Source organism: Budorcas taxicolor, chromosome 19 (assembly GCF_023091745.1).
Source record: "Budorcas taxicolor isolate Tak-1 chromosome 19, Takin1.1, whole genome shotgun sequence".
NCBI lineage: Eukaryota > Metazoa > Chordata > Mammalia > Artiodactyla > Bovidae > Budorcas > Budorcas taxicolor.
This window is the reverse complement of record NC_068928.1, coordinates 42,519,726-42,654,837: the sequence shown is the minus strand read 5'-3', so window position 1 is coordinate 42,654,837 and position 135,112 is coordinate 42,519,726. Positions and strand designations below refer to the sequence as shown.

The 135,112-nt window shown below is 49.7% G+C and overlaps 6 protein-coding genes, 1 long non-coding RNA gene and 3 pseudogenes across 13 annotated transcripts; 1 reads left to right on the top strand and 9 right to left on the bottom strand.

Moving 5' to 3' along the window:
- Nucleotides 1–13,757: 13,757 nt before the first annotated feature.
- G6PC1 (glucose-6-phosphatase catalytic subunit 1) lies at nt 13,758–22,458 on the bottom strand. Its single transcript, XM_052658472.1, has 5 exons — nt 22,229–22,458; nt 19,773–19,882; nt 17,387–17,492; nt 16,654–16,769; nt 13,758–14,269 (listed from the first exon to the last, which is right to left on the bottom strand). The coding sequence occupies exons 1-5, from the start codon at nt 22,456–22,458 to the stop codon at nt 13,758–13,760; spliced, it is 1,074 nt and encodes a 357-aa protein (XP_052514432.1).
- A 17,614-nt stretch (nt 22,459–40,072) lies between these two features.
- LOC128065268 (primary amine oxidase, lung isozyme-like) lies at nt 40,073–50,032 on the bottom strand. The gene is made up of 4 exons (XM_052658423.1): nt 48,436–50,032; nt 43,363–43,648; nt 40,688–40,817; nt 40,073–40,423 (listed from the first exon to the last, which is right to left on the bottom strand). Exons 1-4 carry the CDS (start codon nt 50,030–50,032, stop codon nt 40,073–40,075), a joined length of 2,364 nt encoding a protein of 787 aa, XP_052514383.1.
- Nucleotides 50,033–53,601: 3,569 nt separating this feature from the next.
- Nucleotides 53,602–57,250, bottom strand: LOC128065273 (primary amine oxidase, liver isozyme). The gene is made up of 4 exons (XM_052658432.1): nt 55,654–57,250; nt 55,147–55,432; nt 54,619–54,748; nt 53,602–53,877 (listed from the first exon to the last, which is right to left on the bottom strand). Exons 1-4 carry the CDS (start codon nt 57,248–57,250, stop codon nt 53,602–53,604), a joined length of 2,289 nt encoding a protein of 762 aa, XP_052514392.1.
- A 7,411-nt stretch (nt 57,251–64,661) lies between these two features.
- Nucleotides 64,662–68,256, bottom strand: LOC128065275 (primary amine oxidase, lung isozyme-like; annotated as a pseudogene).
- A 6,994-nt stretch (nt 68,257–75,250) lies between these two features.
- LOC128065443 (membrane primary amine oxidase-like) lies at nt 75,251–82,609 on the bottom strand (annotated as a pseudogene).
- A 5,107-nt stretch (nt 82,610–87,716) lies between these two features.
- Nucleotides 87,717–91,590, bottom strand: LOC128065274 (primary amine oxidase, lung isozyme-like). Its single transcript, XM_052658433.1, has 4 exons — nt 89,994–91,590; nt 89,498–89,783; nt 88,996–89,125; nt 87,717–88,256 (listed from the first exon to the last, which is right to left on the bottom strand). Exons 1-4 carry the CDS (start codon nt 91,588–91,590, stop codon nt 87,984–87,986), a joined length of 2,286 nt encoding a protein of 761 aa, XP_052514393.1. The 3' UTR covers nt 87,717–87,983.
- Nucleotides 91,591–98,619: 7,029 nt separating this feature from the next.
- On the bottom strand, nt 98,620–102,240 carry LOC128065277 (primary amine oxidase, liver isozyme-like; annotated as a pseudogene).
- An 8,763-nt stretch (nt 102,241–111,003) lies between these two features.
- Nucleotides 111,004–127,797, bottom strand: LOC128065270 (membrane primary amine oxidase). 4 transcript variants are annotated; one of them, XR_008201043.1, is made up of 6 exons: nt 126,075–127,797; nt 124,311–124,596; nt 123,679–123,808; nt 122,549–122,737; nt 119,572–119,742; nt 111,011–111,136 (listed from the first exon to the last, which is right to left on the bottom strand). XR_008201043.1 is itself a non-coding variant. In XM_052658425.1 (5 exons), exons 1-5 carry the CDS (start codon nt 127,672–127,674, stop codon nt 111,122–111,124), a joined length of 2,220 nt encoding a protein of 739 aa, XP_052514385.1. In that variant the 5' UTR covers nt 127,675–127,797; the 3' UTR covers nt 111,004–111,121. The 4 variants fall into 4 exon arrangements, 2 of the variants coding, with proteins under 2 accessions (XP_052514385.1, XP_052514384.1); XR_008201044.1 differs by lacking the exon at nt 111,011–111,136 and adding an exon at nt 113,159–113,265; XM_052658425.1 differs by lacking the exon at nt 119,572–119,742 and having other exon boundaries at nt 111,004–111,136.
- LOC128065317 (uncharacterized) lies at nt 118,751–130,877 on the top strand. Of its 4 annotated transcripts, XR_008201050.1 has the most exons (5): nt 118,751–119,120; nt 119,275–119,396; nt 120,270–120,395; nt 127,076–127,146; nt 130,632–130,877. It is a non-coding gene; the product is annotated as an uncharacterized LOC128065317 (long non-coding RNA). The 4 variants fall into 4 exon arrangements; XR_008201052.1 differs by lacking the exon at nt 127,076–127,146; XR_008201051.1 differs by lacking the exons at nt 127,076–127,146; nt 130,632–130,877 and adding an exon at nt 119,976–120,089 and having other exon boundaries at nt 120,270–121,281.
- On the bottom strand, nt 128,379–134,150 carry AOC2 (amine oxidase copper containing 2). Its single transcript, XM_052658431.1, has 4 exons — nt 131,838–134,150; nt 129,639–129,924; nt 129,273–129,402; nt 128,379–128,982 (listed from the first exon to the last, which is right to left on the bottom strand). Exons 1-4 carry the CDS (start codon nt 133,423–133,425, stop codon nt 128,716–128,718), a joined length of 2,271 nt encoding a protein of 756 aa, XP_052514391.1. The 5' UTR covers nt 133,426–134,150; the 3' UTR covers nt 128,379–128,715.
- Nucleotides 134,151–135,112: the final 962 nt, after the last annotated feature.

Sequence of the window (135,112 nt, the reverse complement as noted above, 5' to 3'; positions counted from 1 at the left end):
TTAAATTTAAACAAGACATGTTTGAATAGCACATTGTTTCAATTTAGATGAGTAGACAGGAACCAGAAATAATTTTGACATTCAGATGTTTTCTAAAGACCCCAAAGTTGGATATTCTATTGCATATATCCTACTGCATAGCCATACACGAGCTATTTTTCTATTGTAACACCTAGGGCAGTATGGTACAGTGGTCAGAGCCCAGGTATGGTGGTCAATTGCTTGGGTTTGAATCTGGCTTACTCATTTGGTGACTTTGAGGAAGTTTCCTAGCGTTCTGATTCTGCCTCCTCATCTGTAAAGTGGGGATCACAAAGGGTACTGGGAGGATGAAACAAGTTAAATGTGTAAAGTCTTCAGAAGAGTGATAGGCACCTCACTGTCACCACCATTATCATCACCACCACCATCACCACCATCACCACCATCACCACCATCATAATCACCATCACCACCACCACATTTACCATGTCATTATTACCATCACTACCACCATCATCATCACTATTATTAGCTCCAGGAACCCAGATGGTAAGGATGACTCAGTAGGTTATTTTTGTTTTGTTTTATTTTGGTTTTGATTCTTAAACCAAGGAGACCAAGGTCCTCAAGCATTCACAATCCTTAGAAGTCACCTACAGATGGTGATTAATCTAAATCTCAAAGGCACAAAATCAGCTTATTTCTCCCTCTGCTGGTGCCATCACCGCAAAAGTAGCAATGACAAGAAAGCACCATTCTTCCTTTTTACTTCCTACCTTTCTCCCCACCCTCCTTATCAAGTCTTCTTGATCTTGCCACTTGCCAGCTTTAATTTTTCCCTGAAACTATCTCAGCCTCAGATAGCCTCAGCTGACATGACTTCCTAGAACCTTAATGTCATTTTCCATTCTGCCTGGAATACAGCTGTTTCACTCCAGCACTTGTGGGGTAGCATTGTATCAAGTTAGCTTAAAAGAGCTCATCTCTGTCTATACAGATTTCTTCCATCCTTATTTTTGGTTTGTTTTGAAATTTTGTAACTCCCTCCCCTACTGAAGATTATGGAAAAATAAGAGAAGATAAAAGGTAACTTTATTGTATTTCATGGGAAACATTAAACATCTGAAAAACCTAAATATACCACAGTCTGCCTAGAGAACATTCTGGCAGTGAGTAACAACTGCCATGAAACTTTTCAAACCCTTATCAGTTTGGGGAATATACCCCCAAGGAAATAACCCAAAAGGGAAAAAAAAATGTGATTTGTACTAAGATGTTCGTGTGCTGCTATTTATGAGTGAAGAATTGGAAATCAGCCAAACGCCAAATATGGGAATGGCTCGGCAAATTATGGTATAGTGACATGAGGAAATACCAGGCAACGATTTTCAAGGATGGGAATGTAGCCTCTGCTGGCTCTAGGGAATGGGTAGATTATTTTAAGTGACAAAGAACACCAAATGGAAAGTTTGCAACTGTGTAAAATGTGTGTTGGGCAAAAAAGTTTGGAGGCGGATCTTGAGGAAAGGAAAATGTTGTTCAGAGTTCACGGTGGTACGACTGCTGTCAAGTTGCTTGTGGATTACTGGCAAGTTGTGTACTGCTGTAAAGCTGTAATGGTAATATCTTCTGGGGCCTGACCCTTTCGACAGCTATTTGAGCACAGAAAGTGGATAATTATAAATCAACCAGTGGGCTTGGTTTTGTAGCAAAACATCTTCACAGTTATGTCCCAAAGCCTGGGAGAATATGAACTCTGGCATCAGAAGTCTTTGCTCTAGAATCTAGAGAGACTAAGAGTTGCAGAAAAGACATTTGTTGTGTAGTCACTAAGCCATTGTCTGACTCTTTGTGACCCATGGACTGCAGCATGCCAGGCTTCCCTGTCCTTCACTATCTCCAGGAGTTTGCTCAAAAGACATGCTGAGTTTTAAAACCTGTTTGGAGGAACTTCCCTGATGGTCCTGTAGTTAGCACTCTGTGATTCCACTGTAAGGGGCTTGGGTTCAGGCCTAAGATCCTGCATGCTGCATGGCATGGCAAAAAAAAAAAAAAAAAAAACTTGTTTGGAATTAGACCCCTGGCACATCAATCCTCAGATCTTGCTGAGAGCTCACCAATAACCAGCCAAGTGGTGGTGATATATTTTTTTTTAATGGGGAGGGAGAAGGAAATTAGATTTCAGAGGCCAGAATGTATCAGAGATGCCAAATAAATATTTGCCAAAATAACATTACTTCTTCAATTACTTTCACAAAGTCAGGCCTACAGTAGACTCACACTTAAAAAAAAACAACAAAAAAACCTAGGAATGCAAGAGTTCAGAATGGAAAACTGGACAGTCATAGCAAGAAACTAACAGCATGGAGCTGTGAGAAAACAGGAAGGGGAAAAAATAGGAAGGAGATGGATAGATATTTGTGGCAAGTTCAGGGGTATATCAAGTACTTTTTAAAATAATATTATCTTGAGTATGAATTAATTTTTAACAACTAGTAAACAAGGAAACACATCCGCTGGAATGAACTATTATTAAAGTTTACACATCATTTTAAAAGTCATTTTTTTTTTTCTAGTGAATTCTTACCTTATCATCTGAAGGCTATTTGGCCTGGAATGAATTTTTTCCTTTCTCAGTCTTAACTTGGGCAGTAAGACACAATCAAATTTGGATTCTTTTTTTTCATCAGCAGCTCACAAGAATTACAACAGGAGCCTGCACCAACAGTATCGGACACTGAATTTTGTAGTCATGAGTCATCAAAGACGAATCTCATTTCTTCTGTCTTCTTCAAAGAAGTCAAGTCCTAGCTCAGCGGAGTTAAGCACCAGTGTTACGCGGTGTGTCTCAACTATGTTCTCTGTTTGTTCATCGAAGAATGTGTTTTGTTTTGCTCCTTCCTCTCCCTGGTGATTTAACAACATGTTAAGTACATCCAGAACCTTTGGGTGGAGGGGGGCAGTTTGTCTCCCAAACTCTTACAATTGGCGGCTCCCTGTCAGACCCCGCCTCTGCCAGACCCCGGCCCTGTTACCCCTCAACACATCTACACATTTTATCCTGTGTTTAATCATGTCCACGTCTGTGGATCCCTAGAAAAACATTCAGCTTCAGGGTCTCTAGAAAAGTCCTGGAGTCAAGAGCGGTTTTACTTGCAGGAACCCGGATGCTACAACTCCTGTTACTTTCACAAGTTGACCTTATTGGAAGGAAAGGTCTTAGAATTTAGAATGATAAATCTCTCACCTCAGAGAGAACTGAAAGAGGGGCTGCCTGGTACACCACAATGACGCCTTGGCACAGCGGTGCCCTGACATTGAGTTGAAAAACATCTGCTGGAGGAAAGTTCTTTTGAATAAACTGTGATTGAGCCACCCCTTTTCTGGTTTGTCAAAAGGTTTCTCAATCCTGGTGTGCTATTAACATTTGGGGCAAGATAATTATCTGTTGCGGGGAGAGGGGGTTGTGTTTACAGTTTATGTGACTTCTACCCACTAGAAACTAGTAGCACCCCTCCAGTTTCTGCCCCCCTCCTCCAGTTTGGATGACCAAAAATGTCCCCTGCTGCTGCTGCTGCTAAGTCGCATCAGTCGTGTCCGACTCTGTGCAACCTCATAGACAGCAGCCCACCAGGCTTCCCCATCCCTGGGATTCCCAGGCACCATCAAATGTCACCTAGGAGGCAAAATGGCACCCAGCGGAGAAGTGTTGGTTGATTAGATATTTTGTGTGGACATGATGGTATTTGGGCAACAGTATGAAACTCTCCCCTATCTCTGTAAAGAATGGAACATTCCAACTTCATCTACTCTGCCCTTGGCTTCCCAGCTGGCTCAGCCCAAAATAAAACTTGTTTTCATTCCTGACTCTTCCTTTCATTAAGCTCTTCTCCAGCACTTTCTTATTCTTCCTCAAATCTCTTCCCCTAGTTAATCTTCCTCAAGGATTAATTATTATTGGAATTCCCCAAAGAAAACCTGTAATGACTTGGAGCTTGGAAACCTTGAGCCCTTTCAGGTGAGAGAGAGCCCTAAGTGGCAGAATCCTCCGCAGGTCTTTTTTTTTTTTTCTTTTTTGTGGCTGTACCATGCAGCATCTTAGTTTCCCAACCAGGGAGTCCGTGCCTCCTGTAGAGGAAGCTCATAACTTCAACCACTGGACCACCAGGGAAATCCCCTTTTATTTTTCTTAGAAATGAGTTGAGTTCAGCCAACCCTCAACTTAAGAAATTAACTCACTGGTCTGACAGTTATTATGTTTGGGGTCACCTGCCCTTTGGAATTTCTTAGAAGCATATCATGCAGCTGTGTGGAGCTTTGTAGGTAGGAAATGAGAAAGGGCAGAGTTCTGGAGATAACAGTTTGGCGGCCACTGTGAGTAGCGAGCCTACTGATGAAACTTGGGGAGCAAATCAAAGCCTGGAGCTGCTGCGTCAGCTTTTCCTGAATCAGCTCTGATGCCTGTCAACAGTGAGGGCCTCCCGTGAGGCTCTTCCAGAGCAAAGGAGCCCTTTGGAATCTCTGACACGGTGTCCATGGTGGTTTCTCTGTGGTCTGGAGGGAGACACAATGCCTCTGTCATTTCATTGCAGTCATCGTATGCAGGACAAGACGGACTGGTATGGAGGGCATTGGTAGTCTAACGACATTGAGACAGGGCTTCCCTGATGGCTCAGTGGTGAAGAATCTGCCTGCCAAAGCCAGAGAAACAGGGTCGATTCCTGGTCTGGGAAGATCCCACATGTGGAGGAGCAAGTGGGCCCATGTGCCACAACTACTGGGACTGTGATCTGGAGCCTGTGAACCACAACTACGGAGCCCACGCGTTACAACTACTGAAGCCTGTGAACCCTAGAGCCCGTGCTCTGCAACAAGAGAAGCCACCACAATGAGAAGCCCATGCACAGCAAGTAGAGAGTAGCCCCTGCTCACAGCCAAAGAAGCAATGAAGACCCAGCACAGCCATAAGTAAATAAAATTATATAAACAAATAAAGACATAGAAACAGGCTGAAACCTGGGGCCCTTTGTTGTAGTGCTTACAGTGCTTGCACCTGGACAAACGTCTCTCTGAGTAATAAAATACAAGGAAACTTTAAGGGAATAAAAAAAGCTGCATGCCTGTGTAGTGGGGGCAAATTCTGGACAACAAGATAAAAAGACACAGAAAGGGACTTCCCTGGTTATTCAGTGGTTAAGAATCCACCTTCCAATGCTGGGGATGCGGTTTCAATCCCTAGTCAGAAAACTGAGATTCCACATGCCACAAGGCAACTAAGTCCATGCGCTGCAAATACAGACCACATCTAGAGAGAAGCCCATTCATGACACGAAGACCCAAAGCAGCCAAAGATAAACAAATAAAAGCTACAGAAAGGCGAAAAATCCCAACTGCCAGTTCTGAGAAGCTGGAAGCAAATACAGGTTGTCAGGATCAAAAGCAGGGTACTGCACATGTCCCATGCATTTAATATCACCAAAGGGATGGGCAAACCACCTAAGCCACCCTGCCAGCCCAGCCCCTGGATGTACCCCTACCCTCACTTTATATAAAGGACAAGCTCGCCCCTCCTTGGGAAACAAGGAAGGGAAAGTGTTGCTTGTTTTTGCTGTCCCAGTGCAGCAAGGGCCCCAATGTAGCCTTGCCTACATTTCTTGTCCAGCCTCTAGTCAATCTATATTGATTGGGGAAGGCCAAGAACCCTGGTTGGTAACATAATTTATGTGGTCTATTAGTTAAGCCTATTCATACCTGTCCAAAGGCTTCCTTGAGTTCATTACTAGGGAGATCAAGTAGGAATCAGTGGCAGGGTTGCCAATGGGCTGGGGTTGAAAGAGGAGACTGGAGGGAAAGACAGAGGTGAAAAGATGGCATTCTTTTCAAGGTGGCGTGCCACAGCGAGAGTCCAAAAAGTTTCATCATGGAAAAGAAGGAATCAGATTTTCATTCTTTTCAGTCTGGAGAGAAGAATTGCAGCTCTTCAAGACTGGAATTCCCTGGATGTCTCTGGTGGTCCAGTGGCTAAGACTCCATGCTCCTCATACAAGGGGCTTGGGTTCAATCCCTCATCAGGAAACTAGATTCCACAGGCTGCAACTAAGATGAAGAGCCCTCATGCCACAACTAAGACCCAGCTCAGCCAAATAAACAAAATAAAAATTTAAAAAACCCAAAACAATTGGAATCCCCAACTCTGTAATGGCGCAGAATGAGAGAAATCCTGTTAGCCATCAAACACTGAAGTGCAGTTGAGCTGAGTGGAAGGCAATAACCATGGAATGTGAGTATCAAAAGAAGAAAGCCAGAAGACGGCAGAAAAGAAAGCACTGAACAGCTGCTGACTGGAAAACTACCCTCACGCTAAAAAATCCCCATAAAAACATCAAGTCGTTTCTTGTTGTAGTTACAGTCCTGCCCTGGAAAGATTTATGAAAGCAAAGGAACACAGGACCACATAACTTAATTAGGAACAGGCTACCTTGAACACAGTTATTCAATAGCTGTGGCTTAATTTGCTCAACAGACCCTGGTCCTGGTTCAAATATACTGGCTCTACTAGTCACTTATGTCTTTCACTTCTGTGGTAACTGCTGCCTGTTGACCTCACTGCTCAGGTAAACGCTGGAGTCAGGCAAAGAGGAGCTTGTTCTCTACTAAGAAGCAGGAGACCTGAGGAGAGGTTACTCATGTGACTTAAAAGAGCTGTTTTACCTCTCTAGACCTTCATTTCTATATCTACGAAGTGAAAAAAAATTTTTTTGAATAGAATTAATAGTGAACACCTTAAAAAAATAAGGGCCCATTCAGGAAAAAGAAAAATATTCTAAATTTTTTTTCTTTTTATTAAGAAGCCAGCAATCCAGAGGCAGCTTTTTTACCTTTCGCTCTACAATTAGGTCTTGGGCTTTGGGTTGCCCATCGTTGGACTATATGACTGCTGATTTCTCTTCCAGATGAATTCGGTTCTTGGTTCCCTAATGGAAGTGACTTATTGACTGCTTTGTCATATCATTTCTAGTCAGTTCTTTCCTAAATAACATCATCAGAAGGCTCTTTGGATAGAGTGTTTTTCATTCTCAAGAGGCTTTTGAAAAACTTCCGGATACAAATGATATTATGGTATTTTATTTACACATATGTGCCTTAAAGGCATCTGTCTTAGTTTGGCAATTACTGCAGAGTCAAATCAATAAACCTTAATAATTCAACAGCTAAAGTAACGATTTTCAGAAAACAAGTCAGCAAAGTTTGACAGTTTACAAACAACCAGTCGGTTGATTAGGACTGGAGCTTCAAATATCCATGTGTCTTTGAATGAAATACTCTTGGAACAATAAATCATTACCAACAAAAGTGGGAGGTGCCCACTGATATTTCATCATGTAAATCTGATCACTTGATCAATATTGCTTTGAAACCCTCCCAAAGCAAATAGACAATTCTGATGTAGGGTATGATCCTAAGAAATCAAAAGAGATGGCAAAACCAAGAGCACTGTGAAACTTTTCCTTTCTAGACCTTTGGGAAAACAGTTGGACACGACTGAGCGACTTCACTTTCACTTTTCACTTTCATGCATTGGAGAAGGAAATGGCAACCCACTCCAGTGTTCTTGCCTGGAGAATCTCAGGGACGGGGGAGCCTGGTGGGCTGCTGTCTCTGGGGTTGCACAGAGTCGGACACGACTGAAGCGACTTAGCAGCAGCAGCAGCAGTTCCTTAAAAGGTTAGATATAGAGTTACCATTTGACCTGGAAGTTCCACTCCTAGGGATACACCCAAGAGAAATGAAATCATACACCTATACAAAAACCTGTACGCAGATGTTCATAGGTTCATAGCAGTATTGTTCATAATAGCCCCAAAGTAGAATCAATCCAAATATCCATCAACTAAGGAATGGATAAACAAAATTTACCCACACAATGAAATATTCTTTGCCTATAAGAAGAAATGAAGTACTGATACATGTTACAACATAGATGAACCTTGAAAACATCATGTTAAATGAAAGAAGCCAGACCCCAAAGGTCACCTGTTGTGTGATTCCATTCATATGAAATGTCTAGAATAGGCAGATTTGTGAGACAGAAAGTAGATTAGTGATGGCCGAGGGTGGAGCAGGTTGGGGTGAGATGGAGGTGACTTCTAATGGGTGTGGGGTTTCTTTTTTTTTTAATTACTTATTTTTGGCTGTGCTGAGTCTTCATTGCTACAGTGGGCTTTCTCTAGTTGCAGTGAGCATAGGCTACTAGGTGTGTGGACTTCTCATTGCGGTGGTTTCTCTTGTGGAGCATGGGTTCTAGAAGTTTGGACTCAGTAGTTGTGGCACAGAGGCTGACTTGCTCGGTGGAATGTGGAATCTTCCCAGCCCAGGGATCAAACCTGTGTCCTCTGCACTGGCAGGTAGATTCTTATCCAGCGGACCACCAGGGAAGTCCTGGTGTGGGGTTTCTTTATGGAGTGACAGAAAATGTTCTAAAATCAATTTGTGGTGGTGGTTGTACAATTCTCTGACTATGCTAAAAACCCTGGAATAGTTCACTTTGTAATTATACAGTATGTGAACTACATCTCAATAAAGTTGCTATAAATTTTTCAAATCTATTATAAATTCTGTTAAAAAACAGAAACAAAAACTTCAAGCCCTTGGTCTCTCCATGGTGAAGCAGCATTGGCTCAGGCAGCAGAATTTGCATTTTCTTAATGGGTCTGCTTTCTTAGGCCAAGAAGACAATTGTATCGTGTGTGTGTGTGTTTGTATCATCCTTAAACCCATTTCCTCAAAATGAAAAGACTGCTAGACCAATCTATCAAATTGTGTTATAACATAATGTGGACCTTGGTCAAACTTGTGGATTATTTTCAAATATTTTTTGATATTGATTTAACATAATTCTATCATAATTAATAATAATTCTAACATAAATCTAGCATACTATAGATCTAACCTAATTCTACAGTAATAAGAGAATAGACTCTATGATTTCAATACCTTTAGACCATAAAATCTTTGCATCTTATTTTATGTCCCTGGATATGGCCCAATGTCTCCTAATTTACAGTCTATGGAAACTTGAATAGAATTTGTAGCCTACTGTTGTGTGAAAATTGTATAAATCTTAATTACAGTGAATTGGCTTATGGTGCTTTTCAAGCCTACTATATCCTTCTACTTTTCTGCATATTTATTCTATTAATTTTTGAGAGTTTTCTATTGAAACTCCAACTAAAAATCTTGATTTATCTACCTAAAAAATAATTGTAATATTAGCAGAATTATATGTAACTTTGTTCTGTTTTCCAAGTCTCCTGTAAATGTGTTATCATAATTTCATGATTTAAAAAAAGAAAGAAAGAAAAAGAATAAAATGGTTATTGGCCATTTAAACTTACTGCCATCCTGAGGATTCACAAGTCATGTCTAAAGTAAACATATATCTGTAACATGAGGAGCAGATCTGTGATCAAAATGTGCTAATACATTGGTTATTTTACAAATTGATCATGGGCTGACACTCTTCTCAGCTTTACCCATCACGAGTTCTTAGCCTTTGTGTTAGCTGCTCAGTCATGTCCAACTCTTTGAGACCACGTGGATTGTAGCCCGCCAGGCTCCTCTGTCCATGGGACTCTCCAGGCAAGAATACTGGAGGGGGTTGCCATGCCCTCCTCCAGGGGATCTTCCCCACCCAGGAATTGAACCCAAGTCTCCTGCACTGCATGCAGACTCTTTACCATCTGAGCCACCAGGAAGGCCCTCTTAGCCTTTAGGGCTGTCCATTTCTAGCCTTTGCCTGTCCCAGTGAAAGATAGCAGTCCTGCATTGGTGGAATCTCTGATCTAAAAATCTTCCACAGCATTTCTTTACTTTCTACCCTTTTATATAGATCTATACCAAAACTTATTTGTGGTAATTCTCTCTTCTTGTGTTATCTTGATTGTAGATAGTAAGTTAGTTTCTGACCCAGAGGCTCAGCATGATTTTTAGGCCCTTGCTTTTGTTTTTATGCGACGCCACATGACTTGTGGGATTTCAGTTGCCTGACCAGGGATTGAACCCGAGCCCTCAGCAGTGAGAGGGAGGAGTCCTAACTACTGGATTGCCAGGGACTTGCCTTAAGCTCTTTCTTAGAAGAAAGAAAAGAAAGAGCTAAGGTTGTTTTAGACACTGTTGTTAACATATTTTTATGCCTGTTTCAATAGTGAGTTTATGAAATGAACTTTGAAAAATGGTATCTTCATACTTAGAAACCAGTACTAGCTCACTGGGAGGATCACTCTAAGTTTTATAATGTCCTTTGGCCACAAGAAATCAAAATCTCTGTGGTCTGTGTTATGAGTTGTGTCTGGTATCTGAAGGATGATTTAACGCAGCCACTAGTCTTACTGGCATCCATGGAGTAGAGGAGAGGGGATGAACTCTGGAGTCAGACTGCCTGGTTCTTAAACTGGCTCCTCCATTCTGGACCAGCTTCCTAATGCCTCTGTGCCTTTTCATGTGTAATGTGAGGATAAATTCTTTTTTTTTTTTTTTTTTTTAGGATAAATTCTAACACCCACATTACAGAGATATTGGGAGAATTAAGAGTGTTCACTGTATAAATAAAATGTATAATGTATAAGTAAAAACAGAGCCTGGCATATATTAAGCACAAATTTCATCTTTTATTATGTGTCTTTATCAACCTGACCAACTACTGGGGGCATGGGCATTGTTTACTTTCTGCCAGAGCTCTATTGCAAAGAATCTGGCTTTGGTCCTCGAGGGCAAATAAAATACAGGATGAGGGGCATGCCCAAGCAGTGGGGTTCAATTCAAACGGAACAAGACCATTTCTCTTCTCCCCTGGTGAGACCATTAGCATCTCAGAGGGGCCTGGTGCTAGCCCCCCGCAACAACCCCAAAGAAATACAATGCCGTAGGGCTCAACTTTCGGAGAAGGCAATGGCACCCCACTCCAGTACTCTTGCCTGGAAAATCCCATGGACGGAGGGGCCTGGTAGGCTGCAGTCCATGGGGTCGCTGAGGGTCGGACACGACTGAGCGACTTCACTTTCACTTTTCACTTTCATGCACTGGAGAAGGAAATGGCAACCCACTCCAGTATTCTTGCCTGGAGAATCCCAGGGATGGGGGAGCCTGGTGGGCTGCCGTCTCTGGGGTCGCAGAGTCGGACACGACTGAAGCGACGCAGCAGCAGCAGCAGCAGCAGCAGCAGGACTCAACTTTCCCTAAAGATTCACATCCCAAAGTTCTTCTTTTTCTTTTTGTAATTTTCTGCTGCTGTGCTCAGGCTTTCTCTAGCTGAGTGAGTGGGGACTACTTTCTAATTGCAGTGCTCAGGCTCAACAGTTGCAGCTCACAGGCTCTAGAGTGTGGGCTCAGTAATTGTGATACATTGGCTTGGTTGCCTCAAGGCATGTGGGATCTTCCCAAACCAGGGATGGAACCCATGTCTCCTGCATTGGTGGGCGAACTCTTAACCATTGGACCACCAGGGAAGTCCCTAGCATTCTGAAGTGAATGATCAGGTCTCACTCTCAGTAGATCCAGAGTTATGCTGGTGAGTCAAGGCTTTTGGAGGTTGGGACCCTGCACCCAGGAGGAAATAAATCCTGGAGTGACACTTTCAGTATCTCTGAGTATCCTTTGCTGCTATCACTTGCTCTGTTCAGACTTCCTTTAACTGTAACCAAAAGCCTTGCTGACACCAGGCTATTGGATTCCATAGTCTGTTCAGACTTTTTTTTTTAATCCTTTGGGCAACACTGCACAGTGTGTGGGAGCTCAGCTCCCAGACCAAGGATGGAACCTGTGCCAGAGTTCTAACCACTGAGCCACCGGAGAACTCCCAAGTCAGCTGAGCCTTATTCTGCTACTACGACTTACATTCCCTGATTGCTTAGTTTGGGAGTGATCCTGCCTGTCTGCTCTCAAGTTGCAGTTTGACCCCATAAAGCAACTCGTGCTGCGCTGTGGTCTGGTAACTAATGTTCCATCTTGGCCAATGATATTGTGCCCATGTTGATATGCTCAACTCTGCCTATGTCCTTGTTGAACTTTACAAGTCTCTGCAGCCCTGTTGGGACTTCTTGCCCAACCCAAGACAAAACAGCTTCCTTTTCCAAAAAGAAAATGTAAGTACACAGAAACCAAATTATTTGTTTAGGGAAATAGAGAAAGAGCTAGAAATTTAGCTGAGCCAGAATTAGAAGCTTCAGATCACATTACCTCTAAAATATAGTAATCAACAAGACTTCATTCTTAAGTAAAATGTTGTTTTAATAAAATACTGCATGTATATATTTTTCTTTGCAAAGATGTTATGACCAGGATGGTTGATGTGAATGATAATATATGGTGATCTATATAATTAGTAGAAAAAACAAGTACTCTCAAATAAATAGGCTTCAATATTTTTTTTTAAAGAACATAGTCTGCAAATCAGTTGAGACTAGAGAACAGGCAAGGAGGAGGAGTTGGCTTTTCCTCTAAGAATGTGCTCTTGATTGGTTTCGGATACAGAAAGGAGTCATATTTACCCTCCAGGAATCAAAAGTAACATTGGAGTGACCTTCTGGAGAGAGGAATCCTGGCCCTCTCCTTGGCATTTTGCCTAAGATTTAAGAACTTAACTGAAACATACAAAAGCACCACTACAGAGTTGCCTTCAGGCATCTGAGGATCCAGCAGGGTGGGTGTAAAATCAGTGGGAAATTCTGGGGAAAGCAGAGCTGGGCTAGTAAGGAGAAAGATGAAATGTTATGGAGGATAAGCTGACTTTGTACAAAGTTTCTGACCTAGTACAATATCCAGGTCACCACAGCCATTCAGAAATCTCAGTAAATACAATGACCATGGATATATAATAGAAAAATACAAGCAGAATTACTCCACTAACCACTGATTAATTACACTTGAAGTTGTCCCCCATTGTTGAGAGTCCTTTACCTAAAGATTTGAATATAATCAAAGTTATTAAGATATTGTTTGACATACAATTTTCAGGGAATGCAAGATATTTAAAAATCGTCCTTAATCAACCCTTTCCCTACCAAATCCACAGCTCCTTTCTTCTTTTCTGGGTAATGATGAGCATGAGTAGTAAATGCAGTTGTTAGCTAGAAGATTTAAGAAAGAACTGACTTTTTAGTGGTGTCTTACTCTTAGCATAAACATATTCCATATCTGCAAGGTAACTTTTATAAATTAAATATGTTGTCATTTAAAAAAAAAAAAGGGACATTCACTTGTGATTCCCAGCCTGGCATTATGAGCTGATCCTACCCTCATAGTTCAGTTGGTCAAGAATCTGCCTACAAGGCAGGAGACCAGGGTTCGATTCCTGGGTGGGGAAGATCCCCTGGAGAAGGAAATGGCAACCCACTCCAGTATTCTTGCCTGGAGAATCCCATGGACAGAGGAGCCTGGTGGGATACAGTCTATGAGGTCGCAAGAGCTGGACATGACTTAGAGACCAAACTACTACTACTACCAAGAAGTCTTGCCTTTGTACTGGACAGAAAAAAAAGCACACCTTTGCAGGAACAATCCAGAATGACCCACCTTCCAATAAGGCTTTCTCAAATAAAAGCTTCCTCTAGTTTTTCAATAAAACATCACCCAATACAATTAGAATTGCAAAGGGGGAAGGGGGGCCACCAGAGCTGACTCTAGTAACTTTGGTCTCACGATGGGCTGGCAGAATGCCCTAACCATCCTCAATCCTTGGCAGAGTCATTGGCTTTCAATTCTGAAGACTCCACATCCCTTTACAAAGTCTTCTTGTTGGGCTGGCCCAGCACCCGGGCGAGGCAGTAGGGGATGAGGCTGACAGATGCCAGGGGCACCGCTGCACTCTTGCAGAAGGACAGGACATAGAAGATCAGCTCAATTTGGGAGGGGGGTTTCAAAGAGTCAAAGAGGTGCAGGAGGATGAGGGAGGCCACGATGCAGCTGAGGCGAAATGGGAACGACTTGCTAAGCTTGCCCTTGCAGCTCTCCCGGTACATGCTGGAGTTGAGAGCCAGACCCAAGCCAAAGAGGGTCCCCAGATTCTTGAGGAGGCTAGCAAAGGGCGTCGTGTCAATGTGGACCCACTCTGGCCGCTCACACCTTCGCTTGGCTTTCTCTAGAGTCCATAGCAGGTCGACCCCCAGCCACTTTAACAGCAGGTAAAATCCAACGGCGAAACTGAACAGGAAGCAGGTGATGAGAAAGTACTTCTTGAGACTGGCATTGTAGATGCTCTGGATGTGGCGGAAAGTCTCAGCAACCACAATGCCTGAGTGGAAGAAGGAATGACCATGAGAACTGGGGAAGATGCTGGCCCGTCAGCTGGAGGTGAGTTTGGAGCAATGGGTGACCTGCCATCTGTTCCACCATTGTGGAGTTAAATCACAGAGGTCAGATCAGAGGGTCTTTTGTTTTTTTCCCATGTGTGATTCCAGCCTGTCCTCAGCCATAGATTCTTTGAGATGGAAGAGATATGCCAGTTACTTCCTCCCACCACATGCAAACTTCCTGTGTTGAGAGGAGGGTCGGGGGTGGTCCTCCTGTCTCTGTTTGAATACCCTCAAGGGTGGAGAGCTCACTCCCACTCAGACAGCCCATTTCATCTTTGCATGAATTTGATCATTAGAAGGTACCTTGTGCTGTGCTAAAACCTATCTCTCACAACTGAGCAATTGGACTGAACTGAACTGATAGATCTCAGTTCTTTTCGCAGGAGTTTGTAAGTAACTCTAGAGCCTCTGTTAACACATTTAAACACATTTGAAGATCCCCTGGAGAAGAGAATGTCTACCCATTCCAGTATTCTTGCCTGGAGAATTCCATGGACAGAGGAGCCTGGTGGGCTACAGTCCACAGGGTTGCAAAGAGTCAACACAGCTGAGTGACTATCACTTTCACTTTTTTTTTTTCATTCTCAGGGGTGAGGGATAAATTAGGAGGTTGGGATTAACATATACACCCTACTATATATAAAATAGATATAGGACCTACTATACAGCACTGAAACTAAGATCATGGCATCTGGTCCCATCACTTCATGGGAAGTAGATGGGGAAACAGTGGAAACAGTGTCAGACTTTATTTTGGGGGGCTCCAAAATCACTGCAGATGGTGACTGCAGCCATGAAATTAAAAGACACTTATTCCTTGGAAGGAAAGTTATGACCAACTTAGATAGCATATTAAAAAGCAGAGACATTACTTTGCCAACAAAGGTCCGTCTAGTCAAGACTATGGTTTTTCCAGTGGTCATGTATGGATGTGAGAGTTGGACTGTGAAGAAAGCTGAGCACCAAAGAATTGATGCTTTTGAACTGTGGTGTTGGAGAAGACTCTTGAGAGTCCCCTGGACTGCAAGGAGATCCAGCCAGTCCATCCTAAAGGAGACCAGTCCTGGATGTTCATTGGAAGGACTGATGCTGAAGCTGAAACTCCAATACTTTGGCCACCTGATGCGAAGAGTTGATTCATTGGAAAAGACCCTGATGCTGGGAGGGATTTGGGCAGGAGGAGAAGGGGACGACAGAGGATGAGATGGCTGGATGGCATCACCGACTCAATGGACATGAGTTTGAGTGAACTCCAGGAGTTGGTGATGGACAGGGAGGCCTGGCGTGCTGCGACTCATGGAGTCGCAAAGAGTCAGACATGACTGAGCGACTGAACTGAACTGAACTGAACTGATATAGCACAGGGAACTCTGCTCAGTACTTTATAATAACCTACAAGGGAAAAGAATCTGAAAAGGAATATATATATACTGAATCACTCTGCTGTACACCTGAAACTAACATGATATTGTACATCAACTGTACTTCAATTTAGAAATAATAAACTGGGTGGAAAAGACTAGACAAAACAGATTGGGAACTCAAAAAATAAAGGTAGTTATTCTTCTTTCTGACTTAAACTTTCCCAGATCTTTCATGTAACATGAGCTTCCAGGCTCTTCCTCAAACATGGAACCCAGTGCTATAATGCTGTGTTAATTTCATAGTTGCCAGGAAGTCATCATTTTTCTTGTTCTCAACATGCTTCTGTGAATGCTGCTCTCCTCTGCTTTTTCAGGTCTCCAGGGGAAAAAAGTCCGCGTTTCCCCTAAGGTCTTATATTCCAGTGTTTCCCACAAAGTCAAGAAATTCTTTCTTACACTTAGCTTACCTAAGTCTTTTCTGCCCCTAATTAGCTGGATCTAAGAAAACAACATATTTGAAACACAGAACCTATGATAAAGACCAGCTGTGGGTATCTATTAGGTTTGCAAATGAATTTATTTAACTAAAGAGCTTTCCAAGAACATTGTGTTAATTTGTTAAATTTGATAGGTTTTCTTAACCCTAACCTAGGGCCCACTTCCAACTGAAGAGCTGTAAGAAATAAAGAATGTAAAAATATCTCAGAGATTTTAGGCAAAATCAACTGGGTGAGTTAATTTGCTGTCTTGTCATTTTTCTGAAGCACACTTAATTGTGTAGATCTGGGCATTCCCATAGAAATAAGTCATTTAAATTGCCCACCCTTGACTTCCACCCCACTGAAATACTAACGGTATCGATTATACACAGAACATGGCTAGAATGCTGGCTTTTTGTCCTGATTAGGAAGGAATGGTATAGGTGGGGGTTGGAGGGAGGGAACCAGAGCAGTTGGTACCTGACAAGACTCCAGCAACAACTTGATGGGGAAAATGAGCAGCAAGGTAGATTCGTGACAGGCAGACATTCAGTTGCACGATCCAGAATCCCAACCACAACATGACATTCAAGCACCTGCAATGGAAGAGGCAGTCATAAGAAAATCCAGATATAGATCCTTCACCAAAGAGAATGGCCTCAGCAGGAACACTGGAGCCTGGCAAACTCAGGTTACATAAGTGGAATTTTTTGTAAATTGAAGACTGTACTCAAAATTTCAAAGATAGCCGTGGCAAGTGGTAAACCCCTGTGTGTGTGAATTTCAACCTCTCTATTTTATGTTTCATAATGAAAGATTTGCTCAGTAGCTGCATACTCAGAATTCCCCGTAAAAGTGGTGTTTTCTGCTTCTTTGTTTATTTTAACCTGGATGGGGCATCACGATGTTTGGTATAGAAATGGGCTTTTATTTACCGCCTTCTTCTTCCTCACTAGCTGATCTTGAGAAAGCCCTCTTCTGTTAGGCCTTGTTCCTGATCTCTAAAATTAGATGTTGCCCATGTGGGTCCCTTCTAGCCCTAACATTCTGTGACCCTAATGTTCATTCCCAGCAGAAATGCCACAACTCTTATTAGTACCACCCCAAGGCATGAGGTGGGCAGGGGGCATGGAGGAAAAGCAAGTGGTATGTCTGCTACAGAGAGAGACACCTCCTGCTATCCACCACCCACAACCCAGAGCTGAGTTCTTACCGAAATCTATAGGTTGGCTTTCTCTTTCCGCGAAAGATAGAGAGGGTAGATGTGACCATCACATAGTATACACCTGCTGTACCCATGGCGTGGCCAGAGGGACTCCCTGAAGAATAGGAAAGAGATGAATGAATGAACCAAAGCCAAAAAATCTTCATCTGGGAGATTGCTAGGGGCCATCATCTATCTATCATCCATCCACTCATCCTTTCTTCCATCTTTTCATCCATCTATCCAGCCAGACATCTATCCATCTTTACATCCAGCCAGCCAGCCATCTATCTTTTCATCCACTGATTCAATTATCCATCCACCCATCCAGCCATGCACCCATCTACCCATCCTGCCATCCATTCATTTACCTATTTAGTTATCTTTGTAACACATATCTATTAAGCTCCTACTACATGACCAGCAATGTGCTAGGCTCTGGGAGAACAGTGTGTGGCACAGTCAAAGAAAGCCTCAGCTCTTGAGATTAGACAGTCTATACACAGTCTAGAGATTACACACAGAATCACCCTGCTGGGTATATAATTGAAAATCGATCTGCCCTCCATTACCTCTCTTCTACTCTCTTTGCTCACTCAGCTCTGACCATGCTGGCCTCCTTGCTCTCCTTTAAACACACTTCCTCCTCAGTGTCTGTGACATTGGTCTTTCTATCCAGACACCTCTTCTCCAGGATTTATTGGCTAATTCTCTTGCCTCCTTCAAGTTTTTGCACAGATTTCTCCTTTTCAGTGAGTCCTGCCCTGACCGCTCTATTTAACACTGCATCCAATTGCTATTCCTGGTCTCCTTTTCCTGAAAGGTGGAGGGCCCTGTGCCACCAGTTCCTTTTCTGGACTAAAGAGTTTATTTTTCCTTTCTGTTGTTGAGAGTGTGGTTGCAGGTGGCTCTCAGTGCTCAGACTTCACTGGACATTGCCCTGGGCTGATGAGAGCAATCTTGATCAAAACTACCCTTTCCCTGGGGGCCCCTGCACCCAATCAGTCATCTCTATTAGGGTATAAGGTCTCGTCCCCTTGAGTCAATTCAGAGCTCCTACGGGGTTAGCTGAGACTGAGTGGCAATTAGACTTCTGCCCAGGTGGCTTCCATCCCTTCCTTCCACAAGTACTGCTCTTGAATGTAGCACCTCCTGCGTGCTGATATCCATCTGAGTCTGCTCTCCAGGGAGCCCCACATAAAACCCTTGCCTTTCTTCCTCTTCCTCCTCCTTCTTCTAATATCCTAAATATTTTACTTGTGTATTATGAATTTTTATCACACACACATCTCATTTAAATATAAGCTCCGCAAGGGTAGGAGCCTTTTTTTTCAGCTGCACCACACAGCTTGTGGGATCTTAGTTCCAGGGACTGAACCTGAGCCACCACAGGGAGGGCTTCCCAGACGGCTCAGTGGTAAAGAATCTGCCTGCCAGTGCAGGAGCCGACGGAGACTTGGGTTTGATTCCTGGGTTGGGAAGATCCCCTGGAGGAGGAAATGGCAACTCGTCCCAGTGTTCTGGCCTGGAAAATTTCATGGACAGAGGAGCCTGGCGGGCTACAGTCCAAAGAGCTGGTCACAAAGAGTTGGACATGACTGAGCAGCTCAGCAGCCATGCACAGTGAAAGCGCCGAGTGAGGTGCTGAGCTGTCAAACCCCCAGGGAATTCCCAAGGGTCGGGATCTTTGTTTTATTCACTGAGGCATTTCAAGTGCCTAGAACAATGTTTGGTACAGACACTAGATAAATAACATTTGAAAGAGTGAATATACTCTAAAGTGAATCAAGATTTTGTGAAAACAATAACTAAGGGCAACTCGCTAGTCTGGGAGTCAGGGATAGGGCCCCTGAGTTTAGGGACACTAACACTGAGACTTGCAGGGGAGTGGAGGGGTTGAATATTCTTTTTTACTGAAAAATGAAATCTATCACTTGGCTGAACAAGGCCTGTCTGGGTGTAACTAGCAAAGTACAGACAGGCTGTGGGACTGAACTGTCAGCTGGGGAGGACACATCTCCCTGGCCAGGCTTCTGGGAAGGATGACCAGGGGCTCAGGCCTCTACGGTGCTCCCTTCCTGGACAAAGGGCCACAGCACAGTTACTCTCATGAGCCCTTTGTCTGGGAGGGAGCCCTTGCCTCTCTGAACTAGCAATTTCTGTTCTGAAAACATTAGGCAGATTCCAAAGTGGCGGTCACAGGCTATTCTGGAAGGCCTTGCTGAAGTGAATTCAGATGGAGTTGTACCAAATCCAAGACCATGACCAGAGCTTGAAGGAGTGGCTTTGTGCACATCCCCTTCAAAGACAGCTTCATCCAGCACGAATGTTACCAGGTGTCCAAAATGAGCACGGCCCACCCAGCTCCTGTCTGGATGAGGGCGGGGCCTCTCACCTGGGCCAGTCTCACAGGTGACCGGGAACTGCTTTATCAGCGGCACCGAGGTGTTGCTGTAGTAGTCGGTGTCCAAAACCCACCAGTATGGGCGCTGTCCAAAGAGAATCCTGTGAAAAAGCAGAACGAGGGTCTGGAGTTACTGAAGGAATGCTTTGGCCCGATGCCACACCTTCAAGAAGAGAGAGTAGCTTGAGGAGAAGATCCATAAGATCCAACCCAGAACACGAGCCCCTCCAAGAAGGGGAACTGGGCTGTTAGGGAAAAGCAGAGGAGGGAGATGTTTATGGAGCATCCTTTACAGAACTTGTGAATTTTGCCTTTGGAGGTTTTATTTATTCAAACATAAACAAATAAATCTCATATCCTCAAAACCATATTAACAGCAGCTACTGGTGGTTTAGTTGCTAAGTCGTGTCCCACTCTTGTGACCCCATGGACACAAGGGCCCACCAGGTTCCTCTGTCCATGGGATTTCGCAGGCAAAAATAGTGGAGTGGGTTTCCGTTTCCTCCTTGAGGAGATCTTCCTGACCTAAGGATAGAACCTAGATCTCCTGAGGCTCCTGTATTGGCAGGCAGATTAACAGCAGCTATGTAACTTTTTTTTTTTAAACCCTGAGAAGAATTTGCCCTAGAAGGATGCCTAGGGACTACAGTTTGTGACTTAGATTTGCATATCCTACAGCTCATTTCTTCAGGCCTCCATAGTCTTGGGTTTCTTCCGGACTTCAGAGACTGAGCCCCAGCCCCAGGGACAAGCCTCCAGGAGATGTGGTCTCTATTTCCATCAGAATCACTTTCTGTAAGGACATATATAGCTACTATTTGCTTGTTTTGTATCCTCTGGCTTTGAAACAGAATATCTCAAATCAACCACTTCCGCTTTAAAAGCATGTTTTTCGTTGTGGAAACAGGTGTGAAGGGTCAGTCAGGATGATTCTTTTGCTCTGCAATGGAGGAATAGTGACTTCTCACTAAAACTGGCGACAGCCACTAACTCTGACCTCTACCAAGTTAGAGAAAATGGAAGTTATAGACAAAACTTGGTAGGTTTTTCAACAGAAATTTCAGAATCCCATCAGTATGCCTTGGGCTTCTGAGCCCAATAACAATGTTCAAGACTTTTCTTGTTTATGGCCAAAGAAAATTAAAGCTAGAAGAGATCTTAAGAATCACCTGACTATGAACAAAGATAATTTTACAGATGGTAAAAGTCTCTGAGGGCAGCTGGTCCAAACTGTTCATTTTCTACATGAAGAAATAAAGACCAAAACAGTGATGTGTTGGAGTCAACTGGTACTGGCTAACAGTTGTAAAATATTCAGGGTTTTTGCAAGCCAGACCCATTGATAGCTTGAAAGTGGTCATAACTAGACAACAGACACAGCAGAAACTGGCAAATACTAAAATTGGGGCTTCTTTACCTTTTGAAAGTCAGTTTATCAGCACTGGATATAACATAATTCTCAAGAGCCTTGCCTATGAAGTCAGCCTGCCTGGGCTTGAATCCTGCCTCTGACATTTACTACCTACGTTTTTGTAGTCACTTAACTCAGTGCCTTAGTCTCTTACTAGTAACACCCTATAAAAAAGTGCTTAGCATGTGGCCTGGCCCATACTACAGGATCAACAATCATTGATAACTATAGTAATTATTAAGATCCCAGAGATAATCTAGGTTTACAGATTATAAAACAGAAACTCAGAGAGTTGCTCTGAGTTGCCCAAGACATAAAGCTGGCTGAACACGAGAGGTGTCTGAATTGCTTTTCATGACCTCACACAACGGGTTTTGAAATTGCCTGTTTCCTTTTTTCATACCTCATCTTTCTTCCTTCACACATCTATCTTTGTGTCATCTATGCTGCTTCAAAGTAATAAAATGGAGTTTCAGACTTCTCTGGTAGTCCATTGGTTAAGAATTCACCTGCCAAATCAGGGGACATGAGTTTGATCCCTGCTCCGGGAAGATTCCACATGCTGCGAGCAACCAAACGCATGTGCCAGAATTCCTGAAGCCTGAGCTCTAGAGCCCGTGCACCACATTAAGGGAAGCCACCACAACAAGAAGCCCGTGCATCCCAACTAGAGAGTAGCCTGCTCTCTCCAACTCGAGAAACCCTGCACACAGCCACCAAGACCCAGAGCAGCCATAAAAACAAACAAAACACACAAAAAGAAGCAAACAGAAAAATGGCATTTCTTTGCTTATAGCCTATAATTCACTAGGTCTAGCTGGCCTTGCATCCATATGAAACAGCCTTTCCTGTATCTTCACTCACTAACAGGGTTTTCTCTGTCTTCTGTCTTTCTATAGAGGATCCAGAGAAAGGAGGGGAGTAAACTATAATTGCATGAATAGCATGAAAAAGCAACTTCTGATGGAGAGACATTTCCAAAGACAATGCCAGCCTCTTTCTTTGCTGATTTCCTCTTTGTCCAGCTCTTACTCACCACTTAAAGACGAGGTTGAGCCAATCTCCAATCACAGCTACCCAGAGGAGTTTGATGCCCACAGCTTCTCGAAGATGGAACCAAATGGGGAAGAGGACATAAAAGGCATTCCTGAGATCTGCAATCACAGACACCAAGATGAACCAATCCTGGGAGTTCTGGTAATTCACCTGGAGGTAATGTGTTGACTGGATCCCAAAGTCATGTAGAACGTTCATTCCCTTCTCCATCCTCACTCAGGAAGCCTTCGGCTGTGCCCTTGCAGTTATTTCAGACTGGGTGGTGATTGCTCTGCTATCAGCCTGTGCCTTGCCTCTCTGTTTTATACACCCTGTATCCAGTCTGCAGGCCAACCCAGCCCTGATCTTTGGACTCAAAAACCACTTTTGTCTAAAATCTATTGATCAAAGGTGCATCACCAGTAGGTTGATGCAAACATGTAAAGCGTGATTTACGTAAAATAGAAAAACAGGCACACAAAAACAGCCTGATCAGCCATGGGCTGGCACAGCCAATTATTAACTTTGGCATTGCTGCCTGACGGTACAAGGGGTTGCCCTCCTGGTTCTGAAACCTGGTCAGAGACACAGGACAGAGTCTAAATCAGCCATGGTACTTGCAAAGATGTCTGACTTCCTGTCTGCAATTGCACTTATTTGGGAACAAAGAAAAGCCTTGGTGCTCTAGCAATTCAACTTTTAAATAGTTAAATTTTAAAATATAATAAGTTCTATTGTCATGGGGACTGTCACATTGCTGGACATTTCTGAATTTCACTAGGATCTGGAAAGTGCCTCTGATTTGGGAGATCAAACCCTCTTTCCAGTATTGGCTCTGTATCTCTTAGGTCCAGAAAATAATCATCTTTGAATGCACTGATTAATTCATTTAACGTCCTTAAAGGAAGGACCTTTGGGGTTTTAACACATAAGTATAAGCAGTAGAGTGCATATGTCTGTGCTTGGTGGCTCAGTCAAAAACAGTATGATGAACTGCTGCTGCTGCCGTTTAGTCACTAAGTCGTGTCTGACTCTTTGTGACTCCATGGACTGTAGCCCATCAGGCTCCTCCTTCCATGGGATTTCCTAAGCAAGAATACTGGAGTGGGTTGCCATTTCCTTCTCCAGGGAATCTTCCCAACCCAGGGATTGAACCCGAGTCTCCTGCATTGGCAGGCGGATTCTTTACTGCTCAGCTCCCTGGGAGGACCATACGATGAATAAATGGTTCTAAATAAAATCACAAGCAAACTGGGCACTGGGGACTCTGGAAAGGGCTTTGTACTTTGAGTTTTCTTTCATTTGTGCTTGGAGATATACAGATAGATAGATAAGAATAATCACCAAGAAGTCAAAACAGTACTATTAGAGCCATGGATGTAGACAAGAAATAAAGTAAGAAACATCAGGTTATGCAAAGCAATGCTGCCTGCTCACCCCTACAGGCAGAAACCACCCTGCATCAGCACAGAGACCAAAACCTCACACTCACATGACCTAGGACTGAAGAGAGCAGGGTCTGAGTCAGGTGACAGACTGATGCACTTCCAAGGATAAGAGCCGGTGGGAATAAAACTTGTTAAAATCCACCTGAATTCTCCCTTAGCAAGTCCACAATTGCTTTGTAAGGGGTAGTTCGGGGACAGGGAAAAGAAACTCAGAGCAAACGAGTTTGTAGCAAAGGTTGACCACATTCCATGCTGGAAATGATTAAAACCTCATCCAGGAGATATGATCTGGAGTCTCATTCCCACCCGTCTGGGCTCCTCCTCAGCTCGAGCAGAATATAACTGCCTTTGACTCTACTGTCTCTGCTGGTCCAGGCATCCCTATCCTGCCACCCCTTGCAGGGAGAGCTGGGGTAATGGTGGTGTTGGTGGCCGTGAGTGGGCTGCAAATGATGGATGTCCTTGTGGTGTTGAGGCGGAGGGTGTTCTACACTATCGTGACTGCCAGTTCACAGGGAGTGGGCCCCATAGAAGAGGTGACCCCCTCCCTCTAACCAGATAAGCCTTCCTAGAAAGTACTGAGTATCTATTGCAATGATCCCTCAGGACTGAAGTTTCTATGGTCAGAGGTGAGACAAGGGCAAGTTGGGCAGATGCTCTGACAACATATTTAGAGGCACTATCTGGGTCTCTACCCTCTGCCGGCTGCTAGGAGCCTCAGCTGGGTGGGGTACCATCACGTGCTCAGCATATGGGGAGCCAGGGGAGAGCCCTATCTTCTGGGGGAAACTCAGGGAGCATGAGCCAGTTGATAAGGAGGGCAGATGGAGCTGCTATCCCATTCTGGGCACACAGGGCAGTTGGGGAGTCTTTCTGACAGATTGCCTGCCTGGCAGGGGGACTCTCTCATCTGGACCAATTGCCTACATCATGAGACTATTTGCTGGTCTCTACTTTTCTAACTTCCAGCCCTTACCTGCTGCCTCCAGCAAATTTTTATCAGGTGCAGAAAAAGGTGAGGCCCCCAGCCCGAGAACTTGAGCCTGCTAGAAAGCCGACTGAAGAGAAAAGCTGGGAGCTTTCAAATCCTCCAGGGACTTGTGACTACTTGTGGTGAATACAGTGGAAGAAGCATTTGAGTGGCTGGAGGTTTTGGTGAGAATTCTCATTTAAAGAACTATCTCCTGAGAGAGGATTCCATCATCTCCCTCCAGCTTCTGGCATCTTTCAAGAAGTTCTCCAGCTTAATTCAACAAACATTTCTTGAGCAAAGCACCATGCCTGGCTCTCAGAGGAATTCAAAGTTAAATCCTGGCTGTCCTCAGGGATCTCCACACTGTCTCTAGCGGGGCAGGGAAGCCATTTACTTAACTATGTCCAGTGCGGGATCCTTTGATGAAAACAGAATCCATTTATACAAATGTCAGTGAGTTCCCTATTATTTTGTCCTTGGCAGAGATGGCTCAAGACTGTTTGGTTTTTTGGAACACAAATGTTAATTTATTAAGGAGCTTCAAAGTCATACAAATAATATGACAAGACTTAGTTTAGCTAAATAATACGACAAGATTTAGTTTAGTAACTCAAGGCTTCTTAATGCTCTCTGGGGGAACAACTGCTGAGTCTAGGAAACAATGACGATGGAAAATTATACAGGTCCCTCCCTCTTCACCAGGCACATTAGCTGGGCACTCCCCAGGCACTCTCTGCACAAACAGAAATTCAGAGGCTTGGAGATCTTGGTTTGGGAAGAACATAAAGGCAAGGTTCCAGAAAGTACAGTCTGGTCTGCCGTTAACTAAAAGCAGCTGGTTCCAGTGTATCTGGCACCTTCTTCCCAGAGCAAGGTTGACTCATTCACTCAGACAAGCTTCTTTGCTGACAGGAAAGCAAAAGGGAAGGAGCCATAATTGACCATGCACCTCATCCAAAAACTATATTTATTAACAAAAAGAGATTGTGACTTTATCTACAGCCAAATCCTCTCTAGTGGCTGGGGCTCTAGGTCCTATTGAGAGAGGAGCTGCCTTTCTGCTCAGCTATGATCACTAGAATGGATCTTGTCTGCACATAGTAGCAGGGAGGCCAAACCCAGCTTCAGTCCAAGGCTTTGAGTACAATGTAGATATCTCTGAAGGGTGACAGCTGTAACCGCAAGATGTACAATGATTGTTTGTTTTTTTAATTTCTTGGGACTTCCCTGGTGGTTCAGTGGTTAGGACTTCACCTTCCAATGCAGGGGATGCAGGTTTGATCCCTGGTTTGGGGAACTAAAATCCTACGTGCCTCAGGGCAATTAAGCCTGTGCTAAGGAAAGCCTGTGTGCAGCAATGAAGACCCAGTGTAGCCAAAGTAAAATAAAATAAGAACTCTCCTCCCACTCCACCAAATTTCTTTTTGGGTGCTTTTTTTCTTACCAAAGTGATCAGTGATGGGGGCATGGGGTGGGGTGGGGTTGAGGGGCAGACAGAAATTGGCTGAATCAGCTGCTGTTACCTTTGATGTGAGTGACCCAGATTGTTTTTTGTTTTTTGTTTTTTTTACAAAAACATGTTGGTAAAAACAGGTGGAGGGAGAGGTGGGTTAATCATTGTTAGCAAGTGAAAATGGCTGACTTATCTCCAGCATGGTGGGAAAGTTCAGCTGCCGGACCTTGAACTGTTCATCTATTGACTAGGTCAGGGAAGCGTGGTTCATGTCTCAGGATGAGCTGGACATTTTGTCCACAGAAAATTGCTGCAGGACACTGGCTTCACAGTAAACAGTTAAGAATCTTTGGCTTATTACCTACCTCTTGTCACCCCAGGGTCTGCCTTCTACTAAAATCAAATGAATCATCCTGTTGCAGGAAGGGAGACCCTTTCCAGGGAACAGGAGCAGGCTCTTGTCTAACACTCAAAAATGAGTTGTCCAAAGAGACGAATGTGCTGACAAAGCAAGAGACTTTACTGGGAAGAGGCACCCAGGTGGAGAGCAGCAGGGCAAGGGGACCCAAGAGAACAGCTTTTTCACGTGGCTCACAGTCTTGAGGGGTTTGTGGTAATGGGGTTAGTTTCTGGGTGGTCTCTGGCCAATCATTCTGACTCAGGGTCCTTCCTGATGGTGCATGTGTTGCACATCCAAGATGGATTCCAGCAAGGAGGATTCTGGGAGGTTTGTAGACACACGGTGTCCCCCTTTGACCTTTCCCGAATTCTTCTGGTTGGTTTTGGCTTGTTAGTTCTGTGTTCCTTACCAAGACTTCCTGTTATAAAATTATGCATGCAAATGGTTACTATCGTGCCTGGCCAGGGTGGGCGGTTTCAATCAGTGTTTTCCCTAACAATCCAAGCCATTATGGGAAGTACAGACTGACCATTTTTTTCCTCTCCTCCCTCTTCCTTAAACCCCCTTCCCCTCCCAAAGAGGCTATTGTTCCCTCCAGAGATTATCCTGTTTTCACAAACGGTCAACTAGTTCCCTTACCACCAGAGGGTAGACACTTCCCATTCTCCATCAGCCCCTTGGTGGTGCCAAACCACCCTAGCAGCTGGGACACATTCTATCTGTCAAATTCCATCCTTCTTGCCAGGAGTTAAACTTTGTTGATGTTGCATGGCAGAGGCAGGAGCAAAGGAAGGAAAGCTCTAAAAAACTGGTTGGGACTATTTGGAAAAAGTTCATTTTCTTCTTTGTTTGGTCTGTACTCCAGAGACAAAGAGGGGCTGGCTGAGGGGAGACGGGAACGGTGACTCCAGCTAAGGATCCAACCCTGACCTGCATTCCTCCTTGCTTCAACTCATAAAATCTTTGGAAGAACTAAAGGAAGGGAGGAAATTGAAGAGACATCAGTTGTGCAGCCTTAGCTCAGCCTGATGGGGAGTGAAGTGAGGTAGGGGATGGGGGGTAGAAGGTGGGTATGGGGCAGAAAGAGCATCTTGGTTTTCCTAAGAAGACTCAGAAATATTCTCAAGCTTATAGCAGGCAGTCCAGGAGACTGTCCTTCCCCCATTGCCATCACTAATATTAAAAGGAAAAAAAAAAAAGAATGATTAAACAGCTGTGTGACCTCAGGCAAGTCACTAGAGTTCTCTGAGTTTCACTCTTATCAGTTGTAAAGTGAGACTTGATACTCACCCACCTTTGTTTTAACATTCTTTGAGTTTGGGGTGCTCATTTGAAAGTAGCTCCGATGATATGGTGCCTGACTTTTATTTGATAGAAGCAAATAATTCGTTATTACAGTAGGAAAAAGATAAATATGTTCATATCTTTTTTGGGGAATTTTTTTACACTGAGGTATGGTTGATTTACAGCATTTCAGGTATACAGCAAAGTGATTCTGTTATAAATATATTTATGTGTGTCATTTTTTTCAGATTATCTCCCAGTATTCTTGCCTGGAGAATCTCATAGACAGAGGAGCCCGACAGGCTACAGTCCACGGGGTTGCAAGAGTTGGAAACGACTTAGCGACTAAACCTCCACCTCCATAGGTTATCAAAAGGTATTGAATATGGTTCCCAGTAGGTCCATGTTGTTTATTTTATGTACAATAGTATTTGCATATCTTTTTAATTAAAATATTTTCAAAAGTAATGTATCCACATAGTTAACAAAAACTTCAGAGTTTGAAAGATTGTTCAGTGAAGTCAGTTCTTCCTTCCATCTCTGGGCTTCTTCTGAACTTGGGTGCTGCCAGGACTCAGCCAAGACCTGAGGTGCACGGGGAGTCAGAGAAGCACTCCCCAATTCTCAAGTGGAGGTCAGCTCCCTACAGACAGCCTGGCATCCAGCTGTGATCCAGACTGGGGGAGGGGGTCGTTCCTCCCACCCTCTTCTCTTCCCCCTACTGTTTTCCTCTTCCAGCTCTGCCCTGTAGTCCTTTAATCAACTCTTTCTTTAATTTTCAGAATTTTCATCCCAACCAAAACACCCACGTTGTACAGTCAGTTATTAGTCCTTCCCTCTTCCGGAGCCCAGCTAGAGGACATAATTAGGAAATTAGTAGTCTTGGACCCTGTTAACCCACACCTTACCCCCTCTGAGAGTTCCCAAATGAGAACCATGATGCAGAGAAAAAGGAAGAGGTGAGGCTCAGAATTGTCATGAAAACAAACAATGAGGTTTCTCCCCCTCCCCTCAGGCCTGGAGAGGGCCAAGGAACTATTCTGAGCTATGAAAACACAGCAGGGTTCTGCTAGGAAATAAACAGCTGTCTGTCCCGCCAACGCCTGTCTCCCTAAACACGAGTCCTGACAGCGCCTGATCTCCAGCCAGAGAGTGGGAGAGAGAGGGAGAAGGGCAAGAAGAGCCTATTGTGCCTCCCTCCTTTAGGATGGAAGGAAAGATGTGTTTTATTTTGAATATTCTAGTTTTTCTGCACCATAGTACGTTTGAAGTGGAAGGAGGGAGGTGCTAGTGTCGTGTAAGTTCAGGGGATCTCTCCAACCTTGAATTCCAGAGATCAGGCTGTGAGTTGCTCCCTCCTCAGCTTTGTGCAACGTCAGCCTCCTCTGCTCTACTGGGAAGTCACCATGACCTTCCCACTGTCAGATCTGCTGGTTGACCTTTTCTCATTCTTGCTCTTTGTTAGTCTTTTGGCCACAACTGACGCTTTTGACAGATAACTGCCTTGAAACACACACACTCACTGTTTTCAGTGTTGCTCCAGCAAGCTCTGTTTTCCTTTCTCCTCTTTCTCCTCCCATCATCAATCTAATGTTAGGCCACCCTCTTGGACCCCAACTGGCTGCCTCATGCTATGCGTGCTAAGTCACTTGTGTCCGACTCTTTGTGACCCCATGGACTGTAGCCCACCAGGCTCCCTGTCTGTGGGATTCTCCAGGCAAGAATACTGGAGTGAGTTGCCATTTCCTCCTCCAGGGGATCTTCCCAACCCAGGGATCGAACCTGAGTCTCCTGTGCTTCTGCATTGCAGGTGGATTCTTTACCACTGAGCCACTGAGGAAGCCTCACACACCCCCCAGATCTGAGTTCCTTCCAGACCTGTTCTTCCTCCAGACTTCTCTGCTTTGTAGATGCATCTCTTCCTCCTCTGTCATCCTACAGGCACTGAGCCTGACCACCTTTGAATCATCCTTGACACCTCATTAGGTCTTGTCTGATTTTCTTTTCAGGCGGCCACTCATCAACCCCCCCTGCCTAGACCTGCTGGTTCCTTCATTACCTAATGCCTATGCCCTAATGCCTATGGCCTATGTCCTTTCTCACTCCCCAACCTGAGCCATCCTATAGACCACTGGCAAAGGCAAAGGATCCTTCTTACAGTGCAGTTCTTTCCACTTATCACCTGGAAAATATCCCGTCGCTCCCCATTACATTCAGAATGAAGTTCAAACTCAAGCTCACCCAGAGTCTGAACTCAAGTTATCTTCCCAGCCTTATGTCTTGCAGCTCTCTTTCTGGGACCCCCTCATTCCCACTATACTAATTTCCCAAATATGCCTTGATTCACCTAACTTTCCTTCATCTGGAATAGAAATCCTCCCATCTCCACATATCCAGATTCTGAACATACTTCAAGGCCAAGCAATAAAGCCTTCCCAACCCACTGATACCCACCCCTCATCAGCCATAAAGGATCAGTCAGACCTGAACTCCCCTAGTCCTTAATGATTCCTGCCTTAGGTCATTTAGCATATTCAAACCTTGCATTGCACCTGTTTTGCATATTTACCCTTTCTCTGTTATCCTGAGCTCTGAGGCCAAGAAAGCATCCCTTCTAGTCACCAGAACTGATTCTGCTTGCATACCTAGTGTCAGTATGGTTACTTCATAAGACAGTTGCAGTGGTTCCTCCCATTACTGACGTACATCCTTTGCATTGTGACTTTGCCTCTTTTCCTGTCAAGATGTGAAGTTTATGTCTCCATCCTTTGAATTTAGGGTTGATCTTGTGCAAGGGCATAGGTTCGATCCCTGGTCATGGAACTAAGATCCCACAGGTCAGACAGTGCAGTAAAAAAAAATTAAATTAAAAAAAAATATATCAAACATTGAAAGATGATGCTGTGAAAGTGCTGCACTCAATATGCCAGCAAATTTGGAAAACTCAGCAGTGGCCACAGGACTGGAAAAGGTCCGTTTTCATTCCAATTCCAAAGAAAGGCAATGCCAAAGAATGCTCAAACTACCGCACAATTGCACTCACCTCACATGCTAGTAAAGTAAAGTAATGCTCAAAATTCTCCAAGCCAGCCTTCAGCAATACGTGAACCGTGAGCTCCCTGATGTTCAAGCTGGTTTTAGAAAAGGCAGAGGAACCAGAGATCAAATTGCCAACATCTGCTGGATCATGGAAAAAGCAAGAGAGTTCCAGAAAAAACATCTATTTCTGCTTTATTGACCATGCCAAAGCCTTTGACTGTGTGGATCACAATAAAATGTGGAAAATTCTGAAAGAGATGGGCATACCAGACCACCTAACCTGCCTCTTGAGAAATCTGTATGCAGGTCAGGAAGCAACAGTTGGAACTGGACATAGAACAACAGACTGGTTCCAAATAGGAAAAGAAGTATGTCAAGGCTGTATATTGTCACCCTGCTTATTTAACTTCTCTGCAGAGTACATCATGAGAAACGCTGGGCTGGAGGAAACACAAGCTGGAATCAAGATTGCCGGGAGAAATATCAATAACCTTAGATATGCAGATGACACCACCCTTATGGCAGAAAGTGAAGAGGAACTGAAAAGCCTCTTGATGAAAGTGAAAGAGGAGAGTGAAAAAGTTGGCTTAAAGCTCAACATTCAGAAAATGAAGATCATGGCATCCAGTCCCATTACTTCATGGGAAATAGATGGGAAACAGTGGAAACAGTGTCAGACTATTTTTGGGGGGCTCCAAAATCACTGCAGATGGTGACTGCAGCCATGAAATTAAAAGACGCTTGCTCCTTGGAAGAAAAGTTATGACCAACCTAGATAGTATATTCAAAAGCAGAGACATTACTTTGCCAACTAAGGTCCATCTAGTCAAGGCTACGGTTTTTCCTGTGGTCATGTATGGATGTGAGAGTTGGACTGTGAAGAAGGCTGAGCGCCAAAGAATTGATGCATTTGAACTGTGGTGTTGGAGGAGACTCTTGAGAGTCCCTTGGACTGCAAGGAGATCCAACCAGTCCCTTCTGAAGGAGATCAACCCTGGGATTTCTTTGGAAGGAATGATGCTAAGGCTGAAGCTCCAGTACTTTGGCCACCTGATGCGAAGAGTTGACTCATTGGAAAAGACTCTGATGCTGGGAGGGATTGGGGGCAGGAGGAGAAGGGGACGACTGAGGATGAGATAGCTGGATGGCATCACGGACTCAATGGACGTGAGTCTGAGTGAATTCCGGGAGATGGTGATGGACAGGGAGGCCTGGCATGCTGCGATTCATGGGGTCACAAAGAGTCGGACACGACTGAGCGAATGAACTGAACTGAACTGAACTGATATCAAATACTAACTAGCATTCATTGAGCATTTATTATATGCCAAGAACTAGTATGGGCTTCCCAAGTGGCTCAGTGGGTAAAGAATCCACCTGCAATGTAGGAGACCTGGGTTTGATACCTGAGTCGGGAAGATCCCCTGGAAAAGGAAATGCCGGCCAACCCATTCCATTATTCTTGCCTGGAGAATCCATGGACAGGGAAGCCTGGTGGGCTACAGTCAATAAGATTACAAAGAGTTGGACATGACTGAAGTGACCAACATCCATGCATGCATGCACAAGAACTAGTGTTGGAAAATTACATGAGCTAATTCATTTAGTCCTCATAAAAATCCTGAGTGGGATTTTTATTACTGTTCCCATTTTACAGGTGAGGAAAATGAGGCACAGAGAAGTTAATTTGCTCAGGGACATACTTGCCAGTTCCAAATCCTAGCAATCTGTTTCCAGATACTACACTATAAAACACTATACCGTGTTACAGAATGAGGAAAACTTTTAACTCATTGCCCTGCTGCCTCACAGACATCTTTCCTACGTCCATGTCAAATTCTATAGCATGTTAAAGAATCTGCCTGCAATGCAGAAGACCCGGGTTTGATCCCTGGATCGGGAATATCCTCTGGAGAAGGGAATGGGGCTCCACTCCAATATTCTTGCCTGGACAACCCAATGGACAGAGGAGCCTGGCAGGCTACAGTCCATGGGGTTGCAAAGAGTTGGACATGACTGAGTGACGCTACTACTACTGCTTGGAGTCCAACGTCCAGTTGATGCTTCAAACCTTCCCACTCCATGCCATCCCAGGCTCTGGACCCCTCCTGCCTGTTTCAGGGAAAACCCAGCATGGGAAACAGGTTTATAGGCCCACCAACATCCACCTGCTCCGAAACGTTTCTGCCCCATCCCTCCCTCCTGCAACCTTGGCTAGACTGTTGATTCCAGCAGTGCAGTTCTCATCTGGAAAGGAAATACTCAGGCTAATGTGTCAGCATTGCCCTTTGGCCCTGTGTCCCAGCTTAGCCTGTGCAGCCAGGGTGATCATTCACTCAGGATCTTTGGGCGTCTTCTTTTATTATTTTTTTTTTACCACACCATGAGGCATGCAGGATCTTATCCCGACCAGTGGTAGAACGCATGCCCCTGCACTGGGAGCTCAGTCTTAACCACTGGATGGCCAGGGAAGTCTCATTAGCCTTCTTTTGTTGTTGTTCAGTTGCTAAGTCATGTCCAGTTCCTTGGGACCCCATGGACTGCAGCATACCAGGCTTCCCTGTCCTTCACTATCTCCCTGAGTTTGCTCACATTCATGTCCATTGAGTCAGTGATGCTCTCTAACCATCTCATCCTCTGCTGCCCCCTTCTCCTTTTGCCTTCAATCTTTCCCAGCATCAGGAGTTTTTCCAAGGAGTCGGCTCTTCACATCAAGTTGCCAAAGTACTGGAGCTTCTGCTTCAGCATCAGTCCTTCCAATGAATCTTCAGGGTTTATTTCCTTTAGGATTGACTGGTTTGATCTCCCTGCTGTCCAAGAGACTCAAGAGTCTTCTCTAGCACCACAATTCAAAAGCATCAATTCCTGGTGCTCAGTCTTTTTTTTGGTCCAACTCTTACATCCATATGTGACTACTGGAAAAACCATAGCTTCGACTACACAGACATCAGGCTTCTTTAGATTTTCTTTTTTGAGGTAGTCAAAGGAGAAATGGGAAATGAAATGGTTTTTTACTTGAATCACTGAATGTAACAATTGTCACTGTTCAGATTTCAACAAAGATACATTTTAAGCACCCATAATCAGACAGAGTCAGACATGACTGAAGCGACTAAGCATGCACGCACGCAAGCACTGGGCATGCCACCATGCTGGGCACCAGGCCACCAAGGCCAACAGGACATGGTTCTAACCCTAGGGAAGCAAGGGGAGGAAATGTGTCGATAATTAACTAGAGGTCAGTGTGTGAACCTCCATTGTACAGTTCTTTCTGAAGAACTAAGGGTTCAGGGAGAACAAAGCCACCAGCAGGGAAAGAGGGACAGAATAATACTCTGAGTTGGGTTTTAGAGGATGAATAAAGCGTCACCCAATAAAGAAGAGAGGAAGGTGAAAGAGGAAGGAACCAGAGGAAAGGAGAAGGGGAGCTCAGGGGCAGAGGCATGAGTGGATGGGAACAGCCTAACTGGGGAAGGTCCCACGGTTGGGAGCACCTAGCATGCAGGGCATCAGGATGGTGGAGGCTGCTGTACCCGATCTGTAATGCCCTAAAGACAGTGGGATGCTCTGGAGATTTATAAAGTGCAGTTTGGGCAAGGAAAACTGTGGAGGCAGTTGGAAGAAGGTGGGAATTCGTTCACAGTGAGTCTGTGCACAGGACGTTAGATGCAAAGTCTGTGGCGAGGCAGGTGTGCGCTGTGTCGGGGGAGTCTGGCTGTTGTCCTGTGGGGTACCCTACGATGGTTTCCTAGTGAATTCACCAGAGTCCAAGGGAGGGGCCTAAATCAGAAACCACACTCGTCAGCTCCCCTAGAGGGATGGTCTTTTAGGGAAAATCCAAATTTACCAGAGTAACACTTGAAGGCTAATCTCCATTTCCAATAACAGTCAAAGCAATAGCAATGATCAATTTACATCGATTCACATTTACAGAATACCAATTTACACGAGATACATGCATACCATCTACAAAAGAGCTACAACTGACTTGCCCGTTTTCTCTCCATGACTGAGATGTGGTGGGAAGCTGGCCCACTGAGCTGCGAATCAGAAGCAGCAGTTGGTCATGAGAGAGATTTGAGAGGGCTGGAGTCTCCATCCACGTGGCTGTCGCACCTCGGGTTGGACATGACCCGGCTGCGGGCCAGACCATCTGCTCCAGACACTGGTGGACCGGCTCTGCCAGGGCGGCTCCGCAATGCTCCTTTTCAGTGCCTTCAGACAGCCACATTCTTATTTAGATTCTCTGGTCAGCCTCCTCTGGCAGGTTTGCAACTAAACTGGTGTCCTTGGATTTTCTCAACCTTGGTTTCATGTTAGAATCAGTGGGGGGAAAGGAAAAAGCTGCTAATATCTGAGCTTCACCTCCAGAAATTCTAATTTTATTGGGCTGAGATGCAGCCTGGGTGTGTGGAGTTTTACAAGCTCCCCAGTGATTTCAATGTCCTGTCAAGGTTGAGAGGCTTTGCTTTAAGGCAACTGCAGATTTCTGCTCTGGTCCACTGAGTGCTGATTTTTCTCCTAGAGGGTCATTTCCCATGGATCAGGTGCCAAGTGCTTCTCAAGCATTACATTGTTTAATTATTTAACCAGGCTGCCAGGCAGTGGAGAAGAGCAATGGTGTGTAGGAAGGAGTCAGGTATTATTCCATGAAGACCTGGGTTTGATCCCAGCCCCACTGCCTACCAGTCAGGTGACTTGGGGCAAGTTATCTAATCCCTCCGAATCTTTGAGCCCTCATCTGTAAAATGGGAATAGCAATATCTGCTTCTTCAGGCAGTTGTGAGGAATAAACGAGGCAGCAGATGGAAATCCACTAGCCCAGGTCATTGCCACCACCCTGGCTCCATTCAATGGGGGAAGTGGGAGAGGCTGAGATATCATATTCTTTGAGGGTCCTTGAGAAAGTGGGGTGCTCCCCCATCATATCCTGGCCCACGGACTATGGCCAAGGTGTATGTTTGTTGTTGTTGTTTTAATACAAGCATCAAGAATGACTTTGGGTAGGTTCTTTGTTTGTTTTGTTTTTGTTTGTTTTTAATATTTATTTGGCTGCGAGAGATCTTAGTTGTGGCACATGGAATTGGCTATCTTCCTTAGAGCATTTGGGATCTTTAGTTGTGGCATGTGGGATCTAGTTTCCTGACCAGGGATCAAACCCAGGCCCCCTGCATTGGGAATGTGGAGCCTTAGCCACTGGACCCCCAGGGAGGTCCCTGCAGTGTTCATTTTCTTCTATTAATCAACAACTTTATTTACAAAGGAGTTCATACTTTAAACAATGCTGCTGCTGCTGCTTCTTAGTTGCTCAGTCATGTCCGACTCTTTGTAACCTCATGGACTGTAGCCCACCAAGCTCCTCTGTTCATGGAATTCTCCAGGCAAGAATACTGGAGTGGGTTGCCACTTCCTTCTCCAGGAGATCTTCCTGACCCAGAGATCGAATCCAGGTCTCCTGCACTGCAAGCAGATTCTTTACCTTCTGAGCCACCAGGAAAGCCCCATGTTAAACAATATGTGCACCCAAATTAAGAATATAAACCCCCCCCCAAAAAAAGAATATAAACCCTTCTTAATGAGGTGCACGGGCAGTTGGCTAAAGAAAAATAATTTTCAGTGGGAGGGTAACTGAGAGTCAAGCTCCGCTGAGAACACTACAGGCTCTTTCCCTTCACAGAGGTAAGGAGGAGGGACGGAACAGAAGCTGCAGACACCCACCTGCAGGGCGTGAGTGGAGAAAACCTGGTCACCCCTCGGCACAGGCCAAGTGGAGGGGCGAGGACATGAGGCGGACACTCCTGAGATGCCAGGCCAGGGAGCTCACACTGACTGTGTGTGTGTGGGTATGTGTGTGAGTGTGTGTAGTGCCTGAGGTGTAAGTCCAACAGTCCCGGAGGGGCCACATTCCCAAGCATTCCTCCCACTCGCCAGGCTCCCTGCCGTCTTTGCTGCTCTGACCCTTTGGATCTCTCTAGGCCGCTTGCCTCTCTCTTTTGGATGAAAGGTATGTTCCCGGGAAAGCCTTCCAGCAGGGCCACCTCCTCCATGACTGTTCTTGAGTGTCCCTGTGTGCAGCCTCCCTTGTGCCCTCTGACCCCAGTGGGGAACCCTATTGTACACTCCTTGGTCAGCAAGCGAGCATCAGCAGCGGAGCTCCCCCACACAGATGCCAGCCTAGAGCCACAGGTCCCCTCTCCCCATCCCTGTATATGGAGAAGCAGAGGTGGACCAGCCAGGAGAAGCAAGCCTAACCCTCCTCCACCCTGCCCCGCCCGTCTTTAGGGGGCAAGATGAGAGCATTTATACTTGTCATGGTTCAAATTTCTTTAAACAAGAAAACACAAGAAAGTCAAAATATGACATTCACCTGGGGTGAGAGAGTAAAGAAATGCTGAATCACTGAGGTGAGAAGCAAAATAAAAATCATCGTCAATAGCAAACCAGCTGCGCCTTTAACCCCTTCCTGTCAGCACTTTTCACCATGCGTGCATGCATGCCAAGTCAACTCTGTGCAATCCTATGGACTGCAGCCCGCCAGGTTCCTCTGTCTATGGGATTCTCCAGGCAAGAATACTGGAGTGGGTTGTCCTTTCCTCCTCCGGGGGATCTCCCTGACCCAGGGATCGAACCTGTGTCTCTTTCATCTACCTACATTGGCAGGTGGGTTCTTTACCACTAGCACCACCTGGGAAGCTCCACTTTTCACCATCTGCTGCTGATATTCTTGAATCAAGAATGTGGCTCCTGTGACTCTTAAGTCTTTCTATGAAAGTCCTTTTGCCAAAACTTAGTTCCTGGTTGAGTCTGGGTCCAGGCAGCTCCTGTGAGAAATGACGGGATTTCCACGTAGTCTGAACTTCCGGTTTCCTTCTGGTCACAGGCTGAGCTGTACCCAGATCTGTGTGCCCTGAACTCTCCTCTTGCCAGGACCTGCCCTTGCCAGTGTCCTCCCCGAGGGCTGGGTCTGCAGTCACGGTCTCCAGCTGGGGTAAGAACCCCGTCTCCTCCTGACCTCACAGCCCCCTCGAGAAGGAAACACTAGACAGGATAAAGCAAACTATAGATGCAGACACCACAAGGGTTCCTTTAGCCTGGAGGCACCTGAGAAACTCGGGCTTTGAGGCCTACCTGCCCCTGGCCTTACTCCTGCCCCTACACTCCTTTCTGGAAAATGTCCCAGTTCTTATTTATGTCCATCCGAAGTCCATGGCCAGGGAGGGGCAGCCAGGATGTGAGGCCCTGGCGGCTGTTGCTTGACTAGGTGGGACTGTCCCCACCGGGACACCTCCGTATGCCGGAGGCATCCTCAGCGCAGGGACAGAGGAGGACTCTAAAGCTGAGGAAATGGGGAGGTGAGGATTTTGGAACCTGTGGCAGCAGGGACTTCCCCTAGAACCGCAGAGGGAAATACCACAGACTGGAAACAAGTAACAAGGGGAGGGGGAGGAGAAAGAGAAGAAAGGGGAGAGAAGGAGGGAGCTAGGCAGGGTGACAGGGAGTTGAAGGAAGCACCTTATAAGACCTGGGACACAGGCCTGTGGGGGCCCTGTCCTGGGGCTCCAGAGAACAAGTGGTCTGTAGACGCCTCACCTTCATATTAAAGACCCAGTCAGTACAGAAGAGATTTACCCAGTCAGCAAAGACCCAAGAAAGCTTCTGTAGGTACTTAACATAACTGAACTGTACATTTAAAAATGGCCCAGTGAGGGCTTCCCTGGTGGCTCACTGGTAAAGAATCTGCCTGCTGATGTAGGAGACATGGGTTCGATCCCTGGTGCCTGGAAGATCCCACATGCTGCGGGCGACAAAGGCTATAGGCCACAATGACTAAGCCTGTGCTCTAGAGCCTGGGAGCCACAACGACCCAGCCCATGTGCTGCAGCTACTGAAGCCTGTGCGCCCTATGGCCCATGCTCTGCAACTAGAGAGGAGCCCCCGCTCGCGACAGCTAGAGAAAAACCAGTGTGGCAACAAAGATCCAGCACAGCCAAAAATAAACGAATGAATGATAAAAAAATTTTAGTGGCCAAATGGTACATTTTATGATGTGTGTAAGTATGTTGCATAAAAGCTGAAATAAAAGTTTTATGCTATGTCATACCAAAAAAATGAAAGGAAAGGGTACAGTTTCTTTGGAAAACTGCCTGGTAATTCCTCAAAAGGGTAAACACAGAATTACCATTTGTTGTTCAGCCGCCTAGTCGTGTCTGACTCTGCGACCCCATGGATTGCAGCACACCAGGCTTCCCTGTCCTTTACTAGCTCCTGGCATCTGCGCAGACTCATGTCCATTGAGCCATCCAGCCATCTCATCCTCTGTCACTGCCTTATCCTCTTGCCCACAGTCTTTCCCAGCATCAGGGCCTTTTCCAATGAGTTGACTGTTTGCATCAGGTGGCCCAAGTATTGGAGCTTCAGCTTCAGTCCTTCCAATGAATATTCAGGGTTGATGTCCTTTACCATATGACCTAGCAATTCCATTCCCTGGTATATGCCCAAGAGAAATGAAGGCATTCACTCACATGAAAACTTGTACACAATAGCAGCATTATCCATGTTCATAGCAGCATTATCCATCATAACCAAAAAGTGGAAACATAGTATGGTCTATTCATACAATGGAATATTATTTGGCCATAAAGTAATGTACTGACTCACGCTACAGCATGGATGTCCCTCAGAAATGCTACACTGAGGGAAAGAAGCCAACCACAAAAGACCACTCATTGCCTGAATCTATCATATGAAATTTCCAGGATCTAGGCACGTTGGTCATGACAGAAAGGTTTAGTGGTTATGTAGAATTGGGAAGGGGTTGGAGGGAAATAGAAAGCACAGTTAACACAATTTGGAGTTTATTTGTGGGGTGATGAAAATGTTCTAGAATTAGATAGTAGTCATGGTTATGCAACTTTATGAATATATTAAAACCCATTAAATTGTACATGTTAAAAGCATGAACTTCATGGTATATGAATCATATCTTATTTAAAGAATAAGATTTTTTAAAACTTAAAAAAAATAGTCTTCTGGGGAAAGTATAGCCATGACTCCAGAATCCTTGCTGGCAATTCCTTTCCTTTCTGTGACAGGAACCCAGCAGGTTGGGATCCACAGAACTGAGAAGCTCCTGTCTCAGGCATCACAGATTCAGGATGCTCCCAGCAGGGAGGGGAGGCAAGGAAGGATGATGGGAAAGGGAGGACCTCAGGGTGTGAGGAGGGAGAAGAGGGCACAGGCTCCCCAGCTCAGTGCCCGTCCCCTCCTGTCTCCACACTCCCTGGCTCTGGGGCCCCAGCCACATTCCCCATTCCAGGAACCACCTGGTTGTGGGAGAAGCCCCCGTGGGAGAAGGTAGGGAGGTCAGGGACACAGGCAGGAGCCTGGGACAGGCAAGCCAAGGAGTTGACCTCACAGGACCCAGCATCCTGGTCCTCCCGAAAGTAGATGGAGTCAGCAGAATCCATGGAGGGCTCCTGGTCAAAGAAGTTGTAGGGTCGCAAGAAGAAGCCCACACCATTCCCCACTGTCACCGTGTTGGGAATGTCCTCTGCATGTGGGATGTGCAGGAAACCGGCTGTCACCCAGGCCACCAAGTCCTAGTGGGGGAAGAAAGAGGATCATGAGGTCAGGCACTGCTAAGAACACCTCTGCCTCCCACAGTGGCCTCATATGGAAGGACTGAGCTCATCAGCCAGGAAAAATGTGAAATCATAACACTTTCTTCCTTCAGTTCAGTTCAGTTCAGTTCACTTAGTGAGTCCTAAAGACCCCTGGAGGATTCTGACTTGGAAGAAAGTGAGGAGGCTTGTGCTTGCTCCCTCCTCCTCCTCCCTCACCCCACAGGCCCCCTCTCGACTCACTTGCCCAGCAATGGTCTCATTGTTGATGAAGTCACTGAAGTCCAGGGTGGGGCTCCAGGGGTCATTCAAATTATAGATGCTGGTGCTGCTGGGCTCCCCCTCCTTCCGCTGGGTCACGGCCAGCTGGTACCTGCAGGGAGTTTGGATTAGACCCACAAGATCATTGACCCATCCTGCTGCCTGAAGCTGCACTGAGGAGAGGACACTAACGGGAAAGGAGCATAAAGGTCTTAGGGTGTCCAGCCTCGCTCTCGTCCTCTGTCCACTTCCCACTCTCTCTCTCACAAGGTTCCTGCATGTGTTCAATATCACATATCTCAAACATCTACTGGAGAAGGCAATGGCACCCCACTCCAGTACTTTTGCCTGACGAATCCCATGGACGGAGGAACCTGGTAGCCTGCAGTCCATGGGGTCGCCAAGAGTTGGACACGACTGAGCGAATTCACTTTCACTTTTCCCTTTCATGCACTGGAGAAGGCAATGGCAACCCAGTCCAGTGTTCTTGCCTGGAGAATCCCAGGGACAGGGGAGCCTGGTGGGCTGCCGTCTATGGGGTCGCACAGAGTCAGACACGACTGAAGCGACTTAGCAGCAGCAGCAGCAGCAGACACCTGCTAGCCCTTCGTTCAGACTTCAGGTGGGACTGTGGCTCATGCCTCCATGCACATGGGACTCTGGACCTGCATGCATAGGCGCAGACATGGCCTGATTCCCATCTTAGGTCAATTTCAGTATCTCACGTACCTGGGTTTTAGGGAGGACTCCCTCAGAACTGTGCTCCTTTCTTCCTCTTTTCTTCCCTCCTTCAACCTTTTTTTTTGGTATTGGGGTATAGTCAATTAACAATGTTGTGATAGTCTCAGGTGAACAGCAAAGGGACTCGGCCATACAGATTCATGTGTCCATTCTCCCCCAAACTCCCCTCCCATTCAGGTTGCCACATAACATTGAGCAGACTTCTTTGTGCTACATAGTAGGATATCATTGGTTATCCATTTTATTTTTTTTAAGTTTTGGCTGCACAGGGTCTTCGCTGCTATGAGCTCAGGCTTTTTCTAGTTGCAGGGAGCGGGGACTAGTCTTCATTGTGGAGTGTGGGCTCTAGGCATGAGGGCTTCAGTAGTGGCGGCTCAGAGGTCTGGAGTGCTGGCTCAGTAGTTGTGGTGAACGGGCTCAGTAGCCCTGCAGCATGTGGGAATCTTAGCTTCCTGACCAGGGATCGAGCCCATGTCCCCTGCATTGGCAGGTGGATTCTTAGCCACTGGACCACCAGGGAAGCCCAGTTTTAAGTATAGCTGCGTGTATATGTCGATCCCAAACTCCCCAACTATCCCTTCCCCTCACCCTTCCTTCCTGGCCACCATAAGTTTGTTCTCTAAATCTGTCAGTCTGTTTCTGTTTCATAAAGAAGTTCATTTGTATAATTTTTTTTTTTAGATTTCGAATATAAGGCATGTCATACGATATTTCTCCTTCTCTATCTGACTTGCTTCACTCAGTATGACAATCTCTAGGTTCATTCATGTTGCTGCAAATGTCCTCCACCCTACCAATGTCCCTACCCCCATTTTATTGAGAGAGAAGTGACCACTGGTGGTTAAGTTTCATACATTTTACGTTAGGGTGTTCCTCCAAGGAACTTAAAGAAATTTGATTCAACTAGGTTGAGCATACTCCTTAAACTCTTATTTTATGCGGCTGGGTTTCAACTGACCTTCTCCTTCTGAGGAGCTGAAGCCATCACGTCTTTTAATGGCTGCGTAATGTTTCATTGTGTATATGTTCCATATGTTCTTTATCCATTCCTCTGTCGATGGACATTTAGGCTGTTTTCGGGTCTTGGCTGTAAACAGTGCTGTAAAGAGTGCTTCAGTAAACACTGGATACTTTTAGGACACGTGTATACATGAACACATGTATACTTTTAGATCATGTTTTTCTCTGAGTATATGTCCAGAGTGGGATTGCAAGATTGTATGGTAGTTCTATTTTTTAGTGTTTAAGGAATGTCCATACTATGTTCTCCATAGTGGCTGTACTAATTTACATTTCCACAAGTAGTATAGGGGGTGTTCTCTTCTCATCACACCCTCTCCAGCATTTGTTTACGGACTTTTTAATAACTATTTTGACTCAATCTTTTTTTATAAGGTTTTTTTTTTTTTTTTATGTGGACCATTTTCTAAAAGTCTATTGAATTTGTTATAATCTTGCTTCTGTTTCATGTGTTGGCTTTTTGGCCGTAGGAAATATGGGATCTTATCTCCCTGACCATGGATCAAACCCACAACCCCTACACTGGAAGGTGAAGTCTTAACCACTAGACTGCCAGGGAAGTCTCTCCTCTCCAACCTTGATTATGAACATTTTAAACATACAGAAAACTTGAAACAGTAGCATAGTGAACACCCACATACCCACCTCATAGATTCTACTGATGCCTTAAACATTTTTTCACATTTGATTCAGTATCTTTCCATTCATCCACTCACCCAGTAGGCTTCAATTTGAGCAGCCTAAGATTGTGGTTGTAGGAATGCATGTGTGTGAGAATGTGTGGTTATGAGTGTATACACACACCGATGGGAGGTGGGGAACCTGGGTTCCCAGCAACACGTAGCCTTTTGTACCGTCCACCTCCCCCAGTGCCTGCCTTACATCCCATCACTCACCTTGCCCAGCTGAAGGCTCTCTCCATAGAGCTGTTCTGGGGCAGTGGCTCCCCAGCAAAGCTGACCGTCTGGATGCGGTAGCCCCGAGGGTGCCCCCACTTGTTGCTCTGCTTGCTGGCCAGGTACAGGTAGCGAGGGGAGGCCCCTCCCAGGGGGAAGGCGGCCTGCTCCTCGGTCTCCAGCTGCTTCCGGGTCACCTGCAGCCTCTGTATCTGGTGCTCGGGGCTCCAGGGTATCGCCGTGGGGACAAAAGCCATGTCTTCAGCCCAGACCCAGTTCTCCAGTCCTGCAGGAGTGGAGTGGGGAGAAGGGAGAAGCGAGAGTTAGTCAGGCAGCTGCCCTTCCTGTCTGGAGTCTGCCTGCTCCTGGCTTCAGAGTAGGAATCAAAGACAAGGCCAGACTGAGTGTGTCCCTTGCTTCCCTCCCCTCTCCCTAGAATGTCCGTGATCCAGAGATTTGGAGATTTTTCTTCTGGACATCATCTCTGGTAATAACCCCAGATGCCCTACGACTGAGTTTCCATTGACCTTCTCCTTCTGAGGAGCTGAAGGTAGGGTAGTTTACCTGAGGTTGGAGCAGTCTAGCAGGTGATGTGCAGAGTCAGGTTCTTTCTGACCTGAGGAAAACGTCTGCATATCACATCTGAAGCTCCATCATTAGAACTGCCTTCTCATGAACATAAACACAGCAGTAGCTCAATTTACTGAACTTGGAGAAGTTCTACACAGGCAGTGTGCTAAGGGCTTTACATGAATTGATGCTTTACTTACACAACAACTCATTTTATGGATGGGACAACTGAGGCTTAGGTGTGCCCCGGTTTGTCACCAAGGGCACGTGGCTAGTTTCATGGTAGTGCCGGAGACCTAGGTCTCAGTCTGGTTCTGCACTGACTATACATGAGTACCCAGAGGAAACCCACATCAAGTGGCTCCAGCACACATGGACAGCAGACACGCAGGCCAGCGGGAAGGAAAGTCAGACCCCAGGCCCAACACTGCTGGAGCTGAGTGGTGTTTCCTATTGTTTGGGGTTTGGCACAGAATTAGGCACAGTATGTTGCCTACATATTTGTTTTGAACGAATTTATTGGAGTCCAGCTAGGTTCCACATGAGAAGTCAACTCAAGTGACCTGAGGCCAAGGAACAGTAAACAAAAACACGCCAGAAGCCCCCTCCATACTTTCAAAAGATTAGAGGGAGCAGAGACCGATTCAGCAAAGCCTCAGTTGCCTCTTGTGAATTACCGCTCCTAGTCCACACTTCACATTTTTCGCTTACGTGTGTGTTAGTTGCTCAGTCATTTCTGACTGTTTGTGAGTCCATGGACTGTAGGTCTCCAGGATCCTCTGTCTATGAAATCTTCCAGGCAAGAATACTGGAGTGGGTAAGCATTCCCTTCTCTAGGGGATCTTCCCAACCCAGGGAGCGAACCAGAGTCTCCTGCCTTGCAGGCAGATTCTTTACCATCTAAGCCACTGGTGAAGCCTTTCTACTTATAGATGATAACTACAGCCCAAGAGTTCTCTTTTCTGGTACAGCCACACAAGCAAACTCATATGGATAATACTAACAACAATAATAGCTAATACTTTTCCATGCGTATCAGGCACCATTACATGTGCTTTAAGGTTTGCCATAGAGACTTCTCAAGTGGTCCAGTGGCTAACATTCTGAGCTCCCAATGCAGGGGGCCCAGGTTTGATCCCTGGTCAGGGAACTAGATACACATGAATCAACTAAGAACTCGCATGCAACCTGGTGCTGCCAAATAGATAAATAAATACATAAATATTTTTCAGCCTGGATGGCAGGAAGCTTGAGGGAGAATGGATAAAAGTATATGTATGGCTGAGTCCCTTCGCTATCTACCTGAAACTATCACAACACTGATGATCGGTGTTCTAAACACTATTCTCCAATAAAAAAGTTTGTTTGTTTGTTTTTTAATGGATTTCCCTGTCCAATTCAGGGGACATGGGTTCAATTCCTAGTCTGAGAAAATTCCATATGCCTCAGGGAAACTAAGCCCCTGCACATCAACTACTGAGTCTGCACTCTAGAGTCTGTGCTCTGCAACAAGAGAAACCACCACAATGGGAAGCCTCTGCCCTGCAGCTAGAGAAACCCCACACACAGCAACAAAGACACAGCAGTAGAATGTCTTTCACTGGGTTTTCTCTGATACTGTCTCATGATTAGATTGAGCTTGTGTTTTTGTTTTCATGGAGTTTCTTGGGTAAGAAAACCACAGGAATGACATTACACCCTTCTCAGAGCATTGTTTCATGGGGTACATCATGTCCTTATGTCTTATCACCAGTGATGGGGGACTCAAGCAGTTGGTTAAGGTGGTATTTTCCAGCTACCTCCTTTGCAAAAGTTACTGGGAGTTGGTGACGGACAGGGAGACCTGGCGTGCTGCAATTCATGGGGTCACAAAGGGTTGGACACAACTGAGCGACTGAACTCAACTGAAAGTTATTTCAGGGACTTCCCTGGTGGTCCAGTGGTTAAGAATTCATCTTCCACTGCAGAGGATGCAGGTTTGAGCCCTGGTCAAGGAGCTAAAATTTGACATGCCCTGGGGCATCTAAGCCCAAAAGCCACAACTAGCTGACCCCTCACGTTCTAGAGCCTGTTCTCCACAACAAGAGAAGCCCGTGAGCCGCAACTAGAGAAAGCCCAACCATGATGACGAAGAGACCATGCTCTGCAATGAAGGCCCAGCTCAGCCAAAACCAAAAGTTATTTCAAAAGAAAAAATGTTTTCAAACAGTCATTAATCCTCACAACAATCTTATGAGAAATGCACTGTTAAACCATTTTTACACTTGAGTAAGCTGAGATACAAAGAGGATAAGCATAAAAATCTTTCTCTCAGGGTGTGGAGAAAAGGGAACCTTCTTCCATTGTTAGTAGGAATGTAAATTGGTGCGGCCACCAAGGAGAACAGTACGGAGGTTCCTCAGAAAAGTAAAGATAGAGTTGCCATGTGATCCAGAAATTCCACTTCTGGGCCTGGGAGAAAACTGGAATTCAAAAAAATACATGCACCCCAAAGTTCATAGCCAAGACCTAGAAGCAACCTAAGTGCAACAACTGATGCTTAGATTAAGAAGATGTGAGATATACATATACACAGTAGAAGTGGCTAGTGACTACCATATTGAACAGAATAAAAGAATTGAAAAAAAGCATTTCCCAACAAATGCTGGAGAGGGTGTGGAGAAAAGGGAACCCTCCTACACTAAAACCTAAAAATAGAGTTACTGTATGATTCAGCAATCCCACTCCTGGGCATATATTCAGATAAAACTATAATTTGAAAAGATACAGGTACCCCTATGTTCATAGCAGCAGTATTTACAATAGTCAACACATGGAAACAACCTAACTGCCCATTGGCAGGTGAATGGATAAGGATGATGTAATACATAAACACAATGGAATATTACTGAGCCATAAAAAAGAACAAATGAGAGTCAGCTGAACTGAGGTGGAGGAACCTATAGCCTGTTACACAGAGTGAAATAAGTCAGAACAAGAAAACCAAATATTGTATATTAACACATATATATCAGATCTAGAAAAATGGTAGTGGTGAACCTATTTGCAGAGCAGGAATGGAGACATAAACAGAGAGAACTGACTTGTGGACACAGCGAGGGAAAGAGAGGGTGGGACGATTCAGAGTGCAGCATTGAAATACCTTGTGTAAAATAACTAGTGGGAAGTTCCTATATAATGTGGGGAGCTCAGCCAGGTTCTCTGTGATGACCTAGAGGGGTGGGATGGGAAAGAGTGGGAGAGAGACTCATGAGGGAGGGGATATATATATGTATACACACACACACGCTTATGGCTGATTCACATTGTTGAACAGCAGAAACTAACACACCATTGTTAAGAAACTATCTTCCAATTTAAAAATTTCATAAATAATAAAATGCAGCACAAATTGACGTATCTATGAAACAGAAACAGATTTACAGCTATAGAAACAGATTTGTGGTTGCTGTGGGGGAGGGATGATTGGGAGTTTGAGGTTAGCAGACATTAACTACTATATGTAGAATGGATAAACAACAAAGACAGCACAGAGAACTGTATTCAATATCCTGAGATAAACCATAATGGAAAATAATATGAAAAAATATATATGTATGTATAACTGAATCACTTTGCTGCATAACAGAAATTAACACAACATCATAAATCAACTAAACTTCAATTTAAAAAAAAAAGTTGCTCTCACATTTGCCATATATACCTCCAGTATAACCTAAGCCTCCTGAGAGCAGAGATATGGTTTCTTTTGTTAAACTGTTTTAGTGCAGTGCTTGGCACAAATATGCATTCAGTAAATATTTGTTGTTTGCATGAGTGTGATATGTTGTTATGTGAGAAATTATAACTTAGAAAATATATGTACATTATGATCGAAAAATTTTAGTAAAAATCTATACCAGTATACCTTACCATGGGTCTTCCCAGGTGGCTCAGTAGTAAAGAATCCACCTGCCAATGCAGTAGACGTGGGTTCCATCCCTGGGTTGGGAAGACCCCCTGGAGAAGGAAATGCAACCCACCCCAGTACTCTTGCCTGGGAAATCCCATGGACAGAGGAGCCTGGTGGGCTACTGTCCATGGGGTCGCAGAGTTAGTCACGACTGGGCAACTAAACCACCACTCTATAGTATCCTACATAGCACACACCGTGATATATTCTAGAACTGCAGGTGCACAGTTTGAAAAAGGAAAGAATTATTTTTTTTAAGCATGAGGGAATAACTATCTAAAGTTGAAAATCTCTGAGGAGTTCGATGACTTTCATATTTATTCATATACTTTTACATCTTTAATGTTTCAAAGAGATTTTTCTTCTCTTTGGCCTCCCAGCAAGCAGGATATTAGTACCCTGACCAGGGATGGAACCCTGCCTCCTGCAGTGGAAATGTGGAGTCTAACCCACTGGACAACCAAGGAATTGGCACAATGAAAACTTTTAAATCTAGGCTTAAGACTTCAGACTCTTGTATTGGAATCGCTGTCTCTGCTAGCACGTCTTACCTCCCACGTCCAGATCCACCTTGTAGTGGGCACTGTGGGTGTGGATGGTGCCCAGTGTGTTCTCCCGAACCTGGTTTCCGTATCTTCGGGCATCACCAAAGAGAAACACTGAGCTGATGTAGCCCGTGGCATGGAATTTGACTTCTATGGCCCCGTTGGGGTGGAAGACCATATCCCACACATAGTCATAGTTGAGCATCGTGGACACAGACCTGAAGACCAGCACTGTCTCCACAACGCCCCCAAAGTAGTGGGAAAGAAAATCTGAGTGGTGTCGCCTTAGGGGCAGGCCCTTGTTCTGCTCAAACACACAAAAGGCATCTCGTAGTGTCTTGGGGGCTTGGGACTCCAGAAGGAAGTGCCAGTCCACGTAGGTAGCCAGATAGGGACAGTCCACCCCTCGGCTCAGGGGTGTGGAAAAGTACCCCAAACCAAAGTTGGCATCTGCATATCGGCCTCTCAAGGCAGAAGGAGAATTTCCACCATAGATGGCCAAGGCCTCCTGGGCACTGAGTTCATACGCAATTCTCTCCCCTTGGAAGCGGATGTCGAAGATCCTAGGACCATTGAAACCTCCAAGGCCAAAGAAGAAAGTCCACAATGAGGAGGAAACTCGATTCCCCTGGACACTGAAGCGGGGCCCCTGAGGATGGAACTGCAGAGGGGGAGTTGGCCCCGGGGGCACCTGGGACTTCAGGGACCAGGACCCACCTGTGCTGTTGTCTGGGATCACCACCACATTCACCTGGCCAGCCTCAAACTGCTCCTCCAGCTGGGCCAGACTCTCATAGTAACGACCTTGAAAGAACACCTTCTGGATGGTCCATTGGGCAGGGTCTAGAGCCTTGTGGTCTACCAGAAGCTCCAACCCCACAGGGTGCAGGAAGAACCCAGCCCCAGAAATGTTGTAGTAGATGCCAAACCAGGTGGCCCTGTCCCCTGACTGCACGCCACGGGGAGCTGAGTTCATGGTCACCAGGTTCCCTCCTCCTTGTCTGTAGGAGCAGCAGTGGTGGAGGACACCAGCTGCCTGGGGCAGCTCTCTGTCGAAGATCATCTGGTCTATGTCCAGGTACTCTCGGAGAAGCACGGGGCGTCGGTAGTAGGGCAGGGGGCCCCCGTGACGCTCCACGGTCACATCCCGCATGTAGGAGGGCTGGGGCAGCGGCCCCACCACCAGCTCAGTCACATTGGGCTGGGGTTGTTTGCCAAAGAAGACGATGGCCAGTGCCTCCCGGGCAGGTGGGGGGCTCCCCCTGTCCAGGTGGGCCAGGGCTGCAGCCTTGGGGGGCAGCTGCAGCTCTACAGAGAAGACGCAGTTGTCTGAGGGTCGGGCCTGGGCTGCATCCACCAGGTCTGGCCCCAGCTTCTGGGTCAGGAAGCTCATCACAGCCATCAGCTCTTCCCGGCTCAGGTCTGCAAACAGCTGGCTGTGGTCAGGGTGTGTCCAGGGCTGGGCACTGGGGGATCCGGAGGGGCAGCGGAGAGGCAGGCTGGGATGACATTGCTTCCCAACTCCCTCCTCACTCCCAGCACCACCTTCCTCCCTACCCATCACCAGAAGAGTCCACAAGGACAGAAAAATGAAGATGAACATCTCTAAAACTCCTGGTTGTCCTCAGCCTCTTCAATCAGAATGCAGAATGCAAGATAGACAGACAGACAGGACCTGGGTACTCAATGCCTCTTTCAGTCTCTGGAGGTTCCTGGCTCTGGGTGGTCCTTCTGGGCAGTGGCATGATGGGTAAATTCAAGACAAGCAGCCAAGGAGAAAGGATTGGCAGGGAGTGGAGGTTGGGTGCAGGCAATGGTCAAACCAGGCTCAGGAGGTGGGACTGAGGTAGAAACCTGGACTTTAAGTGGTGCACGTCAGCCTCTGTCTTCCTGTTCCAAATCAAACACTCAGGTTCAAGGTTGGGGCACAAAGTGGAGGAGGGCTGGGTTTGTGAGACACAGCTGGAGGGAGGAGAGGAAGATGTGACGGGGGAGCAGAAAGGGACTGTCCTTGGGCTTCTCTCCTGACTGCAAGCCAAACACACCTGAGCACAACCCTCCAGCAGGATTCGCTCCTTCCTTCCTCTAGTCTGGGAAGCCCTCATCACTGTCTTCTGCTTCCCCATCACCAGAATCCTACAGGCACCCACAGGAACCTGGAGAATCATGCTGAGAACACAAAGCACCAGGGAGGAGCTGGGGAACTGAAGGGCTGAGCCAGTTCAACATATTGGAGGCCCTGAGCTCCCTGAGTCACTGGAGGGAAACATTTGGGGGATGGAACCAGTAACAAACTAGAGGGAGTTGGGAACTGCAGTGTAAGAAAGACCGTCTCTCTATCCCAGTGGATCATCACAGGTCAGGGTGCCTGGAACCCTGGCTGTGAACTTGCATCCTGGGCCAAGTTATAAATGCATCCAGCCATCACGGGGCCCTCTCTCCCAACAGGTCTTTCTCCCTGTTCTTCAGAACCTAGCTTCTCTCCAGCTCACGGACTCATCTCCATCCACTGTTGACCCAGCAGGGAACCTGGGCTTGGAGCAGGACAGAAAGGAGCAGAAGCTTCTGTGCTGTGTGTGCCCCCTGGATGTGACTCCCTCAGGTCAGAAGCTGAGCAGCATCTGAAATCTGTTTCCTGTCCTTCACCTCCCATCCCTGCCTGGGCTTCCAGCAGGCAGATGTCACCCCTCCCCATTGCTTCTCATTCCCCTTCTTTGAAGAGAGACAGAGAGAGTGAGCGAGACAGCAAAAGAGAAACTGACTGAGGTTTAACATTTTTCTTGTGCATATACAGACAAGAGGAGGCAAAGGGATCACCAGAGGCCATACCCATTTTTCTGGGTTCAAACACTTGAGAAAATTGAGCCCCCAAGCCCATGTCTCAACTCATTTTAGCTTTCCCTACCCTGCTGCTAAGTCACTTCAGTCGTGTCTGACTCTGTGTGATCCCATAAACAGCAGCCCACCAAGCTCCACCATCCCTGGGATTCTCCAGGCAAGAACACTGGAGTGGGTTGTCGTTTCCTTCTCCAATGCAGGAAAGTGAAAAGTGAAAGTGAAGTTGCTCAGTCGTGTCCAACTCTTTGCGACCCCATGGACTGCAGCCCACCAGGCTCCTCCGTCCATGGGATTTTCCAGGCAAGAGTACTGGAGTGGGGTGCCATTCCCTACCCCACCCCTTCCTAAAACACAAGTTAGTTTAAAGAACAGAGTCAAATCTTGTTGGGCCTATTTATTATTTGAATAATAATAAATGAATATTAATACAGTCATATGGTTCAAAATTCAAAATTTTCGAAACTGTTTATACTACTAAACCTCCCATCGCCTCCCATCTGAGTCCCCACCTCCTGGTTCCTCTCCACAGCAACAACCAGTGTTACCCATGTCTTCTGAATACACATTTCTAAGATATGAAAATATATATTTATGTGATCCTTCCCTGTAAAACACAAGTGGAGGTGTCGTATACACACTTCTGTGCTTTTTCTTGTTCACTGGATTATGATTCCCTATAAAGAGATATAATTACTTTTACAGCTGCATAGTTATTGCTTTTTAAGAGTGTATCAGGATTTATTTAATCAGTCTTCTAGGGACAAGAGTTCTACTGCTTCCCATCTCTGGTTATTTGCAGAGGCAGCCCAGGCTGCCACCACCCAGCTGTCCATAGGAACAGCCTGTGTGGAGGCTCCACCCCTAGAAACCCTGGCTTATTTGCATGCTTACATATGATTGAACAGCACCTGGCCCCATGGTGCTAGTGCCTGGTCTTCCTGTTTTGCCTGCCCCACCTCCCCTGATGGCTACTGCTAAGTACCGAGGGCACTGGTCACACACACACCTGACACAAAATGACCACTCGTCATTAGCTCTGGACCCACAAAGCTATCTAAAGTGCTGCCTAGAGCTGCTGCTGTCTCCATGACCAGCTTCTGCCAGAGGATGCAAGGTCCAAGGCAGATCTATACAAATGGGCAGAAAGAACTGTGAAGAGACTCTCTGCCCCAGGACTGGGGGAAGGGGAAGCTCCCAGACACAGGGAGCCAGATGGGGACTGTCCTCTCAAGCTAGATGTCCCTTGCATTTTCAGACTTCCACAGGCCTGGAGTCAGAAGAGGAGACCAGAGTTGAGAAATGAGAACTGGGGAAAATCTGCTCAGAGCAGAAAGGGAAATCCCAGAAAATAAGAACAGGTAAGAAAGAACAGGAGGTCTGGCTCAGTCTCTTGTGGGGTCCCTGGATCCTGGTATGCACAAGGTTTTGTTTGAGCTCTCCGAATGTCTCTGGCAGGTATGGGGTTTGATTCTAAATGTGATTTCACCCCTCCTACCATCTCATTGGAAGGATTGATGCTGAAGCTTGATCTCCACTATTTAGTCAACTGATGCGAAGAACTGACTCATTGGAAAAGATCCTAATGCTGGGAAAGATTGAAGGCAGGAGGAGAAGGGGACGACAGAGGATGAGATGGTTGGATGACATCACTGAATCGATGGACATGAGTTTGAGCAAGCTCCGGGAGTTGGTGATGGACAGGGAAGCCTGGCGTGCTGTTGTCCATGGTGTCTCAAGGAGTCGGACATGACTGAGGGACTGAACTGAACTGAACTGAAGAACAGGAGGGGGTTAAACAAGAAGGAAGAGAGAGAAAGAGGACTAGAATGAGAGGAAACATGGGCCAAAGAGCTCCTTCCAGCTGGACTCCTGGATTCACCTGGCAGAAACCCTGCCCAGGGCACCTAGGCGGCCATCCCCATAGAGAGCCCCCATCTTCCCCTCCCCAGTGAGGACTGGGGAGTCTCAGGAGAGATCTGGCATGGCCTAAAATGATTTGAGAAACCCAGAAGGCAAAATAAGTAGAAAACAACCAAAACAATTGCCGAAGTTGTCTTCTGGAAATGTTTAATCATCACTCTAGACTCCCAGTTGGCCATTCCTTTTCTCTCTGAGATAGGAATGCAGCAGGTCTGGAGTCAACAGAGTTGAGAAGCCCACGGGTCAGGCAGCACAGGCTACGGATACTCCCAGCAGGGTTGAGGAGGCAAGGGCAGAAGATGGGAGAGGGAGGAACCTGGGGTGGGAGCTGGGAGAAACTCAGTGCCCAGCCCCTCCCCTCTCCACACTCCCTTGTCTTTGGGTCCTAGACACATTCCTCACCCCAAGGACCACCTAATACTCAGGGAAGCCCCCATGGGAGAAGGCAGGGATGTCAGGGGCACAGGTAGCAGCCTGGGACAGGCAAGCCAGGGAGTTGATCTCACAGGACCCAGCATTCTGGCCTTCCCGGAAGTAGATGGAGTCAGCAGAATCCATGGAGGGCTCCTGGTCAAAGAAGTTGTAGGGCCGCAAGAAGAAGCCCACACCATTCCCCACTGTCACCGTGTTGGGAATGTCCTCTGCATGTGGGATGTGCAGGAAACCAGCTGTCACCCAGGCCACCAAATCCTAGTGGGGTAGAAAGAGACTCATGACTCCTGGAACTGCTAAGGACACTTGCCTCCCCCAGGATTCACTTTGGGAGCCCAATTTCAAACAAGAGAGTTTTAAGTCTTAAACGTTTTTCCTACTAGCCCAGAAATCAAAGCATAAAGAATTGATTTCACATTGGGAGCAATAGCAGAACCTCTTGCCAGCCTAGTCTCCATCTCTGACTTTCCCTGTCACATCGCCATCAGTCTATGCATTGGAGGGGACTAATGCAACCTACAGGTTACTTTAGCACCTCCCCCGACTCTGGGGGTATTCCCAAACTGTAACTGAGAGAAGGAGAATGGAAGAGGGAAGATGAGGCATTGAGAGGCAAAAAAGGCTGACATTTAGAAATTAATCTTTAGTGTGAAGCCAAAAACAGAGATGTTGATATAAGCAATGTTATCTTCCGTGGTCACTCGAGCCCTCCTGAATCCTGCAGCCCTTAAAGGACTCAGTCCACAGAGCTGAGACTGAGACTGAGGCTGAGAGGGCTGCTCCCTCTTGAGCAGTCTTGAGGAGTCTTGAGGGTCTGCAGATGAACTCCCAGCTTAGGAAGCTTCCCTCCACAGGTAAGGAGCAGATCCACAAGAGCGCAGAAGCAGGAGTCAGCTCAACCCTCCAGGTGATCACGGGTTTTCAGGCCCCCCCACCAAGGGAAGGTGGGGCGGATCTCCGGGTCCCCCACCCGTCCCTCATCTCCCACAGTCAGCTGACCTTTCCAGCAATGGTCTCATTGTTGATAAAGTCAGCAAAGTCCACGGTGGGAGTCCAGGGGTCATTCTGGTTGAAGACGCTGGAGCTGCTGGGCTCTGTCTCCTTCCTCTGGGTCACGGCCAGCTGGTACCTAGAGATGCTCTGGTCAGGGGTCCATGGTCACTGTCCCTGTCCTGCAGCCTGATCATCATGGAAGGGAGCCGAGCCCATGGACCTCAGGTTTCCCTCTCATCTACAGTCACACAGTGTCACCCTAGAAGTTGTCAGTAGCTCAACATCTTCCCATGTCTACCTGTTGATCCCTTGCAGTTTAACAGCATGACCCAATCAAAACAGAAAAGACTTTTCCCACCTGGGCTCTAGCATTCCCAGGGGGCTGTGTATCCACCGTTGGCCTTTTGATACCCAAGAAATAAGTTTTGTACTCTTAGCTCACCTGGTGCAGAATTTGAACTGGATTTCCAGTTGCCCCTCCCAACACACTCTTCTCATCTCATCCACCCTCCTCCAAAAACACACCCCACCCACCTCCCCCAGGTGAAGGCTCTCTTCATGGAGCTGTTCTGGGGCAGCGGCTCCCCAGCAAAGCTGACCGTCTGGATGCGATAGCCCCGAGGGTGTCCCCACTTGTTCTTCTGCTTGCTGGCCAGGTACAGGTAGCGAGGGGAGGCCCCTCCCAGGGGGAAGGCGGCCTGATCCTCAGTCTCCAGCTGCTTCCGGGTCACCTGCAGCCTCTGTATCTGGTGCTCAGGGCTCCAGGGTATCGCCGTGGGGACAAAAGCCATGTCCTCAGCCCAGACCCAGTTTTCCAGTCCTGGGGGTGAGGGTGGGGAGCAAAGGGGGAGAGGAGGAGGGAGGCCTGGTCAGGCAGCTGCCCTGCCCCCTCTGGACTCTGCCTGCACCTGGCTTCAGAGTGGGGGCCAAAGAGAAGACCAGACTGAGTGTGTCCCCTGCTTCCCTCTCCTCTCACCCAAAGATGCCCCCAATCTTTCGGCCCCCTCTACTGGAATCGTTGCCTCCCCTAGGGTGTCTTACCTCCCACGTCCAGATCCACCTTGTAGTGGGCACTGTGGGTGTGGACGGTACCCAGCGTGTGTTCCCCAACCTGGTTTCCATATCTTCGGGCATCACCAAAGAGGAACGCTGAGCTGATGTAGCCCGTGGCATGGAATTTGACTTCTATGGCCCCGTTGGGGTGGAAGATCATATCCCACACATAGTCATAGTTGAGCATCGTGGACACAGACCTGAAGACCAGCACTGTCTCCACAACGCCCCCAAAATAGTGGGAAAGAAAATCCGAGTGGTGTCGCCTCAGGGGCAGGCCCTTGTTCTGCTCAAACACACAAAAGGCATCATGTAGTGTCTTGGGGGCGTGGGACTCCACAACGAAGTGCCAGTCCATGTAGGTGGCCAGATAAGGGCAGTCTACCCCACGAATCAGGGGTGTGCCGAAGTAACCCATGCCAAAGCCACTATCCGTATAGCGAGTGAGGATTGCTGCTGGGGTATTCCCACCATAGACAGCACCGGCCTCTTGCAGGCTGATCTCGTAAGCCAGCCGTTCTCCTTGGAATCGAACGTCAAAGATCCTAGGACCGCTGAAAGCTCCAAGGCCAAAGGAGAAAGTCCACAATGAGGAGGAAACTCGATTGCCCTGGACACTGAAGCGGGGGCCCTGAGGATGGAACTGCAGAGGGGGAGCTGGACCCGGGGGCACCTGGGACTTCAGGGACCAGGACCCACCTGTGCCGTTGTCTGGGATCACCACCACATTCACCTGGCCAGCCTCAAACTGCTCCTCCAGCTGGGCCAGACTCTCATAGTAGCGGCCCTGAAAGAACACCTTCTGGATGGTCCATTGGGCAGGGTCCAGAGCCTTGTGGTCTACCAGAAGCTCCAACCCCACAGGGTGCAGGTAAGGCCCACCCTTTGTGATATTAAGGTAGATGCCAAACCAGGTGGCCCTGTCCCCTGACTGCACGCCACGGGGAGCTGAGTTCAGGGTCAACAGTTTCTGTCCCCCTTGTTTGTAGGAGCAGCAGTGGTGGAGGACACCAGCAGCCTTGGGCAGCTCTCTGTCGAAGATCATCTGGTCTATGTCCAGGTACTCTCGGAGAAGCACGGGGCGTCGGTAGTAGGGCAGGGGGCCCCCATGACGCTCCACGGTCACATCCCGCATGTAGGAGGGCTGGGGCAGTGGCCCCACCACCAGCTCAGTCACATTGGGCTGGGGTTGTCCGCCAAAGAAGACGATGGCCAGTGCCTCCCGGGCAGGTGGGGGGCTCCCCCTGTCCAGGTGGGCCAGGGCTGCAGCCTTGGGGGGCAGCTGCAGCTCTACTGAGAAGACGCAGTTGTCTGAGGGTCGGGCCTGGGCTGCATCCACCAGGTCTGGCCCCAGCTGCTGGGTCAGGAAGCTCATCACAGTCGTCAGCTCTTCCCGGCTCAGGTCTGCAAACAGCTGGCTGTGGTCAGGGTGTGTCCAGGGCTGGTTACTAGGGGGTCTGGAGGGGCAGCGGGGAGGCAGGCTGGGATGACATTGCTTCCCAACTCTCTCCTCACTCCCAGCACCACCTTCCTCCCTGCCCATCACCAGAAGAGTCCACAAGGACAGAAAAATGAAGATGAACATCGCTAAAACTCCTGACTCTTCAGGCTCTTGAATCAGAATGCAATATGCAAAATAGACACACGGACAGACAGAACGGGGTGCACGATGCCTCCTTAGTGTCTGGAAGTTCCTGGCTCTAGGTGGTGCTTCTGGACAATGGCATGATGGGTACATTCAAGACAAGCAGCCAAGGGCAGAGGGTTGGCAGGGAGTGGAGGGTGGGGTGGGGGCAGTGGTTAACTCAGTTCGGGAAATAGGGCTGGGTAGGAATCTACATTTTAACTGGCCCACGTCATTTTAACTGGCCCTCTGTCATCTTGTTCCAAATCAAACACTCAGGTTCAAGGTTGGGGCACAAAGTGGAGGAGGGCTGGGTTTGTGAGACACAGCTGGAGGGAGGAGAGGAAGATGTGATGAGGGCACAAAGGGACTGCCCTTGGGCTCTTCCTTCTGTTCCAGGCCCAGACTTTCTCCTGGCTACCTGGCTGTAAGCAAATCACACCTGAGCACAACCTTCCAGCAGAATTCGCTCCTCCTTCCTTCCTCTAGACTGGGAAGCCCTCCTCACTGTCCTCTGCTCCCTCATCACTAGAATCCTACAGGCACCCACAGGAGCCTGCAGAGTCCTGTTGAGAACACAAAGCACTTGTAGGGAGCTGGAGGACTGAAGGTACTGAAGGGCTGAGCCAGTTCAACATCGTGGAGGCCCTGCGCTCCCTGAGTCACTGGAGGGGAGCATGCAGGGGTGGAGGAGTCATAGTGCAAGAGAGACCCCCTCCTTACCCCAGGAGCAGGACTGATGTCACAGGTAAAGCGCCTGGAACCCTGGCTGTGAATTTAACCTAGCTGTCCACAACCCTCATCCCCAGGAAACCCCTTTCCAGGATACTGCAGAGGCAGAGAGCAAAGCCACCTCTGTTGTCAGGCAGGTGATGTGCCGGAGACACCATCTTCTGTGCAGCCAGGTCCTGACAGGACCAGAGAAACTGAGGGTTCCAGAGATGGGACCCGCTTCCCTGGTGACCGGGGGAGAATCCTTTCCAACCTGCACACCTCCAAGACCACCTCCCCCGAAAGGCACCTTAGATGACCTTGCAGACAGAGTATGTTTGCCTGGAGGAGAATGGACAGTACATCCCAGCTGAAAGAATCAGGAGGTGCAAAGGTACAGAACTTGAACCAGCCTGGGCATGGGTCGGAAATGGCCAAGGTCAGCGTATTGGGTGTGAGGTGGAGACGGGAGTCGGTGGGACAGCAGAAGAGATCAGGTCAGGAAGGCTTGCGCAGTGTGTGGGTCTTAAGGAAAGTAGGCCTTGCAGAAAGACAGGAATCTGGGAACATGTGAAACCAGGGAAATCAACCCCAGAAAGGTCATGTTCTCCAGATACCAGCTGCTTCTGCAACCAGCTCTGTTTTGATATGGAAATTCCACATATGGGTCATTTTGTTATCAACCTGGGTCCTGGACTCTTCATCAATAGAACTAATAAGAGGCTGGTGAAGTAAATCAAGTGAGAGTTAACTGGTCCTCAAGCTGCTGCAGGAAGGAGCCAGAACAAAACACAGGTTCCCTGCTTGCCCTGTGTGGCCTGGTTCCTTCCAAGGAGTAAGAGTGGGGGCAGATCCGGAGAGCAGGCCCCAGGGCTGATTAGGTGGTCTGCCCAACTGCTTGTGGTCCTGTGTGCAGGGATCGTGCCCAATACACTGCTTTTGCTTTAGGCAGCTCAGAAGTGGCAGTACACTTGTGTTCTTTTTGTATCTATGGTTCATGATCGCCCCAACTGCTGGTCCATGCCGGTATTTTTAATGCCTTACAGTTTCCCTGTATTCTGTTGCTTGAGGAGACATTTGTCCACATGCCAGTGCAAGCACCCCAGTCAAGGGTCTTCAGCCCCAGTCTCTGAAATTGAAACGGTTCATGCGGACGTTGTAATAAGAGGAGCAGAATCTGAGGTCACACTCAGCCCTGGCCACAAGGCCAGCCTTTCCAGGCCAAGAACTTCATTCTGGATCCTTTTGTAAGCGATGGCCTCTTCTCCTTGGTAAGAATACATCATCAAGAGGATGGATAATGCTTTCCCTGTGCTTGGGAAAAGTAATCCCAACCAGTGTGACCAAGCACAGCTCAAGAAGAGCCACTCTGCTGGGGTATCCTACATCTCCTAGGGAGGGTGGGTAATGATCAGGGAGCGGGAGGGAGAGATTCTGCCTGATCTGGTGGAGGAACTGATATAGAAGAAGGTGCCCCCTGCCCACCTTGTCTAAGTGTCCTGCTGACACATCCCTTCCTCTGATGTCCTTTCATTGTAGGCTTCACAATCATCGTGTCAGCCATCCTAAACCAAAAAAGGAGTCTCATTTGGAGAATTACTAGAAGACACGTCCTGTTGCCCCCACTGGGTCTTATTTCCCTTTGGAGAAACTTCACCCCAGCCTCTGTCACTATGCTCAAGGTGAGTTGTCCTCGGAGCCAGAGCCCATCTCCAGCCCCCAGATCTGGGCTCCAGGTAGCGGTGCCTGAGCTGAGCTTCTGCTCAGAGGCCCTGTCCAGCAGCGGAAGGACTTTAGGTCACTGCACTCCAATCTGCAATCTGGTGACACAGCTCTGACTGTGGTTCCGAGCAGGGCTTGGTTGTGGGACAGACAGAGACCATGACACCGGATGGGAGGCAAAGGGCCAGACTGAGGCCAGTGACCTGGAGGACAAGAGGAAGGGAGGGTCTGAGCAGTGTGGTGGGTGGAGTTGACAGGACTCGGTGTCTGATTGGTTGGGTGCATGGGTGAAAAGGGCACAGTGACATAGGCAACAAAAGACACAGTTTCCATTCGGTGACTTGGTAATTTATGGACTTTTTTTTTTTGATCCCACAATGCATGTTGTAGGATCCTAGTTCCCCAACTATGCGTGGACCCCGTGACCACTGCCGTGGAATGGAGGAGCCCTAACCCCTGGACCACCAAGGAATTTCCTCTAACGAGTGACCTGAGTGGGTGAGGGCTTTCCTCATCAGAAGGACCTACAAGAAGAGCAGCAATGTTAAGGGGGAAACCAATAAGTTTGAGGTTGAGGTGTTCCTGGGAAGCCCCAGCACAGATGTCCAGAAAAAGGACCATTGTCTCTATGGGTTTCCGGGGATGGGAGAACAGCTTCTAGGCTGGAAATTGAGATTTAGGTTGAACAACAAGTAGTAATCATTAAAGATAGGAGAGCCTGCAATCACCCAGGGAGGACTGTGCAGAAGGGAGAGAGGAGGGGCGGGGCCAAAGGCCAGAAAACGCCCAGGTGTGGGGCTGAGCGGGCTGGTTGGCGGAGCAGAAGCAAGGAGCCCACACAGGAGCCAGAGAAGCAGCCGGCATGCCCTCGGAGGGGTCAGAAGGTGAGGAGGTATTGACACGTGAGAGTTTTCCATAGGGACCAGTCAGAGAGGACCAATGCCACCCAGAGGTCCAGAAAGTAGGGGCTGGAAGGGCCTGTGGCTTCTGCCTCAGCAGAGGGAGGGGAATGGGATGAGGAGGGACTCAGGGGGAAGGGAAGCTGACCCTGGAAAGGGAGAGCTCTCCTTGGAGGATGGCGCCTGGAAGGAACAGACCCAGGGAAGACACCCCCAGGAGAGGCAGGGTCCTGGATTCAACGTGGTGAGATGAGTCAAGAGCCAATTAAAAGGGAAATATTTACAGTTCAGAGAGAGGAGTGGATAACTGAGAGAGAACCTTCTGGAGGGGACCAGGAGTGGTGGGTTTCCCTTAAAACAGGTAAAGAGTCTGTAGGAATAATGAATCCATTTTCACTGCCAAATCCAGTCAAAGAAGCTGTCTGGGAGAGCCAAGAAACCTTTTATTTTTTTCCTTAGGGGTTTAATTTTCTCCCATCCCACCATGCTCTGTATAAAGTTTACAAGGATCATCTAAGCAATTATCCCATCAGCGTACAAAGGACCAAGGAACTATTTTGGGTAGGATTTTACTTTAATCAGCAACTGACTTTCCCAAGTGTTACGTGTTCATTAAATACAGTGATGCTCTGGGACTTCCCTGGTGGCCCAGTGGTTCACACGCTGGGCCCCCACTGCAGGAGGGGCAAAGGACACTCTCACCCTGGCACTCCCTTGCTTAGAATCCTTCCATGGCTCCCCATTTCCCTTAGGGTAACCATGGATTGCAAGCACGTGCCTTCTCTGCCCCTGCTTGTCCCTCCAGGCTCTGCTCTCAGCCCACATACCCGTCAGTGAACCTGGGGACTTGCATGGTGTTACCTTGTCACTTCCTGGCCTTTGAACATGTTGTTCTCTCTTCCTGGAAACGTGTCACCACTCACTTTCTTCTCCTATGGCCAGCTCTATCCATCAGCTTAGACATCTCGTCCCTCAGGAAGCCTTCTCCAGTCCCTAAGTCCAGGTCAGGAGCCACTGCTTTGTCCTCCTCCCACCTCCCTGAAAAAGTCCCTGATATAATTGACTCCTGACTTGCGGCCATCACCCCTGGGGATGACATTGTGTCTTACTCCATAATGTATCCTGGTGCCTCCCAGGGCGCCTGGCACACAGGAGGCACTGGGGAAGTCTTGTCAAACGCGTGTGGGAATCCTATCCTGCAGTCGCAGAGGAAGCCCTGCCTAGGGGCTGCAGGACGAGAGCCGAGGCAGGAGGGCACAGCTTCTGCTGCTCACAGTTTGCCTGTGTCTCCATTCCTGGAATCCCAGTTAGGCCCCTCCTGTAAGGGCATCTTGGGGTCCCCTAATTCTGTTCCTCAAGGGCAATGGGCCCAAGTCCAAAATTTGTGCCCTTGTGGACAGGAGTTCTTTCAGAACCTGACATCCTGGGTTACCCTTCCCTCCTTTGGCAATCCAGCCAGCCTCAAGTTATGAAGGAGAGAGTGGGTGGGGTGCACGGCTGGAGGTCCAGCCTCCTGATCTCAGTGAGCTGATAAGCTCACTATCTCCATGTCTACTGAGGCCTGGGCCAGGGGAGTCATCCCTAGACCAGCTGTAGAGAGACACAACCATAGTCCCTGTTCCACATCAAAGCTGTGAGTGAGCATCCACACATACCCACACTCACACTCACTACTTGGTCTGGACATGGTTTCAAGGCAATGACTTGCAAGTTATTCTGCCCGGGTAGGGGAGGGGTTGACACCACATTCCTTTATTCTGAAAGAAAAACTCCTTTATTCCTTTGCCTCCAGCACTGACTCCCCTGCAACTGACCATAAAAAGGAGCCAGGAGGAGGTAGAAACAACAGCATACAAATCTCATGGAGAAGTTCAGTGACTCAGGTCAGAGAAAGAAAAGGCATCAGGTCAGTATCGGAACCATGCGGCCGCAGCACCCATTTTTGTCCTCTGTCCCAGTCTTCAGTCTCTCCTTCTCCTCAGTCACTGTCCTCTGCACTCTGGCCTCCACCTTGGCTCGTGTTATAAGTTCATCCACCCGCCACCCTCTCTCCTGGCTGAGGGCTTTCTCCCTGTTCTTTGAAACCTAGCTTCTCTCCAGCTCACTGATTCATCTGCATCCACTGTTGACCCAGCAGGGAACCTGGGTTTGGAGCAATGCAGAAAGGAGCAGAAGTTTCTGTGCTGTGTGAGCCCCCTGGATGTGACTCCCTCAGGCCAGAAGCTGAGCAGCATCTAAAATCTGTTTCCTGTCCTTCACCTCCCAGCCCTGCCTGGGCTTCCAGCAGGTGGAAGTCACCCCTCCCCATTGCTTCTCATTCCCCCTCCTTGAAGAGAGACAGACAGAGAGAGTGAGCCATAGACAGTCAAAGAGAGACTGACTGAGGTTTAATGTTTTCCTTGGAGATGCACAACAGAGACCACACCTATTTCTCTGGGTCTCAAGTGTTTGAGAATATCGAGTCCCTGGGCTCATCTCTCAACACAGTTTATCCTCCCCCATTCTACCCTATCCAAAAAGACAACTTATTAATAGTTTAAAGGATGAGGTCAGGTCTTGTATGGGAACATTTATTATTTGAATAATAATAAATGAATAGGTAATACAGTCATGTGGTTCAAAATTTTTTAAAGGGTTTCTGCTACTAAGTCCCCCCTCCTGAGTCCCTTCCACCTGATGCCCTCCAGAGGCAACCAGTGTCACCCATGTCTTCTGAATATGCATCTATAAGATAAGAAAATATGTACTCATATGATCTTTCCTTTAGAACACAAAATGTGGTGCCCTATACACACTTCTGTACCTTGCCTTGCTCTTTAGAAGATTAATTTCTAGAAAGAAATATGACTGGTTTTACAGCTGCATAATATTGCTTGTAAGACTGTATTAGAATTTATTTAATGAATCTTTTAGGAAAAAAAGTTCTAATTTCCAATCTCTGGATATTTGTAGAGAGACCCTGGATCCAGACCTTTTCCATCCACATCTCCACAGGGACAGCCTGTGGGGGAGGCTCCATCCCCAGACGCCCTGGCTCCTTTGCATGCTCACACGTGATTGGACAACCCCTGGCCCCATGACAGGTCTTCTTGCCTCGCTCCCTAGGTGCCCACCCAGCCTCCCCCACTGGCTCCTGCCGTGTGCAGAGGCCACAGGTCACACAGAGACCTGGCACAAATGACCACTCCTCATTACCGCTGCACCCACAAAGCCACCTCAAGTGCCCCCTAGAGCTGCTGCTGTCTCCATGACCACTCCTGCAAGAGGATGCAAGACAGGGCATACAAACACATTGCCCCAGGACTGGGGAAGGGGCAGCCTCCAGACACTGGGAGGCAGATGGGGACTGTCTTCTCAAGCTAGATGTCCCTTGCATTTTCAGACTTCCACAGGCCTAGAGTCAGGAGAGGAGACCAGAGTTGAACAATGAGAGCTGAGGAACATCTGCTGAGGGCCAGGAGGTAAATACCAAGATAGAAGAACAGGTCAGAACAGGAGAAGGCAGGGCAAGAAGGAAGGGAAGAAGGAGGCCCAGGATGAGAGGAAACAAGGGCCAAAGAGCCCCTTCCAACTGGACTCCTGGATTCACAGTCCTGCCAGGAATCCTATCGGCAGCACCCCCTTAGAGAGCCTCCATCCTCCCCTCCCATGTGAGGACTGGGGAGTCTCAGGAGAGACCTGGCATGGCCTGAAAAGATTTGAGAGCGCGGGAAACCAAAGACAAAAGGATGAAAAAGCAAAACACACCAAAACCAGGAATCGATTGCTAGGTTTAATAATCATTCCAGACTCCCCACTGGCCATTCCTTTCCTCTCTGCAACAGGAATCCCGCAGGGTGGGGTCCACAGAGCTGAGACGGCCCTGTGTCAGGCAGCACAGGCTCAGGATGCTCCCAGCAGGGAGGGGAAGGCAAGGGAGAGAAAGGACCCTGGAGGGTGAAGAGGGAGAAGAGCGCACAGACTCCACAGCTCCCAGCCCTTCTTCTCCGCACATTCCCTGGCCCTGGGGCCCCAGCCACATTCCCCATCCCAGGGAACACCTAGTGGGAGAAGGCCTCGTGGAAGAAGGCAGGGAGGTCAGGGGCACAGGCAGCAACCTGGGGCAGGCAAGCCACGGAGTTGACCTCACAGGACCCAGCATCCTGGTCTTCTCGGAAGTAGATGGAGTCCGCAGAATTGATGAGGGGTCTTCGTCAAAGTAGTTATAGGATCTCAGAAAGAAGCCCACACTGTTCCCCACTGTCACCGTGTTGGGCATGTCCTCTGCATGTGGGATGTACCAGCTGTCCCCCAAGCCACCAAGTCCTAGTGGGGGAAGAAAGGGGGTCATGAGGCCTGGCGCTGCTAACAACACCTCTGCCTCCTACAGAATTCACTTTGGGAGCCCACCATCACTCAAGAGGGTTTTAAGCTCTAAATGCTTTATCATAGTAGCCCAGAAGTCACAGCATAAAAAATCAACTTCATATTAGGAGCAACACCAGCCTCCACTATCCTAGACTGCACCTGCCATCTCTTACATTTCCCATCTTATCACCAACAGCCTACCCATCCCAAGAGAAATGGTGATACCCACAGGCTACTTCAGCACCACCTCTGACTCTGGAAGCGTTCCCAAACTGTAACTGAGAGGAGGTGAATGGAGGAGGTAAGATCAGGGTATGGGTGACAGAAAGGCTGACATTTAGAAATTAATCCTTTAGTGGTGAAGACAGAAGCGGAGAAGTTTTACGTATAAGAGAGGTGGTCTTCCCTGGTCATTCCAGCCCTTCTGAATCCTGGGGACCTTAAAGACTCAGTCCACAAGCTGAGACTGAGAGAGCTGCTGCCACTTGAGGAAAGTCTGGAGCCTCAGCCAGGGTCTGCAGATGAACTCCCAGTTTAGGAAGTTTCCCTCCACAGGTAAGGAGAAGATCCACAAAAGCGCTGAAGCAGGAGTCAGCTCAGCCCTTCAGGTGATCACGGGTTTTCAGCCCCCACCCCAAGAGAAGGTGGGGGTGATCTCTGTGTCCCCCCTCCTCCCTCATCTCCCACAGTCAGCTGACCTTTCCAGCAATGGTCTCATTGTTGATGAAGTCAGCAAAGTCCACGGTGGGAGTCCAGGGGTCATTCTGATTGAAGACGCTGGAGCTGCTGGGCTCTGTCTCCTTCCTCTGGGTCACGGCCAGCTGGTACCTAGAGATGCTCTGGTCAGGGGTCCATGGTCACTGTCCCTGTCCTGCAGCCTGATCATCATGGAAGGGAGCCGAGCCCATGGACCTCAGGTTTCCTCTCTCATCTTCAGTCACTCGATGCCACCCTAGTGGGTGGCCCAACACCTTTCCATGTTTATCTGTACATCCCTTTCAATTTCACAACGTGGACCACCAAAATTTAAAAGACTTTCCTCACAGTGGCGGCGTGTATCCACTGTGGTCCTTTTGATAATCAGGAAATGTCTTGGGCTCTTACCTTGCCTCATGTACAGTTTGAACTGGGTTCCCAAATGCCCCTCCCAACACTCTTCTCATATCAACCAACCCTCCAACAACGCACCCCACCCACCTCCCCCAGCTGACGGCTCTCTCCAAAGGGCTGTTCTGGGGCAGCGGCTCCCCAGGGATGCTGAGCAGCTGGATGCGGTAGCCCCGAGGGTGTCCCCACTTGTTCTTCTGCTTGCAGGCCAGGTACAGGTGGCGAGGGGAGGCCCCTCCCAGGGGGAAGGCAGCCTGCTCCTCTGTCTGCAGCTGCTTCCGGGTCACATGCAGCCTCTGTATCTGGTGCTCGGGGCTCCAGGGTATCGCAGTGGGGACAAAAGCCATGTCCTCAGCCCAGACCCAGTTCTCCAGTCCTGTGGGAGTGGAGTTGGAGGGGAAGGGAGGGGCGAGAGTTAGTGAGGCAGCTACTCTGCCCCCTCTGGAGTCTGCCTGCTCCTGGCTTCAGACTAGGAGCCAAAGACAAGGCCAGACTGAGTGTGTCCCTTGCTTCCCACCTCTCACCCAAAGATGTCCCCAATCTTTCAGGCCCCTTACTGCAATCCGTGCCTCCCCTGGGGTGTCTTACCTCCCACATCCAGATCCACCTTGTAGTGGGCAGTGTGGGTGTGGACGGTGCCCAGTGTGTTCTCCCGAACCTGGTTTCCATATCTTTGGGCAGCACCAAAGTGGAACACTGAACTGATGAAGCCCGTGGCATAGAATTTGACTTGAATGGCCCCATTGGAGTGAAAGATCACATTCCACACACATAGTCATAGTTGAACAAGGTCGACACAGATCTGAAGGCCAGCATTGTCTCCACAAGACCCCCAAATAGTGAGAAAACGCATCTGAGGGGTGTCGCCTCAGGGGCAGGCCCTTGTTCTGCTCAAAAACACAAAGGGCATTGTAGAGGGTCCTGGGGCCTTGAAACTCCAGAAGGAAATGCCAGTCCACATAGGTGGCCAGATAGGGGCAGTCGACGCCGCGGGTCAGGGGCGTGGCGAACTTGCCCATATCAAACCTTTGATCCATGTAGCGGTTCACCATTGTGACTAGGGTATTCCCACCATAGATACCAGGACCTCTTGCAGGCTGATCTCATAAGACAGCCATACTCCCTGGAATTGAATGTCAAAGATCCTAGAACCGCTGAAAGCTCCGAGGCCAAAGGAGAAAGTCCACAATGAGGAGGTCACTCGACTGCCCTGGACATTGAAGCGGGCGCCTTGAGGATGGAACTGCAGAGGGGAGCTGGACCCGGGGGCACCTGGGACTTCAGGGACCAGGACCCACCTGTGCCGTTGTTTGGGATCACCACCACATTCACCTGGCCAGCCTCAAGCTGCTCCTCCAGCTGAGCCAGACTCTCATAGTAGCGGCCCTGAAAGAACACCTTCTAGAAGGTCCACTGGGCAGGGTCCAGAGCCTTGTGATCTACCAGCAGCTCCAACTCCGCAGGGTGCAGGTAGACCACAGATCCTGAAATGTTGTAGTAGAGGCCAAACCAGGTGGCCCTGTTCCCTGACTGGACACCATGGGGAGCTGTGGTCAAGATCACCAGGTTCCTTCCTCCTTGTTTGTAGGAGCAGCAGTGGTGGAGGACACCAGTAGCCTGGGGCAGCTCTCTGTCGAAGATCATCTGGTCTATGTCCAGGTACTCTCGGAGAAGCACGTGGCGTCGGTAATAGGGCAGGGGGTCCCCATGACGCTCCACGGTCACATCCCGCATGTAGGAGGGCTGGGGCAGTGGCCCCACCACCAGCTCAGTCACATTGGGCTGGGGTTGTCTGCCAAAGAAGATGATGGCCAGTGCCTCCCGGGCAGGTGGGGTGCTCCCCCTTTCCAGGTGGGCCAGGGCTGCCACCTTGGGGGGCAGCTGCAGCTCTACTGAGAAGATGCAGTTGTTTGAGGGTCGGTGCTGGTGTGCATCCACCAGGTCTGGCCCCAGCTTCTGGGTCAGGAAGCTCATCACAGCCCTCAGCTCTTCTCAGCTCACGTCTACACGCACCTGGCTGTGGTCAGGGTGTTTCCAGGGCTGGGCAATGGGGGATCGGGAGGGGCAGCAGGGAGGGAGGCTGGGATGACATTGCTTTCCAACTCCTTTCTCACTCCCAAAACCACCTTCCTCCCTGCCTATCACCAGAGGAGTCCAAAAGGACAGGAAAATGATGAACATCGCTACAGCTCTGGCTGTCTTCAGGCTCTTGATTTGGAGCGCAGCATGCATGATGGACAGACCAGCAGAACCGGGTGCACAGAGCCTCCTTCAGTGTCTGTAGGTTCCTGTCGTTGAGTTGTGCTCGGGGCATCGCATTATTGTACACTAAGGACAAGCAGCCGAGGAAGGAGGGTTGGCAGTGGTTGGAGATTGGGGTGGGGCAGGAACAGGCCAGGCTCAGAGATGCAACTGAGGTTATAAACTGAATTTTAAGTGGCCCATGGCAGCCTCTGTCCTCCTGTTTCAAATCAAACACTCAGCTTCACAAAATGGGGGAGGGATGGGTATGGGAGACACAGCTGGAGGGAGGAAGTGGTACAAGTGTCGGGTCCTGGGGCTCTTTTTCCACTCTCTCTACATGGCTGCTAGCAAAACTCCTGTGTTCAGCCATCCAGCCAGATTCCGTCTTCCTTCCTCTAGTCCATGAAGCCCTCTGATGCGGGCTCCCATGCAGCAACCAGAACCCTAATGGCACACAGAGGAGCCTGGAGAGTCATGCTGAGAACACCGATCACCTGTGGGGAGCTGGGGGGCTGAAGAGCTGAGCCCGGTCAACATCGTGGAGGCCCTGAACTCCCTTAGTCACTAGAGGAGAGCCTGAGGGGAGTGAATCCATTCAGAAGCTGGAGCGGGCGGGAAGTTGCAGCTTACAGAGAACCCCCACCTTGAGCAGAACTGATGGACCACATCAGACGTCAGGGGCATAACACCCTAGCTCTGAATTTAACCTCGCTGTCCACAGCCTTCATCCCCAGGAAACCCTTTTCCAGAATGCTGCAGAAGCAGAGAGCAAAGCCGTCTCCATTGTCAGGCAGGTGATGTGACGTAGACACCATCTTCTGTTCAGCCAGGTCCTGAGGGAACCAGGAGAGACTGAGGATCCAGAGATGGGACATGCTTCCCTGGTGAACTGGAGGAAAGTCCTTTCCAGCCTGGACTTGTCCAAGACCACTTTCCCAGAAGGCACCTTAGATGACCTTGCAGACAGAGTATGTTTGCTGGAGGAGAATGGACAGTACATCCCAGCCAAAAGGATCAGAAGGTGCAAAGGTAACTTGAAGCACCTGGCATGGGCAGGAAATGGCCGAGGTCAGTGCATTGGGTGTGAGGTGGAGACAGGAGTTGGTGGGACAGCAGAAGAGATCAGGTCAGGAAGGCTTGTGCAGTGTGTGGGTCTAAAGCAAAGTAGGCCTTGCAGAAAGACAGGAATCTGGGCACTGTGAAATCAGGGAAATCAACCTCAGAAAGGTCAGTTCTCCAGATACCAGCTGCTTCTGCAACCAGCTCTATTTTGATATGCAAATTCCACACGCTGTTCATTTTGTGACCAACCTGGATCCTCGGACTCTTGCATCAATCGAATTGATAAAGAGGCTGGTGAAGTAAATCAGAGTTAACTGGTACTCAAGCTGCAGCAGGAAGGAGCAAGAAGAAAACACAGGTTCCTTCAGTGGAGTAAGAGTGGGGGCAGATCCGTGGAGCGGACTGAGGGCTGGCTTAGGTGGTCTGCCCACCCCTTTGGTGGTGCTGTGTGCAGGGGTCATGCCCAACACCTGCTTTTCTCCTTTCACCTCAGAAGCAGCAATACATTTCTGTGTCTTTTGTGTCTCACTGTACATAACTGCGGGGACTGCCCAGTGCTTGCAGATATTTTTAGCCTGTTACAGTTCCTTTGTATTCTGTTGCTCAAGGAGAGATTTGTCCACATGCCAAGTGCAAGCACTCCAGTATAGGAACTCAGGCCCTAGCCTGTCTCAGTTTGAAATGGTTCATGTGGACTTTGTAATAAAGGGGGGACAGAATCTAAGGTCAGACCCGGCCCTGGCCTCACGGCAAGCCTTTCCAGCCCAGGAACTTCATTCTGGATCCTTTGATAAGTGGTGGTATTTCCTCCCAGCTCAGAACACATTGTCAAGAGAACACCTACAACTTTTTTTCGTCCCAACCAGTGTTACCAATCACAGATCAAGAATAGCCCCTCTGGTGGGGAATCCCCAGGTCTCCCAGAGGAGAGGGAGTAATGATCAGGGAGTGGGAGGGAGAGCTTTGGCCGGACCTTATGGAGGAACTGATATAGCAGAAGGTGCCCCTCTGCCCACCTTCTCTAGAAGCGTCTTGCTGTCACATGGCTTCCTCTGAATTCGTGTCATCCTAGGCTTCACCATCATCACATCACACACCGTAAACAACTGTTTAAAGGTGTTCCTGTTGGATAGTTACTCAGGGGAAAGGAGCTACACATCCTGCTTCCTCCAGTAAGTCTTATTTCCCTTTGGACAAACTTGCCCGCAGACTGTGTAAATGTGCTGAAGGTGACTGGATTCCAGGGAGCCAGGTGCCATCCCCAGTCCCCAGGCTGGGCCCCAGAACGTGCTGCCTGAGCCTGCCTGCAGTCCCAGAGTCCCCATGAGGCCAGTGGAACCGCCCCGGATGCCCAGGTCACTGTACTCTGATCTGCACCCCAGGGGTACAGCTCTGGCTTCAGTGCTGAGAGAGCATCAAGTGTGTGAAAGACAGAAGCGAGGACACCGACAGGAGGCAAAGGGTCAGATGAGGCCAGTGACCTCCAGGACAGAGAAGTGAGGAATCTGAGCAGTGTGGCCGGGGGTGTTGACAGGACGTGGTGTCTGACTGGGTGGGCACATGAGAAAGGATACAGACTCTTTGGTGACACAAGGACACCAGGTTTCCATTGGGTGACTTGGGAGGGTGAGGGGCTTTCTCCGGAAGAAGGACCTACAAGAGGAGCAGCAAGTTGAAGGAGGATTCCAACAAGTTTGAGGTGAGGTTCCTGTGGGAAGCCCCAGCATACATGCCCAGAAAAAGGGGCATTGGGTCTAAAGGTTTCAATGGCCGGAGAGCAAATTTTAGGCTAGAAACAGAGATTTGTGTCAAACAACAAATGGTAGTCATTGCTCAGATGATAAAGAAGCTGCCTGCGATATGGGAGACGTAGGTTTGATCCCTGGGTTGGGAAGATTCCCCAGAGAAAGAAATGACCACCCACTCCAGTATTCTTGCCTGGAGAATTCCATGGACAGAGGAGCCTGGCAGGCTACAGTCTATGGGGTGGCAAAGAATTGACATGACTGAGTGACTAACACACGAAGATAGGAAGCCTGAGATCACCCAGAGAGGATCTACAGAGGGGAGAGAGGAGGAGCAGGGCCACAGTCCAGAAGACGTCCATCTGTGGGGCTGAGCAGGTTGTGGGCACAGCAGAGGCAAGGGGGCTTGCATAGGAGCCTAAGAAGCAGCCAGCATGCCCTCGGAGGGGTCAGATTGGGAGGAGGTCACGACAGGAGAGAGTTTTCAGTAGGGACTAATCAGAGAGGACCAGTGCCACCCAGAAGTCCAGAAGGTGGCGGCAGGAAGGGATTGTGATTCTGCATCAGCATTTGGAAGAGCGGGATAAGGAGGGACTGGGTGGAGAAGGGAAGCTGGAGGCGGGAAAAGTAGAGCTCTCCTTGGAGGTACGCATCTGAGAAGCACAAGCTGAGGGAAGACCCTGTCCTGGAGAGTCAGGGTCCTGGCAGAGACTTAACGAGAGGTGAGTCAAGAGCCAGTCAAGAGGGAGAGATTTAAAGGGAAGGGAGAGGGTTGGATAAATGAGAGAGAACCTTTTGGGAGCAGCTGGAGGGGTGGGTTTCCTCTTAAAACAAGTAAACAGGCTGTAGAATTAACGAGCCCATTCTCACTGATAGGTGCTGTGCTAAGTCGATTCGAGTCCGACTCTTCACGACCCTATGGACTGTAGTTCGCCAAGCTCCTCTGTCGTTGGGAATCTCCAGGCAAGAATACTGGAAAGGGTAGCCGATTCTCACTGATAAGTCTCATCAGAGAAGTTGTCAGCAGGACCTCATACATGTTTTATATTTGGTTAAGGGTATCCCCTTTTTCCAAACCCACCAAGCACTGTGTAAAGTATACAAGAATCTTCTACACAATTGTTAATATCTCATCACCGCACAAACTACTACTGATTTTTGGCTGGGATTTTACCTTAATCAGTAACTGAACCTGCCAGGTGGTAAGTGCTCCTAAAAATAGCAATGCCTGGGACTTCTCAGATGGTCCAGTGGGTAACATTCCCCTGCTCCCAGTGCAGGGGCCTTGGTTGAATCCCTGGTTGGGGAACCAGATCCCACATGCTACAGCTAAGACTGAAGATCCTTCATGCTGCAACTAAGACCTAGCACAGCCAAAGAAAGGAAAATAAATTAAAAAAAAAAAAAGGGACAACAAACTTTGAAAAAAGCTTTAAGCGTGCATCCACACACACTCACAGGCACATTCACTACTTGCAAACACTCACAGCCTTGGTCTAGACATGGGACTCAAGGCAATGACTTGCAACTTATTCAACCAGGGTGAGGGAGGGGTGGACACCACATGTCTTTCTTCCTTTTGCTTCCAGCACTCACTATTGTGCATCTGATCAGAGAGAGGAACCAGGAGGAGATGGAGAGAACTGTATAAGCGCTCATGGAGAAGTTCAATGACTCAAGTCTGAGAAAGAACAGGCATCAAGTCAGTATCAGAGCCACAGCAGCAACAGCACCCATTTTTCTCCTCTGTCTCAGTCTTTAGCCTCTCTTTCCCTCCAGCCCTGTCCTCCGTCACTCTGACTTTCATTTCAGCTCATGTTATAAATTCACCCACCCAGCACTGGCCCTCTCTCCTGACTGAGGGCTTTCTCCCTGTTCTTTGGAACCTAGCTTCTGTCCAGCTCACCTTCACCCACCTTTGTCCCAGAAGTGAACCTGGGCCTGGAGCAGGACAGAAGGGAGCAGAAGCTTCTGTGCTCCCTGGATACGATCTCCCTCCGGTCAGAAGCTGAGCGGCATCTGAAATCTGTTTCCTGTCCCTCAACACCCAGCCCTACCTTGGCTTCCAGCAGGCTCTCATTCCTCCTCTTTGAAGTGAGACAGACAGGGAGAGTGAGCAAGAGACAGCAGAAGAAATTTCTTGACATTTAACATTTGTTCTTGGAGATATGCAGGCAAGAAGAGGCCAAGGGGTCCCCAGAGGCCACACCTCTGTGCAATGCAAGAGACCCAGGTTCTCTCCGTGGGTCAGGAAGATTCCCTGGAGAAGGAAAAGGCAATACACTCCAGTATTCTTACCTGGAGAATTCCATCCATGGAGGAGCCTGGTAGGCTATAGTCCATGGGGTCACAAAGAGTTGGCCATGATTGACTGACTAAGCACAGAGGCCACACCCATTTCTCTGGGTCTCAAACACTTGAAAAAATTGAGTGCCTGGGCACAGTACCCTCCCCTACCCTGAAAGTGAAGTCGCTCAGTCATGTGGGACTCTTTGCCACCCCGTGGACTGTAGCCTATCGGGCTCCTCTGTCCATGGGATTTTCCAGGCAAGAAGAAAAGTTATTTTAAAGAATGAAGTCAGAAACTACTTAGCCCATTTATTTTTTGAATAATAATAAATGAATAGGTAATATAGTCACATGGTTCAAAATTCAAAATGTACAAAAGGATATGTAGTATCAAGTTTCCTCCTTCCCAAGTCCCTACCTCCTGGTTCCTCTTCACAGAAGCAACCAGTGTTACCCATGGCTTCTGAATATGCATCTATAAGATATGAAAATATGGATTTATATGATCCTCCCCCATAAAACACAAATGGAGGTGCCCGGTCCACAATTCTGTGCATTGCCTTACTCTTTAGAAGAGTAATTTGTATAAAAAGGTACAGTTTTATAGCTGCAGAGTATTGTTTTGTCAAGCCAAACTAGAACTTGCTTAACAAATGTTCTAGGGAAGCAGAGTTCTATTATTTCCGATCTCTGGACATTTGTGGAGAGACCCCGGATCCTGAAGGGACAGCCTGTGGGGGAGACTCCACCCCCAGAGGCCCTGGCTCATTTGCATGCTCACACGTGATTGGTCAGCCCCTCAACCCCCCCCCCCCCCCACCATGGCATGGTGTGACTGGTCTTTCTGCTTCTCACCCTTGGCTCTCACCCAGTCTCCCATGTTGGCTATTGCCAAGTTCAGGGGACACTGGTCACACCACACACCTGGCACAAAATGACCACTCCTCATTACCACTGCACCCACAAACCACCTCCAGTGCTAACTAGAGCTGCTGCTGTCTCCATGAGCATCCTCTGCAAGAGGACGCAAGACAGGCCTATACAAATGGGCAGAAAGAACTGTGGGGAAACACCCTGCCCCAGGACTGGGGGAAGGGGCAGCTCCCAGACCCAGGGAGACAGACGGGGGCTGTCCTCTCAAGCTAGATGGCCCTTGCATTTTCAGACTTCCACGGGCCTAGAGTCAGGAGAGGAGACCAGAGTTGAAAAGTGAGAGCTGAGAAACATCCCCTCAGGGCCGGGCGGTAAATCTCAAGAATAGGTAAGAACGGGAGGAGGTGAGGCAAGAAGGAAGAGGGAGAAGGAGGACCAGGATGAGAGGAAGCATGTGCCAAAGAGCCCCTTCCAGCTGGACTCCTGGATTCACAAGCCTGCCAGGAACTCTGCCCAGGGCCTCTAGGCAACCAGCCCCAGAGAGACCCCGCATCCTCTCCTGCCAAGTGAGGACTGGGGATTCTCTGGAGAGACCTGGCATGGCTTAAAATGATTTGGGGAAAGCAGAAAGCAAAGACCAAAGAAAAGAAAATGAAAAACACCAAACCAAGGAGTCTTCTAGAAAGGTGTAACCATGACTCCAGACTCTCATCTGACCATTCCTCTCCTCTGTGACAGGAACCCAGCTTGTTGGGGTGCACAGAGCTGAGAAGCCCCTGATTCAGGCAGCATAGCTTCAGGATGATCCCAGCGAGGTGGTAAGCAAGGGAGGACGATAGAGGAGAGAGAGGACCCTGGGGGGTGAGGAGGGAGAAGAGGGCACAGGCTCCCCAGTTCCTGGCCCCTCTCCCCACACTCCCAGACCCTGGAGCCCCATTCTCATTCCCCATCCCAGGGAACACCTAGTTCTGGAAGAAGCCCGCGTGGGAGAAGTCAGGGGGATCAGGGGCACAGGCAGGAGTCTTGGGCAGGCAAGCCAGGGAGTTGACCTAGTAGGACCCAGCATCCTGGTCTTTCTGGAAGTAGATGGAGTCAGCAGAATTGATGGAGGGGTCCAGATCAAAGAAGTTTTAGGGTTGCAGGAAGAAGCCCACACCGTTCCCCACTGTCACCGTGTTTGGAATGTCCTCTGCATGTAGGATGTGCAGGAAAGCGGCTGTCACCTAGGCCACCAAGTCCTAGTGCGGGAAGAAAGGGGGTCACAAAGCCTGGTGCTGCTAAGGACACCTCTGCCTCTCACAGGATTCACTTTGGGAGCCCACCATCACTTAAGAGGGTTTTAAATCTTTAAACATGTTTTAATAGTAGCCCAGACGTCAAAGCATAAAGAATCAACTTCATATTAGGAGCAACACCACCCTCAATGACCCAGCCTGCAGGTGCCATCTCTGACATTTCCCATCACATTGCCATCAGCCTACCCGTCCAAGAGAAATGATGACACCCACAGGCTACTTTAGCACCTCCCCCGACTCTGGGAGAGTTCCCAAACTGTGACTGAAGGAAGGAGAATGGAGGAGGGTAGATCAGGTTTGGATGGCAGAAAAGTTCAACGTTTGGAAATTAATCCTTTAGTGGTGAAGACAGAAATGAAGTTTTAGGTATAAGAGAGGTGGTCTTCCCTGGTCATTCCAGCCCTTCTGAATCCTGGGGCCCTTAAAGGACTCAGTCCACAAGCAGAGACTGAGAGAGTTGCTGCCTCTCGAGGGAAGACTGGAGCATCAGCCAGGGTCTGCAGATGAAGCCCAGCTTAGGAAGTTGCCCGCCACAAGTAGTGAGCAGATCCACAAGAGCACAGAAGCAGGAGTCAGCTCAGCCCTCCAGGTGATCACGGGTTTTCAGGCCCCGCCACCAAGGGAAGGTGGGGCGGATCTCCGTCCCACAGTCAGCTGACCTTTCCAGCAATGGTCTCATTGTTGATGAAGTCAGCAAAGTCCACGGTGGGAGTCCAGGGGTCATTCTGGTTGAAGACGCTGGAGCTGCTGGGCTCTGTCTCCTTCCTCTGGGTCACGGCCAGCTGGTACCTAGAGATGCTCTGGTCAGGGGTCCATGGTCACTGTCCCTGTCCTGCAGCCTGATCATCATGGAAGGGAGCTGAGTCCATGGACCTCAGCTTCCCAGCTCATCCACACCCTCACCGTGATGTCACCCTAGTGTGCAGCCATTTTCCTGCACATCCTACATCCCACCTAGTGGGCGGTCCAACACATTTTGGTTTTTTTTACAGATACAGTACTGGGGTGAACTTTTCCTTTATCTTTGTTTTCTCTTGACCTGAACCCAACATCTTTTCATGGCCTTCTTCTGTTGATCCCTTTGGATTTCACAGCATTAGAAAAACAGGAAAGACTTATCTGCCTGGGCTTTAGCTTTCCAAGGGGACCATTTATCTACTGTCAGCTTTTTGATAACCAGGAAATGTTTTGTGCTCTTACATCAACTCGTACTGAATTTGAACTGGGTTCCCAATTGCCCCTTCCAAGTGCCGAAGAATTGATGTTTTTGAACTGTGGTGTTGGAGAAGACTCTTGAGAGTCCCTGGACTGCAAGGAGATCCAACCAGTCCATTCTAAAGGAGATCAGTCCTGGGTGTTGTTTGGAAGGACTGATGCTAAAGCTGAAACTCTTATACTTTAGCCACCTCATGCGAAGAGTTGACTCATTGGCAAAGACTCTGATGCTGGGAGGGATTGGGGGCAGGAGGAGAAGGGGACGACAGAGGATGAGATGGCTGGATGGCATTACCGACTCAATGGACCTGAGTTTGAGTGAACTCCAGGAGTTGGTGATGGACAGGGAGGCCTGGAGTGCTGCGATTCATGGGGTCACAGAGTCAGACACGAGTGAGCGACTGAACTGAACTGAATTGAACATGCTTTTTTCATCTCATCTACCCATCTCCAACAATACACACCCCCACCTCTCGCAGCTGAAGGCTCTCTCCATGAAACTGTTCTGGGGCAGTGGTCCCCCAGCAAAGCTGACTGTCTGGGTGCAATAGCCATGAGGGTGCCCCCACTTGTTGCTCTGCTTGCTGGCCAGGTACAGGTAGCGAGGGGAGGCCACTTCAGGGGAAAGCGGCCTGCTCCTCGGTTTCCAGCTGCTTCCGGGTCACATGCAGCCTATGTACCTGGTGTTCAGGGCTTCAGGGTATCGCTGTGGGGACAAAAGCCATGTTCTCAGCCCAGACCCAGTTTCCCAGTCCTGGAGGTGGAGGTGCAAAGGGGGAGCAGAGGAGGGAGGCCTGGTCAGGCAGCGGCTCTGCCCCTCTGGACTCTGCCTTCTCCTGGCTTCAGAGTGGGGGCCAAAGAGAAGATCAGACTGAGTGTGTCCCCTGTTTCCCTCCCCTCTCACTCAAAGATGCCCCCAATCTTTCAGCCCCCTCTACTGGAATCATTGCCTCCCGTAGAGTGTCTTACCTCCCACGTCCAGATCCACCTTGCAGTGGGCACTGTGGGTGTGGATGGTGCCCAACGTGTGTTCTCCAACCTGGTTTCTGCGTCTTCGGGCGGCAACAAAGAGGAACGCTGAGCTGATGTAGCCGGTGGCATGGAATTTGTCTTCTATTGCCCCCCTGGGGTAGAAGACCATATCCCACACATAGTCGGAGTTGAGCATCGTGGACACAGACCTGAGGCCAGCACTGTCTCCAGGACTCAGTCACATTGGGCTGGGGTCCTCTGCCAAAGAAGATGATGGCCAGTGCTTCCTGGGAGGTGGGGGGCGGGGGTGCTCCTTCTGTTCAGGTGCGCAGGGGCTGCAGCCTTGGGGGGCAGCTGCAGCTCTACTGAGAAGACACAGTTGTCTGAGGGTCGGGCATGGGCTGTATCCACCAGGTCTGGGCCCAGTTTCTAGGTAAAAAAGGACATCACAGTTGTCAGCTCTTCTTGGCTCAGGTCTGCAAACAGCTGGCTCTGGTCAGGCTGTGTCCAGGTCTGGACACTGGGGGATCCAGAAGGGCAGGGGGCAGGCAGGCTGGGATGACATTGTTTCCCAACTCCTTCCTCACTCCCAGCACCACTGTCCTCCCTGCCCATCACCAGAAGAGTCCACAAGGACAGAATAATGCAGATAAACATTGTTAAAACTCCTGACTCTTCAGGCTCTTAAATCAGAATGCAGCATGCGATATAGACACACGGACAGACAGAATGGGGTGCACGATGCCTCCTTAGTGTCTGGAAGTTTCCGGCTCTGGGTGGGTCTTCTGGGCGATGGCATGAAGGGTACATTCAAGACAAGTAGCCAAGGGCAGAGGGTTGGCAGGGAGTGGAGGGTGGGTGGGGGTAGTGGTTAACTCAGTTCGGGTATGGGGTTGAGGTAGGAATCTGCATTTTAAGTGGGCCCATGTCAGCCTCTGTCTTTTTGTGCCAAATCAAACACTCAGGTTCAAGGTTGGAGCACAAAGTGGGGGAGGGCTGGGCTTAAGTACACAGCTGGAGACAGAAGAGGAAGATGTGACGGGGACAGAAAGGGACTGTCCTTGGGCTCTTCCTTCTGCTCCAGGCCCAGACTTTCTCCTGGCTACCTGGCTGTAAGCAAATCACACCTGAGCACAACCCTCCTGCAGGATTCGCCCCTTCCTTCCTCTAGACTGGGAAGCCCTCATCACTGTCTTCTGCTCCCCTAAAACCAGAATCCTACAGGCACCCACAGGAGCCTGCAGAGTCATGCTGAGAACACAAAGCACCTATAGGGAGCTGGGGGACTGAAGGGCTGAGCCAGTTCAACATCGTGGAGGCCCTGCACTCCCTGAGTCACTGGAGGGGAGCAGGCGGTGGGGGGGAGGAGTCAGTGTAAGAAAGACCCCCTCATTATACCAGGAGCAGGACTGACGGACCATCACAGGTCAGGGTGCCTGGAACCCTGGCTGTGAACTTAACCTAGCTGTCCACAACCCTCATCCCCAGGAAACCCCTTTCCAGGATACTGCAGAGGCAGAGAGCAAAGCTACCTCTGTTCTCAGGTAGGTGATGTGCTGGAGACACCATCTTCTGTGCAGCCAGGTCCTGACAGGACCAGAGAAACTGAGGGTTCCAGAGATGGGACCCGCTTCCCTGGTAACTGGGGGAGAATCCTTTCCAACCTGCACACCTCCAAGACCACTTCCCCCGAAAGGCACCTTAGATGACCTTGCAGACAGAGTATGTTTGCCTGGAGGAGAATGGACAGTACATCCCAGCTGAAAGAATCAGGAGGTGCAAAGGTACAGAACTTGAACCAGCCTGGGCATGGGTCGGAAATGGCCAAGGTCAGCATATTGAGTGTGAGGTGGAGACAGGAGTAGGTGGGACAGCAGAAGAGATCAGGTCAGGAAGCCTTGTGCAGTGTGTGGGTCTTAAGGAAAGTAGGCCTTGCAGAAAGACAGGAATCTGGGAACCTGTGAAACCAGGGAAATCAACCCCAGAAAGGTCATGTTCTCCAGATACCAGCTGCTTCTGCAACCAGCTCTATTTTGATATGCAAATTCCACATACGGGTCATTTTGTTACCAAGCTGCGTCCTTGGACACTTCCATCAGTAGAGTTGATAAGAGGCCAGAGGAGGAATTGAGGCAGGGCCTTACTGGTACTCAAGCTGCTGCAGGAAGGAGCAAGAACAAAACACAGTTTCCCTGCTTGCCCTGTGTGGCCTGGTTCCTTCAATGGAGTATGAGTGGGGGCAGATCCGGAGAGCGGGCCCCAGGGCTGGCTTAGGTGGTCTGCCCAGCTGCTTGTGATGCTGTGGCAGGGATCATGCCCAATACACTGCTTTTGCTTTTGGCAGCTCAGAAGTGGCAGTACACTTGTACTGTTTTTGTATCTATGGTTCATGATCGCCCCAACTGCTGGTCCATGCCGGTATTTTGAATACCACACACTTTCCCTGTATTCTGTTGCTTGAGGAGACGTTTGTCCATGTGCCAGTGCAAGCACCCCAGTCAAGGGTCTTCAGCCCCAGTCTCTGAAATTGAAACGGTTCATGCAGACGTTGTACTAAGAAGAGCAGAATCTGAGGTCACACTCAGCCCTGGCCACAAGGCCAGCCTTTCCAGGCCAAGAACTTCATTCTGGATCCTTTTGTAAGTGATGGCTTCTTCTCCTTGGTAAGAACACATCATCAAGAGGATGGATATTGCTCTCCCCGTGCTTGGGAAAAGTAATCCCAACCAGTGTGACCAAGCACAGCTCAAGAAGAGCCACTCTGCTGGGGTATCCTAGGTCTCCTAGGGAAGGTAGGTAATGATCAGGGAGCAGGAGGGAGAGATTCTGCCTGATCTGGTGGAGGAACTGATATAGAAGAAGGTGCCCCCTGCCCATCTAAGCGTCCTGCTGACACATCCCTTCCTCTGATGTCCTTTCATCTAGGCTTCACAATCATCGTGTCAGCCATCCTAAACCAAAAAAGGAGTCTCATTTGGAGAATTACTCAGGAGACAGGACCACATGTCCTGTTCCCCCCAGTAGGTCTTATTTTTCTTTGGACAAACTTTTCCTCAGCCTCTGTGACTATGCTCAAGGTGAGTTGATTCCTGGGACCCAGAGCCATCTCCAGCCCCACGATTGGGCCCCAGGAGGCGGTGACTGAGCTGAGCTTGTGCTTGGAGGCCCAGTCCAGCAGCAGAAGGACCCGCAGTTCACTGCACTCCAATCTGCAATCTGGGGACACGGCTCTGCCTGTGGTTCCGAGCAGGCTTGGATGTGGGACAGACAGAGATCACGACACCGGACGGGAGGCAAAGGGCCAGACTGAAGCCACTGACCTGGAGGACAAGAGGAGGCGAGGGTCTGAGCAGTGTGGTGGGTCGAGTTGACAGGACTCGGTATCTGATTGGCTGGGTGGGTGGGTGAGAAAGAGCACAGTGTCTTACATGACACAGAGATACAATTCCACTCGGTGATTTGGTTATATGTGGATTTTTCTTTTTTTGGTCCCACACTGCACGTTGTAGGACCCTAGTTCCCCAGCCATGCATGGACCCCGTGACCACTGCAGCGGAAGAGAGGAGCCCTAACCTCTGGACCGCCAAGGAATTTCCTCTAATGGGTGACGTGAGTGGGTGAGCGGTTTTCCTCATCAGAAGAACCTACAAGAAGAACAACCAGGTTAAGGGGAAAACCAATAAATTTGAGGTTGAGGTGCTCCTGGGAAGCCCCAACATACATGCCTAGAAAAGGGACCATTGTCTCTATGGGTTTCCAGGGATGGGAGAACAGCTTCTAGGCTGGAAATTGAGATGTAGGTTGAACAAGTAGTAATCATTAAAGACAGGAGAGCCTGCAATCATCCATGGGACTGTGCAGAAGGGAGAGAGGAGGGCTGGGGCCAAAGGCCAGAAAACGCCCAGGTGTGGGGCTGAGCGGGCTGGTTGGTGGAGAAGAAGCAAAGGAGCTGTACAGGAGCCTGGGAAACAACCGGCATGCCCTCGGAGGGGTCAGAAGGTGAGGAGGTCAAAACAGGCAAGAGTTTTCCATAGGGACTAGTCAGAGAGGACCAATGCCACCCAGAGGTCCAGAAAGTAGGGGCTGGAAGGGCCTGTGGCTTCTGCCTCAGCAGAGGGAGGGGAATGGGATGAGGAGGGACTCAGGGGGAAGGGAAGCTGACCCTGGAAAGGGAGAGCTCTCCTTGGAGGATGGCGCCTGGAAGGAACAGACCCAGGGAAGACACCCCCAGGAGAGGCAGGGTCCTGGATTCGACTTAGCAAGAGGACCCCCTTCTGGAGGGGGCCAGTAGGGGTAGGTTTCCCTTAAAACAGGTAAAGGGTCTGTAGAAATAATGAGCCCATTTTCACTGCCAAATCCAATCGAAGAAGCTGTCTGGGAGAGCCAAGAAACCTTTTATTTTTTTCCTTAGGGGTTTAATTTTCTCCCATCCCACCATGCTCTGTATAAAGTTTACAAGGATCATCTAAGCAATTATCTCATCAGCGCACAAAGGACCAAGGAACTATTTTGGGTAGGATTTTACTTTAATCAGCAACTGACTTTCCCAAGTGTTACGTGTTCATTAAATACAGTGATGCTCTGGGACTTCCCTGGTGGCCCAGTGGTTCACACGCTGGGCCCCCACTGCAGGAGGGGCAAAGGACACTCTCACCCTGGCACTCCCTTGCTTAGAATCCTTCCATGGCTCCCCATTTCCCTTAGGGTAACCATGGATTGCAAGCACGTGCCTTCTCTGCCCCTGCTTGTCCCTCCAGGCTCTGCTCTCAGCCCACACACCCGTCAGTGAACCTGGGGACTTGCATGGTGTTACCTTGTCACTTCCTGGCCTTTGAACATGTTGTTCTCTCTTCCTGGAAACGTGTCACCACTCACTTTCTTCTCCTATGGCCAGCTCTATCCATCAGCTTAGACATCTCGTCCCTCAGGAAGCCTTCTCCAGTCCCTAAGTCCAGGTCAGGAGCCGCTGCTTTGTCCTCCTCCCACCTCCCTGAAAAAGTCCCTGATATAATTGACTCCTGACTTGCGGCTATCACCCCTGGGGATGACATTGTGTCTTACTCCATAATGTATCCTGGTGCCTCCCAGGGCGCCTGGCACACAGGAGGCATGGGGGAAGTCTTGTCAAATGCGTGTGGGAATCCTATCCTGCAGTCGCAGAGGGAGCCCTGCCTAGGGGCTGCAGGACGAGAGCCGAGGCAGGAGGGCACAGCTTCTGCTGCTCACAGTTTGCCTGTATCTCCATTCCTGGAATCCCAGTTAGGCCCCTCCTGTAAGGATATCTTGTGGTCCCCTAATTCTGTTCCTCAAGGGCAATGGGCCCAAGTCCAAAATTTGTGCCCTTGTGGACAGGAGTTCTGCCGGGGTCCAGCCCCTGTGGATCTAGGGTAATTCGAAGGTGGGGACGGAATCGGCGTCCTGGAAAAAACTTATTTAATTGCAGATATAGAGAGAGATTAGAAACAGATAGTGTAGTAGGAAAATTAGTGGAGAAAAAGAGGCTGAATAACTGGTTTACGTGGAATACTAATCACCACCTACGTAGGCCACAGGCGTCTTTCCGTTCTCCCGAAGGAGAGAAGGCACTGAGGCCTCCCCGGTCCGATCTTAGAAGCCCCAGCAAAGTTAGCAGGCTTGTGGGTACCCTCGTACCAGATGGGAATTCAGCCAGGAAAACGGGGAGCAAGAAAGTAAACGACATGGGGGAATCAGTCTTTCCAGAAACTGATCCGATTTCTTTATTTTTCAGGTTTGTTTATATACCTTTTTGTTATACATAGGGATGAATACAGAGTCACGCAGGGTCAGCAGACCTGACCCTTGTCACAATCAGGTGCTTCATATAAAATTATACAGAGGTCTTATGGGTTTTTACATCATCTTCTAGCCATGAGGTCTGCTGACATTTCATGGCCCTTTCTGATACCGGTCAGTTAACCAGAAAACTTATTTTTCCAGAGGTGATTTTTTCTTAAATCAGGCACCACCCTCCAAATAAAGTTGTATTCCTATAGGGTGAGGGTGTAGTGAGTTACAATCAAGAAAGGAATTTACTTAACCTAAGGTTTAACATGATTAATCTTAAAGGTTAATACTTATTTTTCCTATATGCTAGTTATATTCATTATAAGGGCAAGGAATATGGGGATTTAGCAGCAAATATTGGCTCAACAAATGTAAACCCTTCACCAATGTTCCCCTTAAGATCTATTTTGTCTTAAGATAGTGATAAAGTTACATTATTACATAGCATAGTGATTTATAGTAATTTATAACAAAGTACAGTGATCTATAACAAAAGAGAAAATTAATTAACTCAAAAAGTCTAGTATTGCTAACATCAAAAAACTACTGTATTTCCTTTTCTATATTCCAAATACATTGATTAATATATTCCCAGGTGCCTAAGGATATGGAGGCCTGGCGGCAATCATTGACTCATCAATGAAAAAAGCCCTATGCTAATACTCCAAACTCTCTGTGCTGTTTATGGTTCAGAGGTTGTCACACAAGCTAGTCTGTCAGCAGAGAGGTTTGACCTGAGACACCCTTGTCACACCCAGGGCAGGGAATTAGCAGTAATTATTGGCACGACAAATGAAAAAACCCTTCACCAATATAATTTCTAATCAACCCACTATACTATACTAATAATTTTCTAACTGCTCAAAAGAGTCTGTATTTAGAAAGTTTTAAAGCATCTCATGCCTCTCAAGGTTGGGAGGCTGTAAACAGTCACATGTGGCCTTACAAACCTGATCAGGAAGGCTAGAGGACCTCCAGAAGAATTTCTAAGTTGAAACACTCTTGCATGCCCAGGAATTTTTATTAACTGGAGCTGCAAGTTAACTCCTTTTCCGAGAGAAATGGTTATGGGGGAGAGCCCCCTGTAAAGTCAGAGGTGTAGGAGAGAGCATGAAACAGACTCTGGTTTGAGGGTAGATGCTCGGGAACAGGGGGTTTCCTGAGGCTTGATCACGCCTTTGCGTATGCCAAGCTTCCTTCCTCATGACATTTGCCATGGGCGGAGTTCCTCACGCTGGCCCCCGGCAGAGTTCTTTCAGGACGTGACATCCTGGGTTACTCTTCCCTCCTTTGGCTTGACACTGAGTCTGAGGCCAACAATCCAGCAAGCTTCAGGTTTTAATGAGAGTGGGAGGGGTGGCCAGCTGGAGGTCTGCCTTGCAGGCCTCCTGACCTCAGTGGGCTGATAAGCTCACTATCTCCATGTCTACTGAGGCCTGGGCCAGGGGAGTCATCCCTAGACCAGCTGTAGAGAGACACAACCATAGTCCCTGTTCCACATCAAAGCTGTGAGCGACCATCCGGACACACTCACAAGCACACTCACCACTGTAAACACTCACTGCCTTGGTCTGGACATGGTTTCAAGGGAATGACTTGCAAGTTATTCTGCCCGGGTAGGGGAGGGGTTGACACCACATTCCTTTATTCCAAAAACAAAATAAGTTCCTTTATTCCATTGCCTCCAAAACTGACTCTCCTGCAACTGACCATAAAAAGGAGCCAGGAGGAGGTAAGAAACAACAGCATACAAATCTCATGGAGAAGTTCAGTGACTCAGGTCAGAGAAAGAAAAGGCATCAGGTCAGTATCGGAACCATGCGGCCACAGCACCCATTTTTGTCCTCTGTCCCAGTCTTCAGCCACTCCTTCTCCTCAGTCACTGTCCTCTGCACTCTGGCCTCCACCTTGGCTCGTGTTATAAGTTCATCCACCCGCCACCCTCTCTCCTGGCTGAGGGCTTTCTCCCTGTTCTTTGAAACCTAGCTTCTCTCCAGCTCACTGATTTGTCTCCATCCACTGTTGACCCAGCAGGGAACCTGGGTTTGGAGCAATGCAGAAAGGAGCAGAAGTTTCTGTGCTGTGTGAGCCCCCTGGATGTGACTCCCTCAGGCCAGAAGCCGAGTAGCTTCTAAAATCTGTTTCCTGTCCTTCACCTCCCAGCCCCGCCTGGGCTTCCAGCAGGTGGAAGTCACCCCTCCCCATTGCTTCTCATTCCCCCTCCTTGAAGAGAGACAGACAGAGAGAGTGAGCCATAGACAGTCAAAGAGAGACTGACTGAGGTTTAACGTTTTCCTTGGAGACGTACAGACAAGAAGAGGCAAAGAGGTCATCAGTCAGTCAGTCAGGTCAATTCAGTCACTCAGTCATGTTCAACTCTCCACAAATTCATGAACCACAGCACGCCAGGCCTCCCTGTCCATCACCAACTCCCGGACTCTACCCAAACTCATATCCATTGAGTCGGTGATGCTATCCAACCATCTCATCCTCTGTCATCCCCTTCTCCTCCGGCCCTCAATCTTTCAGGGTCTTTTCAAGTGAGTCAGCTCTTCGCATCAGGTGGCCAAAGTATTGGAGTTTCAGCTTCAACATCAGTCCTTCCAATGAACACCCAGGACTAATCCTCTTTAGGATCTCCTTGCAGTCCAAGGGACTCTCAAGAATCTTCTCCAACACCACAGTCCAAAAGCATCAATTCTTCGGTGCTCAGCTTTCTTTATAGTCCAACTCTCACATCCATACATGACTACTGGAAAAACCATAGCATGGGGTCACCTGAGACCACACCTATTTCTCTGGGTCTCAAATATTTGAGAAAATTGAGTCCCTGGGCTCATCTCTCAACACAGTTTATCCTCCCCCATTATACTCTATCCGAAAAGACAACTTATTAATAGTTTAAAGGATGAGGTCAGGTCTTGTATGGGACCATTTATTATTTGAATAATAATAAATGAATAGATAATATACTCATATGGCTCAAAGTTTTTAAAAGGGCTTATATTACTAAGTCCCCCCTCCTGGATCCCTTCCACCTGGATGCCCTCCAGAGGCAACCAGTGTCACCCATGTCTTCTGAATATGTATCTATAAGATATGGAAATATGTACTCATATGATCTTTCCTTTAGAACACAAAAGGTGGTGCCCTATACACACTTCTGTACCTTGCCTTGCTCTTTAGAAGATTAATTTCTAGAAAGAAATATGACTGGTTTTACAGCTGCATAATATTGCTTGTAAGACTGTATTAGAATTTATTAATAAATCTTCTAAAAAATACAGTTCTGTAATTTCCAGTCTCTGGATATTTGTAAAGAGACCCTGGATCCAGACCTTTTCCATCCACATCTCCACAGGGACAGCCTGTGGGGGAGGCTCCATCCCCAGACGCCCTGGCTCCTTTGCATGCTCACACGTGATTGGACAACCCCTGGCCCCATGACAGGTCTTCTTGCCTCGCTCCCTAGGTGCCCACCCAGCCTCCCCCACTGGCTCCTGCCGTGTGCAGAGGCCACAGGTCACACAGAGACCTGGCACAAATGATCACTCCTCGTTACCGCTGCGCCCACAAAGCCAGCTCAAGTGCCCCCTAGAGCTGCTGCTGTCTCCATGACCACTCCTGCAAGAAGATGCAAGACAGGGCATACAAACACATTGCCCCAGGACTGGGGAAGGGGCAGCCTCCAGACACTGGGAGGCAGATGGGGACTGTCTTCTCAAGCTAGATGTCCCTTGCATTTTCAGACTTCCACAGGCCTAGAGTCAGGAGAGGAGACCAGAGTTGAACAATGAGAGCTGAGGAACATCTGCTGAGGGCCAGGAGGTAAATACCAAGATAGAAGAACAGGTAAGAACAGGAGAAGGCAGGGCAAGAAGGAAGGGAAGAAGGAGGCCCAGGATGAGAGGAAACAAGGGCCAAAGAGCCCCTTCCAACTGGACTCCTGGATTCACAGTCCTGCCAGGAATCCTATTGGCAGCCACCCCCTTAGAGAGCCTCCATCCTCCCCTCCCATGTGAGGACTGGGGAGTCTCAGGAGAGACCTGGCATGGCCTAAAAAGATTTGAGAGTGCAGGAAACCATAGTCAAAATGATAAAAAAGCAAAACACACCAAAACCAGGAATCGATTGCTAGGTTTAATAATCATTCCAGACTCCCCACTGGCCATTCCTTTCCTCTCTGCAACAGGAATCCCGCAGGGTGGGGTCCACAGAGCTGAGACGGCCCTGTGTCAGGCAGCACAGGCTCAGGATGCTCCCAGCAGGGAGGGGAAGGCAAGGGAGAGAAAGGACCCTGGAGGGTGAAGAGGGAGAAGAGCGCACAGACTCCACAGCTCCCAGCCCTTCTTCTCCGCACATTCCCTGGCCCTGGGGCCCCAGCCACATTCCCCATCCCAGGGAACACCTAGTGGGAGAAGCCCGCATGGGAGAAGGCAGGGAGGTCAGGGGCACAGGCAGCAACCTGGGGCAGGCAAGCCACGGAGTTGACCTCACAGGACCCAGCATCCTGGTCTTCTCGGAAGTAGATGGAGTCAGCAGAATTGATGGAGGGGTCCTCGTCAAAGAAGTTGTAGGGTCGCAGAAAGAAGCCCACACTGTTGCCCACTGTCACCGTGTTGGGAATGTCCTCTGCATGTGGGATGTGCAGGAAACCAGCTGTCACCCAGGCCACCAAGTCCTAGTGGGGGAAGAAAGGGGGTCATGAGGCCTAGCGCTGCTAAGGACACCTCTGCCTCCCACAGAATTCACTTTAGGAGCCCACCGTCACTCAAGAGGGTTTTAAGCTCTCAACGCTTTATCATAGTAGCCCAGAAGTCAAAGCATAAGAAATCAACTTCATATTAGGAGCAACACCAGCCTCCACTGTTCCAGCCCGCAGCTGCCATCTCTGACAATTCCCATCACGTCGCCATCAGCCTACCCATCCCAAGAGAAATGATGACACACACAGGCTACTTCAGCACCACCTCTGACTCTGGGAAAGTTCCCAAAGTGTAACTGAGAGGAGGTGAATGGAGGAGTGAAATCAGGGCATGGGTGACAGAAAGGCTGACATTTAGAAATTAACCATTTGGTGGGGAAGAGAGAAGGGGAGAGGTTTAAGGTATAAGAGATGTGGTCTTCCCTGGTCATTCCAGCCCTTCTGAATCCTGGGGCCCTTAAGGACTCAGTCCACAAGCAGAGACTGAGAGACTGCTGCCTCTCGAGGAAAAGTTGGAGCCTCAGGAAGGGTCTGCAGATGAACTCCCAGCTTAGGATATTTCCCTCCACAGGTAAGGAGAAGATCCACAAAAGCACAGAAACAGGAGTCAGCTCAGCCCTTCAGGTTTTCACAGGGTTTCAAGTCCCCATCCAAGAGAAGGTGGGGCTGATCTCTGTGTCCCCCACAACTCCCTCATCTCCCACAGTCAGCTGACCTTTCCAGCAATGGTCTCATTGTTGATAAAGTCAGCAAAGTCCACGGTGGGAGTCCAAGGGTCATTCTGATTGAAGACGCTGGAGCTGCTGGGCTCTGTCTCCTTCCTCTGGGTCATGGCCAGCTGGTACCTAGAGATGCTCTGGTCAGGGGTCCATGGTCACTGTCCCTGTCCTGCTGCCTGATCATCATGGAAGGGAGCCGAGCCCATGGACCTCAGGTTTCCCCTCTCATCTACAGTTACTCAATGTCACTCTAGTGGGTGGCCCAACACCTTTCCATGTTTATCTGTACATCCCTTTCAATTTCACAACATGGCCCCACCCAAGCAGAAAAGACTGTTCCCACTTGGGTGGTTTGTATCCACTGTGGGCCTTTTGATAATCAGGAAATAGGTTTTGGGCTCTTACCTCGCCTCATGTACAGTTTGAACTGGGTTCCCAAATGCCCCTCCCAACACTCTTCTCATCTCAACCAACCCTCCAACAACGCACCCCACCCACCTTCCCCAGCTGACGGCTCTCTCCAAAGGGCTGTTCTGGGGCAGCGGCTCCCCAGGGATGCTGAGCAGCTGGATGCGGTAGCCCCGAGGGTGTCCCCACTTGTTCTTCTGCTTGCAGGCCAGGTACAGGTGGCGAGGGGAGGCCCCTCCCAGGGGGAAGGCAGCCTGCTCCTCTGTCTGCAGCTGCTTCCGGGTCACATGCAGCCTCTGTATCTGGTGCTTGGGGCTCCAGGGTATCGCAGTGGGGACAAAAGCCATGTCCTCAGCCCAGACCCAGTTCTCCAGTCCTGCAGGAATGGAGTGGGGAGACAGGAGGAGCGAGAGTTAGTGAGGCAGCTACCCTGCCCCCTCTGGAGTCTGCCTGCTCCTGGCTTCAGGCTAGGAGCCAAAGACAAGGCCAGACTGAGTGTGTCCCTTGCTTCCCACCGCTCACCCAAAGATGTCTCCAATCTTTCAGGCCCCTTACTGCAATCCGTGCCTCCCCTGGGGTGTCTTACCTCCCACGTCCAGATCCACCTTGTAGTGGGCAGTGTGGGTGTGGACGGTGCCCAGTGTGTTCTCCCGAACCTGGTTTCCATATCTTCGGGCAGCGCCAAAGTGGAACACTGAATTGATGAAGCCCGTGGCATAGAATTTGACTTGAATGGCCCCATTGGAGTGAAAGATCACATCCCACACATAGTCAGAGTTGTACAAGGTTGAAACAGATCTGAAGACCAGCAGTGTCTCCACAACACCCCCAAAATAGTGAGAAAACGCATCTGAGTGATGTCGCCTCAGGGGCAGGCCCTCGTTCTGCTCAAACACACAAAAGGCATCGTGTAGGGTCCTGGGGGCTTGGGACTCTAGAAGGAAGTGCCAGTCCACATAGGTGGCCAGATAGGGGCAGTCGATGCCGCGGGTCAGGGGTGTGGCAAACTTGCCCAGACCAAAGCCTCGATCCACATAGTGGCTCACCATTGCTACTGGGGTATTCCCACCATAGACAACCAGGACCTCTTGCAGGCTGATCTCATAAGCCAGTCGTTCTCCCTGGAAGCGAATGTCAAAGATCCTAGGACCGCTGAAAGCTCCGAGGCCAAAGGAGAAAGTCCACAATGAGGAGGTCACTCGACTGCCTTGGACACTGAAGCGGGCGCCCTGAGGATGGAACTGCAGAGGGGGAGCTGGACCCGGGGGCACCTGGGACTTCAGGGACCAGGACCCACCTGTGCCGTTGTCTGGGATCACCACCACATTCACCTGGCCAGCCTCAAACTGCTCCTCCAGCTGGGCCAGACTCTCATAGTAGCGGCCCTGAAAGAACACCTTCTGGATGGTCCACTGGGCAGGGTCCAGAGCCTTGTGATCTACCAGCAGCTCCAACCCCACAGGGTGCAGGTAGACCCCAAAACCTGAAATGTTATAGTAGAGGCCAAACCATGTGGCCCTGTCCCCTGACTGGACACCACGGGGAGCTGTGGTCAAGATCACCAGGTTCCTTCCTCCTTGTTTGTAGGAGCAGCAGTGGTGGAGGACACCAGCAGCCTGGGGCAGCTCTCTGTCAAAAATCATCTGCTCTATGTCCTGGGACTCTCGGAGAAGCACAGGGCGTCGGTAATAGGGCAGGGGGCCCCCATGACGCTCCACGGTCACATCCCGCATGTAGGAGGGCCGGGGCAGCGGCCCCACCACCAGCTCAGTCACATTGGGCTGGGGTTGTCCGCCAAATAAGACGATGGCCAGTGCCTCCCGGGCAGGTGGGGGGCTCCCCCTGTCCAGATGGGCCAGGGCTGCAGCCTTGGGGGGCAGCTGCAGCTCTACTGAGAAGACGCAGTTGTCTGAGGGTCGGGCCTGGGCTGCATCCACCAGGTCTGGCCCCAGCTGCTGGGTCAGGAAGCTCATCACAGCCCTCAGCTCTTCCCGGCTCAGGTCTGCAAACAGCTGGCTGTGGTCAGGGTGTGTCCAAGGCTGGGCACTGGGGGATCCGGAGGGGCAGGGGGGAGGCAGGCTGGGATGACATTGCTTCCCAACTCCCTCCTCACTCCCAGCACCACCTTCCTCCCTGCCCATCACCAGAGGAGTCCACAAGGACAGAAAAATGAAGATGAACATCACTACAGCTCTGGCTGTCTTCAGGCTCTTGATTTGGAGCGCAGCATGCATGATGGACAGACCGGCAGAACCGGGTGCACAGAGCCTCCTTCAGTGTCTGTAGGTTCCTGTCGTTGAGTTGTGCTTGAGTCAACGCGTTATATGTACACTGAGGACAAACAGCCAAGTAAAGAGGAATGGCAGTGATTGGAGGCTGGGGCGGGGCAGAGATCAGGCCAGGTCAGAAGATGCAGCTGAGGTTGTAAATTAAATTTTAAGTGGCCTATGTCAGCCTCTGTCCTCCTGTTTCAAATCAAACACTCAGCTTCACAAAATGGGGGAGGTATGGGTATGGAAGACACAGCTGGAGGGAGGAAGTGGTAGAAGTGACGGGTCCTGGGGCTCTTTTTCCACTCTCTCGATGGAACCTTGCTCCCTGCTACATGGCTGCAAGCAAAACTCCTGTGTTCAGCCATCCAGCCAGATTCCGCCTTCCTTCCTCTAGTCCATGAAGCCCTCTGATGAGGGCTCCCATGCAGCAACCAGAACCCTTCTGACTTGTATAGGAGCCTGGAGAGTCATGCTGAGAACACCGATCACCTGTGGGGAGCTGGGGGGCTGAAGAGCTGAGCCCGGTCAACATCTTGGAGGTCTTGAACTCCCCGAGTCACTAGGAGAGACTGAGGGGAGTGAATCCATTCAGAAGCTGGAGCGGGCGGGAAGTTGCAGCTTACAGAGACCCCCCACCTTGAGCAGAACTGATGGACCACATCAGACGCCAGGGGCATAACACCCTGGCTCTGAATTTAACCTCGCTGTCCACAGCCTTCATCCCCAGGAAACCCTTTTCCAGAATGCTGCAGAAGCAGAGAGCAAAGCCATCTCCATTGTCAGGCAGGTGATGTGAGGTAGACACCATCTTCTGTTCAGCCAGGTCCTGAGGGAACCAGGAGAGACTGAGGATCCAGAGATGGGACATGCTTTCCTGGTGAACTGGAGGAAGACCTTTCCAGCCTGGACTTGTCCAAGACCACTTTCCCAGAAGGCACCTTAGATGACCTTGCAGACAGAGTATGTTTGCTGGAGGAGAATGGACAGTACATCCCAGCCAAAAGGATCAGAAGGTGCAAAGGTACCTTGAAGCACCTGGCATGGGCAGGAAATGGCCGAGGTCAGTGCATTGGGTGTGAGGTGGAGACAGGAGTCGGTGGGACAGCAGAAGAGATCAGGTCAGGAAGGCTTGTGCAGTGTGTGGGTCTAAAGCAAAGTAGGCCTTGCAGAAAGACAGGAATCTGGGCACTGTGAAATCAGGGAAATCAACCTCAGAAAGGTCAGTTCTCCAGATACCAGCTGCTTCGGCAAGCAACTCTATTTTGATACGCAAATTCCACACGCTGTTCTTTTTGTGACCAACCTGGATCCTCGGACTCTTGCATCAGTCGAATTGATAAAGAGGCTGGTGAAGTAAATCAGAGTTAACTGGTACTCAAGCTGCAGCAGGAAGGAGCAAGAAGAAAATACAGGTTCCTTCAGTGGAGTAAGAGTGGGGGCAGATCCGTGGAGTGGACTGAGGCCTGGCTTAGGCGGTCTGCCCACCCCTTTGGTGGTGCTGTGTGCAGGGGTCATGCCCAACACCTGCTCTTCTCCTTTCACCTCAGAAGCAGCAATACGCATCTGTGTCTTTTGTGTCTCACTGTACATAACTGCGGGGACTGCCCAGTGCTTGCAGATATTTTTAGCCTGTTACAGTTCCTTTGTATTCTGTTGCTCAAGGAGAGATTTGTCCACATGCCAAGTGCAAGCACTCCAGTATAGGAACTCAGGCCCTAGCCTGTCTCAGTTTGAAATGGTTCATGTGGACTTTGTAATAAAGCGGGGACAGAATCTAAGGTTAAACCCAGCCCTGGCCTCACGGCAAGCCTTTCCAGCCCAGGAACTTCATTCTGGATCCTTTGATAAGTGGTGGTATTTCCTCCCAGCTCAGAACACATTGTCAAGAGAACACCTACAACTTTTTGTCCTGACCAGTGTTACCAATCACAGATCAAGAATGTCCACTCTGGTGGGGAATCCCCAGGTCTCCCAGAGGAGAGGGAGTAATGATCAGGGAGTGGGAGGGAGAGCTTTGGCTGGACCTTGAGGAGGAACTGATATAGCAGAAGGTGCCCCTCTGCCCACCTTCTCTAGAAGCGTCTTGCTGTCACATGGCTTCCTCTGAATTCGTGTCATCCTAGGCTTCACCATCATCACATCACACACCGTAAACAACTGTTTAAAGGTGTTCCTGTTGGATAGTTACTCAGGGGAAAGGAGCTACACATCCTGCTTCCTCCAGTAAGTCTTATTTCCCTTTGGACAAACTTGCCCGCAGACTGTGTAAATGTGCTGAAGGTGACTGGATTCCAGGGAGCCAGGTGCCATCCCCAGTCCCCAGGCTGGGCCCCAGAACGTGCTGCCTGAGCCTGCCTGCAGTCCCGGAGTCCCCATGAGGCCAGTGGAACCGCCCCGGATGCCCAGGTCACTGTACTCTGATCTGCACCCCAGGGGTACAGCTCTGGCTTCAGTGCTGAGAGAGCACCAAGTGTGTGAAAGACAGAAGCGAGGACACCGACAGGAGGCAAAGGGTCAGATGAGGCCAGTGACCTCCAGGACAGAGAAGTGAGGAATCTGAGCAATGTGGCCGGGGGTGTTGACAGGACGTGGTGTCTGACTGGGTGGGTGCGTGGGAAAGAATACAGACTCTTTGGTGACACAAGGACACCAGGTTTCCATTGGGTGACTTGGGAGGGTGAGGGGCTTTCTCCGGAAGAAGGACCTACAAGAGGAGCAGCAAGTTGAAGGAGGATTCCAACAAGTTTGAGGTGAGGTTCCTGTGGGAAGCCCCAGCATACATGCCCAGAAAAAGGGGCATTGGGTCTAAAGGTTTCAATGGCCGGAGAGCAAATTTTAGGCTAGAAACAGAGATTTGTGTCAAACAACAAATGGTAGTCATTGCTCAGATGATAAAGAAGCTGCCTGCGATATGGGAGACGTAGGTTTGATCCCTGGGTTGGGAAGATTCCCCAGAGAAAGAAATGACCACCCACTCCAGTATTCTTGCCTGGAGAATTCCATGGACAGAGGAGCCTGGCAGGCTACAGTCTATGGGGTGGCAAAGAATTGACATGACTGAGTGACTAACACACGAAGATAGGAAGCCTGAGATCACCCAGAGAGGATCTACAGAGGGGAGAGAGGAGGAGCAGGGCCACAGTCCAGAAGATGTCCATCTGTGGGGCTGAGCAGGTTGTGGGCACAGCAGAGGCAAGGGGGCTTGCATAGGAGCCTAAGAAGCAGCCAGCATGCCCTCGGAGGGGTCAGATTGGGAGGAGGTCACGACAGGAGAGAGTTTTCAGTAGGGACTAATCAGAGAGGACCAGTGCCACCCAGAAGTCCAGAAGGTGGCGGCAGGAAGGGATTGTGATTCTGCATCAGCATTTGGAAGAGCGGGATAAGGAGGGACTGGGTGGAGAAGGGAAGCTGGAGGCGGGAAAAGTAGAGCTCTCCTTGGAGGTACGCATCTGAGAAGCACAAGCTGAGGGAAGACCCTGTCCTGGAGAGTCAGGGTCCTGGCAGAGACTTAACGAGAGGTGAGTCAAGAGCCAGTCAAGAGGGAGAGATTTAAAGGGAAGGGAGAGGGTTGGATAAATGAGAGAGAACCTTTTGGGAGCAGCTGGAGGGGTGGGTTTCCTCTTAAAACAAGTAAACAGGCTGTAGAATTAACGAGCCCATTCTCACTGATAGGTGCTGTGCTAAGTCGATTCGAGTCCGACTCTTCACGACCCTATGGACTGTAGTTCGCCAAGCTCCTCTGTCGTTGGGAATCTCCAGGCAAGAATACTGGAAAGGGTAGCCGATTCTCACTGATAAGTCTCATCAGAGAAGTTGTCAGCAGGACCTCATACATGTTTTATATTTGGTTAAGGGTATCCCCTTTTTCCAAACCCACCAAGCACTGTGTAAAGTATACAAGAATCTTCTACACAATTGTTAATATCTCATCACCGCACAAACTACTACTGATTTTTGGCTGGGATTTTACCTTAATCAGTAACTGAACCTGCCAGGTGGTAAGTGCTCCTAAAAATAGCAATGCCTGGGACTTCTCAGATGGTCCAGTGGGTAACATTCCCCTGCTCCCAGTGCAGGGGCCTTGGTTGAATCCCTGGTTGGGGAACCAGATCCCACATGCTACAGCTAAGACTGAAGATCCTTCATGCTGCAACTAAGACCTAGCACAGCCAAAGAAAGGAAAATAAATTAAAAAAAAAAAAAGGGACAACAAACTTTGAAAAAAGCTTTAAGCGTGCATCCACACACACTCACAGGCACATTCACTACTTGCAAACACTCACAGCCTTGGTCTAGACATGGGACTCAAGGCAATGACTTGCAACTTATTCAACCAGGGTGAGGGAGGGGTGGACACCACATGTCTTTCTTCCTTTTGCTTCCAGCACTCACTATTGTGCATCTGATCAGAGAGAGGAACCAGGAGGAGATGGAGAGAACTGTATAAGCGCTCATGGAGAAGTTCAATGACTCAAGTCTGAGAAAGAACAGGCATCAAGTCAGTATCAGAGCCACAGCAGCAACAGCACCCATTTTTCTCCTCTGTCTCAGTCTTTAGCCTCTCTTTCCCTCCAGCCCTGTCCTCCGTCACTCTGACTTTCATTTCAGCTCATGTTATAAATTCACCCACCCAGCACTGGCCCTCTCTCCTGACTGAGGGCTTTCTCCCTGTTCTTTGGAACCTAGCTTCTGTCCAGCTCACCTTCACCCACCTTTGTCCCAGAAGTGAACCTGGGCCTGGAGCAGGACAGAAGGGAGCAGAAGCTTCTGTGCTCCCTGGATACGATCTCCCTCCGGTCAGAAGCTGAGCGGCATCTGAAATCTGTTTCCTGTCCCTCAACACCCAGCCCTACCTTGGCTTCCAGCAGGCTCTCATTCCTCCTCTTTGAAGTGAGACAGACAGGGAGAGTGAGCAAGAGACAGCAGAAGAAATTTCTTGACATTTAACATTTGTTCTTGGAGATATGCAGGCAAGAAGAGGCCAAGGGGTCCCCAGAGGCCACACCTCTGTGCAATGCAAGAGACCCAGGTTCTCTCCGTGGGTCAGGAAGATTCCCTGGAGAAGGAAAAGGCAATACACTCCAGTATTCTTACCTGGAGAATTCCATCCATGGAGGAGCCTGGTAGGCTATAGTCCATGGGGTCACAAAGAGTTGGCCATGATTGACTGACTAAGCACAGAGGCCACACCCATTTCTCTGGGTCTCAAACACTTGAAAAAATTGAGTGCCTGGGCACAGTACCCTCCCCTACCCTGAAAGTGAAGTCGCTCAGTCACGTGGGACTCTTTGCCACCCTGTGGACTGTAGCCTATCGGGCTCCTCTGTCCATGGGATTTTCCAGGCAAGAAGAAGACAAGTTATTTTAAAGAATGAAGTCAGAAACTACTTGGCCCCATTTATTTTTCAATAATAATAAATGAATAGGTAATATAGTCACATGGTTCAAAATTCAAAATGTACAAAAGGATATGTAGTATCAAGTCTCCTCCCTCCGAGGTCCCTACCTCCTGGTTCCTCTTCACAGAAGCAACCAGTGTTATCTGTGTCTTCTGAATATGTATCTATAAGATATGAAAATATGGATTTATATGATCCTCCCCCATAAAACACAAATGGAGGTGCCCAGTCCACAATTCGATGCATTGCCTTACTCTTTAGAAGAGTAATTTGTATAAAAAGGTACAGTTTTATAGCTGCAGAGTGTTGTTTTGTCAAGCCAAACTAGAACTTGCTTAACAAATGTTCTAGGGAAGCAGAGTTCTATTATTTCCGATCTCTGGACATTTGTGGAGAGATCCCGGATCCTGAAGGGACAGCCTGTGGGGGAGACTCCGCCCCCAGAGGCCCTGGCTCATTTGCATGCTCACACGTGATTGGTCAGCCCCTCGCCCCCCCTCGCCCCCCCCCCCCATGGCATGGTGTGACTGGTCTTTCTGCTTCTCACCCTTGGCTCTCACCCAGTCTTCCATGTTGGCTATTGCCAAGTTCAGAGGACACTGGTCACACCACACACCTGGCACAAAATGACCACTCCTCATTATCACTGCACCCACAAACCACTTCCGGTGCTAACTAGAGCTGCTGCTGTCTCCATGAGCATCCTCTGCAAGAGGACGCAAGACAGGCCTATACAAATGGGCAGAAAGAACTGTGGGGAAACACCCTGCCCCAGGACTGGGGGAAGGGGCAGCTCCCAGACCCAGGGAGACAGACGGGGGCTGTCCTCTCAAGCTAGATGGCCCTTGCATTTTCAGACTTCCACGGGCCTAGAGTCAGAGGAGGAGACCAGAGTTGAAAAGTGAGAGCTGAGGAACATCTCCTCAGGGCTGGGAGGTAAATCCCAGGTTATAAGAATAGGTAAGAACAGGAGGAGGTGAGGCAAGAAGGAAGAGGGAGAAGGAGGACCAGGATGAGAGGTAACATGTGCCAAAGAGCCCCTTCCAGCTGGACTCCTGGATTCACAAGCCTGCCAGGAGCCCTGCCCAGGGCCTCTAGGCAACCAGCCCCAGAGAGACCCCGCATCCTCTCCTGCCAAGTGAGGACTGGGGATTCTCTGGAGAGACCTGGCATGGCCTAAAACGATCTGGGGAAAGCAGAAAGCAAAGACCAAAGAAAAGAAAATGAAAAACACCAAACCGAGGAGTCTTCTAGAAAGGTGTAACCATGACTCCAGACTCTCATCTGACCATTCCTCTCCTCTGTGACAGGAACCCAGTTTGTTGGGGTGCACAGAGCTGAGAAGCCCCTGATTCAGGCAGCATAGCTTCAGGATGATCCCAGCGAGGCGGTAAGCAAGGGAGGACAATGGAGGAGAGAGAGGACCCCGGGGCGTGAGGAGGGAGAAGAGGGCACAGGCTCCCCAGTTCCTGGCCCTTCTCCCCACACTCCTAGACCCTGGAGCCCCATTCTCATTCCCCATCCCAGGGAACACCTAGTTCTAGAAGAAGCCCGCGTGGGAGAAGTCAGGGAGATCAGGGGCACAGGCAGGAGTCTTGGGCAGGCAAGCCAGGGAGTTGACCTAGTAGGACCCAGCATCATGGACTTCCTGGGAGTTGATGGAGTCAGAACTGATGGAGGGCTCACGGTCAAAGTTTTAGGGTTGCAGGAAGAAGCCCACACCATTCCCCACTGTCACCGTGTTTGGAATGTCCTCTGCATGTGGGATATGCAGGAACCGGCTGTCACCCAGGTCACCAAGTCCTAGTAGGGGAAGAAAGGGGGTCATGAGGCCTGGTGCTGCTAAGGACACCTCTGCCTCCCACAGGATTATCTTTAGGAGCCCACCATCACTCAAAAGGGTTTTAAATCTTTAAAAGTTTTTTCATACTAGCCCTGAAGTCAAAGCATAAAGAATCAACTTCATATTAGGAGCGACACCAGCCTCCTATGTCCCAGTCTGCAGCTGCCATCTGGGACATTTCCCATCACATCCCCATCACCTTACCCATCCTAAGAGAAATGATGACAGCCACAGGCTACTTTAGCACCTCCCCTGACTCTGGGAGAGTTCCCAAACTGTGACTGAAGGAAGGAGAATGGAGGAGGGAAGATCAGGTTTGGAAGGCAGAAAAGCTCAACGTTTGGAAATTAATCCTTTAGTGGTGAAGACAGAAATGGATAAGTTTTAGGTATAAGAGAGGTGGTCTTCCCTTCCCTTCCAGCCCTTTGAATCCTGGGGCCCTTAAAGGACTCAGTCCACAAGCAGAGACTGAGAGAGCTGCTGCCTCTCGAGGAAAGACTGGAGCATTAGCCAGGGTCTGCAGATGAAGCCCAGCTTAGGAAGTTGCCCGCCACAAGTAGTGAGCAGATCCACAAGAGCACAGAAGCAGAAGTCAGCTCAGCCCTCCAGGTGATCACGGGTTTTCAGGCCCCCCCACCAAGGGAAGGTGGGGCTGATCTCCGTGTCCCCCACCCCTCCCTCTTCTCCCACAGTCAGCTGACCTTTCCAGCAATGGTCTCATTGTTGATGAAGTCAGCAACGTCTACGGTGGGAGTCCAGGGGTCATTCTGATTGAAGACGCTGGAGCTGCTGGGCTCTGTCTCCTTCTGGGTCACGACCAGCTGGTACCTAGAGATGCTCTGGTCAGGGGTTCATGGTCACTGTCCCTGTCCTGCAGCCTGATCATCATGGAAGGGGGCTGAGTCCATGGACCTCAGCTTCCCAGTTCATCCACACCCTCACCGTGATGTCACCCTAGTGTGCAGCCATTTTCCTGCACATCCCACATCCCACCTAGTGGGTGGTCCAATACCATTTTTTGTTTTTTAAAGATACAGTACTGGGGTGATCTCTTTCTTTTTCCTTTTCTTTTTGACCTGAGCCCAGCATCTTTTCATGTCCTTTTCCTGTTGATCCCTTTGGATTCCATAGCATCAGGAAAACAGAAAGGACTTCTCTGCCTGGGCCCTAGCCTTCCAGGGGGACCATGTGTCTACTGTAGGCCGTTTGATAACCAGGAAATGTTCTGTGCTCTTACCTCACCTTGTGTAGAATTGGAACTGGGTTCCCAATTGCCCCTCCCAACATGCTGTTCTCGTCTCATCCACCCACCTCCGACAATACACATCACCCACCTCCCCCAGCTGACCGCTCTCTCCATGGAGCTGTTCTGGGGCAGCGGCCCCCCAGCAAAGCTGACCATCTAGATGCAATAGCCACAAGGGAGCCCTCATTTGTTGCTCTGGTTGCTGGCCAGGTACAGGTAGCGAGGGGAGGCCCCTCCCAGGCGGAAGGCGGCCTGCTCCTCAGTCTCCAGCTGCTTCCAGGTCACCTGCAGCCTCTGTGTCTGGTGCTCAGGTCTCCAGGGTACCATTATGGGACAAAAGCCATGTCCTCAGTCCAGACACAGTTATCAAGTTTTGGGGGGCAGGGGGGCTGCAGAGGAGGAAGGGAGGAGGGAGGCCTGGTCAGGCAGCTGCCCTGCTGCCTCTGGACTCTGCCTGCACCTGGCTTCAGAGTGGGGGCCAAAGAGAAGACCAGTCTGAGTGTGTCCCCTGCTTCTCTGCCCTCTCACCCAAAGATGCCCCCAATCTTTCGACCCCCTCTACTGGAATCGTTGCCTCCCCTAGGGTGACTTAGCTCCCACGTCCAGATCCACCTTGTAGTGGGCACTGTGGGTGTGGATGGCGCCCAGCGTTTTTTCCGCAACCTGGTTTCCGCATCTTTGGGCTTCACCAAAGAAGAACGCTGAGCTGATGTAGCCCGTGGCATGGAATTTGACTTCTATGGCCCCACTGGGGTGGAAGACCATATCCCACACATAGTCATAGTTGAGCATCGTGGACACAGACCTGAAGACCAGCACTGTCTCCACAACGCCCCCAAAATAGTGGGAAAGAAAATCAGAGTGGTGTCGCCTCAGGGGCAGGCCTTTGTTCTGCTTAAACACACCAAAGGCATCATGAGGTGTCTTGGGGGCTTGGGACTCCACAACGAAGTGTCAGTCCATGTAGGTGGCCTGGTAGGGGCACTCTACACGAATCAGGGGTGTGGGGACGTAACCCATGCCAATGCCACTATTCATAGGGCAAGTGAACATTGCTGTGGGGTATTCCCACACCATAAACAGTGCTGGCCACTCGTAGGCTGATCTCATAAGCCAGTCATTCTCTTTGTAATCAAATGTCAAAATCCTAGGGCCACTGAAAGCTCTGAGGCCAAACGAAAAAGTCCATAATGAGGAGGACACTCGATTGCTCTGGACATTGAAGCAGGGGCTCTGAGGATGGAACTGCAGAGGGGGAGCTGGACCCGGGGGCACCTGGGACTTCAGGGACCAGGACCCACCTGTGCCATTGTTTGGGATCACCACCACATTCACCTGGCCAGCCTCAAACTGCTCCTCCAGCTGGGCCAGACTCTCACAGTAGCGACCTTCTGGATGGTCCACTGGGCAGGGTCCAGAGCCTTGTGGTCTACCTGAAGTGCCAGCCCCACAAGGTGCAGGTAAGACCCACCTTTCCCGATGTTATAGTAGAGGCCAAATTTGGTGGCCCTGTCCCCTGACTGCATGCCACAGGGAGCTGAGTTCAGGGTCACCAGGTTCTATCCTCATTGGTCATAGGGGCAGCAGTGGTGGAGGACACCAGCAGCCTGGGGCAGCTCTCTGTCGAAGATCATCTGATCTATGTCCAGGGACTCTGGGAGAATCACAGGGCATTGGTGATAGGGCAGGGGGCCCCCATGACACTCCACAGTCACATCCCACATGTAGGAGGGCTGGGGCAGCGGCCCCACCACCAGCTCAGTCACATTGGGCTGGGATGCTCTGCCAAAGAAGATGATGGCCAGTGCCTTCCGGGCAGGTGGGGGGCTCCCCAGTCCAGGTGGGCCAGGTCTGCAGCCTTGGGGGGCAGCTGCACCTCTACAGAGAGGACACAGTTGTCTGAGGGTGTGGTCAGGCTGTGCCCAGGGCTGGACACTGGGAGATCCGGAGGGGCAGGGGGGAGGCAGGCTGGGATGGCCTTGCTTCCCAACTCCCTCCTCACTCCCAGAACCACCTTTCTCCCTGCCCATCACCAGAAGAGTCCACAAGGACAGAAAAATGAAGATGAACATCACTAAAACTCCGGACTCTTCAGGCTCTTGAATCAGAATGCAGCATGCAAGATAGACACACGGACAGACAGAACGGGGTGCACGATGCCTCCTTAGTGTCTGGAAGTTCCTGGCTCTGGGTGGGTCTTCTGGGCGATGGCATGATGGATACATTGAAGACAAGCAGCCAAGGGCAGAGGGTTGGCAGGGAGTGGAGTGTGGGGTGGGGGTAGTAGTTAACTCAGTTCAGGAAATGTGGCCTGAGGTAGGAATCTGCATTTTAAGTGGGCCCATGTCAGCCTCTGTCTTTTTGTGCCAAATCAAACACTCAGGTTCAAGGTTGGAGCACAAAGTAGGGGAGGGCTGGGCTTGAGTACACAGCTGGAGACAGAAGAGGAAGATGTGACGGGGACAGAAAGGGACTGTCCTTGGGCTCTTCCTTCTGCTCCAGGCCCAGACTTTCTCCTGGCTACCTGGCTGTAAGCAAATCACACCTGAGCACAACCCTCCAGCAGGATTCACCCCTTCCTTCCTCTAGACTGGGAAGCCCTCATCACTGTCCTCTGCTCCCCTAAAACCAGAATCCTACAGGCACCCACAGAAGCCTGCAGAGTCATACTGAGAATGCAAAGCACCTATAGGGAGCTGGGGGACTGAAGGGCTGAGCCAGTTCAACATCGTGGAGGCCCTGAGCTCCCTGAGTCACTGGAGGGGAGCAGGCAGTGGGGGGAGGAGTCAGTGTAAGAAAGACCCCCTCCTTACCCCAGGAGCAGGACTGCCGGACCATCACAGGTCAGGGTGCCTGGAACCCTGGCTGTGAATTTAACCTAGCTGTCCACAACCCTCATCCCCAGGAAACCCCTTTCCAGGATACTGCAGAGGAAGAGAGCAAAGCTACCTCCGATCTCAGGCAGGTGATGTCGGGGAGACACTGTCTTCTGTGCCGCCAGGTCCTGACAGGACCAGAGAAACTGAGGGTTCCATAGATGGGACATGCTTCCCTGGTGAACTGGGGGAGAATCCTTTCCATCCTGCACACCTCCAAGACCACTTCCCCTGAAAGGCACCTTAGATGACCTAGTAGTTCGCCTGGAGGAGAATGGACAGTACATTCCAGCCAAAAGGATCAGAACGTGCAAAGGTACAGAACTTGAACCAGCCTGGGCATGGGTCGGAAATAGCCAAATCAGCATATTGAGTGTGAGGTGGAGACAGGAGTCAGTGGGACAGCAGAAGAGATCAGGTCAGGAAAGCTTGTGCAGTGTGTGGATCTTAAGGAAAGCAGGCATTGCAGAAAGACAGAAGTCTGGGAACATGTGAAACCAGGGAAATCAACCACAGGAAGGTCAGTTTCTCCAGATACCAGCTGCTTCTGCAACCAGCTCTATTTTGATATGCAAATTCCACATACGGGTCATTTTGTTACCAAGCTGCGTCCTTGGACACTTCCATCAGTAGAGTTGATAAGAGGCCAGAGGAGGAATTGAGGCAGGGCCTTACTGGCACTCAAGCTGCTGCAGGAAGGAGCAAGAACAAAACACAGTTTCCCTGCTTGCCCTGTGTGGCCTGGTTCCTTCAATGGAGTAAGAGTGGGGGCAGATCCGGAGAGCGGGCCCCAGGGCTGGCTTAGGTGGCCTACCCAACTGCTTGTGGTCCTGTGTGCAGAGATAGTGCCCAATACACTGCTTTTGCTTTTGGCAGCTCAGAAGTGGCAGTACACTTGTGCTCTTTTTGTATCTTATGGTTCATGATCACCCCAACTGCTGGTCCATGCCGGTATTTTGAATACCACATACTTTCCCTGTATTCTGTTGCTTGAGGAGACGTTTGTCCATGTGCCAGTGCAAGCACCCCAGTCAAGGGTCTTCAGCCCCAGTCTCTGAAATTGAAACTGTTCATGCAGACGTTGTACTAAGAAGAGCAGAATCTGAGGTCACACTCAGCCCTGGCCACGACGCCAGCCTTTCCAGGCCAAGAACTTCATTCTGGATCCTTTTGTAAGTGATGGCCTCTTCTCCTCGGTAAGAACACATCATCAAGAGGATGGATAATGCTTTCCCTGTGCTTGGGAAAAGTAATCCCAACCAGTGTGACCAAGCACAGGTCAAGAAGAGCCACTCTGCTGGGGTATCCTAGGTCTCCTAGGGAAGGTGGGTAATGATCAGGGAGCGGGAGGGAGAGATTCTGCCTGACCTGGTGGAGGAACTGATATAGAAGAAGGTGCTCCCTGCCCACCTTCTCTAAGTGTCGTAGACACATCGCTTCCTCTGATGTCTTCTCATCGTAGGCTTCACAATCATCGTGTCAGCCATCCTAAACCAAAAAAGGAGTCTCATTTGGAGAATTACTCAGGAGACAGGACCTCATGTCCCGTTCCCCCCGCCAAAGCTCTTATTTCCCTTTGGACAAAATTGGCCCTAGCCTCTGTGAATATGCTCAAGGTGAGTTGATTCCTGGGACCCAGAGCCCATCTGCAGCCCCCAGATCTGGGTCACAGGTGGTAGTGCCTGAGCTGAGCTTGTGCTCGGAGGCCCGGTCCAGCAGTGGAAGGACACGCAGGTCACTGCTCTCCCTCCGATCTGCAATCTGGGGACAGGGCTCTGACTGTGGTTCCGAACAGGGCTTGGATTGGTAAAGACAGAGATCATGACACCAGATGGGAGGCAAAGGGCCAGACTGAAGCCAGTGACCGGGAGGACAAAAGGAAGGGAGGATCTGAGCAGTGTGGTGGGTGGAGTTGACAGGACTCGGTGTCTGATTGGCTGGGTGGGTGGGTGAGAAAGAGCACAGTGACTTAGGTGACAAAAAGACACAGTTTCCATTCGATGACTTGGTAATTTATGGACTTTTTTTTTGGTCCCACAGTGCACGTTGTAGGATCCTAATTCCCCAACTATGCGTGGACCCCGTGACTGCTGCAGTGGAGTGGAGGAGCACTAACCTCTGGACCACCAAGGAATTTCCTCTAACCAGTAACCTGAGTGGGTGAGAGGCTTTCCTCATCAGAAGGACCTACAAGAACAGCAATGTCAAGGGGGAAACCAATAAGTTTGAGGTTGAGGTGCTCCTGGGAAGCCCCAACATAGATACCCAGAAAAAGGACCATTGTCTCTATGGGTTTCCAGGGATGGGAGAACAGCTTCTAGGCTGGAAATTGAGATGTAGGTCAAACAACAAGTAGTAATCATTAAAGATAAAAGAGCCTGCAATCATCCATGGACGACTGTGCAGAGGGGAGAGAGGAGGGGCGGGGCCAAAGGCCAGAAAACACCCAGGTGTGGGGCTGAGCGGGCTAGTTGGCGGAGCAGAAGCAAAGGAGCTGTACAGGAGCCTGAGAAGCAGCCAGCATGCCCTCGGAGGGGTCAGAAGGTGAGGAGGTCAAAACAGGCAAGAGTTTTCCATAGGGACTAGTCAGAGGGGACCAATGCCACCCAGAGGTCCAGAAAGTAGGGGCTGGAAGGGCCTGTGGCTTCTGCCTCAGCAGAGGGAGGGGAATGGGATGAGGAGGGACTCAGGGGGAAGGGAAGCTGACCCTGGAAAGGGAGAGCTCTCCTTGGAGGATGGTGCCTAGAAGGAACAGACCCAGGGAAGACACCCCCAGGAGAGGCAGTGTGCTGGATTCGACTTAGCGAGAGGACCCCCTTCTGGAGGGGGCCAGTAGGGGTAGGTTTCCCTTAAAACAGGTAAAGGGTCTGTAGAAATAATGAACCCATTTTCACTGCCAAATCCAGTCAAAGAAACTGTCAAGGAGTGCCAAGAAACCTTTTTTTTCCTTAGGGGTTTAATTTTCTCCCATCCCACCATGCTCTGTATAAAGTTTACAAGGATCATCTAAGCAATTATCCCATCAGCACACCTAGGACCAAGGGAACTATTTTGGGTAGGATTTTGCTTTAATCAGCAACTGACTTTCCCAAGTATTAAGTGTTCATTAAATACAGTGATGCTCTGGGACTTCCCTGGTGGCCCAGTGGTTCACACGCTGGGCCCCCACTGCAGGAGGGGCAAAGGACACTCTCACCCTGGCACTCCCTTGCTTAGAATCCTTCCATGGCTCCCCATTTCCCTTAGGGTAACCATGGATTGCAAGCACGTGCCTTCTCTGCCCCTGCTTGTCCCTCCAGGCTCTGCTCTCAGCCCACACACCCGTCAGTGAACCTGGGGACTTGCATGGTGTTACCTTGTCACTTCCTGGCCTTTGAACATGTTGTTCTCTCTTCCTGGAAACGTGTCACCACTCACTTTCTTCTCCTATGGCCAGCTCTATCCATCAGCTTAGACATCTCGTCCCTCAGGAAGCCTTCTCCAGTCCCTAAGTCCAGGTCAGGAGCCGCTGCTTTGTCCTCCTCCCACCTCCCTGAAAAAGTCCCTAATGTAATTGACTCTTGACTTGCGGCCATCACCCCTGGGGATGACATTGTGTCTTACTCCATAATGTATCCTGGTGCCTCCCAGGGCGCCTGGCACACAGGAGGCACTGGGGAAGTCTCGTCAAACGCGTGTGGGAATCCTATCCTGCAGTCGCAGAGGGAGCCCTGCCTAGGGGCTGCAGGACGAGAGCCGAGGCAGGAGGGCACAGCTTCTGCTGCTCACAGTTTGCCTGTATCTCCATTCCTGGAATCCCAGTTAGGCCCCTCCTGTAAGGACATCTTGGGGTCCCCTAATTCAGTTCCTCAAGGGCAATGGGCCCAAGTCCAAAATTTGTGTCCTTGTGGACAGGAGTTCTTTCAGAACCTGACATCCTGGGTTACCCTTCCCTCCTTTGGCAATCCAGCCAGCCTCAAGTTATGAAGGAGAGAGTGGGTGGGGTGCACGGCTGGAGGTCCAGCCTCCTGATCTCAGTGAGCTGATAAGCTCACTATCTCCATGTCTACTGAGGCCTGGGCCAGGGGAGTCATCCCTAGACCAGCTGTAGAGAGACACAACCATAGTCCCTGTTCCACATCAAAGCTGTGAGCGACCATCCGGACACACTCACAAGCACACTCACCACTGTAAACACTCACTGCCTTGGTCTGGACATGGTTTCAAAGCAATGACTTGCAAGTTATTCTGCCCGGGTAGGGGAGGGGTTGACACCACATTCCTTTATTCTGAAAGAAAAAATTCCTTTATTCCTTTGCCTCCAGCACTGACTCTCCTGCAACTGACCATAAAAAGGAGCCAGGAGGAGGTAAGAAACAACAGCATACAAATCTCATGGAGAAGTTCAGTGACTCAGGTCAGAGAAAGAAAAGGCATCAGGTCAGTATCGGAACCATGCGGCCGCAGCACCCATTTTTGTCCTCTGTCCCAGTCTTCAGTCTCTCCTTCTCCTCAGTCACTGTCCTCTGCACTCTGGCCTCCACCTTGGCTCGTGTTATAAGTTCATCCACCCGCCACCCTCTCTCCTGGCTGAGGGCTTTCTCCCTGTTCTTTGAAACCTAGCTTCTCTCCAGCTCACTGATTTGTCTCCATCCACTGTTGACCCAGCAGGGAACCTGGGTTTGGAGCAATGCAGAAAGGAGCAGAAGATTTTGTGCTGTGTGAGCCTCCTGGATGTGACTCCCTCAGGCCAGAAGCTGAGCAGCATCTAAAATCTGTTTCCTGTCCTTCACCTCCCAGCCCTGCCTGGGCTTCCAGCAGGTGGAAGTCACCCCTCCCCATTGCTTCTCATTCCCCCTCCTTGAAGAGAGACAGACAGAGAGAGTGAGCCATAGACAGTCAAAGAGAGACTGACTGAGGTTTAACATTTTCCTTGGAGACGTACAGACAAGAAGAGGCAAAGAGGTCATCAGTCAGTCAGTCAGGTCAATTCAGTCACTCAGTCATGTTCAACTCTCCACAAATTCATGAACCGCAGCACACCAGGCCTCCCTGTGCATCACCAACTCCCGGACTCTACCCAAACTCATATCCATTGAGTCGGTGATGCTATCCAACCATCTCATCCTCTGTCATCCCCTTCTCCTCCCGCCCTCAATCTTTCCCAGCATCAGGGTCTTTTCAAATGAGTCAGCTCTTCGCATCAGGTGGAGTTTCTCATCAGTATTGGAGTTTCAGCTTCAACATCAGTCATTCCAATGAACTTTTAGGATGGACTGGTTGGATCTCCTTGCAGTCCAAGTTTCTCTCAAGAGTCTTCTCCAACACCACTGTTCAAAAGCATCAATTCTTCAGTGCTCAGCTTTCTTTATAGTCCAACTCTCACATCCATACATGACTACTGGAAAAACCATAGCATGGGGTCACCTGAGACCACACCTATTTCTCTGGGTCTCAAATATTTGAGAAAATTGAGTCCCTGGGCTCATCTCTCAACACAGTTTATCCTCCCCCATTCTACCCTATCCAAAAAGACAACTTATTAATAGTTTAAAGAATGAAGTCAGGTCTTGTATGGGACCATTTATTATTTGAATAATAATAAATGAATAGATAATACAGTCTATGGCTCAAAGTTTTTAAAAGGGTTTATTCTACTAAGTCCCCCCTCCTGAGTCCCTTCCACCTGGATGCCCTCCAGAGGCAACCAGTGTCACGCATGTCTTCTGAATATGCATCTATAAGATATGAAAATATGTACTCATATGACCTTTCCTTTAGAACACAAAAGGTGGTGCCCTATACATACTTCTGTACCTTGCCTTGCTCTTTAGAAGATTAATTTCTAGAAAGAAATATGACTGGTTTTACAGCTGCGTAATATTGCTTTGTAAGACTGTATTCAGTTCAGTTCAGTTCAGTCGCTCAGTCGTGTCCAACTCTTTGCGGCCCCATGAATTGCAGCACGCCAGGCCTCCCTGTCCATCACCAACTCCCGGAGTTCACTCAGACTCGCGTCCATGAAGTCAGTGATGCCATCCAGCCATCTCATCCTCTGTCATTCCCTTCTTCTGCCCCCAATCCCTCCCAGCATCAGAGTCTTTTCCAATGAGTCAACTCTTCGCATCAGGTGGCCAAGTACTGGAGCTTCAGCTTTAGCATTATTCCTTCCAAAGAAATCCCAGGGTTGACCTCCTTCAGAATGGACTGGTTGGATCTCCTTGCAGTCCAAGGGACTCTCAAGAGTCTTCTCCAACACCACAGTTCAAAAGCATCAATTCTTCGGTGCTCAGCCTTCTTCACAGTCCAACTCTCACATCTATACGTGACTACTGGAAAAACCATAGCCTTGACTGGACGGACCTTAGTCGGCAAAGCAATGTCTTTGCTTTTGAATATGCTCTCTAGGTTAGTCATAACTTTTCTTCCAAGGAGTAAGCATCTTTTAATTTCATGGCTGCAATCACCATCTGCAGTGATTTTGGTGCCCAAAAAAATAAAGTCTGACACTGTTTCCACTGTTTCCCCATCTATTTCCCATGAAGTGATGGGACCGGATGCCATGATCTTTGTTTTCTGAATGTTGAGCTTTAAGCCAGCTTTTTCACTCTCCTCTTTTACTTTCATCAAGAGGCTTTTTAGTTCCTCTTCACTTTCTGTCATAAGGGTGGTGTCATCTGCATATCTGAGGTTAATGAATCTTCTAGGTAAGACATTTCTATAATTTCCAATCTCTGGATATTTGTAGAGAGACCCTGGATCCAGACCTTTTCCATCCACATCTCCACAGGGACAGCCTGTGGGGGAGGCTCCACCCCAAGTCGCCCTGGCTCCTTTGCATGGTCACACGTGATTGGACAACCCCTGGCCCCATGACAGGTCTTCTTGCCTCGCTCCCTAGGTGCCCACCCAGCCTCCTCCACTGGCTCCTGCTGTGTGCAGAGGCCACAGGTCACACAGAGACCTGGCACAAATGACCACTCCTCATTACCGCTGCGCCCACAAAGCCACCTCAAGTGCCCCCTAGAGCTGCTGCTGTCTCCATGACCACTCCTGCAAGAAGATGCAAGACAGGGCATACAAACACATTGCCCCAGGACTGGGGAAGGGGCAGCCTCCAGACACTGGGAGGCAGATGGGGACTGTCTTCTCAAGCTAGATGTCCCTTGCATTTTCAGACTTCCACAGGCCTAGAGTCAGGAGAGGAGACCAGAGTTGAACAATGAGAGCTGAGGAACATCTGCTGAGGGCCAGGAGGTAAATACCAAGATAGAAGAACAGGTAAGAACAGGAGAAGGCAGGGCAAGAAGGAAGAGAAGGAGGAGGACCAGGATGAGAGGAAACAAGGGCCAAAGAGCCCCTTCCAACTGGACTCCTGGATTCACAGTCCTACCAGGAATCCTATTGGCAGCCACCCCTTTAGAGAGCCTCCATCCTCCCCTCCCATGTGAGGACTGGGGAGTCTCAGGAGAGACCTGGCATGGCCTAAAAAGATTTGAGAGCGCAGGAAACCAAAGTCAAAAGTAAAAACAAAAACAAAAACACACCAAAACCAGGAATCGATTGCTAGGTTTAATAATCATTCCAGACTCCCCACTGGCCATTCCTTTCCTCTCTGCAACAGGAATCCCGCAGGGTGGGGTCCACAGAGCTGAGACGGCCCTGTGTCAGGCAGCACAGGCTCAGGATGCTCCCAGCAGGGAGGGGAAGGCAAGGGAGAGAAAGGACCCTGGAGGGTGAAGAGGGAGAAGAGCGCACAGACTCCACAGCTCCCAGCCCTTCTTCTCCGCACATTCCCTGGCCCTGGGGCCCCAGCCACATTCCCCATCCCAGGGAACACCTAGTGGGAGAAGGCCTCGTGGAAGAAGGCAGGGAGGTCAGGGGCACAGGCAGCAACCTGGGGCAGGCAAGCCACGGAGTTGACCTCACAAGACCCAGCATCCTGGTCTTCTCAGAAGCAGATGGAGTCCGCAGAATTGATGGAGGGGTCCTCGTCAAAGAAGTTGTAGGGTTGCAGAAAGAATCCCACACTGTTGCCCACTGTCACCGTGTTGGGAATGTCCTCTGCATGTGGAATGTGCAGGAAACCAGCTGTCACTCAGGCGACCAAGTCCTAGTAGGGGAAGAAAGGGGGTCATGAGGCCTGTTGCTGCTAAGGACACCTCTGCCTCCCACAGGATTCACTATGGGAACTCACCATCACTCAAGAGGGTTTTAAGTTTTAGACACATTTTCACAGTAGCCCAGAAGTCACAGCATAAAGGATAAACTTCACATTAGGAGTAACACCAGCCTCCACTATCCCAGCCTACAACTGCCATCTCTGACATTTCCCATCACATCGCCATCAGCCTACCCATCCCAAGAGAAATGATGACACCCACAGGCTACTTCAACACCTCTCCTGACTCTGTGAGAGTTCCCAGACTGTAACTGAGAGGAGGTGAATGGAGGAGGGAAGATCATGTTGTGGGTGACAGAAAAGGCTGACATTTAGAAATTATTCCTTTGTATCATCTCATGCCAATCAGAATGGCTGCTATCCAAAAGTCTACTAACAATAAATACTGGAGAGGGTGTGGAGAAAAAGGAATCTTCTTACACTGTTGATGGGAATGCAAACTAGTACAGCCACTATGGAGAACAGTGTGGAGATTCCTTAAAAAACTGGAAATAGAACTGCCATATGACCCAGCAATCCCACTGCTCAGCATACACACCGAGGAAATCAGAATTGAAAGAGACACGTGTACCCCAATGTTCATCACAGCACTGTTTAAATAGCCAGGACACGGAAGCAACCTAGATGTCCATCAGCAGACGAATGGATAAGAAAGCTGTGGTACATATACACAATGGAATATTACTCAGCTATTAAAAAGAATACATTTGAATCAGTTCTAATGAGGTGGATGAAACTGGAGCCTATTATACAGAGTGAAGTAAGCCAGAAAGTAAAACACCAATATAGTGTATAAATATATATGGAATTTAGAAAGATGGTAATGATAACCCTATATGCGAGACAGCAAAAGAGACACAGATGTATAGAACAGTCTTTAGGACTCTGTGGGAGAAGGTGAAGGTGGGATGATTTGAGAGAATAGCATTGAAACATGTATATTATCATATGTGAAACAGATCACCAGTCCAGGTTCGCTGCATGAGACAGGGTGCTCAGGGCTGGTGCACTGGTATGGGGAGGGAGCTGGTAGGGGGATTCCGGATGGGAAACACCATGCACCCATGGCTGATCCATGTCAATGTATTGCAAAACCAATACAATATTGTAAAGTAATTAGCCTCCAATTGAAATAAATTAAAAAATAATAAAATAAAATATAAAAATAAAATTTTAAAAAAGAAATTAATTCTTGAGTGGTGAAGACAGAAGCAGAGAAGCTTTAGGTATAAGAGATGCAGTCTTCCCTGGTCATTCCAGCCCTTCTGACCCTGGGGCCCTTAAAGGACTCAGTCCACAGAGCTGAGACTGAGAGAGCTGCTGCCTCTCGAGGAAAGGCTGAAGCCTCAGCCAGTGTCTGCAGATGAACTCCCAGCTTAGGAAGCTTCCCTCCACAGGTAGAGGATAGAAGCAGGAGTCAGCTCAGCCCTCCAGGTGATCACGGGTATTCAGGTGCCACCCAAGAGAAGGTGGGGCTGATCTCTGTGTCCCGCACACCTCTCTCATCTCCCACAGTCAGCTGACCTTTCCAGCAATGGTCTCATTGTTGACGAAGTCAACAAAGACCACGGTAGGAGTCCAGGGGTCATTCTGATTGAAGATGCTGGAGCTGTGGGGCTCTGTCTCCTTCCTCTGGGTCACGGCCAGCTGGTACCTAGAGATGCTCTGGTCAGGGGTCCATGGTCACTGTCCCTGTCCTGCTGCCTGATCATCATGGAAGGGAGCCGAGCCCATGGACCTCAGGTTTCCCCTCCCGGAGAGGAAGGGAGGAGCGACAGCTGGTCAGGCAGCTGCCCTGCCCCCTCTGGAGTCTGCCTGCTCCTGTCTTCAGACTAGGAGCCAAAGACAAGGCCAGACTGAGTGTGTCCCTTGCTTCCTACCTCTCACCCAAAGATGTCCCCAATCTTTCAGGCCCCTCTACTGCAATCCGTGCCTCCCCTGGGGTGTCTTACCTCCCACATCCAGATCCACCTTGTAGTGGGCAGTGTGGGTGTGGACGGTGCCCAGTGTGTTCTCCCGAACCTGGTTTCCATATCTTCTGGCAGCACCAAAGTGGAACACTGAATTGATGAAACCCATGGCATAGAATTTGACTTGAATGGCCCCATTGGAGTGAAAGATCACATCCCACACATAGTCATAGTTGAACAAGGTTGAAACAGATCTGAAGACCAGCACTGTCTCCACAAGACCCCCAAACAGTGAGAAAACACATCTGAGTGGTGTCACCTCAGGGGCAGGCCCTTGTTCTGCTCAAAAGCAAAAGGGCATTGTAGAGGGTCCTGGGGCCTTGGAACTCAGGAGGAAGTGCCAGTCCACATAGGTGGCCAGATAGGGGCAGTCGACGCCGCGGGTCAGGGGCATGGCGAACTTGCCCATACAAAAGCCTCGATCCATGTAATGGTTCACCATTGTGAGTAGGGTATTCCCACCATAGACAACCAGGACCTCTTGGAGGCTGATCTCATAAGCCAGCCGTTCTCCCTGGAATCGAATGTCAAAGATCCTAGGACCGCTGAAAGCTCCAAGGCCAAAGGAGAAAGTCCACAATGAGGAGGTCACTCGACTGCCTTGGACACTGAAGCGGGCGCCCTGAGGATGGAACTGCAGAGGGGGAGCTGGACCCGGGGGCACCTGGGACTTCAGGGACCAGGACCCACCTGTGCCGTTGTCTGGGATCACCACCACATTCACCTGGCCAGCCTCAAACTGCTCCTCCAGCTGGGCCAGACTCTCATAGTAGCGGCCCTGAAAGAACACCTTCTGGATGGTCCATTGGGCAGGGTCCAGAGCCTTGTGATCTACCAGCAGCTCCAACCCCACAGGGTGCAGGTAGACCACAGATCCTGAAATGTTGTAGTAGAGGCCAAACCAGGTGGCCCTGTTCCCTGACTGGACGCCCCGGGAAGCTGTCGTCAACATTACCAGTTTCCTTCCTCCTTGTTTGTAGGAGCAGCAGTGGTGGAGGACACCAGCAGCCTGGGGCAGCTCTCTGTTGAAGATCATCTGGTCTATGTCCAGGTACGCTCGGAGAATCAGGGGGCATCGGTAATAGGGCAGGGGACCCCCATGACGCTCCACGGTCACATCCCGCATGTAGGAGGGCTGGGGCAGCGGCCCCACCACCAGCTCAGTCACATTGGGCTGGGGTTGTTTGCCAAAGAAGACGATGGCCAGTGCCTCCCGGGCAGGTGGGGGGCTCCCCCTGTCCAGGTGGGCCAGGGCTGCAGCCTTGGGGGGCAGCTGCAGCTCTACTGAGAAGACGCAGTTGTCTGAGGGTCGGGCCTGGGCTGCATCCACCAGGTCTGGCCCCAGCTGCTGGGTCAGGAAGCTCATCACAGCCATCAGCTCTTCCCGACTCAGGTCTGCAAACAGCTGGCTGTGGTCAGGGTGTGTCCAGGGCTGGACACTGAGGGATCCGGAGAGGCAGGGGGGAGACAGGCTGGGATGACATTGCTTCCCAACGCCCACCTCATTCCCAGAACCACCTTCCTCCCTGCCCATCACCAGAGGAGTCCACAAGGACAAAATAATAAAAATGAACATCGCTAAAGCTCTGGCTGTCTTCAGGCTCTTGATTTGGAGCGCAGCATGCATGATGGACAGACCGGCAGAACCGGGTGCACAGAGCCTCCTTCAGTGTCTGTAGGTTCCTGTCTTTGAGTTGTGCTTCGGGTCAACACACTATTGTACACTAAAGACAAGCAGCTGAGGAAGGAGTGTTGGCAGTGGTTGGAGGTTGAAGCGGGGTAGGTCAGGCCAGGTCAGAAGATGCAGCTGAGGTTGTAAATTAAATTTTAAGTGGCCTATGTCAGCCTCTGTCCTCCTGTTTCAAATCAAACACTCAGCTTCACTGTTGGGGAACAACAGTGGGATGGGTATGGGAGACACAGCTGGAGGGAGGAAGTGGTAGAAGTGACGGGTCCTGAGGCTCTTTTTCCACTCTCTCGATGGAACCTTGCTCCCTGCTACATGGCTGCAAGCAAAACTCCTATGTTCAGCCATCCAGCCGGATTCTGTCTTCCTTCCTCTAGTCCATGAAGCCCTCTGATGAGGGCTCCCATGCAGCAACCAGAACCCTTCTGACTTGTATAGGAGCCTGGAGAGTCATGCTGAGAACACCGATCACCTGTGGGGAGCTGGGGGTCTAAAGAGCTGAGCCTGGTCAACATCTTGGAGATCCTGAACTCCCTGAGTCACTAGAGGAGAGCCTGAGGGGAGTGAATCCATTCAGAAGCTGGAGCGGGCGGGAAGTTGCAGCTTACAGAGGACCCACCCCCCACCCCGCCCCCAGAGCAGAACTGATGGACCACATCAGATGTCAGGGGCATAACACCGTAGCTCTGAATTTAACCTCGCTGTCCACAGCCTTCATCCCCAGGAAACCCTTTTCCAGAATGCTGCAGAAGTAGAGAGCAAAGCCATCTCCATTGTCAGGCAGGTGATGTGAGGTAGACACCATCTTCTGTTCAGCCAGGTCCTGAGGGAACCAGGAGAGACTGAGGATCCAGAGATGGGACATGCTTTCCTGGTGAACTGGAGGAAGACCTTTCCAGCCTGGACTTGTCCAAGACCACTTTCCCAGAAGGCACCTTAGATGGCCTTGCAGACAGAGTATGTTTGCTGGAGGAGAATGGACAGTACATCCCAGCCAAAAGGATCAGAAGGTGCAAAGGTACCTTGAAGCACCTGGCATGGGCAGGAAATGGCCGAGGTCAGTGCATTGGGTGTGAGGTGGAGACAGGAGTCGGTGGGACAGCAGAAGAGATCAGGTCAGGAAGGCTTGTGCAGTGTGTGGGTCTTAAGGAAAGTAGGCCTTGCAGAAAGACAGGAATCTGGGCACTGTGAAATCAGGGAAATCAACCTCAGAAAGGTCAGTTCTCCAGATACCAGCTGCTTCTGCAACCAGCTCTACTTTGATATGCAAATTCCACATATGGGTCCTTTTGTGACCAACCTGGATCCTCGGACTCTTACATCAATTGTATTAATAAGAGGCCGGTGAAGTAAATCAAATGAGTTAAGTGGTACTCAAGCTGCAGCAGGAAGGAGCAAGAACAAAACAGCTTCCCTTGCTTGCCCTCTGTGGCCTGGTTCCTTCAGTGGAGTAAGAGTTGGGGCAGATCCGTGGAGTGGACTGAGGGCTGGCTTAGGTGGTCTGCCCACCCCTTTGGTGGTGCTGTGTGCAGGGGTCATGCCCAACACCTGCTCTTCTCTTTTCACCTCAGAAGCAGCAATACGTTTCTGTGTTTTTTGTAACTGCGGGGACTGCCCAGTGCTTGCAGATATTTTTAGTTTGTTACAGGTTGTTTGTACTCTGTTGCTCAAGGAGATATTTGTCCAGGTGCCAAGTGCAAGCACTCCAGTATAGGAACTCAGGCCCTAGCCTGTCTCAGTTTGAAATGGTTCATGTGGACTTTGTAATAAAGAGGGGACAGAATCTAAGGTCAAACCCAGCCCTGGCCCCACCGCAAGCCTTTCCAGCCCAGGAACTTCATTCTGGATCCTTTGATAAGTGGTGGTGTTTCCTCCCAGCTCAGAACACATTGTCAAGAGGAACACTTTTTGTCCCGACCAGTGTTACCAATCACAGATCAAGAATGTCCACTTTGGTGGGGAATCACCAGGTCTCCTCAGTTCAGTTTAGTTCAGTTACTCAGTCGTGTCCAACTCTTTGCAACCCCATGAATTGCAGCACGCCAGGCCGCCCTGTCCATCACCAGCTCCTGGAGTTCACTCAAACTCATGTCCATCGAGTCGGTGATGCCATCCAGCCGTCTCATCCGCTGTCATCCCCTTCTCCTCCTGCCCCAAATCCCTCCCAGCATCAGAGTCTTTTCCAATGAATTAACTCTTTGCATGAGGTGGCCATAGTATTGGAGTTTCAGCTTTAGCATCACTCCTTCCAATGAACACCCAGGACTGATCTCCTTTAGGATGGAGTGGTTGGATCTCCTTGCAGTCCAAGGGACTCGCAAGAGTCTTCTCTAACACCACAGTTGAAAAGCATCAATTCGTTGACGTTCAGCTTTCTTCAGAGTCCAACTCTCACATCCATACATGACCACTGGAAAAACAATAGCCTTGACTAGACGGACCTTTGTTGGCAAAGTAATGTCTCTGCTTTTGAATATGCTATCTTGGTTGGTCATGACTTTCCTTCCAAGAGGAGAGGGAGTAATGATCAGGGAGTGGGAGGGAGAGCTTTGGCCGGACCTTATGGAGGAACTGATATAGCAGAAGGTGCCCCTCTGCCCACCTTCTCTAGAAGCGTCTTGCTGTCACATGGCTTCCTCTGAATTCGTGTCATCCTAGGCTTCACCATCATCACATCACACACCGTAAACAACTGTTTAAAGGTGTTCCTGTTGGATAGTTACTCAGGGGAAAGGAGCTACACATCCTGCTTCCTCCAGTAAGTCTTATTTCCCTTTGGACAAACTTGCCCGCAGACTGTGTAAATGTGCTGAAGGTGACTGGATTCCAGGGAGCCAGGTGCCATCCCCAGTCCCCAGGCTGGGCCCCAGAACGTGCTGCCTGAGCCTGCCTGCAGTCCCGGAGTCCCCAGAGGCCAGTGGAACCGCCCCGGATGCCCAGGTCACTGTACTCTGATCTGCACCCCAGGGGTACAGCTCTGGCTTCAATGCTGAGAGAGCACCAAGTGTGTGAAAGACAGAAGCGAGGACACCGACAGGAGGCAAAGGGTCAGATGAGGCCAGTGACCTCCAGGACAGAGAAGTGAGGAATCTGAGCAGTGTGGCCGGGGGTGTTGACAGGACGTGGTGTCTGACTGGGTGGGTGCATGAGAAAGGATACAGACTCTTTGGTGACACAAGGACACCAGGTTTCCATTGGATGACTTGGGAGGGTGAGGGGCTTTCTCCGGAAGAAGGACCTACAAGAGGAGCAGCAAGTTGAAGGAGGATTCCAACAAGTTTGAGGTGAGGTTCCTGTGGGAAGCCCCAGCATACATGCCCAGAAAAAGGGGCATGGGTCTAAAGGTTTCAAAGGCCAGAGAACAGCCTCTAGGCTAGAAATAGAGATTTGCGTCAGTCCATGAGGTTGCTAAGAGTCGGACATGACTGAGCGACTTCACTTTCACTTTTCACTTTCATGCATTGGAGAAGGAAATGGCAACCCACTCCAGTGTTCTTGCCTGGAGAATCCCAGGGACGGGGGAGCCTGGTGGGCTGCCGTCTATGGGGTCCCACAGGATCGGACACGACTGAAGCGACTTAGCATCAGCAGCACCAGTACCGGCACAAAAGGTAGTCACTGGCTCAGATGATAACGAACCTGCCAGCGATATGGGAGACCTAGGTTTGATTCCTGGGTTGGGAAGATTCCCCAGAGAAAGAAATGACCACCCACTCCAGTATTCTTGCCTGGAGAATTCCATGGACAGAGGAGCCTGGCAGGCTACAGTCTATGGGGTGGCAAAGAATTGACATGACTGAGCGACAAACGCACAAAGATAGGAAGCCTGAGATCACCCAGAGAGGACTCTGCAGAGGGGAGAGAGGAGGAGCAGGGCCACAGTCCAGAAGATGTCCATGTGTGGGGCTGAGCAGGTTGTGGGCACAGCAGAGGCAAGGGGGCTTGCATAGGAGCCTAAGAAGCAGCCAGCATGCCCTCGGAGGGGTCAGATTGGGAGGAGGTCACGACAGGAGAGAGTTTTCAGTAGGGACTAATCAGAGAGGACCAGTGCCACCCAGAAGTCCAGAAGGTGGCAGCTGGAAGGGATTGTGATTCTGCATCAGCATTTGGAAGAGCGGGATAAGGAGGGACTGGGTGGAGAAGGGAAGCTGGAGGCGGGAAAAGTAGAGCTCTCCTTGGAGGTAGGCATCTGAGAAGCACAAGCTGAGGGAAGACCCTGTCCTGGAGAGTCAGGGTCCTGGCAGAGACTTAACGAGAGGTGAGTCAAGAGCCAGCCAAGAGGGAGAGATCGAAAGGGAAGGGAGAGGGTTGGATAAATGAGAGAGAACCTTTTGGGAGCAGCTGGAGGGGTGGGTTTCCCCTTAAAACAAGTAAACAGGCTGTAGAATTAACGAGCCCATTCTCACTGATAGGTGCTGTGCTAAGTCGATTCGAGTGCGACTCGTCACGACCCTATGGACTGTAGTCCGCCAAGCTCGTCTGTCCTTGGGAATCTCCAGGCAAGAATACTGGAAAGGGTAGCTGATTCTCACTGGTAAGTCTCATCAGAGAAGTTGTCAGCAGGACCTCATACACCTTTTTTATTTGGTTAAGGGTATCCCCTTTTTCCAAACCCACCAAGCATTGTTTAAGGTATACAAGGATTTCTGCATAATTATTAATATCTCATCACCACACAAACTACTACTGATTTTTGGCTAGGATTTTACCTTAATCAGTAACTGAACCTGCCAGGTGGTAAGTGCTCCTAAATATAGCAATGCCTGGGACTTCTCGGATGGTCCAGTGGGTAACATTCCCCTGCTCCCAGTGCAGGGACCCTTGGTTGAATCCCTGGTTGGGGAACTAGATCCCACTTGCTACAGCTAAGACTGAAGATCCTTCATGCCACAGCCAAAGAAAGAAAGAAAGAAAAATATTAGAAAACAACAATAACAACAACAACACTTTAAAAAAAGCTGTAAGCGAGCATCCACACACACTCACAGGCACACTCACCACTTGCAAACACTCACAGCCTAGGTCTGGACATGGGACTCAAGGCAATGACTTGCAACTTATTCAACCAGGGTGGGGGAGCGGTGGACACCGCATTTCTTCCTCTTGCCTCCAGCACTGACTATTGTGCAAGGGATCAGAAACCGGAGCCAAGAGGAGGTGGAGACAACAGCAAAAGCTCGTCATGGAGAAGTTCAATGACTCAGATCAGAGAAAGAAGAGGCATCAAGTCAGTATCTGAGCCACAGAGGCCACAGCACCCATTTTTCTCCTCTGTCTCAGTCTTTAGCCTCTCTTTCCCTCCAGCCCTGTCCTCTGTCACTCTGACTTTCATTTCAGGTCATGTTATAAATTCACCCACCCAGCACTGGCCCTCTCTCCTGACTGAGGGCTTTCTCCCTGTTCTTAGGAAGCTTGCTTCTCGTCAGCTCACCTTCATCCTCTGTTGACCCAGATGAGAACCTGGGCTTGGAGCAGGACAGAAAGGAGCAGAAGCTTCTGTGCTGTGTGTGCCCCCTGGATGTGACTCCCTCAGGTCAGAAGCTGAACAGCATGTGAAATCTGTTTCCTGTCCCTCACTGCCCAGCCCTGCCTGGGCTTCCAGCAAGTGGAAGTCACCCTTCCCCATTGCCTCTCTTTCCCCCTCTTTGAAGTGAGGCAGACAAGGAAAATGAGCAAGAGACAGCAAAAGAGATTTCTTGACATTTAACATTTTTTCCTGGAGATATACAGGCAAGAAGAGGCAAAGGGGTCACCAGAGGCCACACCTCTGTGCCATGCAGGAGACCCAGGTTCTATCCCTAGGTCAGGAAGATTCCCTGGAGAAAGAAAAGGAAACACGCTCCAGTATTCTTACCTGGAAAAGTCCATCCATGGAGGAGCCTGGTAGGCTACAGGCCATGCAGTCATAAAGAGTTAGCTATGCTTGAGTGACTAAGAACAGAGGCCATACCCATTTCTCTGGGTCTCAAACACTTGAAAAATTGAGTCCCTGGGCACAGTATGCGCCCCCCACCCTACCCCTTCCCAAAAGACAAGTAACTTTAAAGAATGAAGTCAGAACTTATTTAGCCCCATTTATTATTTGAATAATAATAAATGAATAGGTAATACAGTCACATGGTTCAAAATTCAAAATGTACAAAAGATATGTAGTATCAAGTCTCCCTCCCAAGTCCCTACCTCCTGGTTCCTCTTCACAGAGGCAACCAGAGTTACCCGTGTCTTCTGAATATGCATCTATAAGATATGAAAATATGGATTTATGTGATCCTCCCCCATAAAACACAAATGGAGGTGCCTGGTCCACAATTCTGTGCATTGCCTTGTTCTTTAGAAGAGTAATTTGTATAAAAAGATATAGTTTTATAGCTGCGGAGTATTGCTTTGTCAAGCTGTATTAGAACTTACTTAACAAATCTTCTAGGGAAGCAGAGTTCTATTATTTCCGATCTCTGGACATTTGTGGAGAGACCCCGGATCCTGAAGGGACAGCCTGTGGGGGAGACTCCGCCCCCAGAGGCCCTGGCTCATTTGCATGCTCACACGTGATTGGTCAGCCCCTCGCCCCCCCCCCCCCCCCATGGCATGGTGTGACTGGTCTTTCTGCTTCTCACCCTTGGCTCTCACCCAGTCTCCCATGTTGGCTATTGCCAAGTTCAGAGGACAATGGTCACACCACACACCTGGCACAAAATGACCACTCCTCATTACCACTGCACCCACAAACCACCTCCAGTGCTAACTAGAGCTGCTGCTGTCTCCATGAGCATCCTCTGCAAGAGGACGCAAGACAGGCCTATACAAATGGGCAGAAAGAACTGTGGGGAAACACCCTGCCCCAGGACTGGGGGAAGGGGCAGCTCCCAGACCCAGGGAGACAGACGGGGGCTGTCCTCTCAAGCTAGATGGCCCTTGCATTTTCAGACTTCCACGGGCCTAGAGTCAGAGGAGGAGACCAGAGTTGAAAAGTGAGAGCTGAGGAACATCTCCTCAGGGCTGGGAGGTAAATCCCAGGTTATAAGAATAGGTAAGAACAGGAGGAGGTGAGGCAAGAAGGAAGAGGGAGAAGGAGGACCAGAATGAGAGGAAGCATGTGCCAAAGGGTCCCTTCCAGCTGGACTCCTGGATTCACAAGCCTGCCAGGAGTCCTGCCCAGGGCCTCTAGGCAACAAGCCCCATAGAGACCCCGCATCCTCTCCTCCCAGGTGAGGACTGGGGAGTTTCAAGAGAGACCAGGCATGGCCTAAAACGATCTGGGGAAAGCAGAAAGCAAAGACCAAAAAAAGAAAATGAAAAACACCAAACCGAGGAGTCTCCTAGAAAGGTGTAACCATGACTCCAGACTCTCATCTGACCATTCCTCTCCTCTGTGACAGGAACCCAGCTTGTTGGGGTGCACAGAGCTGAGAAGCCCCTGATTCAGGCAGCATAGCTTCAGGATGATCCCAGCGAGGCGGTAAGCAAGGGAGGACGATGGAGGAGAGAGAGGACCCCGGAGCATGAGGAGGGAGAAAAGGCACAGGCTCCCCAGTTCCTGGCCCTTCTCCCCACACTCCCAGACCCTGGAGCTCCAGTCTCATTCCCCATCCCAGGGAACACCTAGTTCTGGAAGAAGCCCGCGTGGGAGAAGTCAGGGAGATCAGGGGCACAGGCAGGAGCCTTGGGCAGGCAAGCCAGGGAGTTCACCTCACAGGACCCAGCATCCTGGTCTTCTCGGAAGTAGATGGAGTCAGCAGAATTGATGGAGGGGTCCTCGTCAAAGAAGTTGTAGGGTCGCAGAAAGAAGCCCACACCATTCCCCACTGTCACCGTGTTGGGAATGTCCTCTGCATGTGGGATGTGCAGGAAACCAGCTGTCACCCAGGCCACCAAGTCCTAGCGGGGGAAGAAAGGGTCATGAGGCCTGGTGCTGCTAAGGACACCTCTGCCTCCCACAGGATTCACTTTGGGAGTCCACCATCACTCTCAGTTCAGTTCAGTCCAGTCACTCAGTTGTGTCCGACTCTGCGTCCCCATAAATCGCAGCACACCAGGCCTCCCTGTCCATCACCAACTTCTGAAGTTTACCCAAACTCATGTCCATCAAGTCAGTGATGCCATCCAGCCATCTCATTCTCTGTCGTCCCCTTTTCCTTTTGCCCCCAGTCCCTCCCAGCATCACCACTACTCTAGAGGGCTTTAAATCTTCAAATGTTTTTTTCATAGTAGCCTAGAAGTCAAAGCATAAATAATCAAGTTCATATTAGGAGCAACACCAGCCTCCAATGTCCCAGCCTGCAGGTGCCATTTCTGACATTTCCCATCACATTGCCATCAGCCGACCCATCCCAAGAGAAATGGTGACAACCACAGGCTACTTCAGCACCTCCCCTGACTCTGGGAGAGTTCCCAAACTGTGACTGAAGGAAGGAGAATGGAGGAGAGCAGATCAGGTTTGGGTGACAGAAAAGTTCAGCATTTGGAAATTAATCCTTTAGTGGTGAAGACAGAAATGAAGTTTTAGGTATAAGAGAGGTGGTCTTCCCTGGTCATTCCAGCCCTTCTGAATCCTGGGGCCCTTAAAGGACTCAGTCCACAAGCAGAGACTGAGAGAGCTGCTTCCTCGAGGAAAGACTGGAGCTTAGCCAGGGTCTGCAGATGAAGCCCAGCTTAGGAAGTTGCCCCCACAAGTAGTGAGCAGATCCACAAAAGCACAGAAGCAGAAGTCAGCTCAGCCCTCCAGGTGATCACGGGTTTTCAGGCCCCCTCCCACCAAGGGAAGGTGGGGCTGATCTCCATGTTCCCCACCCCTCCCTCTTCTCCCATAGTCAGCTGACCTTTCCAGCAATTGTCTCATTGTTGATGAAGTCAGCAAAGTCCACGGTGGGAGTCCAGGGGTCATTCTGGTTGAAGACGCTGGAGCTGCTGGGCTCTGTCTCCTTCCTCTGGGTCACGGCCAGCTGGTACCTAGAGATGCTCTGGTCAGGGGTCCATGGTCACTGTCCCTGTCCTGCAGCCTGATCATCATGGAAGGGAGCCGAGCCCATGGACCTCAGCTTCCCAGCTCATCCACACCCTCACCGTGATGTCACCCTAGTGTGCAGCCGTTTTCCTGCACATCCCACATCCCACCTAGTGGGTGGCCAACATTTTTTTTTTAAAGATACAGTACTTGGCTGATCTTTTTCTTTGTCTTTCTTTTCTTTTTGACCTGAGCCCAACATCTTTTCATGTCCTTTTCCTGTTGATCCCTTTGGATTTCATAGCATCAGGAAAACAGGAAAGACTTATCTGCCTGGGCCCTAGCCTTCCAGGCGGACCATGTGTCTACTGTAGGCCGTTTGATAACCAGGAAATGTTTTGTGCTCTTACCTCACCTTGTGTAGAATTGGAACTGGGTTCCCAATTGCCCCTCCCAACATGCGCTTCTGATCTCATCCACCCACCTCCAACAATACGCATCACCCACCTCCCCCAGCTGACCGCTCTCTCCATGGAGCTGTTCTGGGGCAGCGGCCCCCCAGCAAAGCTGACCGTCTGGATGCGATAGCCGCGAGGGTGCCCCCACTTGTTGTTTTGCTTGCTGGCCAGGTACAGGTAGCGAGGGGAGGCCCCTCCCAGAGGGAAGGTGGCCTGATCCTCGGTCTCCAGCTGCTTCCGGGTCACCTGCAGCCTCTGTGTCTGGTGCTCAGGTCTCCAGGGTACCGTCGCGGGGACAAAAGCCATGTCCTCAGCCCAGACCCAGTTCTCCAGTCCTGGAGGGGTGAAAGGATGAGGAAGGGCTGGTCAGGCAGCTGCCCCACCCCACGGACTCTGCCTGCACCTGGCTTCAGAGTCGGGGCCAAAGAGAAGACCAGACTGAGTGCGACCCCTGCTTCCCTCCCCTCATCCCAGGATCTCCACATCTTTCAGCCAAAGCTGATAACCTCTGAAATATTTCTTCAAGAATTTCACTCCTTCCTTGTTTCACACTTATTGGTGAAGACACCTGTGCTCAGGGCTGGGGACACTCTGATGAATGTAACCTTATCCTTCTGCTCTCACAGAAGTCGAAGGAAAGCCAAGCCCTAATGAGCCTACAGTGTGAGAGGAGCACATTCAATATTCACAGTTAGAGGAACCCAGGTATAGGCAGGAAGAGAGGCAGTTCTGGTCCACGTTGCAGCCTGGCCTTAAGGATGTCACCATCCGAGATGGCATGGCAAGGTATTCAAGGCTGGAGCAAAAGAGGAGCAAAAGCAAAGAAGCCCAGTTTTCACCTATTGTGTGTGTTTCCAGGGACACAGAGGGTGAGAGTGTGGCTAAAACAGCATAGGGAAGAATCTGGAAGGCAGGTGGCAGCTGCCCTCTGAAAGGACAGGCCTTGGTGGTCCTTTTGCAGTTGGGAATCCATTAGTGATGGGGAAACTGGGAAATGTGTGAGGGAGCAGGCTGTCCTGGGCTGGTAGGTCCCTCTGAGCACAGGGTGAACCCTGGAGTCGAAGTAGCAAAGAGAGAGGCCTCGCACCAGAGGGGACTGACAGTAAGGCCAGGAGATGGGTTGGAGATATCCAGCAGCAGAACAGAAAGAAAAATCTGGTGATGAAGTCAATGTGGGGAACAACAGTGAAACATCATGGACTCCTAAATATCCCATTACCTTGGCTCTCTGTGACCACCAACTCCAGAAACTTTTTGGAATATTCCACAGTATCCTCTCTATCCTTCACATTTAAATGTATTGTGCCCAGAGATGAAAACTCAAGGAGAAAGAGGGCCCACTTGCCAAGGAAATGTGCTCCTGGGGATATCCAGAGCTGGCCTACATGTGCCAGGGACTCAGCAGAATGCGCCCAGATCTTTCCCAACACCAGCGCTGCAGGCAGACACAGATAAGCTAAAAAAACAAATGTCTGCCTCACTCAAGTGGGACCCATATAGGTGCCAGGGAGGGAAGAGGGCAAAGAGGACCCTTAGCCTGGATACTGTCTCTTCTCTAAGCTTAGCTGTTTCCCAAGATTTTCTGATGAGGTCATGTGGATGGAGTCTGGCATCTCTGCACCCAGCCAGCGAGCTAAGATCACAGGGAAATTCAACAGTCAATTCTCTCCCATTCAGCTAAGAGAAAGCACGAAACTCCAAAACTGCATACCCACATCTTCCTTTCCTGGGAAACCTCCATCAAACCCAAAGCAAATAGTGACAACTCCTCAACCCCCTGTCCAGAATCAATGCCTCTGCCAGCACATCTTACCTCCCACATCCAGATCCACTTTGTAGTGGGCACTGTGGGTGTGGACGGTGCCCAGTGTGTTCTCCCGAACCTGGTTTCCGTATTTTCGGGCAGCACCAAAGAGGAACGCTGAGCTGATGTAGCCCGTGGCATGGAATTTGACTTCTATGGCCCCGTTGGGGTGGAAGACCAAATCCCACACATAGTCATAGTTGAGCAAGGTCGACACAGATCTGAAGACCAGCACTGTCTCCACAACGCCCCCAAAATAGTGGGAAACAAAATCTGAGTGGTGTCGCCTCAGGGGCAGGCCCTGGTTCTGCTCAAACACACAAAAGGCATCGTGTAGTGTCCTGGGGGCTTGGGACTCCAGAAGGAAGTGCCAGTCCACGTAGGTGGCCAGATAGGGGCAGTCCACCCCTCGGGTCAGGGGCGTGGCAAACTTGCCCATGCCAAAGCAGCCATCCATATAGCGAGTGAGCATTGCTGCTGGGGTATTCCCACCATAAATAGCCACGGCCTCTTGCAGGCTGATCTCATAAGCCAGTCGTTCTCCTTGGAATCGAATGTCAAAGATCCTTGGACCACTGAAAGCTCCGAGGCCAAAGGAGAAAGTCCACAATGAGGAGGTCACTCGACTGCCTTGGACACTGAAGCGGGCGCCCTGAGGATGGAACTGCAGAGGGGGAGCTGGACCCGGGGGCACCTGGGACTTCAGGGACCAGGACCCACCTGTGCCGTTGTCTGGGATCACCACCACATTCACCTGGCCAGCCTCAAACTGCTCCTCCAGCTGGGCCAGACTCTCATAGTAGCGGCCCTGAAAGAACACCTTCTGGATGGTCCATTGGGCAGGGTCCAGAGCCTTGTGATCTACCAGCAGCTCCAACCCTATGGGGTGCGGATAGTACCCAGCCCCTGAGATGTTGTAGTAGAGGCCAAACCAAGTGGCCCTGTCCCCTGATTGCAAACCGCGGGGGGCTGTGGTCATGGTCACCAGGTTCCCTCCTCCTTGTCTGTAGGAGCAGCAGTGGTGGAGGACACCAGCAGCCTTGGGCAGCTCTCTGTTGAAGATCATCTGGTCTATGTCCAGGTACTCTCGGAGAAGCACGGGGCGTCGGTAGTAGGGCAGGGGCCCCCCGTGACGCTCCACAGTCACATCCCGCATGTAGGAGGGCTGGGGCAGTGGCCCCACCAACAGCTCAGTCACATTGGGCTGCAGTTGTTTGCCAAAGAAGACGATGGCCAGTGCCTCCCGGGCAGGTGGGGGGCTCCCCCTGTCCAGGTGGGCCAGGGCTGCCGCCTTGGGGGGCAGCTGCAGCTCTACTGAGAAGACGCAGTTGTCTGAGGGTCGGGCCTGGGCTGCATCCACCAGGTCCGGCCCCAGCTTCTGGGTCAGGAAGCTCATCACAGCCCTCAGCTCTTCCCGGCTCAGGTCTGCAAACAGCTGGCTGTGGTCAGGGTGTGTCCAAGGCTGGACACTGGGGGTTCCGGAGGGGCAGTAGTGAGGTTGGCTGGTTTCACCTCCATCTCCTCCCCTGCCAGCTAGTAAGACACACACCAAGGCAAAGATGGTGATGACAGCCAGAGCAAGGAGCACCAGGGTGGTCTTCTGGTTCATGGTCCCGTGATTACAGAGACAGAGGATTGAAGCAAACTGGAAACTTGCGTTCTCAGGCCAGCAGAAGAGGGTCTCTTCTGGCCCCTGTATTGAGGGTTCCTGGACTCTGGCTGAGGTTTTCAGTATTCCGATGCAAAGGAAACAGAAGGTGGGAAGAGCATGGGAAGGCTGGGGGCGGGGTGGGGCGGCTGGGGCAGCGGGGGCGGGACTAAGGCAGGGCAGCAACGATTTCCACAGACCTTACATGGCTTTGTCTTCCAGACTCCCAATTCAGATTCTGCTCTCTGGGTCAAGGGAAATCTGGTGTATGGGGAAGGGGTGGTAGAGATTTCAAAATAATGCTGCTAACCAGAATGAGCATAGAAATGCATAGAAATGCCAGAGGGGGGCAGCCCCTTGGCCCCCTCAACCCCTCTTCTTTCCCCAGCCCCCACTTTCCCAGGGCCAGATGTTTCCTTTCCTGCAACTGGAACTATTGTCCTCCTTCCAAGAACCCCCACCCCCACCCCCCCTTCAGTTTCCCAAGCAGCATTTCTTGGCCAGGTCTGTCCCCCTTGCCCCCTCTCCTCCCTGGCTAATTTCCCTGGCCAGAATCCCTAATATTCTCTGGGGGATTCTAGATACTTCAAAAGTCAAACAGAAGAAATTCAAGTAAAAATTCATAATACTCTTTATTATAAATTACACACACCATGAGGTTTTAAAAAAAATTCTATTTTTCCATTTCAATGCACATACATAAAGAAATGTCTGGTATAACGTTCACCAAATGTGAATACCAGCTATTTCTGAGTGGTAGGATTTGTGATTTTTTTTTGCCTGAATATTTTAATAACAGCATCATTTGTATAAATTCATCATTTTTAAGACAATGAACTAGAAACAGGAGTTTACCAACAGGGTATATGGGGGTTTATGTGGTAGGAGGCTATTTCCCAAGGGTCGAGTGTCAGGAGAGCAGGAAGTGGAAATAGGAAGGAAGGTACAGGTCTTAGCACCACCACCACCCTGCCCTGCCCATGTTCCTCTATACACTCAGGGCTACAAGTCTTGGTAAGAGAAAGGCGGCAGGTCCGGGACACAGGCTGCCAGGTGGGGAATGCAGGCCACGTGATTCACACTACAGAGACCAGCATCCTGGCCTTTCTCAAAGTAGACACTGCCAGGGGAGAAGATGGAGGGGTCCTCATCAAAGAAGTTATAGGGTCGGAGTAAGAAGCCAACTCTGTTCCCCAGAGTCACTGTGTTGGGGACATCCTCAGCGTGGGGGATGTGCAGGAAGCTGGCTGTAACCCAAGCCACCAGGTCCTGCAGGAAGAGGAGGAGCTGGAGATTTTGGAGGCAAGACCCAGAGAACCTCCCCTCAGCCACAATCCCCAGTCTCTGGCCCCAGGCCCAAATAACAGGCTTCTCATCCATGTTAGCAGCTGTAGTTTGGTCCCAGAGCTAACCTCGCCCTAGGAGGGAAGAGCCATGTTGGTCATCAGGGGACTCGCTGGCCCCTAATCTAACAGCTGGAAACCTACCATTCCCTCCATCCTACAGCCATGACACTAGGCTCAGGGGAGCCCTGGTCCTCTGCCCCTAGGGCTACCAACCTCTCCTAAGAGGGTCTCATTGTTGATGAAGTCAGCAAAGGCCGCAGTGGCTGTCCAGATGTCATTCTGGTAATAGATGCTGCTGCTCTGGGACTCCTCCTCCTTCCTCCGGGTCACCACAAGCTGGTATCTGACCAGGAATGTTGTAGGAAGGGCAGTGTCAGGAAACATCAAGGGCCTGGACAGCCCAGATAGCCTTTGGATCAGGTTCTGTGTGAGACTGATTCCCGTCCCATTATCTGCTTGGATCTGAGAGATCCGGGGGTGAAGGCTCCACTGAGGTTAGTGAGCTGGGGTCTCTTAAGAGCTGGGATGGGAAGGGGACCAGCCCTTCCCTACCACCCAGTTCCCCGGGGCCCTCCTCACCTCCCCCAGCTGAGGGCCCTCTCCATGGTGCTGTCCAGCGGCATGTGTATGCCAAGAGGGCTGTGGATCTGGATTCGGTACCCGCGCTGATGACCCCAGGCATTAGTCTGGTTGCTAGCCAAGTAAAGGTAGCGGGGAAGGGGGCTTCCCAAGAAAAAAGCCGTCAGGTCCTCCCTTCCCAGGACCTGCCGAGTCAGCTGTGGGCGCTGCAGTTGGTGCTCCGGACTCCAAGGGGCTGCCACAGGTTTAAACACCACGTCTTCAGCTACCACCCAGTTTTTCAGCCCTGCCAGGGTGAGGGGAGGGAGAGGAGTTCCACACCAGGTGAGACAGGTCCCTTGTCATCTCTGTGATGCCCACTGCACTAGCCTGAAAAAGGGCTGCAGAGCCCAGCAGACAGCACTCTGCGCTGGGAGCCAGCGATCTGGACTTGAGGGCTAGCTGATCTTCCTTGAACCTGCCCTGTCCAATAGCTACCACCGGTTACAAGCAGCTTTCAATTTAAAACCTCTGTTCCTCAGTCACACTAGCTACCTTCCAAGTGCTCAACAGCTACCTATGGTTGGTGGCTAACAGACTGGACAAGGCAGGCATGTATTTCTATCACTGCAGAAAGTTCTGGGCCCTGGTCTATCCAATAGACCTTGGACCAAATATTTGCTTCTCTGTAGTGAAGCAAATATGGTTCACCTTATGAATCTCTACACTAGGCATAAAAAAAGTTGCTCTATGGCTGAGCTCCATAAATGGAAAAGCACACACAGGTGGCTAACAACATTCTTCTAACTATGAAAGGGATTTTTGTCTTGGAGAAGCTGGCTGGAAAAACCTGATCCCCTCTTCTGGCGCCCTGCATACTCCTCCTGACTCTGAAACTTTGTTTTTCTTCTCTTCTCAATTTGGCAGGGACCACTTTGTCTTTTTCACAAATAAATACATTTGTATCTTTAAATTGTCTGGGGTGAGCCCTGAAAGGGTATACTCTTTCTGCAGGTTCAGACTGTCAGTTCCTTCCAGTCTGACTTCCATGAAGGTGCTGGCACAAGGGAGCTGTGTGCAGGCGCCTGACACAGCCTCTGGCCCACAGCACGAGCCTGCGCTGCATGCTCTAAGGATCCAGTAAGTGTTACTTGATTTTATGTCCTAAGACAAGGGTCTTTAACATCAAAGTGCTGGAGAGAAAACTTCAGATCAGAAAATAGTCATATACTGAATTTGTCAAAGAATAATCTAGTTAATACTAGCATTTCCATCGTGCTCTTTTTTTTTTAGCTCTCCTCCCCTCCACCTCCACACCACACACACACACAGAGGCACATGTGCCATCTTTACGCTCAAGAGGATATGAAAATGTTTCACAGGAAATATGCCGAGTTACAGTGCATTATATGCGGGCAGCCACTTTCTGACCCATCTCCCCCCACTCTCCTCGATCTCTGTAACTGTAAAATAGACAGGGTCTGGCGGATTCCAAATTTTCTCTCTGGGCAAACAGTCTGATTTGGTTAATTATTTTCTGAACTGGACAAAAAACTGTCAAGAGGAGAAAGTCCCCTTGGTGTTTAGAGCCCTACTTGAGAAATCCCTCTACATTTGCATCAAGCCTGTTGCAGGCCTGCCATGTCACCGGAGAGCCTATTGTGATGACGCGTGCTGGCAGGAATGGGCTGGGCCTCCCCAGAAGGCGCCTGGGCCCCTATGCTGTCTCCCCAGTCGTCTGAAATCCTGTGGGAGCAGACCCCAGCCAGCGCCTCCCTCTCTCAGGCCCCAGCACTACCTCCACTCTATAAACCTCTTCAGACGCTGCTTCCTACCTCTGCTCATCCCCTTGCTTTCCCCACCTCCACTCTCAGAATAATGAAGAACTCAGAACCCCAACTCCAGCTGCATCCAGCCTGACAAGGCCAGTTCCCTACCCACAGACAGGCTAAGGCAGCCAGCTAGCCAAGCACAGCCATTGTTTCATTTTAAAATTGCAGGTCAGAGGGGCCAGGCAATGGAATCCTATCTTCTGCTAAACCCCCAGTAGACCCAGCATCTAGGTTGACTGCAGTCAAAACACTCACATCAGTCCCTGCTGTTGCCACAAGAAACTGTGGTACTGGAATGCCACCCTCTTACCTCTTTGGGCTTGATGTGGGGGTCTCCCTTCCCTCTGGCCCACCCCAACTCTCCGTCCTCATCCCCCGGGACACTCACCTGCCACATCCAGGTCCAGCTTGAAGTGGAAGGCATGTGTGTGCACCGCCCCCAGCACTTGCTCCCCAACGCGGTTCCCAAAGAGGAGGCTCTCCTCTCCCCCGCTCAGGAAAGCTGTGTTGATGTAGCCCGTGGCATGGACCCGCCCTTCGAGTGCCCCATTTGGGTGCAATACAAAGTCCCAAATGTAGTCATAGTTGCCTACAGAGGACACAGACCTGACTACGAGGGCCGAGCCAGCCAAACCACCATAGAAATGACTCTGAAGCTGATTGTGGTGCCTTCGGAGGGGGAGTCCCTGGGCCTCCTCAAATACACACACAGCCCCCGGGAGCAGCTGGACTGCCCCTTGACCCACCAATACGTGGGTGTCCACCATGGTAGACTGATAGGGGCAGTCTACTCCCCGCACCAAGCCCCGGCTGTGACGGCCAAGTCCATAGCTGCTATCAAGGTATCTGGTCATCATGGTCTTGGGCGAATCGGCACCATAGATAGACACACACTCCTGGACACTGACTTCATAGGCCACTCGTTCACCCTTGAACCGAACATCAAAAATCCTCATGCCACTGAATGCCCCATGGCCAAAGGTAAATGTCCAGAGGAAAGACTCCACCAGGTGCCCTTGGACGCTGTACCGGGAGCCCTGAGGTGAGAACTCGAGAGGTGGGAGAGGACCTGGGGAGACCCGGGAGCGGAGGGATGAGGCCCCATCTGGCAGGGGTAGAGGAACTCTAACCACGTCCAGCCGGCCAGCCTTAAACTCCCATTCCAACTGACCCAAGTCTGCATAGTAGTGGCCGAGGTAGAAAACCTGCTGGACAGCCCAGTAGCCAGGGTCCAGAGCCCTATGGTCCAGCAGTAGCTCGAGCCCCACGGGGTGAAGAAAAATCCCGACACCTGAGACGTTATGGTAGAGGGCTATCCAGGTAGCACGGTCCCCTGAGCGCAAGCCACGAGGGGTGGCATGCAGAGCCGCCAAAGTGGAGCCATTATAGTTGAAGACAGAAGCCAGGAAGACTGGGGCCTTGGGGAACTCCACCTCTTTCAGATGCATCCACATCTGGGCAGATTCGGTTGCCAGCATGGGGCGTCGGTGATACGGCAGGGGGCCCCCATGACGCTCCACGGTCACATCCCGCATGTAGGAGGGCCGGGGCAGCGGCCCCACCACCAGCTCCGTCACATTGGGCTGGGGTTGTCCGCCAAAGAAGACGATGGCCAGTGCCTCCCGGGCAGGTGGGGGGCTCCCCCTGTCCAGGTGGGCCAGGGCTGCAGCCTTGGGGGGCAGCTGCAGCTCTACCGAGAAGACGCAGTTGTCTGAGGGTCGGGCCTGGGCTGCATCCACCAGGTCTGGCCCCAGCTGCTGGGTCAGGAAGCTCATCACAGCCATCAGCTCTTCTCGGCTCAGGTCTGCAAACAGCTGGCTGTGGTCAGGGTGTGTCCAGGGCTGGGCACGGGGGGATACAGAGGGGCAGCGGGGAGGCAGGCTGGAGCCACCACGGCTGGTCAGCAAGACATAGGCCAGGGCAAAGATGGTGATGAGAGACAGTGCCAGGAACACGAGGACTACCTTGAGATTCATGGTGAATGCTGAGAGCTGAAAGGAGAGTCCCACCAGCTGCTCCTTCCAGTTACTGACATCAAATCAGGGTTTATATTCAGGAGGATGGATAGGAATAGCGAAAACTCCACCCTGTGGGTTGGACGGGAAATTTCTGACCTTGATTTATATAATTCTGCTCCAATTTTCTGCTCTGTGGTTTGGCTCAAGGTACGACTTCCACGTGCATCGCCCTGGCCCATCTCTGAACTCCTCCCAACAGCACGGTCAGTACCCACTCCCAAGCGCCATCATTTAGAGATTAGAGGGCATTTGTATACACGCTAAACTCTACCTACTGCCCAGAATGGGTCTGAGGAAGAATGCAAATCTTAGATGCCCGATCAAGTCCTATGAGCTACATGCAACCACTCTGGCCACTTTCCTACCTTCTGGCAGGCACTACCCCCAGTATTTCCAGGATCCACTGCCCAGTTCAGCAGTAAGCACTGTGTTCTGCCAGATGCCTAAGGCCAAGCCCTTGATCTGTAGTCTCAGGCCTCTTCCATCTAGTCCGTTGAGAAACGAGTGGTGAAGACCTGGCCACAGCAATTTGTATATCAATCGCAGGTCCCAAAGCGGCGTGACCTCAGGGGACTTACTTATCATGAGACTCAGTGTCCTGATCTATAAAGAAGGGATAAAACTACCCTAGAGATTCATGGAGAATAAATGTGATCATGCAGATAAAGTGCTTCACAGAGCCTGACACAGGGCAGGCATTCAAAAATGGTCAGCTACAGGTACTGATCTCTGAAATAGAATAGAAGGGATGTTCCTCCACCATTCAAGACCTTAAGTCTTTTTTTTGTAAAGACGATGGATCCCAGATCATTGGATATCAGTACACTACTCTGCAAGGTGGAAGTTAAGGAAACTTTTATTTCAGAGGGAGCTAAGATCCCAGACAGCCCTCCAAGTCATTTGAAAGCCAAAACCAGGAGTCCCTGGCATATCCTCAAGAAACTTAAGACATTATTCAGAGAGAAGTATTGTATAAAGAAGATGGGGTGGGGTATGTCTCAGGCCAGGTGATTCCCCACACATGGAACTACAGCACCCTCTACTGACAGTTCAGGGTATTACTGGAGAAGGAAGGAAGGAGCTGGGATCTTGTCAGTGTAGAAGGCAAGTTAGGTTTGAGAAGAGTTATCTGGTGGCTCAGACGGGACACAATCTGCCCGCAATGCAGGGGACTGGGGTCCAATCCCTGCGTCAGGAAGATTCCCTGAAGGAGGGAATGGCTACCCACCCAGTATTCTTGCCTGGAGAATTTCATGGACAGAGGAGCCTCGCAGGATATGACTGACTTTCACTTTCTTTCAATTTGCATTTAATTCAGACTGCACACAAATGAAGGACACACTCTTGCCTCTTGGTAGGCAGAAGCCTCAGTCTTTTCATTATTTCAGAGAAAAGAGGCAGCTCAATTGGAGTAAAGACACCCAATAGAGTGACTGGAGGTATATATCAAGGTGGGTGTCCCAATGTGCACACACCTAAGTGTGAGTATGTCCCAGGCCACCAGAGCATCGCATCAGCGTCTGCAGCTTTAGAAAGAGGTCAAAGTACCTGTATTTTTAATAATTTCTTGACATGGTAAAAGAATTTTACATTACGATCCAAGGGCAGTAGGGGGAGGAGGAGGCGTACTGGAACAATCCAACAA

Bases quoted from the DNA above. Each gene is read 5' to 3' on its own strand.
- LOC128065268 (XM_052658423.1), bottom strand. From the start codon at position 50,032: ATGTTCATCTTCATTTTTCTGTCCTTGTGGACTCTTCTGGTGATGGGT. The intron at 43,649-48,435 runs GTAAGACGTGCT...CCACTCCTGCAG, and splicing joins GGTGGATCTGGACGTGGGAG to GACTGGAGAACTGGGTCTGG. The intron at 40,818-43,362 runs GTGAGTGATGGG...AACTCCCTGCAG, and splicing joins AGAGCCTTCAGCTGGGCAAG to GTACCAGCTGGCCGTGACCC.
- LOC128065270 (XM_052658424.1), bottom strand. From the start codon at position 127,674: ATGAACCAGAAGACCACCCTGGTGCTCCTTGCTCTGGCTGTCATCACC. The intron at 123,809-124,310 runs GTGGGTGATGCG...GAGCATCTCTAG, and splicing joins AGAGCGGTCAGCTGGGGGAG to GTACCAGCTGGCCGTGACCC. The intron at 122,738-123,678 runs GTCAGCTGACTA...TTCCCCCGCTAG, and splicing joins ATGAGACAATTGCTGGAAAG to GACTTGGTGGCCTGGGTGAC.
- LOC128065274 (XM_052658433.1), bottom strand. From the start codon at position 91,590: ATGTTCATCTTCATTTTTCTGTCCTTGTGGACTCCTCTGGTGATGGGC. The intron at 89,126-89,497 runs GTGGGTGGGGTG...GAGCATCTCTAG, and splicing joins AGAGCCGTCAGCTGGGGAAG to GTACCAGCTGGCCATGACCC. The intron at 88,257-88,995 runs GTCAGCTGACTG...TTCCCCCACTAG, and splicing joins ATGAGACCATTGCTGGAAAG to GACTTGGTGGCCTGGGTGAC.
- G6PC1 (XM_052658472.1), bottom strand. From the start codon at position 22,458: ATGGAGAAGGGAATGAACGTTCTACATGACTTTGGGATCCAGTCAACA. The intron at 17,493-19,772 runs GTGAGAGGCCCC...CCTATTCTTCAG, and splicing joins CACCTGTGAGACTGGCCCAG to GGAGTCCCTCTGGCCACGCC. The intron at 14,270-16,653 runs GTACCAACTGCT...TCTTCCACTCAG, and splicing joins TGTTGCTGGAGTCTTGTCAG to GCATTGTGGTTGCTGAGACT.
- LOC128065273 (XM_052658432.1), bottom strand. From the start codon at position 57,250: ATGTTCATCTTCATTTTTCTGTCCTTGTGGACTCTTCTGGTGATGGGC. The intron at 55,433-55,653 runs GTAAGACACCCT...CCTCACCCCCAG, and splicing joins GGTGGATCTGGACGTGGGAG to GACTGGAAAACTGGGTCTGG. The intron at 54,749-55,146 runs GTGGGTGGGGTG...GAGCATCTCTAG, and splicing joins AGAGCCTTCACCTGGGGGAG to GTACCAGCTGGCCGTGACCC.
- AOC2 (XM_052658431.1), bottom strand. From the start codon at position 133,425: ATGAATCTCAAGGTAGTCCTCGTGTTCCTGGCACTGTCTCTCATCACC. The intron at 129,925-131,837 runs GTGAGTGTCCCG...TCACCCTGGCAG, and splicing joins GCTGGACCTGGATGTGGCAG to GGCTGAAAAACTGGGTGGTA. The intron at 129,403-129,638 runs GTGAGGAGGGCC...ATTCCTGGTCAG, and splicing joins AGGGCCCTCAGCTGGGGGAG to ATACCAGCTTGTGGTGACCC.